Consider the following 144179-nt stretch of genomic DNA (forward strand, 5'->3'; position numbering starts at 1 on the left):
ATCACGACTCTATTGGTTGCTTCTTCAGAGGTGATATATATTTATATGTTATGGGTAAAGTCAGATATTGGGTAATCCTAGGATATTTATGATTATATATAGGTATAGATATATACAGATATATATGGGAATGTCTATTTAGAAATAGAACATATTCTGCTAGGTGCAGAACATTGGAATCTAAAATATTTACAGTAAATAAACACTTTAACATTATTATCATTAAATATGAATTTTGCATAAATATGTTTTTTCATGTTCTCATCTACTTGACTGCAAAGGGCTCCAATGCATTTATATATGTGTACATATGTATGTATGTGTTTATATGTGTATATATGTCTGTAAATAAGATGCTCAAAAAACAAAGTATTGCAGTATGCAGTGATACCTTTTATATTGGACTAACATAATATTTCAAATGCAAGCTTTCAAGAGTTTTCCTCTCTTCCTCAGGTCTAAAGCAATACTGATCAATATGAAATAGATAAACATCACATACAACAAATGGAAGGGAGGGAGGGGGTGAGAGGGGTGTCATAAAAAGCAGAGAATGTGTCTGAAGGAGAAAATAGCTGAGAATAGCCAGAAAGAATAAATAAACAGAGGAGAGTAAATAGGCAAGATGAGAGGAAAAACAGGGGGCGGAGTTTGGCCGCAGCTAAGATGGCTGCTTAAGCCCAGAGCTCCGGCATGTCAGGTACTCACAATTAAATAAACCCCAAGTTACAGGGACCTAAACGGTGCAATTTTCAGAAGAAATGCTTGCTTAATGCACCAGGAATAGAGAGGTACTGATATTTGAGTGCTACAAGTGAACCCGGCATTGAAATCCACGGAGGATAGTGTGGGGAAACTACCTAACAAGATCCACTCGACAAACTGCTCCACAAACACGGTAAAGATATCCCACAGCACTAATTACTCACTAATCACACAGAGCTATTATTCTGCTTGTGGACCCGGTCTCCGGTTAGTCACACGCGATAGTTCCCCTGAGGCAAGATTGAGAGCCGCAAAATGACGCTGCCCATACATACGCATCAGTGCTGACACCAGAGAGATAGTGAGACACGCTACATTGAAAATTATAGTATTGATCTGCTGACTGCCTGCGCTAATAGTGTTCAATCGGTGGAGTGCTGAGGGGGATATATAAAGTGCAAAGAACGTCCACCATTATAGCACAACAGCTCATACTGCCTAAGATATAGCAGGACTGCAATAAACGCATTACAGATCAAAACAACACTAAGACACACTGCTTTTAACAGTAAAAAACTGTATGATAAAATGGCTGCTAAGAAGGGAATTAAAGTGCACAAACAGTTAAAGACATTGGGAAAGGATCAATCGGTTAGCTCCTTTTTTCCTGCATCAGACTACAAGAGATCCTCCCCAATAAAACATACTAGAGAGCATTTACCCCCCAGCCCCATGATGGAAGATGATAACTCACAAGATCAAGAGGCATCTACACATGTACCAGTGTCTTTATTATCCTCTCTAGCATCTAAGCAGGATATAGCGGACATTGTCAGAACATGTATGAGAGAGGAAATGGCGGAAATGAAACAAGACCTTCATACCCTAGGCTTCAGAGTGGAAGCTATGGAAGATCAGACAGACCTAGTGAAAGAAGAGGTCACTAGTATACAAGATCAAATAACTGAACAGGCCACAATTATAGAAGATCTCAGTGACAAACTTGAAGATCTTGAAAATAGGGGACGCAGGAAGAACTTAAGAATTAGAGGAATCCCTGAATCAGTATTACCCAAGGACTTTTATACTTATTTTGGTGCCTTATTCACACACCTAAAGGGGTCGCGACAAGCAGTTGACATGCCTTGGGACAGGGCACATAGAGCCTTAAGGCCAAAACCACCTGACACAGCCCAACCCAGAGATGTCATCATGAAGTTTAAAAACTTCCTGAACAAAGAGCAAATCCTAATGCTGTCCAGAAAACATCAACCTGTACGTTTCAGGGGGGCGGTTTTACAATTTTTTGCTGATTTATCACAAAGGACTTTGCAGAGACGCAGGGAACTGGCCCCTCTAACTAAGCTACTTAGAGACAAGAAAATCCTATATCGATGGGGTTTTCCCTTCCAGCTATACGTGTTTCATGACACAAGAAAACTGACATGTAGGAAAATATCAGAGGTTCCAGAGTTTTGCAAAGCCTTACATTTGGACCCACCAGATCTCTCAGCTGAAGACATCCCGCAACACCCCCCCAGCAAGAAAAGAAAAACGACAGCAAATGGAACAATGGCAGTCAGTATCTTCAAGAGTGAACAGAAAATCAGCCTCACAAGGAGTTCCGCCAGAAAAGAAAAAGGCGACTAACCTGATTTTTGAAAAAGAAAGGACTTGATTATCTAACAGACAGACATTAAGGCTTCAAGGAACTTTCTCAAAGAAGCTGGGTAATTAACCATAGATATAGTTAGGAATACTCTTGATTAACAATGTTTTGTTTACATGAGTTTAAATTGACGGTTCACCTCTGTTGGTTATTTCTTCTCTTTTTTATTTTTCTTTCCTCAAACGTTTTATTAATGTAACTACTGATCTAGGTTTAAATTGCCTTAAAACTTGCGCCCCTAACAGATATTATCCTGAACCTCCTCCCCTATATGGTGTACTACAAATAATGAATATGCGGAGAGGAGGCATTTTACCATCATAATTAATTAGTACACCAAAGGTCAATGTAACCTGCATCCATTAATCCTGACCCCCTCCCGAGTAAGGCTACGTGATTACACATGGTCCCAATGTTCATCTCCAGATGCAGGATGAGCATTCTCTCATTGTTTTTGTATGATATATACTTGTTAAGTTTTTGTTTATTTTTTGTTATTAATTTCCTAATTAATCTGCATTGTTTGCAAAATGAATACCAAGGTAAAGAAGGGGCATTGCATAAGGTGGGAAAATGTACATGGTGTGTTCTTTTGAAACTTACGGTATTACAGACCAATGGAGACTCCAAATAGAGTACTTAAATTTATCACACAAAATTTGAAGGGTTTTAATTCTCCTGCTAAAAGATCTATGGCAATGTCTGATTTGCATAAAAGGAAAGGAGATATATTATTCCTGCAGGAGACGCATTTTAAGCGTTCTCATGAGCCGAAATTTATGAGCTCCAACTACAATCAGCATTTCCATAGTTCCCATATTTCAAATAGATGCAGAGTTAGTATCCTTATACATAAAACCATATCGTTCCAACATATTCAAACTCACACTGACACAGAAGGCCGCTTTTTGGCGGTCTTTGGATTAATATATGGTAGACCAGTTACACTGATCAATCTATATGCGCCCAATAGCCTACAACTTCCATTCTATAGGAAAACATTTAGACGCATACTAGATGTAGCGAAAGGGTTGATTTTCATAGGAGGAGACCTTAATATCCCCATACACCCAGAGCTTGATAGCTCTAACCCTAACTCCAGTACATCTAAACGCACACTTAAACATCTATGGAAAATACTGAGAGAATATAATTTCTATGATATTTGGAGGTTTATCAACCCCGAAAAAAGAGAATATACTTTCTTCTCCTCTCCAAACAAGACTTACAGTCGGCTGGACTATTTACTTACCAACCAGATAGGCCTTGAACATATTAAAAATGCAAAAATCGCCCATACAGTATGGTCAGACCACTCAGCAGTTCTTGTTGATATAGTTTGGCCAAATACCCCAGTTACACCATATATATGGAAGTTAGACGACTCTCTTTTGAAAGGGGAGATACAACTCACTAAAACCCAAAAATCACTACAAGAATATTTTACTTTTAATACTAAAGATAATACCGACCCGATTACAGTCTGGGAGGCTCATAAATGCTTTATGAGAGGGGAATTCATGAAAAGAAAAGCACAATTCAAAAGATTAGAAAGGCAAAAATACATGAACCTCACCACAAAACTATCGGAACTAGAACATAATCATAGGATGAACCCCGACGATCAAGCAATATACCAATCACTTCAAAATATAAGAAAAGCTCTTCATGAGCTGTTATTACGAGAATATACAGATACCCTATCTAAATTTCGACAGAAATTTTATTATGAAGGAAAAAGGGCAGGCAAATTGCTGGCAAGAGCCCTTAAAATTAAGAAATTAAAAACTTTTATCCATGCTATAAAAACCCCTAAAAATACAGAAGTTCACTCCACTAAAGATATCCTCACACAATTTGAGAAATACTATACACACCTATACAATATTAAACAAAACACTGATGACCCACATATAGATATAAATATACAAAATTACTTACAAGCACTCCCTCTCCCCACACTGGAAAAAGAACAAGCAGCTGACTTGGAAGCCCCTATCACCCCTGAAGAGATAAAAAAAGCAATACATGATCTTAACTCAGGCAAGAGCCCTGGCCCAGATGGCTTCACCCCATACTATTATAAAACCCTTGCCCCGTTATTAATTCCTCATCTATCCCTTCCCTCAGACTATGTTGGAAGCCCATATCACTGTACTTCCTAAACCAGGTAAATCCCCAGATACACCCCAAAATTTTAGACCCATTTAATTGTTAAATGTAGATGTGAAATTATTTGCCAAAATCTTAGCCTTGCGAATCAATAAATTCCTCCCGACATTAATAAATACGAACCAAGTCGGCTTCACACCTTACAGAGAGGCGAGGGATAATACCATGAAAATCCTGACCTTGCTCGAATACGCACAAACACACAACATTCCATCTATCTTCCTGGCCATGGACGCCGAAAAGGCCTTTGATAGATTAGACTGGGCTTTTTTGAGACATACACTTGAGAGATTTGGAATGGGAGAAAGTTTCATAAACAAAATATTTACACTATATAATTCACCCACAGCCAAAATCAAACTTAATGACTCCTTATCCAGTAAAGTTGGGATCAATAATGGTACCAGACAGGGCTGCCCCTTATCCCCCATTTTATTTATATTGACAATCGAAATCCTGGCCACAGCAATTAGACATAACCCCAACATAAAAGGCATCCAGATCCAAGATACTCAGTACAAACAGGCATTATATGCCGATGATATTATTCTAACACTTACCAGCCCACGACTATCTCTAGAGACATTAAAAAAGGAAATAGATAAATATAGCACATTCTCAGGATTTAAAATCAATCCCACAAAATCAGAACTGTTGGGGATCCATATACCCGAACAGGAGTTACAGGAAATTGCAAATAAACATCACTATAACATACAAACCTCCTCTATCAAATATTTGGGGATCCAAATAACATATAACCAAGACCTTCTATTTAAATTAAACTATCAGACCCTGATAGATGAGGTGCAACAAGAACTACGAAGCTGGGAACACAAAAATGTGTCCTGGATAGGAAGAATGGAAACATTTAAGATGACCTGCCTTCCAAAAATTTTATATAAATTCCAAACGATCCCTATCCCAGTTCCACCATCATATCTGACCACCCTCCAAAATATTGTTAATACATATATCTGGCAAAATAAAAGACTACGCATAGCAAAAAAAATAATATATAGAAACAGGAAAAATGGGGGTTTATGTGTCCCTAATTTAGTTTACTACAGGCAAGCAGCCATCCTCAATCAGGTTATAGACTGGTGTAAACATGGGGAATGTAAAGAATGGGTGAGGCTGGAGCAACAAATAGCTAACTGTCCTAATGTGGGTGGAATGTGTTGGGTGGATAAGCTACATAGGAACATGAATAAAACGCTTCCCAGTATCATACGCGAAACATTTAAAGTATGGGACTACATCTCTAACAAGACCACAGGTGTTTCCTCCAACCCCTCCCCATTAACACCGATCTTACATAACCCAGAGATCCCGATACAACAGCACCCTGCCAACAAAACGTGGTCCAATATAAACACCTTAATTCCAGTCCATACACTCATAAGCAATGGAAAATTAAAACCACAGGAGGAAGTGGGGTAGATGACTCCACTTTTTATAAATGAATGGTACACACATCAACAACTACAACATTTCATTACAAGTAACATACAGAAATCCAAACTAATTAGACCACTCACTCTATTTGAAAATGTATGCTACTCACAAACCCCCACCAAAGGAGGTCTGTCAATGTTATACAAAATGCTAATAGAGCACCACTCCAGATCTCTACCAGCTTATTGTAAGATCTGGGAAACCGATCTACAAAAAGAAATCTCACACAAAGATTGGGACATAATTTTTAATAATATGGGCAAGGCCTCATCCTCGATGAGTATTACGGAAACTAACCTGAAACTTTTATATAGACGGTACCTCACTCCGCTTAGACTTTCAAAAATCTATACTACCACAAATAGTGCATGTTGGAGAGGATGTGGTGAGGAGGGTTCACTAGTCCACATCTGGTGGAACTGCCCCTACATTAGACAATACTGGATGAAAATCAAGGAAGAAATAGAGAAATGCTTGTCCCATAAGATCCAATTAGATCCCCTGATATTACTCTTTAACTACCCTCCTAAATTAAAATGCAAACTTAGACTAAAACTGTTACACATAATGACGAATGGAGCTAAACAACTACTACCACGACTATGAAAAAATCTGAGAATCCCCACGATCAATGAGTGGCAGAACCACATTACACAGATCTTAACCCTGGAAAAATACCATTATACACAAACACAACAACTGGAGTTTTACAATAATTTAAAGTTTATATGGGAAGATTATCTGGCATCAATGTAAGTAATTGATTCACGGTACCACTTGCAGTTTTTCTATCTATTAAGATCAATGTCATATCCATGTACTCATTATATTAAGATATATTTTGTCTTTAATTGTAATGCTTTGCCACTTTCTGTTATGTACCTATGTTTTTTTTTTTACAACAATAAAGGAAATTTAAAAAAAAAAAAAAAAAAAAATAAATAAATAATAAAGGACAATAAGATGAGCGATTATAGAAAGTTATGGTATTGTGTGAGAAAGCCAGAGTCTACATTAAGTCCTTAATTTCTGGTATTGAAATGTGTGATCATTTTCATCTCAAACGTCTTTCGTTCATGAGAGTCTTTGAAATTCCCTTTAAGAATTTTAATCCTGAGGTTAAAGATGGAGAGACCAGTCTGGGTGAAGTGATGACCAACAGGGGTACAATATTCATTTTCCTTGTGGTTTTTGATCGATTGTGTGTGTAGATTAATTCTGAGATGCAGCTTTAGGGGAGTTTCTCCAATGTAGCAACCTCTGTCACACGCTGTACACTGTATTATGTACACCACATTAGCAGATGAGCATGAATAGGATCCTTTAATATTATATGATGTGTTGTTGTGTCTGGCTGTGTTATTGTCACATATATGTTGACACAGTTGGCAGAGTGATTTGTTGCATTGTGCAGTGCTATTCTGTGTAAGTTTCTGTTCTGTGGTTAATTTGCTGCGGACCAATCTCTGTCTCAGGTTAGGCGGTTGTTTGAATGCTAGTATGGGGAGTTCAGGAAATATTTTTTGAGTGTGGGGTCCTCGGAAATTAGTGGTTGTAGTTCTTTAATAATTTTGCTTACTCCTTCCAGAGTAGGGTTGTGACTACTAGAGTGGTTCTTGTTTTGTTTTCCTTTTCTTTGTATTGTAGGAGCCTTTCCCGTGGTGTTTTTAAGGCAGATTTGATTTTCTTAGATATTGTGCTTTCCTTGTAGCCCTTTTGCCTAAATGACTCTGACAGTGTACTCAGGTGCTGATCTCTGTCTTTTGTGTCAGAGCAAATGCGGGGATATCTGATAGCTTTGCTGTAGATGATACCTTGTTTGGTGTGATTGGGATGGAAGCTGGAATTGTGGAGGTATCTGTACCTGTCTGTGGTTTTTCTGTATATAGATGAATGAAGGATGCCATTGGTGACAGTTATTGTGCAGTCCAAGAAGTTCACACTATGATTTGAAAAGTCCATTTTAAGGTTTATTGACGGGTGAAATGAATTAAATGATTTGTGGAAATCTAAAAGGCTTTCTTCTCCTTCTGTCCATATTATGAAAATATCATTGATGTAATGATAATATGTATAAGGTTTGTGTGGCTGAGTACATAAGAATCTGTATTCTAGGTACGCCATGAAAAGATTAGCGTATTGGGGTGCCATTTTTGTGCCCCACGCTGTCCCAGTCATTTGTAGGTAGTAATTGTTGTTAAAACTGAAATAGTTGTGTGTGAGTATGAATTCTATAAGATGGGCAATAGTTGCACTATCATATTTGTGTGTTGGTTGGTGGGATGAGAGAAATTTGATGCAGGCCTCAATACCATCCTTATGCGGGATGTTGCTGTATAAGGATTCTACATCCATAGTAACTAGTATAGTGTTTCCAGGTAGTTCATTTATCTGGTTAAGTTTATTAAGAAAGGCTGTAGTGTCCTGTATAAAGCTATCAGTCTTAATAACAAGAGGCTTAAGAATGTTTTCTATTAGGCCAGATATTTGTTCAGTGAGTGTTCCCATACATATATACGCATATAAATACATATGTACACATATAAATACATATATACACATATAAATACATATGTACACATATAAATACATATATACACATATAGATACATATGTACACATATAAATACATATATACACATATAAATACATATGTACACACACACACACACATATATATATATATATATATATATATATATATATAGTACATAAATACAGTACATATCCATGTTTAAAGATGTATATGTATGTATTGCAATGTTAAAGCCCTTTGCCTGCCTTTATTTTCTAACAACTGAGACCTCATATATTTGATTGAGCCCTTTTATGTGCAATATTTTTTCATTATAATTTTTATTAGATAGTGTTATTCTGAGTGTAACTGTACTTTGTAATGTATTTTTTATGTGTTTTGTGACACTTTTTATTTTCGCTAAACAGTTAACCAGAACGCTGAGATTGCGGTAATAATTCTAAAGTAAATTGTGATGCGCTTAACTCAAACGATTGTGAGAACCCTCGCTCAAAGGTTTACGCTTCACTTCTAATCTAGCTCAGTGGGCTGATCTTGTAAGAAGAAAATACATGATCATCCTATCTGTCTAATTATTTACACAAACTCCTCCTAATTCTTATTACTGTTTACTCAAACACCAGTATTATGGGCCTGGTGATCAGACAAGGTTTTTCTCGCTTATTCTGGAATTATCGTAAAAAATGGGTAGTCCTTGTGAGTGGCGAGATGTCTCCTACTGAAAGTAATGAAGCTTGCTGGAAAGGGACACTTCGCTTCGAGGAGCGAAGTGAGCAGGGGGCACACTTTAAAAATGAAATCTTGAAGCAAACATAAATCACATTAAACTGATTTCTGCATATAGCATATTTCAAAAAACAGAATGATTCCAGCCTCCAAATTGATAAAATACCTTTATTTTTCCATTCAGGGTCCCAGAAAAGACATACAAAGTTTCAGGCCTATACTAGGCCCTTAGTCATGTATACTTAATTATACACAGGTTTGTGACTTTTATACCTCCTCCTGTTACCTATTCACATGGGAACATCTTTATGTACAATAGTGACATATTGTGGATGTAAATCATACTGCATCCATTTTATCATATCAAATGATCCCATGGGAATATTCAAACTATTTTTATTGCATTAAAAACACATTAAAAAGCCTATATATACAATTTAAAAGAGGAGATCACAGTACTATCAACAGATTACCTAAATTAAAATGTGGAAGTCATTTTTGTAAACACAAAATAGAAAAGCATATTTCCATTTTAAGACTATTGTTTAAAGGAACAGGCTCTAATCAAAATCATTGCTCAAACCTTTGGGGGCAAGATTACATAAAGTCAAAGTAATAGCCATTCTTTAGTTGACAAAAAATAGAGATACCTATTATTGGTTTAAGACAATTATTTAAAGGAATAGGCTCCAATCAAAATCTTTATTAAGACCTTTAGGGGTAAGAGCCTCAAGCTTATGGATCCAGAACATCTCTGCTCTCTATCTCCTCCCCTTCTAGTTCTATCTGTTCTATAATTTGAAACCTCAATTAACTTATATTGTGACCCATAGAGAGGAAGTAAGAGGATACTGGGGCATCTTTATTATTACATCTGATGTTTGATTTATGTTCCGTTATCCTCTCCCTTACCTCTTTACAGGTCTTGCCAATATAAATTAATCCACATGGGCATTTGATTAGATAAATAGCAAAGGTGGCTCTGCATGTTAGATATTTGCTTATTTTAAACTTCTTCCCATTTGTTGGGTGATAGAAGAATTCACCCTTATCATTGAACTGCAGTTAATGCAGTTAAGGCATAGATAACATCCACTTTTATTGTGCCTATTGTTTGCTGAACACTCTTCTTGCATGTGGGGGGGGGGTGACATTGGTAGCCTATTGTCATTTGTTCAAGATCTAAATGACTCTGTTAGGGGACTTAAATTCACCTTAAACATGAGTGAGATTGGCATAGAATATCTGGATACATATGTGCACATTGTGGGAGGGTTTTTGAAAACAGACTTATACACAAAAAGCACTGACAGAAACAATTTATTGCAATATAGCAGCTGTCATCCAGATAGTGTATTTAAGGCAATTCCAAAATGCCAGTTTACTAGGGTAAAACGCATTGTTTCTGATAGTAGCAAATGTAAACTCAGATTGGAAGAAATGGCAAATTAATTCATTACTAGGAATTATCCACCAACATAGATCTCAGAACAACTCATGCTAGACAAATTAGAAAGGATCAATGCCAAGAAAGAAATAGTATGATATTTGTGACACAATTTAACAGATTGAGCCAGAGAATTACAGATATATTGAAAAAATACTGGCACATTCTGAGGGAATGTAACCCTCAAGTCAATTAATTTAAAATGGGCCCTATGGTGGCTTATAGAAGGAATCAGAGCATTAAGGATATGCTTGTACATACAGCTATTGGCAGTGGCAAGAAGAGTGTTCAGCAAACAATAGGCACAAGTAAAAGTGGATGTTATCTATGCCTTAACTGTAGTAACTGCAGTTCAATGATAAAAGGTGAATTCTTCTATCACCCAACAAATGGGAAGTTTAAAATAAGCAAATATCTAAAATGCAGAGCCACCTTTGCTATTTATCTAATCAAATGCCCAAGTGGATTTATTTATATTGGCGAGACCTGTAGAGAGGTAAGGGAGAGGATAACGGAACATAAATCAAACATATGATGTAATAATAAAGATGCCCCAGTATCCTCTCACTTCATCTCTATCGGTCACAATATAAGTCAATTGAGGTTCCAAATTATGGAACAGATAGACAAACCTAGAAGGGGAGGAGATAGAGAGCATCTCTTAAAAACTAGAGCGATGTTCTGGATCTATAAGCTTGAGGCTCTTACCCCTAAAGGTCTTAATAAAGATTTTGCTTGGAGCCTATTCCCTTAAATAATTGTCTTAAACCAAAAATAGGTATCTCTATTTTGTGTCAACTAAAGAATGGCTATTACTTTGACTTTATGTAATCTTGCCCCCAAAGGTTTGAGCAATGATTTTGATTAGAGCCTGTTCCTTTAAACAATAGTCTTAAAATGGAAATATGCATTTCTATTTTGTGTTTACAAAAATGACTTCCCCATTTTACTTTAGGTAATCTGTTGTTAGTACAGTGATCTCCTCTTTTAAATGGTATATATAGTTTTTTTAATGTGTTTTTAATGCAATAAAATAGTTTGAATATCCCCATGGGATCATTTGATAAGATAAAATGGATGCAGTATGATCTACATCCACAAGATGCCACTATTGTACATAAAGATGTTCCCATGTGAATAGGTAACAGGTGGAGGTATAAAAGTCCCAAACCTGTGTATAATTAACCCCTTGCGTGCTAATGACGGCTCAGAGCCGTCATTAGCACTCAACTACTTTTTTTCCAATCTGGGGGCCCCCACCAGCTCCTACCCCGGCGATCGGGCCTGCATAGTGACAGGCATCGCTGGGGCTTCCCGTTACGTGCCGTGATGACGTCACCGCGCAACTTTATTTAAAATTGTCCATGCAAACTATAGGGAAAGGGGGCATACTGCTTAGAAACCTGTATCTCAGGGATCTAAGCAGCTACAGACCCCCAAGACCTACCATTGGAAAGGTAATTGCCTAACTTTCCAATGGTATAAGTCTTGGGGATCTGGGGGGGAAATAAAAAAGTAAAAAAAAAAGTTTTTTTAAAATAGTAAAAAACTGAAAAATATAAAATTCAGCTTAGCACTCAAAGGGTTAAGAATACATGACTAAGGGCCTAGCATAGGCCTGAAACGTTGTGTGTCTTTTCTGGGACCCTGCATGGAAAAATAAAGGTCTTTTTATCAATTTGGAGGCTGGAATCATTCTGTTTTTTGATGTACAAGTGGACCTGGCAAGTCTGATGTTAAGGATAGGTGTGCTGTTTAACACAATTTTTGGAAGCTATGTAGCATATTTCAATCACCTATATTACAATATGCATCTGTTTTTCTATTAGAATTATAAGTATTTTGAGTGTTTCGAGAAAAGCTCGCCACCTTTTAGTTTGCGAGAAAAAACTGTGTGAAAATCTTTACAGAATGACACTGGGATTAGAGAGACATTTTCATATATGTCCATGGAAAACCCACGTTGAGCCCATTTTACGAAAAATTTTGTATTTTATACTCATAAGTACTAATTTATGTGTGTTTTTTTATGCATCCAGTGTAATTAAATTACGATTTACACTGTGCATATTTAAAATGATTTTAAATTTTTGCTAAAATACGATTTTTGGTGAAGAATTTTGTTACGATTTTTGATGTACCTTAACAATACAATTTTTTCTGCCATATTTTTGCGTGAATGGTTCAATTATTCGTTTAAGATTTTGAAAATACTAATTTTATTGTGCGCTTTTGTAATGTATGCATCTCCTCTTCATACGAACACAGTAAACGTCCCTTAGCGAGACACTCTGTTTTCAGGGTAAAAAGTAGCTTTAGATCATTCCACCATAGAAACAGAAGCACTGGCGAGCATTGTTTAATAATCTAACAAGCCTAAAGACCTTTAGATAATCGGGCGAGAGAACAATGGAAAATACACATTTTAGTATCTCTCTGTCACAGAACCACACTGGAAGCATTATTTTATCTAAACCATCTTGTTTACATGTATTTTATGTAACCAGAACTTAAAGGGAAAGTAAACAACAAAAATGTTATTGTTTAAAAAGATAGATAATCCCTTTATTTACTCTTTATTTACCATTCCCTAGTTTTGCATAACCAACACTGTTATAGAAATATACTTTTTACCTCTGTAATTACCTCTGTAATTACCTTGTATCTAAGCTTCTGCTGACTGCCTCCTTATCGCAGATCTTTTGACAGACTTGCATTTCAGGCAATTAGTGCTGTGCATGAGCACAATGTTATCTATATGAAACACATGATCTAACGCCCTCTAGCTGTGAAAAACTGTCAAAAGCATTCAAATTAGAGACAGCCTTCAAGGTCTTAGAAATTATAATATGAGCCTACCTAGTATTAGCCTTCAGCTAAGAATAGCAAGAGAACAAAACAAATTTGATGATAAAAGTAAATTAGAAAGTTGTTTAAAATAGCATGCCCTATCTGATTTAGAAAATTTTAAGTTGGACTTTACTATCCCTTTAAGTTCAGAAATGTTCTCCCATACTGGTGAGGATACCATAGGCAAAATCAGCTATTTCAAATAAGAAAATGAAAGTGAAGCAGCTAATTGTAAACAATTTAATACACTTCAGTAGGTAAAATGGATCATTAGGAAAAAATAAAAAAAGGATAAAATCTTAGCGTACACTTCCCCCTTAACTTGTGTGACACACTTCATATCTGCGTTTGTCAACTTCAGTCCTCATATGTAACTAACTGGCTAGATTTTAAGGATTCTTCTACCCAAGGACAGGTAAGTTAGTCACAGCGAGGGAGCATCAGACTATGCAGGAGATATACAGTCTGGCTTATCAGGTCCTATTAGAAATAAGACGCACTGATTTATGTGATACCTTGAATGTTTACTTTAGCTGCATGAGGGTGTAGTGCAAGTCACTCAGTATATTTTGCCAATGTTTAAGGAACCTCAAGGGCAAATTTACCACAAGTTTAAAAACAAGGACCTAGAATAATATGAATTGTACAAAAAAAGAAAACCAATGCTAGGAGTTTACATAATAATAGGTTGTTTTCCTACATACATGAATATAATTTTGTAGAATAAACATAGATATACGTATGTTATTAATACAATTTTATTAGTACATATTACAAAATCATATGTGAGAAGCAGCATAACATATGTATGTGTATATATACTGTATATATACACTGTGCGTATATATATATATATATATATATATATATATATATATATATATATATATATATATATATATATATTTTTTTTATATTTTTTTAAACCAATCCAACTCCAAACATGTGGCGGGAAATTTAGTCATACATGTTAATACAATTATTGAGAGCTACTCATTTACTATAACATATTAATATATACAGCATGTGTATTATGTTTTAATATATATAATTGTTTCTTATATATAAATGTGAATGACTGGAGTTTAGTTTTAGAACAATATTTATTAACTAATAAATATCAGTAACTTAGACTCAGTATAGAATAAAATTGAACTCCAGGAGTCTAAAACTCTAGTCCTCAGGAGAATCTATATATGCAAACAATCACAAAACATTTATATATCAAAGGTTCCCTGAGAAATCCATATTTTAAATAACTTAAAAATCAAATTCCCAGAATCCATTTTTAATGAATAATTTAAATAAAAAAGTAAATGCATTTGAAATTACATACAGCTTTTGTTTAATCTATCTATCTATCTATCTATCTATCTATCTATCTATCTATCTATCTATCTATATCTATTATATATTTGCATACATATATTTATATTTAAAGAGCATATATTACAAATAAAATAATAAAAGGGTACAATAAACACATTCTTACATTGATTTCAGCAATATACTATAATAACAATAGTATCATGCTTCAACCAGTAGATTGTTGTCCATTGCTTTGTGTTTTTGGTTGGTCAATTTGCAATACTGCTAGTATCGCTAACAATGTAAAATGTGTTGCATGAGCTTATGATACAATCATATGACTTAAATGACTTGAGAATCCTGATTCCCAGATGTACATATATTTTTACAAAAGGTGATTAATATTTCCCAGTTCTAACTTATACCTCCTGGAGGTCCATCATTTGATATATATGCCAAAAAGTTTTTTCTTTTTTTCTTTCAATTTTTGAAGTGTTAAAATTAATTTTCAATTCTAATATGTCCCCTTCTTCTAGAAGAAATGGCGAAACAATGGTTAGTGGTGCGGCATATGTTATATTAATGCCGAAAGGTAAACCACTTGATATCATTCTCTTCTCTGGCTTGTTCCCAACAATCAAATGTATACTGAAGATTTCTGGCAATGTATTATCTTGATTTTCCAAACTGTAGTAAACTTGGATATGCATCATATAAAATCCTCTTCTATATATCTTCACTTGATTCTGGTTTCCAACAAGCTTTGCTGAGCAGTTCTCATTGTTCCATGACCACCAAGGAGATGAATAGTTTTCTGCAGTAGATAAACATATAAAAAATTAGATTTAACAATAATAAATGCAACAAAGATAATTATAGCAAAAATATGCAGCAGAAGATGGCAAATAATCACAATCCTTTGATTAACCCTTTGAGTGCCAACGACGGCTCTGAGCTGTCGCAAATTTTCCCAGTCAGGTGCTGACGACGGCTCAGAGTCATCACCAGGGTTGCCTCTAGAAATTTTGGGACCCCTGACTTAACCATTGATCAGCCCCCACCCCCTTTGACATGTGCAATTTCTGACAAAGTGACTAAAACGTATATGCACTTTATTCTTAAGCATAGTCAAACATGGAAATGTTGTAAAGGTAGTAAAACACAAACACAGAAACACACGGACACACATAAGGATTCACATATAGATGCTCTAGCAGATACGCAAATAAACATACAAGCACACTCAGACACAGACACCCAAACAGACACTCAACACTTGTTTACATTGACCTGACAAGTAATGAGGTAGACTACAGTTTTGTCGAAAAAGGAGATTTACAAAACAAAATATTGAGTTCTGATTATCTTTTTGCCAAGGAAGATGCAAACTAAATGATGACAACAGCATACAGTGGCTGAAAGGAAGGGCCCTGAACTGCCTAAACAATAATTTAAAGGTTAAATGGTGGATTGGTGACTTCCGGAAAGGTCAAAATGTCCTAAAAAGGAACAGAAAATGGACACACACACACAAATTCAAACACAAACTTGCACATACACCCAAGGAAACACTGACAGAGATAGCCTCAGAAAACACACAGACATACACACACACACACACACACAGAGACACCCACAGAAAACACACAAAGACATTCACACACACAGAGAGAAAACCAAATAAAACACACAAAGACATACATACACACAAACCCTCACTGAGACATCCACAGAAAACACACAAATACATACACACACTCTAACAGAGACACCCACAGAAAATGCACAGACATACACACACACCCTCACAGAGACATCCACAGAAAACACAGACATACATACATACACACACACACCCTCACAGAGACATCCACAGAAAACACACAAAGACATACACACCCACCCTCACAGAGGCATCCAGAGAAAATACACAAAGACATGCACACACACACCCTCACAGAGACACACATAGAAAAAGCACAAAGACATACGCACACCCTCACAGACATCCACAGAAAATGCACAGACATACACACCCACCCTCACAGAGAGACCCACAGAAGAAAATACATACACAATCATAGAGACACAAACAAAAGCACAAAGACATAAACACAGACACCCACAGAAACACTGCACAATTTCTGCACATTGCATCCCCTTAATGAACAGTGTGTGACATGCATGATAAAACAATTGCAGAAATTAAGAGATCACTTTTTAAAGAATCATATTTGTGAATATGCAAACAAAAATCATTCTGTGAATTCAAAATTGTACATTAATGATCTGGGTAGATGGCTAGATGAAGAGAAGTACTTTTGAAAGGTTGACATATGTTTGTTTTCTTCCCCCATTTTCCCCAACCAAGAGCACCACTTAAAATTTGGTGTACAAATGTTCCCATCTGTCACCAGTACTTATGGATTTTGAAAATGCTGTACTCTATATGGCCTTGGTGGAACCATAAGCTGTGGTACTCTAGGCTTGTTTGTATGTTTTTCAAAATTAAGTCAGCTCTAGTGTAAACTGAACAGTGTTAAGTTAACCTGTCTCATTTCAAACACTGAGCAATCTTAGTCTGAGAGTATAACATTTTATGCAGATGTTAAAATCTTAGATAAAATGCCTCCTTGCATCTGGAAAGTCCAAGCATAAAGGGGCAGTAAACTGGAATGTAATTAAAATAAATATATATATATATATATATATATATATATATATATATATATATTAATAAAAAAAACTTATATCTGCTAAAAGGGCATCTACCATTTGTGTATTGAGGAGGAAACATTTATGCATGGCTTTGAATATAGAATTTCTACAGCATTGTCAAATAATCATAAATACACTGTTGCATATTGCTAAAAAAATGTGTTTTTATGGACCCCTTTCCCCATCATACAAATACTACCACACTGAAGTTAAAATCGAAATTGCTCAAAGAAATAAAAAACATTTACTAAGTAAGTCCTACCTCCTCTGCAAATGAAAGTGATCTGCTGTCTGACTCAGGCACACACTGTACAAACTTAAGTGCCAAGTTTGTCTCACACTGTGCATAGTGGTTTAGTGCACACTCAGAAATCCTCTCAAATGGTAATGCTTTACTCCTTATAATAACATTTTCTACACTCAATGGCACTCTGCTGTAGTACCCTCTGGTGGCTGCCTAAATTAAAAAAAAAAAAAAAAAAGTTGTTCTTGCCCCTTGTGACATGGCTGTCGCTAGCACTGACCCACCTTGAGGGCAATCTGGGGACTCCCACCCCGGCGATCTGGCCTGAATAGTGAGAGGCATCACCAGGGCTTCACAATGCTCAGAGCCGTCACTAGCACTCTCCCACCTTGAGGGAGATCTGGGGGCTCCCACCCGCTCCTACCCCGGCAATCGTGCATGTAGAGTGACAGGCATTGCCGGGGTTTCCCGTTTTGCATGGTGACATCACGCGCAATAACATGATGACATCACCGCGCAACTTTATTTATACTTAACAATGTCAAGTATAGGAGCAGGGGGCATGCTGCTTAGATGCCTGTATCTCAGGCATCTAAGCAGCTACAGACCCCCAAGACCCACCGTTGGAAAGGTAATCTCCTATCCTATCCAACAGTATAAAGGAATACAAAAGTAAAAAATAGATAAATTTAATAAAAGTAAAAAAATTAAAAAAGCTCAAATCCAGCTTAGCACCCAGGTGGGAAATGGCTTATCAGCCAAAGGGTTAAAGGGACATGAGCCCCCCCCCCCTCAAAAAAGAAAAGTTCTATTTTATTTCTAATACCAAATTACATCCTTTTCTTGGTATACATTGTTGAAAAACTGTTTTAAGAGTGTGCACATAGAAAAAAATTGGGTTTAAAGTCTCTTTAAAGAATACGTGATTCATATATGTTCTACTTGAAGAAGAATTTTGGTTTCTGTTGTATAGAGTCTGATATTCATTTATTTTTTTACATCAACAAGGTTAAATTGGATGTTTACTATGGTGCAATATTTATAAAGTAACAATAGCTAGAGAAACTGTATGTGTTTTATAAATTAATTAGAATAATCATCATGTAATATGTGTTACACACCATATATATTAAGACACTCAAGTCAAAATTTAACGTTTATGATTCAGATAGAACAAGCAATTTTAAACTATTTTCCAATTTACTTCCATTAACAAAATGTGCACAGTCTTATTATATTTACACTTTTTGAGCCACCAGCTCCTACTGAGCATATGCAAGAATTCCCAGAATATTCATATATGCATTTGTGATTGACTGATGGCTTTCATATGATACAGTGGAAATAGACATAACTTTGAAATTTGTCAGAAAAATAATCTATTACTCATTTGAAGTTCATAAATACACATGTACTGTACACATATAAGACAATATATATATATATATGTGTGTGTGTGTATGTGTGTGTGTGTATGTGTGTGTGTGTGCATTGGAGCCCTTTCCAGTTAAAGGGACAGTATACACCCATTTTCATATATCTGCATGTGATAGACACTATTATAAAGAATAATATGCACAGATACTGATCTAAAAATCCAGTATAAAACCATTTAAAAACTTACTTAGAAGCTTACAGTTTAGCTCTATTTATAAGGTTACCAGAACACCCACTGCAAGTGGGAAATAGCAGACACTCCCCCTCCCCCTTCCTTTGCGTATGAAAAGACCCTTTATACAAACAGAAGCAAGCTGGAGTAGGTATACGTCAGTATTCTCCTTAAACATTGGGGCTTGGTTAGAAGTCTGAAAATCAGAGCAATGTTATTTAAAAGTAAGCAAAACTATCTGTTTAAAAAACAAAACAAAAACCTGTATGGGCTAAATAAATGGATCATCTAGAAGACATTTATGCAAAGAAAAATCTAGTGTATAATGTCCCTTTAAGTAGATGAAAACATGAAAAAACATATGTATGCAATATTAATTTTAAATAAAGTTTTTACCTATGCATTTACTGTATATATTTCACATTCTAATGTTCTGCATATAGCAGAATATGTTCTAAGTATTTCTAAATAGATATTCCTATATATATATATATATATATATATATATATATGTGTGTAATCATCAATATATATATATAGGTATAGATATATATTGTACCAAAATATCTTCAGCTATATGTAGAAATATAAACGTATGAATAAATAGAACATATTCTGCTATGTGAAGAACATTGGAATGTGAAACAATTATATTTTCATGTCGGGTTAACGCACATGAAAATACGCGATCGGGTTTGCGCCCAAAAAGGGTGTTCAACTTTTTTTGCTCCTTTGTCTTCTATGGGAGAATAGGTGAACGCGCAAACGATATTCTAAGTTCGGCTTTTTGTGCTCATTGGGTTAGCTTGTGAGCAAAAATAGTTTACTTTCAACTTATAATACAAGTACAAATAAATTCTTATACAATTTAGTGCATTGCTGCTATTACCCCATTTTTTGTACACATTTTCCTTTCTGCGATTTAAGCACATCAGTTTTTATATAATATTTTTTATTCATATTTGTATATAAAGCAATGGATGGAGAAGCAGGGCCTGTCAATCACCCCAAACTGATGTGTTTTGGGTGAGTTGTCTCTGCCACCTCTGAGGTTAAAGTTGAGGCTGAGGAATGGCCCTGGCCGCTGATTTTTCATTTGGGGTAAGCTGACTTACATGCCAAACCTGCACAGCAAGGGCTCTAACACAGCGTTCACTGCTTAATACACGGAATCCTTTGTAGGGACATTCTGATAAAGCCCTTTCTTTGAGAATATATTTAGGTAGAGCTCTGGGTGGTCTGTGAGGTGAATGTAGGCCACTCCCAAGTCTGTAAGGAATGACTTGTAATGGCTCCACAAGACTCTCCCCTAGTTTACAAACTTTCAAGTGCTCCTTAAAGACTCTACTGTTCAGGGATACATTTAATATACACTAAAATGTTCTTATCTTAGTTCCTCTCCTATTTTAGTTATCATCTTGAACCCCATTAGCATGTAAGCCTTCAAGCCTAGCTGCTTTGTAGATCACTTTCATGAGAGCTGATGGAACTTTGCATTATTAACCCCTTAATGACCGCAGCACTTTTCCATTTTCTGTCCGTTTGGGACCAAGGCTATTTTTACATTTCTGCGGTGTTTGTGTTTAGCTGTAATTTTCCTCTTACTCATTTACTGTACCCACACATATTATATACCGTTTTTCTCGCCATTAAATGGACTTTCTAAAGATACCATTATTTTCATCATATCTTATAATTTACTATAAAAATTTTTATAAAATATGAGGAAAAAATTGAAAAAAACACACTTTTTTAACTTTGACCCTCAAAATCTCCTACACTTCAACAACTACCAAAAAACTCCCATGCTAAATAGTTTCTAAATTTTGTCCTGAGTTTAGAAATACTCAATGTTTACATGTTCTTTGCTTTTTTTGCAAGTTATAGGGCAATAAGTACAAGTAGCACTTTGCTATTTCCAAAAATTTTTTAAAAAAATTAGCGATAGTTACATTGGAACACTGATATCTGTCAGGAATCCCTGATTAACCCTTCACATATATATATTTTTTAAAAGAACACAACCTAAGGTATTAAACATGGGGTATTTTGACTCTTTCCATGCAACTATTTTACCACCAATCTATGCCAAAGTTTGAAAAAAAAAAAAAAAAGTGGTGATTTTTTGACAAAATAGCAATTCAAGAATACATTTACTGAGAACGTTAAGGGTTACTGCCAAATAACACCCCAATATGTCTTCAGCAGCATCTCCTGAGTACAGTGATACCACCCATGTATAGGTCTGTTGGGTTCTCTGGGGGCTAAAAGGCCTTATTTTTAGGGGGCGCATTCCAGTTTTTTAATTTGGAATTTTCACATCTGTCGTCATGCACCCATGTCCTATTTGGGACATTTCTGAAGCCGGACAATGCAAATTACCCCCATCAAACCATATATTTTTAAAAAGTAGACACCCTAGGGTATTTCAAATGCTGGTATTTTAACACTTTGCATGCACTAATTCAACCACCAGTCTTTGTCAAACTTTTGGGTAGTCATTTTGGTGTGTTATTTTTCACACGCATTGTACTTTAGGCATGGATTCTCAGTTCCTGTTATATGTTACTGACCAAAAACACCTCAATATGTGTTCAACAACAACTTCTGAGTACAGTGATACCCCCCATGTATAGGTGTGTCGGGTTCTCTGGGGGCTAAAAGGCCTTAATTTTAAGGGGCGCATTCCAGTTTTTCAACTTGGAATTTTCATATCTGTCATCATGCACCCATGTCCTATTTGGGACATTTCTGAAGCCGGCCAATGTAAATTACCCCCATCAAACCATATATTTTTGAAAAGTAGACACCCTAGGGTATTTCAAATGCTGGTATTTTAACACTTTCCATGCACTAATTCAACCACTAGTCTTTGTCAAACTTTTAGGTAGTCATTTTTTTGCATTATTTTTCACACACATTGTACTTTAGGCATATATTCTCAGTCCCTGTTATGTGTTACTGCCAAAAAAAACCTCAATATGTATTCAACAACATCTCCTGAGTACAGTGATACCCCCCATGTATAGGTGTGTCGGGTTCTCTGGGGGCTAAAAGGCCTTAATTTTAGGGGGGGCATTCCAGTTTTTCAACTTGGAATTTTCACATCTGTCATCATGCACCCATGTCCTATTTGGGACATTTCTGAAGCCGGCCAATGTAAATTACCCCCATCAAACCTTATATTTTTGAAAAGTAGACACCCTAGGGTATTTCAAATGCTGGTATTTTAACACTTTCCATGCACTAATTCAACCACTAGTCTTTGTCAAACTTTTAGGTAGTCATTTTTTTGCATTATTTTTCACACACATTGTACTTTAGGCATATATTCTCAGTCCCTGTTATGTGTTACTGCCAAAAAAAACCTCAATATGTATTCAACAACATCTCCTGAGTACAGTGATACCCCCCATGTATAGGTGTGTCGGGTTCTCTGGGGGCTAAAAGGCCTTAATTTTAGGGGGCGCATTCCAGTTTTTCAACTTGGAATTTTCACATCTGTCATCATGCACCCATGTCCTATTTGGGACATTTCTGAAGCCGGCCAATGTAAATTACCCCCATCAAACCATATATTTTTGAAAAGTAGACACCCTAGGGTATTTCAAATGCTGGTATTTTAACACTTTCCATGCACTAATTCAACCACTAGTCTTTGTCAAACTTTTAGGTAGTCATTTTTTTGCATTATTTTTCACACACATTGTACTTTAGGCATATATTCTCAGTCCCTGTTATGTGTTACTGCCAAAAAAAACCTCAATATGTATTCAACAGCATCTCCTGAGTACAGTGATACCCCCCATGTATAGGTGTGTCGGGTTCTCTGGGGGCTAAAAGGCCTTAATTTTAGGGGGCGCATTCCAGTTTTTCAACTTGGAATTTTCACATCTGTCATCATGCACCCATGTCCTATTTGGGACATTTCTGAAGCCGGCCAATGTAAATTACCCCCATCAAACCATATATTTTTGAAAAGTAGACACCCTAGGGTATTTCAAATGCTGGTATTTTAACACTTTCCATGCACTAATTCAACCACTAGTCTTTGTCAAACTTTTAGGTAGTCATTTTTTTGCATTATTTTTCACACACATTGTACTTTAGGCATATATTCTCAGTCCCTGTTATGTGTTACTGCCAAAAAAAACCTCAATATGTATTAAACAACATCTCCTGAGTACAGTGATACCCCCCATGTATAGGTGTGTCGGGTTCTCTGGGGGCTAAAAGGTCTTAATTTTAGGGGGCGCATTCCAGTTTTTCAACTTGGAATTTTCACATCTGTCATCATGCACCCATGTCCTATTTGGGACATTTCTGAAGCCGGCCAATGTAAATTACCCCCATCAAACCATATATTTTTGAAAAGTAGACACCCTAGGGTATTTCAAATGCTGGTATTTTAACACTTTCCATGCACTAATTCAACCACTAGTCTTTGTCAAACTTTTAGGTAGTCATTTTTTTGCATTATTTTTCACACACATTGTACTTTAGGCATATATTCTCAGTCCCTGTTATGTGTTACTGCCAAAAAAAACCTCAATATGTATTCAACAACATCTCCTGAGTACAGTGATACCACCCATGTATAGGTGTGTCGGGTTCTCTGGGGGCTAAAAGGCCTTAATTTTAGGGGGCGCATTCCAGTTTTTCAACTTGAAATTTTCATATCTGTCATCATGCACCCATGTCCTATTTGGGACATTTCTGAAGCCGGGCAATGTAAATTACCCCCATCAAACCATATATTTTTGAAAAGTAGACACCCTAGGGTATTTCAAATGCTGGTATTTTAACACTTTCCATGCACTATTTCAACCACTAGTCTTTGTCAAACTTTTGGGTAGTCATTTTTTTTGTGTTATTTTTCACACACGTTGTACTTTAGGCATATATTCTCAGTCCCTGTTATGTGTTACTGCCAAAAAAACCTCAATATGTATTCAACAACATCTCCTGAGTACAGTGATACCCCCCATGTATAGGTGTGTCGGGTTCTCTGGGGGCTAAAAGGCCTTATTTTTAGGGGGCGCATTCCAGTTTTTCAACTTGGAATTTTCACATCCCATGCACCCATGTCCTATGTAGGACATTTCTGAAGCCGGCCAATGTAATTTACCCCCATCAAACCATATATTTTTGAAAAGTAGACACCCTAGGGTATTTCAAATGCTGGTATTTTAACACTTTCCATGCACTAATTCTTTGTCAAACTATTAGGCAGTCATTTTTTGTGTGTTATTTTTCACACACATTGTACTTTAGACATGAATTCTCAGCTCCTGTTATGTGTTACTGCCAAAGAAGACCCCAATATGTGTTCACCAACATCTCCTGAGTACAGTGATACCACCTATGCATAAGTTTCTTGGCTTGTTCGGGGGGTGTAATGCCAAATGTCCAACATGCGTTTGTGATTTTTTTTTCACATTTAACATATTTTCTTTGCCTATTGTCTTTTTGGGGGTATTTTAACATACCCCAATTTATTTGTTTCCATGAATGTGCATATTTTTGAAATGTTGACACCCCAAGGTATTGTATATGGTGTGCTTTGATGCATTTGAAGTAACTGTTTTAGCTAAAAAAAATTGGAGAAAGTGTATGGTGGCATTTTTTCAATTTTCATTTTTACACACACATTGCTTTTTGACTATGATTTAGGAGAGACTGTTGTAAGTTAGTGCAAAAAAATACTTCAGGTTGTTTTCTGCTAGGCACCCTGAGTACACCTATGCCCCCCATGCATAGGTTTGCCAGGATTTTGGGAAGGTTATGTTACAATTTTATGACTTGTGATTTTAGTTATTAAGTGAGAGTATTTCTTCTGATAGGCCTATCTTTAGTTTGGGGCCTATTGTAAACCCCACTTTTATTTATTGCCATGAATGTGCATATTTTTGAAATGTTGACACCCCAAGGTATTGTATATGGTGTGCTTTGATGCATTTGAAGTAACTGTTTTAGCTAAAAAAAATTGGAGAAAGTGTATGGTGGCATTTTTTCAATTTTCATTTTTACACACACATTGCTTTTTGACTATGATTTAGGAGAGACTGTTGTAAGTTAGTGCAAAAAAAATACTACAGGTTGTTTTCTGCTAGGCACCCTGAGTACACCTATGTCCCCATGCATAGGTTTGACAGGGGTTTTTGTAAAAAAAAAAAAAAGAACAGCCCCATTTTAGAAAAAAAAATATATTAGTGAAATGTAAAAATCTGGCACATTAAAAGTAAAAAAATAACAAAAAATTTAACAGTAAACATAACAAAAAAAAAAATAACAGCAAATTTATTTATTTTTTAAAAATTGACCATTGTATGGTACCGCTTGAAGCAGTCCCCAATGCAGAGTCCAGGCTGTCCAGGGCAATCAGGACAGTAATATATGGTGTCCCTTCTCTGCCCCCTCTTGGTACAGACTCTGCATTTTTTTTGTGGTCTCTGCTTTGCGGCAGTAGGGGGGATTTTAAAAATAAAATGAGTAGCCCCAACTCTGCTCTCTCCCATCACCGCCCGGGGAGCAGGTGCATCATGGTACAAAATCCCCGAAATGATCTGGAGCTGAAATTGTAAAAAAGTCAGTTTCATTCCGGGGTTTGCTTTTTTGAACAACAAAAAAGCGTTGTGGGTTGCAATCTGCATTAGGTAAATTGCAACCTTTTTGTACCAGGCCCTTGTCTTCCGCATAATTAGGTAGGGCTGCAGCAGCTGATCTGCCAGATCAACCCCACCCATATGTCTGTTATAAGACTTGATGCACACTGGCTTCCTTATGATCTCAGCTCTGCCACGTACAGAGACCGCCACCGTCCTCTCTGTGTGGATGGTGGTAAGAAGGTATACATCCTTCTTGTCTCTGTACTTCAGTGCCAACAGCTCCTCTTGGCGCAGAGCAGAGGTCTCCCCCCTTCGTAGCCGGGTGCGTACAAGTTGTCCTGGGAAACCTTTGCGGTTCTTTTTAATAGTACCGCAAGCTACTGTATCAAAGCAATACAGTAGCTTGAACAAAAGGACACTTGTATAATAATTGTCTAAGTACAAGTGATACCCTTTGTTCATTAGGGGTAATATCAGGTCCCAGACAATCTTGCCAGTGGTTCCCATATGTTCTGGGCAACCTGGAGGGTCAAGGTGGCTATCCTTTCCCTCATACACCCGGAAGGCCTGAGTATACCCAGTCTCGCTCTCACAGAGCTTATACACCTTTACCCCATACCTGGAGCGCTTGGAAGGAATATACTGCTTGAATCCCAGCCTTCCCTTATACTTCATCAGGGATTCATCAACGCATATATTCCTTCCAGGTGTATAAGCCTCTGCAAACCTGGCAGAAAAGTGGGTAATCAGGGGGCGGATTTTATACAGCCTGTCAAATTGGGGATGCTCCCTAGGGGGGCACAGGCTGTTGTCGCTGAAGTGCATGAAATGAAGAATCATTTCATATCTCTGCCTCGACATACTCTGGGAGAAAATGGGGGTAGAGCAGATGGGGCTACTGCTCCAGTAGGAGCGAACGGAGAGTTTCTTTATGATGCCCATCAGCATAGTCAATGCCCAGAATTTTTTAAATTCTGGCACATTGATGGGGGCCCATTGCTGCTTTGCCAAATATGTTTCAGGCTTTGCAGCACGGTACTGATGGGCATATAAATTAGTTTGGGCGACAATGTTCCCCAATACATCATCACCCAGAAACACCTCCAGAAACTGTTGGGGGCTAAAACCTGCCACATCTATATTTATGCCAGCATTTGCTGTGAAGGATGGGATATCTGGCCTCTGGAGATGAGGCGTTACCCACTCTTCAGCGGCAATGGCAGCAACACGCCTCCTTCTAGCAGGGGGGCTGGCAGGGGGGCTAGCAGGGGGGCTGGCAGGGGGGCTAGCAGCCACAGATACATCACTATCAGTTGAGACTGCATCTAATGATGTATCTGAGCATATGGCAGGGTCAAAATTGGGGTCTGAGTCAGACATAGAGGCATCTGACTCTGACGCAAGGATGGCATACGCCTCCTCAACACTATATCTTTTCTGTGACATTTTTGTATCTGTCACAGAAAACCAAAATTAATTAATTAACTAAATGGCCTTTGGGTTTTTTTAAAAAAAAGTACAGCTATGCTAATGCCAGTGATTTATAGCGATCACTGGCAAGCTAGGGGTTAAATACTCTTTAAATTAAATTAACTAAATGGCCTTTGGGTTTTTTTAAAAAAAAGTACAGCTATGCTAATGCCAGTGATTTATAGCGATCACTGGCAAGCTAGGGGTTAAATACTCTTTAAATTAAATTAACTAAATGGCCTTTGGGTTTTTTTAAAAAAAAGTACAGCTATGCTAATGCCAGTGATTTATAGCGATCACTGGCAAGCTAGGGGTTAAATACTCTTTAAATTAAATTAAATTAGCTAAATGGCTCTGAAAGGAGCCTTTGGGTTTTTAAAAAATGACAACAACAAAAATTAACCCCTAAAAAAATGCACAGACAGCAAAAATGTACAGCTATGCTAATGCCAGTGATTTATAGCGATCACTGGCAAGCTAGGGGTTAAATAGTTTTTAAATTAAATTAAATTAGCTAAATGGCTCTGAAAGGAGCCTTTGGGTTTTTAAAAAATTACAACAACAAAAATTAACCCCTAAAAAAATGCACAGACAGCAAAAAAGTACAGCTATGCTAATGCCAGTGATGTATAGCGATCACTGGCAAGCTAGGGGTTAAATACTATTTAAATTAAATTAAATTAGCTAAATGGCTCTGAAAGGAGCGTTTAGGTTTTTAAAAAATTACAACAACAAAAATTAACCCCTAAAAAATGCACAGACAGCAAAAAAGTACAGCTATGCTAATGCCAGTGATGTATAGCGATCACTGGCAAGCTAGGGGTTAAATAGTCTTTAAATTAAATTAAATTAGCTAAATGGCTCTGAAAGGAGCCTTTGAGTTTTTAAAAAAAAATACAACAACAAAAATTAACCCTTAAAAATGCACAGACAGCAAAAAAAAGTGCAGCTGTGCTACTGCCAGTGATTTATAGTGATCACTGGCAAGCTAGGGGTTAATGGCTCTGAAAAGAGCCTTTGGATTTTAAATTTTTTAACAAATAAAAGAAATAAATCTCTCTCTTTCTCCAACAAAATGGCAAGTGAGGAGAGGGAGGGAGATCCACACTGATCAGAGTCAATATTTACAAATATTGACATGATCAGACAAATGGGGTATTTTATTATTATTATTTTTTTTTTCTAAGAAGGCTCAGATTGGGTGACCCTAGCTTGCCCCTATGGTGAGACAGGCTAGGGACACCCCCAGATGCCCCATGATGCACCGGGCATCGCCATTTTGGAAGCCTCATGGGGGAGGGGGGGGGGGGGCGCTATATGTGGGCTTTTTTATTTTATATTTTATTTTTCCCATTTTTTATTTTATTTATATACTAACTAAGTGCACTTAGCACACTAGCAGAGCATCGGAAGCGTGTCCGATCGCTTCCGATGCTCTGCTGCACTGCCGGGCTCCACGTGGAGCAAAACCGGAAGTGATCACTCAAGGGGGAGTGATCGCTCCGGTCCCGGCACTCCGTAACAGCACTGCAGGGATGCCCAGACATCGAGGCATCCCTGCAGTACTGTAATAGTGCCTGGAAGCGATCTTGATCGCTTCCAGCACTCACTTTAGCCGAGGACGTGCAGGGTACGTCGTCAGGCGTTAACTGCCTTTTTTTTTCAGACGTACCCTGCACGTCCTCGGTCACTAAGGGGTTAAGTGGTTGAGCAGGTGTCTCAGTAATCATTTTTTGTGTGCTGTAAAAAAGACTTGATAGAGAGCTGGCAACTAATCTAATGTTCTAAGTACCTTCATTTATTAAAACAGAAAGATTTTATACATTTCTCCCAATGGGATATGAACTAGACATGATCTCAGCAAAACATTTGTGTCGTATATTAGATTTTGTTAGATACAGATGAGACATATTAGACAAAACTATTTGTAGCATCCACTAAATTTTGTAACATCCTTCAGACTGTGGGTTTTTTCTTGGTGCTCATTTTGTGGAAAAAATGAAAGTATAGTTTCCAAATACCTGAACAATGTATGTCTAGACATCAACATTTTTAAAAATGTTTTTAATTAGACAAGGAAGTTCATTCTTGTCAAGAAATATTTACTAAACATCTGTGTTTTATCAGAGTCATTAGTTCAGATTAGATGATAATATATCTGATTAACACATATTTACACAGAACACCTTAGGCATCAATATTTATTTCCGGCGGGGTAGAGGACTCCACATGACCCAGCTTCACAATGGGCTAGATTCATAAAGTCTGTTTATGTAAGAGGTGTGGCTCTTCAGTTCTGTGAGGGTCCTACTTAAAGGGACATTAAACATATAGGGGCTGATTTACCAAGCGATCAATCGGCCCCAATGCTTATAATTCCACCGAAACCTTCAGGCTCGCCAGAATCAGCAATTTAGAAGCAGCGGTCTTAAGACCGCTGTTCCTTAACTCATCAGCCTGCTCTGAGGCTGAGGACATCAATCTGCCCAATTGTGTACAATAGGGTTGATTGACACCCCCTACTGGCGGCTGATTGTCCGTGAATCTGCAGGGGGCTCTTTTAAGGGCTACTGCTGTAGTTTAGCGTCAATAACGTTTTTTTTTTTTTTTTCGGGTGTTTTTTTTTTTAAGTGATGTTTTAGTATATGCAAAACAGTTTTTTTTTTTGTGGTAATTTGTTGTTTTCGGTAATGTTAGGTTTTTTTATTTTTCAAGTAAGGTTAGGTTTTTTATTTTTTAAAGGAACTGTAGGTTTTGGTTTTTTTTACATGTAGGTTAGGGGAGTTTGCTGTTAGTGGGTTACTTTGCGATGGTGGTTCTGGAGGTTTAGGGATGAATTTTGCTTTGTGTGTTACTTTGAGATGGGGGTTGTGGCAGTTTAGGGGTTAATAGTGTAGTGGGTTACTTTGAGATGGGCATACAAAACTATTTAAGCAGCAACGGTAGACACTTATGTGGAATGAGGAGGGAGATAGCAAAGCAAGTTAAAAAGTCTGTTTATTACAACATGAAGTTAAGAACATACAGAGCACAGCTAACAGACCTACACAACTGACGCGTTTCCTGCCGCTCAGGCATGTCCCTTTAAAGGAAGTAGTTTGTGGGATCAGTGAGTTTTTAATTTCCTCACCTTCCCAAGGATAAGTATAAGTGCATTTGATGGAAGGGTTTTGTTTTCTCACAAGTTCGAGTGCAAATCTAAAAACCCCCTCGACAAAATCTTTTATTCTCGACATTTTATATTGAGGGAAGGTTCAGCCAAATGAGGTGAGGCCTGATTACTACATGAGAATAATATAATTTTTATATAAATATTATCATAGTTTTCAAAGCTGACAGGAACATTTCTGTATTCTAAGAATAATGTTACAAAAGTTTACACTTTAAGGTTAGAGGTAAGAGAGGGATTTATTGCTGCACAAGCATTTCTTGTGAAATGCTTGTGCAATGCCGCCCCCTGCAGATTCACGGCCAATCGACCAATAGCAGAGGGTGTCAGTCAACTTGATCGTATCTGATCGGGCTGATTGCTGTCCACCACCTCAGAGGTGGCGGACGAGTTAGGGAGCAGCAGTCTGAAGGCTGGCATGGAAACAGCAGCATATGGCTGCATTTGGGGTTGTTAAATTGGCTCCTTAGTCTGTAGCAAAATAATATCAATAAATGTATAAATAAATATATAAATAAATAAAAGATATTTATTGTAGGAGCACTACAAAAGTTAAAGGGACACTGAACCCAAATTTACTTTTGTGATTCAGATAGAGCATGCAATTGTAAGCAACTTTCTAATTTACTCCTATTATCAATTTTTCTTTGTTCTCTTGCTATCCTTATTTGAAAAAGAAGGCATCTAAGCTTTTTGTTTGGTTCAGGACTCCGGACAGCAGTTTTTTATTGCTGGATACATTTATCCACCAATCAGCAAGAACAACACAGGATGTTCACCAAAAATGGGCCGACATCTAAACTTACATTCTTGCATTTCAAATAAAGATACCAAGAGAATGAAGAAAATGCGATAATAGGAGTAAATTAGAAAGTTGTTTAAAATTGCATGCTCTATCTGAATCATGAAAGAAAGAAAATTGGGTTCAGTATCCCTTTAAGGCTTAAAGGGACATGAAACCCATTTTTTTCTTTTATAATTCAGATAGAGCATGCATTTTAAAACAACTTTCTTATTTACTTCTATTATTATATTTTCTTTGTGCTCTTTGTATCTTCCGTGAAAAAACAGGGATGAAAGCTCAGAAGTGTGCGTGAGACTGGAGAGCTTTATGGCAGCAGTTTAGCAAGGATGTTATCCATTTGCAAGAGTTTTAGATGGCAGAATTTCCTCCCATGTAGTGCTCCAGACAGCTACTAAGGTATCTATACCATGGGGATTAAGCATATTTGATAATATAAGTAAACTGGAAACTTGTTTAACCCTTTGAGTGCTAAGCACTTTCCCACCTGGGTGCTAAGATTTTTTAATTTTTTTAATTTTTTTTATTTTTGAACAATTTTTTTTAAAACTTTTTTTAAAAAATGTTCAGACCCCAAGACTTACACTGATGGAAAGGTTAGGCGATCATATTTCCAATGGTGGGTTTTGGGGGTCTGTAGCTGCTTTGATGCCTGAGATACAGGCTTCTAAGCAGCATGCTCCCTGTTCCTATACTTGACATTGTTAAGTATAAATAAAGTTGTGCGGTGATGTCATCACATTATTGCGCGTGATGTTACCACGCAAAACAGGAAGCCCCGGCGATGCCTGTCACTCTACATGCACGATCGCAGGGGTAGGAGCGGGTGGGAGCCCCCAGATCTCCCTCAAGGTGGGAGAGTGCTAGTGACGACTCTGAGCTGTCATTAGCACCAGAGTGGGAAACTCTGTGATGGCTCAGAGCCGTCATTAGCACTCAAAGGGTTAAAAATGTTATGCTCTGTCTAAATCACTGTCTGAAAATGTTATGCTCTGTCTAAATCACTGTCTGAAAATGTCATGCTCTGTCTAAATCACTGTCTGAAAATGTTATGCTCTGTCTAAATCACTGTCTGAAAATGTCATGCTCTGTCTAAATCACTGTCTGAAAATGTCATGCTCTGTCTAAATCATTGTCTGAAAATGTTATGCTCTGTCTAAATCACTGTCTGAAAATGTTATGCTCTGTCTAAATCACAGAAGAGTTTTTTTTAGATTTCATATCCCTTTAAATATATTATATATGTGTAACTATAACATTATGAAACATTATGATAGGTTGTGCTAATAGGGTAGACATTTCTAAAAGGTATTGCTGGCAGTTCACTATTTCTCTCTGCTTTTTTTAAATAAAAAGCAGGGATCTCAGTGGATTTGTAAAGGTCGAACTTTGTTATATTCTTTCAACCTCATTTACCATGTGTCGCTGCCTGGTTTAGCAGTGCACTGGCATGAAGATGTCTGCGTTAAAACAAACACTAGAAGCAAAAAAGTAAGATATTGTGAAACTCATTTGCATATCCCTTGCTTTAGTTAAAATACTGATATCTGAAATGTTCTGTGAAAATTGTGCAGATGTATTAAATAAAGATTTATTGTGAAATAATATTCTCACAGGAAATTATTTTTTCCCTTATCATTTGCACCTAATGGTAATTAAATGTTCAAGAATTAATAGTTTGATCTATCTATCTATCTATCTATCTATCTATCTATCTATTTATCTATCTATTTATCTATCAATCTATCTATCAGCTATCATCTATCTATCTATCATTTATCAATCTATCATCTATCTATCTATCTATCTATCTATCTATAAATCATCTATCATCTATCTATCATCTGTCTGTTGTCTATTTTTCTTTCTATCTATCTATCATCTATCTATCTATCTATCTTTCTATCTATCTTTCTATCTAGATGAAAGGGTAGCAAATTATAAATAGATATGTATATGAATATACTGTATACATATATATGTATGTGTTTATATGCTTATATACACATATTAATACATAAATATATATGTATATAAGCATATACATACGTATTTACAGGGAACACACAGTTCTCCATAGACTGCAAATTTAATCGCTCCACCTGTAATCTAGCCCATATTTGGTTATGGTGCGTGACGTGTCATTGCAAGCAGATACTAAGCATGGACAGGCAGTCGGATTACTGCCGTATTCTAAATCCACATACATACCATTATAAATTAGTTGGAAAACACTCTCATAATTTAGATGGTTAGCAGTTAAAAGATGCATTTAGATGGTTAGCAGTGGTGTGGATGGAAACTGATTTCAATAGTTAACTATAAAAGTTGTTACTAAGTAATCTCCTTTAAAAATGCAATTTTAATAATGCCAGTACTGTTAGTGACAATCACTACAATGTGAGTGAAAATTACAATCACATATTAAAAATTAAATATAAAAAACATGCCATTTGTAGATGTAATTTCCCTAGACACATACAAAACACAGAAATGGACTACACTCTCATCCTAGTTTGAGAGTGCAGTCCATTTCCATGTAAATAAATAATCCTGTCTTAAATAGGACTAGAATAAATGTGAAATGTACACCCTCCATACAGCTCTCAAACCAGGGTCTACTAAAAAACAAACAACTAAACAAACAAAAACCCCACTATATGTTAAATAAAGCTAAGGGTTTATCCCACAGTTAATCCATTTTCTGGTATATTTATAAAGAATTGTGTTCAAAAACAGTATTGTGTTCAAAAATAGGTGTTTTTTAATTTTCCAGGTCAATCTTTGCATGACTACATTTTTGACATTCTCTTCCCCTCATCAATAACTTATGACTGTGTGTCTGTGCTTAGAGAAACAATGTTACAGACATATCTCTTATTCATATTTTTTTAATGTTATACCTCAATGCTTTAAATAAATATTATTAAAATTTACTTGAGCTCAAATGACAAAAAGGAAAACCTCTAACATACAAATATAGCAAAGCTGTAATTTTGTTCCTTGGAAATATTTTTTATTATATAGTGAACATTTTAATAAAAACAGAATGTCAAAGCTATCTTGGAACATTAGTTTAGTTTATTGGCACAAGCAAAGCCAAATCTTCATTTTCATTCTTCATTGGGTGAAGCACCCAAAGACATCGTCTAAACTGATATGCTTTCAAGATTGCTTGGTATATTTTAAAATGTGTTTTATATGCAAGCATGATTTAATTTTTAAAATTCTGCATGCAATTGGATTAATTTCCATTGCATTTAAGAATTTCTATTATAAAAAATAAATAATAAAATAAATAATAATAAATAAGTTTCTGGACTTGATTAAAAAGGTGATTTTTTTTTTTAAAAAAAGCAAAGGGCTATATTACGCGTGGAGCGGTAATTATTGCTCCAGCTTGCAAGCTAGCTTTACTCAACTTCAGTTCTTTGTGCATGTTGGGTAGCACTCATATTACAAGTTAAAAGTAAGCTAACCCAACTCTCGCAAAGAGCAAAAGTTAGACTATTGCGACCGCGTTAACGCACTCTCCCTTTGACATCAATGGAGAGAGAAATGTGGAAAAAAACTAACACTCTAAGTAACATACTTGCGCGCTAACCCAAATCGCCATAAGCCCGCTACTCTAATAACCCCTTAACTACCACATAATCCACTGCAAAGTACCCCACTACACTAGTAACCCCTAAACAACCACATAGCCCACCACAAAGTACCTGCTACACTAGTAGCTCCTACACCACCACAAAGTATCTACTAACATCTAAACCCCCTAACCTAAAACCCATGGTACCCCAAAACAGACTAAGCTTACCTGTAAAAAAAAAACTAACAGTACCCTTAAAAGAGAAAAAAAACTTACCTGAAAAAACCTAACCTTACCATAAAACTAACAAATCTAACTTTACTGAAAAAACAACAACCTAAGATTATAAAAAACCCTAACCTTACAAAGAAACCCTAACATTACAAAAAAAAATAACATTACAAAAAATAAAAAAACCTAGCAATACAAAAAAAACACAAACAAATTACCAAAAATAAAAAAGAGTTATGCCTATTCTAAAATTCCACTTAAAAAAAACACCACAAAATAAAAAACCTATACAAACACTAAACTACAGAAATATCTATTAAAAGGACCTTTTGTAGGACATTGCCCTAAAGTGTCAGCTCTTTTTCTTAAAAGAAACTAAGTCTACCAAACTCTATAATTAATCCCCCCACCCCCCAAAAAAGGCTAAAGAAATCTAAAAATGACTGCTCTCAAAATTGTCCTGCAAAGAATGAAAGCTTTTTCTATTGGCTGATTTAAATTTGAAATTGAAAATCAGCCAATAGGAATGCAAGGGTACCCCTATATAAAGGGGGTACCTAGCATTAAAAATTCAGTGTGCTTGTTGACCGCAGGAAGAGGATGTTGGGGATGGAAGATAAAAAGTTGAATGAAGAGTGCCACCAGTATGAATATAAGAAGATTGCTGTCGGGATGAAGATGGACCACCACTGGGATGAAGATGGGGCGCTGCCGCACAGATTAACCTTTGATGATACTCATCTTTAGAGTTTAGTGTTAATTTTGTTTTTGGTGTTTTTTTTCCTTAGGATTTTATTTTCTGGGCAGCAAAAGAGCTAAATGCCCCTTTTAAGGACAATGTCAAGCCAACGCCCTTTTCAGGGCAATTTTTATTGTAGTTTATTCTTATAGCCTTTTTTGATGGGGGGTACTTGTAGAGTTTGGTAGACTTATTTTTTTAAGAAAAAGAGCTCATAGTTTAGGGTAATGCCCTACAAAAGGCATTTTTAAGAGTTATTTCTGTAGTTTAGTGTTAGTTTAGTTTTTTTTATTTTGGGGTGTTTTCTTTAAGTTGGGTTCTAGAATATGCATGAAACAAGGAGATATAAGCAACATCTCATAACGTAACCATGTTTGTAAAGGTGTGTTTGCTGAAAAGGGAGGAATCACACTCACAATTTGTGATGGCACCAGCGATGAATAGGTACTAGAAGGCAGGCTGACAATTTCAGCGTTCAGCTCGCTGGGACCCCGTAGTGATGGCACAAACCTGGACATCTAGTTTCTCCTTATGTGTCGATAGCCGGAATTCCTATGTTATATAAGTTGCAAAAGCAGCAAGCTGCTCTCAGTGTCTGCAGACAAGACCGATCTGCACAAACTTCAAATGAAAGCCAAAATGCTACGTCAAGGAAACAAGGGAGAGCACACACCCCAATGATGAGATGTGATGTCGGTGTAAAGTGAAAAATCTTTAATAACACGCGTTTCTCGGCCCAAAGAGGATGTTTCTTCAGGCATAGATAATAAAACGTAAGAGCTGAATTTCACATAGCAACCGGATGTGGTAATTACAAATTGACCAATCACAATTGGCTACAATGTTGCATTTACTAACACTTAACATTCTTGTCAAGGTAACATTAATTACAAAGATATTGTTTAACAATTGTAAAAACTACAGATAAAATAATGCTAGTTGACAGAAACTTAAAGGGACATAGAACTCAATTTTTTTCTTTCATTATTATTATTTAGAAAGGGAATTACATATTAAACAATTTTCTAATTTCCTTCTATTATCTAATTTGCTCCATTCTCTTGATATCCTTTGCTGAAAAGCATATCTAGATAGGCTCAGTAGCTGCTGATTGGTGGCTGAACATAGATGCCTCTTGTGATTGGCTCACCCATCTGCATTGCTATTTCTTCAACAAATGATATCTAAAGATTGAAGCAAATTAGAAAATAGAAGTAAATTGAAATATTGTTTAAAATTGTATTCTCTACCTGAACCATGAAAGAAAAATATGTGTTTTAGTGTCCCTTTAAATGTAACCAGCAGCAACATATTATTTATGTTTGAAATCTTAGTTGCAAGTGTAAAAAGTAATCTGACTGATAATACAAATTAAAACTACAAAATAAACAATAGTATAAAATAAGGTAATACTGAAAAGAGCGACCGCCTCAAAATAGAGCGATCGACCCAAAAAATAGGCAATCAGCGTGTATAGATGGCTAACTTGTTCATACAAAATGTATATGTGCATATGGCAATTAATAAAAATGATAAAAATTAAAATAATAAATGAAATAAATTTAAAGTGTTGCAGCTTAGATGATGTCGGTGAAAGAATGTGAAGATGAGTGATATGTGTGCGTGAGACATATCAAACAGCAATGTTGTGCTAAGTGGAAAAGACCAGTGTGTATAACCTTGATAGGATGAGTGTGTTTGTAACTGGGGAATGAATAAAAGTATGTGGTGAAAAAGGCAATGTTAGCAAAGAATGCTGGAGATATAATAGTGACACGTATTGACAAAAGAATGATGAAATGTGTAAGGTGTAAATGAGAAAGGGATACTTGTGTATGCAGGTGATGTGATGTCTAGAAAGTGAAATGCTAATCATAAGTGTTTTTGTAGTGATGTTACTTATGATTAGCATTTCGCCCAGGTCACTTTCCAGACATCACATCACCTGCACACAAATAGTATTCCTTTCTCATTTACACCTTACACATTTCATCACTTTTGTTTCAATACGTGTCACTATTATATTTCCAGCATTCTTTGCCCAGTTCACTTTCCAGACATCACATCCCATTTATTTTTATCATTTTTATTAATTGCCATATGCACATATACATTGTTTATGGCAACAAATTAGCCATCTATAAACGCTGATTGCTCTTTTTTGGGGTGGTTGCTCCATTTTGGGGCAGTCGCTCTTTTTAGTATTTAAAAATCAAGGCAGAGTAGCAGCAAATAAAGGATTCATTATTTAACACAACAACAAATGCAGCAACGTTTCGGTATTGCTTGACTAAGGTAGTAATACCGAAACGTTGCTGCATTTGTTGTTGTGTTAAATAATAAATCCTTTATTTGCTGCTACTCTGCCTTGATTTTTTTTATCTACTGTTCAGAGTTTGGAGTGGAACTCTGGAGTGGCGTGCATTGGGCCGTTGTGTTCTGGATTAAGGACTTGCTGTTTTCTGATACTCTTTTTAGTATTAACACCATATTTGATATTTTATGCTATTTTTTATTTTGGTAGTTTTAATATGTATTATTAGTTAGATTACTTTTACACTAAATAATATGTTGCTGCTGGTTACATTTAAGTTTCTGACTACTTGCGTTATTTTACTTGTAGCTTGTACAATTGTTAAACAATATCATTGTTATTAATGTTACCTTTTCAAGAATGTTACATGTTATTAAATGCAACATTGTAGCCACTTGTGATGGGTTATTTCATAATTACCACATCCGGGTTCGACGTCACTTTTATTTAAAATTATCGCTTATGTTTTTTATTGTTTATGCCTGAAGAAAAAAGTTTTGGACCAAGAAACACGTGTCATTAAAGATCTCTCACGTTACAGCGACATCACGGCTTCTCATTGGGGTGCGCACTCACCCTTGCTTCACTGACGTAGCCTTTTGGCTTCCATTTGAAGTTTGTGCAGAACGGCCCTGTCTTCAGACTCACACTGAGAGCGGCTTGCTGCTTTTGCAACTTTAAATCAAACATAGCCTATTATCGGCTATAACATAGGAGATCCGGCTATCCAAACATACAGAGAAACTAGACGTACAGGTTTAAGCGGTCACAACGGGGTCCAAGCGAGCTAACTGCTGAAAGTGTCAGCCTGTCTTTCTAGCACCTATTTCTTGTGGGTGCCATCGCAAATCATGAGTTTGATTATTCCTTTTTCAGCAAACACACCTTTACAAACATAGCTATGCTATGAGGCGCCTCTTTTGTCTTTTTGTTTCATCCATAGATTGACTCCAGCACCTGCGGTCTCAAGTGGGGCAGCCTCTTAGCTACAAACGAGATAATTAAACAATGACACAGACTCTGAGAAACATTCAATATTTTGTTCTATTTTTGTTATTACACACAATGCTTATTAGGTGATTTTATATATTTGAATATTCTTACCTTAGTCCACTAGTACCAATCAGGGATTATTCATACATTTTAATAACACCTTCCAGCATTGTTTTAATGATTTATACATCATATACAATTTATTCGGATAATTCTAGTAGAGTTTGTGCACCCCTAGAGAAAGTACTATGGGACTTTCCTTTAGTTTAAGAATAGGCATAACTTTTTTTATTTTTGGTAATTTTTTTGTTGTTTTTTTGTAATTTAAGTTTTTTATTTATTGTAATGTTAGGGGGGTTTGTAATGTTAGATTGTTTATTTTTAAAGGTAAGGTAATTTTGTTTTTTTACAGATAAGGACTCTGTTTATGGGTAACTTATGGAGTATTAGGTTAAGAGATTTAGATGCTAGTGAGTAACTTTGCAATGTGGGGGTGACACATATAAATACATAAATACATATGCACACATATATATAGACAAATCTATATACATACATACACATATATCTTTAGACATGTATATCTATGTCTCTCGAAGTTAGTCTCATATCTTTGAGCTATATAACTTGTGTGCAATATTTTTTTGAATAATTTTATTAAACAGTGTTATTATGAGTGTAACTGTACTATGTAATGTATTTTTGTTGTGTTTTGTGACACTTTTTAATTTTGTGAAACAGTTAACCACAACTCTGAAGTTACGGTAATTATTCTTTCTAGCGTAAATTAATGATTGTGCACATGATATCTGAATTTTAGTTGCTCAATTGACTTATAAAGATAATTTCCACATCTCTGTAGGTGGATAGATAAAACCTCCACAACTGTAAAATAAAAAAATACATTTTAGACATAATCAAAACTCTTTATCAAAATACAAAGCCCTGTAGTATATTTTAAAATACCATCTTTTAGATGCAACAAATTCACTAACTTTCATCCTCCTATTTATAACTGAAATTTGTAACTGAAATGTCCCATTTGACGTAAAATGAAGATATGTTTAAGACAAAATATTGCAGAAATGAACTATTTAATTAAGAAAAACATTTAAAGCGTGATAACCTTTTACTCAACTGTTTTCTTGTTTAATATATGATTAATAAACCCCTAAAATATGTGACTGTAAAGAGCATTGATTAGTTTGGTACAATCCCAGGGAAAGTAGAGATAGATTTAAAATATTTAACTATGTTATTAGTTGAAGATGAGATGTAATTCAATCTGTTGCTATAGCCTTTGATAATAGAAAAAAAAAAATCTGGCATGCAATATGTTATTTTTGCTAAAAAATAATAATTATACTCTCATATTTACTATAATCTAAATGAATAATGATTATGAATTTTTATGAGTTATGCTGGCAAGTTATCTGTCCAAGATTCCAGAGCCATGGAATCTGGAAGTATGCCTCATTATCTGGGTCATCCTCTCAATGTCCGTGACGATAAAGAGATGGATAAACAGACAGACAGACAGACAGACAGAAAGATTAACAGACAAACAGACAGACAGATAGATAGTAGACAGACAGATGATAGATAAAGTGACAAATGATAGATAGATTTACAGAAAGATAGACGGATAGATAGACAAACAGATAGTAGTCGATAGACAGACAGATAGATAGACAGATAATAGATAGATCAGATCGAGCCACAACAATTTTCTGTAGAGCTGGACAAAGCTCAGGGTGCAGCTGTGCACCAAAGATTGCTCGGAGATATAGATATCAGATAAACTGCAACAAGTTCATCCACAAAGACTTGTCATTCAGGATAGTGAGATCTTATAGGGTTCAGAACACACGGTTGTATTGTGTAGGCACATTAAGCACTGTGGGTTGTACTACTGTGTATTTTGAGTGTGGGGCAATTAGGTCAAAACAACGACCACAGCCCTACAATGCCTCTTCAAAAAGTGTCCTAGTAATATAGGTAGGGTTGCCACCTGTCCCTTAAAATAAAGAACACTTATAAGTTACACATGCTGCAGGGTGTGCAGGGAGGAATATAAATAGCGCTGTCCAGAAACACAATACATGTTCCTCCCTGCACACCCTGCAGAATGTGTAACTCATAATTATCCAGGAAAACATGGCTGAGGTGGCAACCCTAAATATAGGGTGGTAACCTTATTTATACATAACAAGAGTTGGATAAAGCTTATACAATAAAGCCTAACATTAAGCCCCATACAGGTACTCACGGTTCCTGAAGTCCAGCGGAGAAGGTCTTCTTCCAGGCAGGTCCATCATCTTCATCCACAGCAAAGGCGGCACAGAGCAGAGGTCCGGAGCGGTCTTCTCAGATGTGGCAATTCTCAGCGGCGGTCAGCAGCGGCGGTGTGGAGGTTCCTCTTCATGTGATCGTCTGCTGCACACTTAAGATTGAATGCAAGGTACCCCATATTTATTGGGGTACCTTGCATTCCTATTGGCTGAAATTTTCAAAATCAGCCAATAGAATGAGAGCTACTGAAATCTTATTGGCTGATTTGAACAGCCAATAGGATTTCAGTAGCTGTAATCCTATTGGCTGATTTCAAAATTTCAGCCAATAGGAATGCAATGTACCCCAAATTGATTGCGGTACCTTACATTCTGAGGATCCAGGCATTAGGAACACAGCTCTGCACCTCCGCTCTGTGCTGCCTTCACTCCAGATGAAGATAGAAGATGATGGATTAGTCTGGAAGCCTTTTCCGCTGGACTTCAGGAACAGTGAGTACCTATCTGGGGCTTAGGTTTAGGCTTTTTTATTTTAATTTTTGGGGTGTTTTTTTTTCAGATTAGGGTTTTTTCGGCTTGAAAAAGAGCTGATTGCCCTTTTATGGGCAGTAAAAGAGCTGAATGGGTAGTTTAGTTTTTTTTAGTGTTAGTTTTTTTTTTTATCTTGGGGGGTTCTGTGGTAAAAGAGCTGTTTAACTTAGGGCAATTCCCTACCAAAGGCACTTTTAAGGGCTATTGGTAGTTTAGTATTAGATTAGGGTGTGCTTTTATTGTATAGGGGTATTAGTTTAGGTTTAATTTTATTATTTTGGATAACTTTGTTTATTTTTTTCTGTATTTTTACTTTTTTTATTTTTTGTAACTGTAGCTTGGGGGTTGTATTTTTTTTTATCATAGACTGCCCTCTGGGCAGGCTTATCGCCTAATATATATATATATATATATATATATATATATATATAGATATATATAGATATATATAGATAGATATATATATATATATATATATATATATAGATAGATAGATAGATAGATAGATAGATAGATAGATATACACACAGGGCTCAACATTAAATGTCCTAAGCTACTAGCCAGGGCAAAATCGCTACTAATCTCGCCCACACCACACTCACTACCACACCCTCTCTTTGCATATGTTTAGCCATTGTGAAACACTGTTCATTACTTTTCTCTACTACATAAAGCAGGCCTAAGGCTCATTGAGCTATGGCTCTCTGATTCTAAGTAGCTCTCTGTTACAAGTAGCTCACAGAATTACTCACTGGATCAATATCCACATGCTTCTAATCCTACTTCATCTCATCTCTCTGCAGGTATGTCTTCCTGCTTCTGCCTCCCTGACTGTTTTTAAATGCCCCTTTAATTTCTGCTAGAATTCCCTGGTATGTCTTCCTGCTTCTGCCTCCCTGACTGCTTTTAACCCCCCTTTAATTTCTGCTAGAATTCCCTGGTATGTCTTCCTGCTTCTGCCTCCTTGACTGCTTTTAAACGCCCCTTTTATTTCTGCTAGAATTCCCTGGTAACCATTCCTATGTCTCCACTTTGTCTACCTATAATCATTGTATCAGATAATGTCTAACTTTAATACATCCTAGCCACCCCACCCCCCTTCTAATTTGCAAGTGTGCAACTCCTGGCTAGCTAGACTGCTTGTAACAGCTGTTCAGAATCAGTTCATTACTTTTCACTACTCCATACAGCAGGCCTAAGGCTCATTGAGCCATGGCTCTCTGTTACAAGTAGCTCACAGAGTTACTCACTGGAGTTAGAAACTGGAGGTGGAAACTGCAGTCTCACTAACAGGTAAATGTAATAACTATTCTTCTACACAGTACTCTCTATGTCTTTTCTGCTCACTCTGTCTGCCCTTCTCCTAAAAATCACTGCATGTCCCTATAACAACAACCCCCACACTATCCATTTCTCACCCTCCCTTCTCTCATCCCCTATGCTGTCCTCTCATGAACTACTCTGTTTCCTTAGAAACACTTCCCCTTCTAACTCTCCTGTATCTAGTCATACGCGCTCCTACAAGTCTCACTCTCACCTTCTGTCACTCTCACTGCTACTACTGCTTGCTTGTGGTGACATCTCTCCTAACCCTGGCCCTGCAGCAATCACCACACTTTTACACTCTCGCTCTGTCTCCCACTGCAAAAACTCTAGGTCACGCAATACCAACAATCTCATCTCCATTAACCCGCAGCGCTTATCACCTCTCTTTTCTTGTGCCCTCTGGAATGCTCGCTCTGTCTGTAACAAACTTATAACTGTTCACGACATGTTTGTTTCCAACGCTTTTAACCTTTTAGCAATCACTGAAACCTGGCTATCTTCCTCTGACACTGCTTGCATTGCTGCTCTCACACACAGTGGTTTCCACTTTAGCCACACACCTAGGCCAGGTGAGAGATATGGTGGCAGTGTTGGCATCTTACTCTCCCCCTCCTGCTCCTATCAGTATCTATCCCCATTTCCATCTTTCTCCTTTTCTTCCTTTGAAGTCCACTGCATTTGCCTGTTCTCCCCCCTCTCTCTCAGAGTGGCAGTTATCTATCGCCCCCCCTGGACCTACCTTGAAATTCCTTGACAACTTTGCTGCCTGGCTTCCTTACTTTCTCTCTACAAATACACCTGCTCTAATCCTAGGGGATTTCAATATTCCCATTGACAAACCATTTGCCCCTGCTGCCTCTAAACTTCTCTCACTCACTAACTCCTTTGGCCTCTCACAATCCACCCTATTCCCTACCCACCGCGATGGACACTCAATTGATCTGGTATTCTCCTATCTCTGCTCTCTCTCTAATGTTGCATGTCGCCCATTTCCCATCTCAGTCCACCATCTGCTCACCTTTAATCTTAATATACAGACTAAACCTACTTCCCCCCTCGCCCCCACACCTGTAGAAATCTGCACACTGTAGAACCTCCGCAACTCTCCAACCTTATTCAAATGCACCTCCCCCACAGTTCCACAATATCCTGCCCTGACCTTGCAATAACCCACTATAACAATACCCTCTCCTCTGCACTTGACACACTCGCTCCTCCCCAACTTTGCAAAGCCCCACGTTGTCAGCTCCAGCCCTGGCACTCCCATCAAACACGTCACCTACAAAAATGCTCCCACACTGCTAAACGTGCCTGAAGGAAATCCCACTCTGAACCTGATTTCATGCACTATAAGTTCATTCTTCACTCTTACACCTTTGCCCTTCACCTAGCTAAGCAAATCTACTTCTCTTTTCTTATATCCACTCACTCCTCAAACCCTAAAAGACTCTTCTCCATTTTCAAATCTCTCCTCTACCCACCTGCACCTCCCCCCTATCTGCATTTAGTGCTCAAGACCTGGCTGACTACTTTTTCAATAAAACACTTACCATCCAAAGAAACATCCCAACACAAGCCTGCAATCTCCCATCTTCACTCCCAGTCACCCCCTCTGCCACTCTCTGCACCCTCCTCCCAACTACTGAGAGTGAAGTGGCTTCCCTATTGTCTTCCTCACGCCTCACTACCTGCCCACTTGACCCTATTCCTTCACATCTAATACCTTCTCTGTCTCCCACCCTCACTCCAGCTCTTACTCATATATTCAACCTATCCCTTTCTACCACCTCAATCCCTGCCTCCTTCAAACATGCAAAGGTCACCCCATCCTCAAAAAACCTCCCTTGACCCTAACTCTCCTGCAAACTACTGCCCCATATCACCGCTCCCGCTAGCTTCAAAAATCCTTGAAAAACTAGCTTTTGATCGCCTAACCCACTTCCTGTCCTCCAACTCATTGCTCGACCCTCTGCAATCTGGCTTCCGTGCCCAACACTCAACTGAAACTGCCCTCATCATGGTTACTAACGACCTGCTTTCTGCTAAAAACAAAGGCTACAACTCTATACTCATCTTACTTGACCTCTCTGCTGCCTTTGACACTGTTGACCATCCCCTTCTCCTACGGACTCTCAGCTCTCTTGGGCTCTGTGACACGGCCCTCTCCTGGATTCACTCTTATCTCTCTAACAGATTCTTCTCTTTCTCTTTTGCTGGTGACTCCTCCTCTCCATTGCCTCTGTCTGTTGGAGTACCTCAAGGCTCTGTCCTGGCCATCTACACTTCTCTATTTACACTTCTTCACTGGGTAAACTTATCAACAGCTTTGGTTTCAACTACCACCTCTATGTTGATGATACCCAGATCTACCTTTCCATCCCTACACTCTCTCCTTCTGTCAATTCTCACATTAGCGACTGCTTATCTGGCATTTCCTCCTGGATGGCCTCTCACCACCTAAAAATTAACATGTCCAAAACTGAACTACTTCTAATCCCCCCCTCTAACTCTACTCCAGTTTCTAATTTTTCCATTACGGTTGGCGGCACCACTATCTCCCCATCACCCCAAGTCTGCTGCCTCAGAGTCACACTTGACTCAAATCTGTCCTTCATTCCCCACATCCAATTGCTCTCTTCATCCTGCTGCAACCACCTAGGCAATATCTCCAAAATTTGTCCGTTTCTGAGTGCTGAAACTACTAAACAGCTAATCCACTCCCTGGTAATTTCCCAACTTGACTACTGTAATAACTTACTATCTGGCCTCCATATCTCCCACCTCTCTCCCCTTCAACCCATGCTAAATGCATCTGCAAGGCTAATCCACCTTTCTTGATGCTCTGCTTTTGCTGCACCTCTCTGTGAGTCCCTTCACTGGCTCCCCATTCACAGCAGAATTAAATTCAAAATTCTCACCCTGACCTACAAAGCCCTCACCAATGCTGCCCCAACCTACCTGTCCTCACTCATCAACAAATATACCCCAACCCGCCCCCTAAGAGCCAACAATGACCTGCTTCTTGAATCCTCTACCATCACCTCCTCTCATGCTAAACTACAGGACTTCTCTCATGCGGCACCAACCCTCTGGAACGCACTTCCTCGAGCTGTCACTTTCCTCTAACCTCTCCTCCTTTAAACATTCCCCAAAGACCTTTTTGTTCAGGGCAGCTATCACCCAACTCATTAACAAACTAACTTAACTTACCCAACAAGTTACCCTCATCTATCTCCTCACTAATATCATTCTCACCTTTGCAGTCTCCATCTCCTCTTTCCCATCCTCCCACCCATCTAGATTGTAAGTTCCCACAGGAATAGGGCCCTCAATTACCCCTGTATTTGTCTGTAAAATGTTGTCTCCTATTGTATTGTTTCTCCGTTGTACTTTTATCCTTGTACCCATGGGCAGTGCTGCGGAATCTGTTGGCGCTTTATAAATAAAGAATAATGATAATAATAACACCTTATTAAATAGTTACTTTTAATATCTGTTATTTTAAACCAAAATAAATTAAGTAATTTTAATACAATTATTCAATATAAAAAAATGATGTTGGAATTCGCTGCTGGAAGAAGAAGACTGCCCCTCCATTCACAGTGTTTAAACAGGCAATGATATCACAAATTTCTTTCGAACTAGTAAATACAAACGCACTGCTTGATAGTCAGATTCGAGCTTTCTTTGATAAATGGCTAACTCTAATTTTAGAACAACCTAGTAATATACAATACTCCCTAACAAAATGCTTCCATAATTCAGATTTTTTTGGAACTTTAGTTCTAAACAACATCTTTCCTTTTGCATGGTATCAATAATATAATTCGAAGCAAATGGGTATAAGCAGGATCTCCTTCCCTCCCTCCCCTTGTTGGGCTTTTGCTCTGTTCGTTTTTCTGTTTTGCTGCCCCTTTTTTTTTTTTTTCTTTTTTTTCTTCTCTCTCTCTTTCTTTTTCTTTCTCTTCCTTTTCTTTTTCTCTCCCCATTTTTTTTTTTACTTTTAAGTTTAGTAGGAATTGCAGCACAAGAGTACATGAAGATTATAAGATAGGATTACACGACAAGTTTAATACACTGTATAAATAATGTTTATTTAATTTTAATTAATGGAAGGGTTTCTCTTTTTTTCTTCTCCTGTATCATGACTGACTGGAAACTCTCTGTTGTATCCATGAAATTTCTTTGATATGGCTTATGCCCTGTAATGTACTCTGTGCTTGAAATAATAAAAAAGATATACAAAAAAAAAAAAATAAAAAAAAAAATTGCTGTCAATTTTACAGTAAATAGACAGCCTTTATCTCCCTCTCACATGATGCAAAGTTGTGTAAACCAGGGCAGGTTCAATCTAATGACATGAAACAAATGTGTTTAATGCCCACATTGTTGTTTTTTTTAATTTTGCATTAGTAGAACCTGAACAACTAACCATGAGTAGCTTTTAGCTTGACAAAGGGTACAGTCATTTGACATAGCTGATTTTAACAACTTTCCAATGAACTTCTATTCTCTAATTTGCTTAATTCACTTGATATCCTTTGTTGAAAAGCATATCTAAATAGGGTCAGTAGCTGCTTATTGGTGGCTGCACATAGATGCCTGCCTTGTGTGATTAACTCACCCATATGCATTGCAATTTGTTCAACAAAGGATATCTATAGAATTAAGCAAATTAGATTACAGAAGTAAATTTGACTGTGGATAAAAATAGTTTTGTCTATTTGAATCATGAAAGAAAAATGTTGACTTTTATGTCCCTTTAAGAATAATTTTTTTTCTTCAAAATTCACTATTAAATTGATAAATAATTTGATAGGCTTTTCTTAAGGATTGGAATCAACCCCAAATTCAAAGACATTATAAAGAAATGGTAACATGCAATATACTTACCCATGTTGGCATGGATGTAGCAAACATGTTGTGCCTAGAATGAGAATTTATGGAAAGTATTGAATAAAATATACAGAATATAAGGCAGCCCTGTTTAGTCTTACTTCATTATTACAAAAACATATTTTTACCATTTGTTTAGGAATTAAAATGTATTTTCACATGAAGCAACATGTAATCTTTAAAGGGACAGTCAACACCTTAGTCATCTTAAAGTCTTACCTTAGATTAAACTGGAAATATCCTCCTGCACACTTTCTATATAATGCAGCAGGAACAGTAAAACAGTTATTTTAAAGTGAATATTGTTTCTGACCATTTTGAAATGGCTGCCAAGCTCCACCCACTGATGACATCACAATCTGGGCTGCATCTAAGCAATCTGCTGAATAACATTGACAATCTGTTGAATCCAACTAGTGAGTCTTTTGTGATTGGATGCCATATGCAGCCCAGATCATGGTGTCATCAGAGGCTGGGCTTGGCAGACATTTCAAAGTGGCCAGAAACAATATTTATTTTAAAATACATTTTACTGTTCCTGCTGCATTATATAGAAAAGGTGCAGGAGGCTATTTGCAACTTAATCTAAGGTAAGACTTTAAGATGACCAAGGTGTAGACTGTCCCTTTAAGCAATAAAATATTTTTCATTTAAAAAAAAAAAAAAGCAACAATATTTTATTTTTCATATAAGGTATTTAGGAAGAAAGCATTATTTAATTTGTATGATTGTTTGAAATACATAATCCCCAATTGTCTTAATCCAGATGTACTTTAGTCTAAACTTAAAGAGACATCATATCCTATTTTTTTCTTTCATGAATCAGATAGAGCAAGTGGTTTTTAAACAAATTTCCAATTTACTTCTATTATCTAATTTGTTTTGTTCTTTTGATATCCTTTAGTAAAAAGTCTACCTAGGTAGATATAGGAGCTAATGATTGGTGGCTGCACATATATTCCTCATGTTATTGACTCACCCAATGCATTCAGCTACCTCCCTGTAGTGCATTGTTGCTTCTTCAACAAAAGATACCAAGCGAATGAAGCAAATTACATAATAGAAGTAAATTGAAAAATGCTTAAAATTGAATTATGAAAGAAAAAAATCTGGGTTTCATGTCCCTTTAATATAAACCAAATTTTCTATATTGACTCCCACCTCTCCTAGAAAATAGTTCAGTATTGCTGTCACCTGTGCTTTGTCCTTGTAGAGTACAAGAAGATAAGCATGGTGAATTCTGATTTTGCCCTGCATAGAGCATCCACAAAATTTAGAGGATTATTTTAATTCTTGGCTTTTTACAGACCAGGGGGTCGATCCGATATAAATCGTCGCCCGCAAAAGCCGGCGACGCCAATATTTGCGCGGGTTTGGTATCACATATACGGCGTAACCTAGAAGTTACGCCCGTATATTTCTGCCGTCGGCCGCAGTTTTTTGGGCCATAGGCAGGTATACCAAACCCGCGCAGTTTGGTATCCAATATGCAGCGTAAGGACTTACGTGGCGAAAATGGAGAAAACTTACTCCATTTTCACCTCGCCACAAAAAGCAGCCGTAAGAAGCCTTACGCTGACTATTGGAGCCCCGTAACTTCCTAAACTGGCTGCTAAAATAAACCTAACACCTAACGCATGCGCAATGTCTATCTCCCTGTCAACCGCGATCTGCTAAAATAAACCTAACACCTAACGCATGCGCAATGTCTATCTACCTGTCAACCGCGATCCCCCCCCCCGAAATCCCTAATAAAGTTATTAACCCCTAAACCGCCGCTCCCGGACCCCGCCGCCATCTACATAAACTAACCCCCTACTGTGAGCCCCTAAAACCGCCGCCATCTACCTTATCTATCCCCTAATCTGACCCCTTACACCGCCGCCACCTATATAAAAATTATTAACCCCTAATCTAATCCCCCTATACCGCCGCCAGCTATATTAATATTATTAACCCCTAATGTAAGCCCCTTACACCGCCGCCATCTCTATTAAAATGATTAACCCCTAATTGAATCTACCTACCCCGCCGCCAGCTATATTATCTATATTAACCCTAAGTATATTATAGTTAATATAGGTATTACATTATATATATTAACTATATTAACCCTAATTATATTAGGGTTAATATAGTTAATATAGTTACTATAGTATTTATATTAACTATATTAACTCTATCTAACCCTAACACCCCTAACTAAATTTATATTAAATTAATCTAATTCATTTATAAACTAAAATATTCCTATTTAAATCTAAATACTTACCTATAAAATAAACCCTAAGATAGCTACAATATAATTAATAATTACATTTTAGCTATGTTAGGGTTAATATTTATTTTACAGGTAAATTGTTAATTATTTTAACTAGGTATAATAGATATTAAATAGTTATTAACTATTTAATATCTACCTAGTTAAAATAATTACCCAATTACCTGTAAAATAAATCCTAACCTAAGTTACAAATACACCTACACTATCAATAAATTTAATAAACTACAAATATCTATCTAAAAATACAATTAAATTAACTAAACTAAATTACAAAAAAAAAAAAAACACTAAATTACAAAAAATAAAAAAAAAGATTACAAGATTTTTAAGCTAATTACACCTATTCTAAGCCCCCTAATAAAATAATAAACTCCCAAAATAAAAAAAATTCCCTGCCCTATTCTAAATTAAACAAATTTCAAAGCTCTTTACCTTACCAGCCCTTAAAAGGGCCTTTTGTGGGGCATGCCCCAAAGAATTCAGCTCTTTTGCATACAACAAATACAATCCCCCCCCCCCCCCATTACAACCCACCACCCACATACCCCTATTCTAAAACCACCCAAACCCCCCTTAAAAAAGCCTAACACTACCCCCCTGAAGATCTCCCTACCTTGTCTTCACCACACCGGGCCGAACTCCTGATCCGATCCGGGCGATGTCTTCCTCCAAGCGGCAAAGAAGAATTCTTCCTCCGGCGACGTCTTCCTCCAAGCGGCAGCAAAGTCTTCATTCTTCCGGCGGCATCTTCAATCTTCTTTCTTCGCTCCGCCGCCGCGGAGCATCCATCCCGGCCGACTGCTGTACTACGAATGATGTACCTTTAAATGACGTCATCCAAGATGGCGTCCGCCGAATTCCGATTGGCTGATAGGATTCTATCAGCCAATCGGAATTAAGTTAGAAAAATCTGATTGGCTGATTGAATCAGCCAATCAGATTCAAGTTCAATCCGATTGGCTGATCCAATCAGCCAATCAGATTGAGCTTGCATTCTATTGGCTGTTCCGATCAGCCAATAGAATGCGAGCTTAATCTGATTGGCTGTTCGGATCAGCCAATCGGATTGAACTTGAATCTGATTGGCTGATTCAATCAGCCAATCAGATTTTTCTAACTTAATTCCGATTGGCTGATAGAATCCTATCAGCCAATCGGAATTCGGCGGACGCCATCTTGGATGACGTCATTTAAAGGTACATCATTCGTAGTACAGCAGTCGGCCGGGATGGATGCTCCGCGGCGGCGGAGCGAAGAAAGAAGATTGAAGATGCCGCCGGAAGAATGAAGACTTTGCTGCCGCTTGGAGGAAGACGTCGCCGGAGGAAGAATTCTTCTTTGCCGCTTGGAGGAAGACATCGCCCGGATCGGATCAGGAGTTCGGCCCGGTGTGGTGAAGACAAGGTAGGGAGATCTTCAGGGGGGTAGTGTTAGGCTTTTTTAAGGGGGGTTTGGGTGGTTTAAGAATAGGGGTATGTGGGTGGTGGGTTGTAATGGGGGGGGGGATTGTATTTGTTGTATGCAAAAGAGCTGAATTCTTTGGGGCATGCCCCACAAAAGGCCCTTTTAAGGGCTGGTAAGGTAAAGAGCTTTGAAATTTGTTTAATTTAGAATAGGGCAGGGAATTTTTTTTATTTTGGGGGTTTATTATTTTATTAGGGGGCTTAGAATAGGTGTAATTAGCTTAAAAATCTTGTAATCTTTTTTTTTATTTTTTGTAATTTAGTGTTTGTTTGTTTTTGTAATTTAGTTTAGTTAATTTAATTGTATTTTTAGATAGATGTTTGTAGTTTATTAAATTTATTGATAGTGTAGGTGTATTTGTAACTTAGGTTAGGATTTATTTTACAGGTAATTGGGTAATTATTTTAACTAGGTAGATATTAAATAGTTAATAACTATTTAATATCTATTATACCTAGTTAAAATAATTAACAATTTACCTGTAAAATAAATATTAACCCTAACATAGCTAAAATGTAATTATTAATTATATTGTAGCTATCTTAGGGTTTATTTTATAGGTAAGTATTTAGATTTAAATAGGAATATTTTAGTTTATAAATGAATTAGATTAATTTAATATAAATTTAGTTAGGGGTGTTAGGGTTAGATAGAGTTAATATAGTTAATATAAATATTATAGTAACTATATTAACTATATTAACCCTAATATAATTAGGGTTAATATAGTTAATATACATAATGTAATAACTATATTAACTATAATATACTTAGGGTTAATATAGATAATATAGCTGGCGGCGGGGTAGGTAGATTAAATTAGGGGTTAATCATTTTAATAGAGATGGCGGCGGTGTAAGGGGCTTACATTAGGGGTTAATAATTTTAATATAGATGGCGGCGGTGTTAGGGGCTCACTTTAGGGGGTTATAGATATAATCTAGCTGGCGGCGGGGTACGGGAGCGGCGGTTTAGGGGTTAATAACTTTATTAGGTTGCGGCGGGGTACGGGAGCGGCGGTTTAGGGGTTAATAGCTTTTTTATTGTTAGGCAAGTGAGGGGGGATAGCGGATAGAGGGTTAGACAGTGCGGGCTATGTTAGGGAGGCGTGTTAGACAGTGCGGGCTATGTTAGGGAGGCGTGTTAGACTGTGCGGGCTATGTTAGGGAGGCGTGTTAGACAGTGCGGGTGTTTTAGACTTTAGTCAGGTTTTATAGGCGCCGGCAGTTTCTAACGTGCCGCAAGTCACTGGCGACGCCAGAAATTTGTACTTACGCAGATTTCTGGACATCGCTGGTTTGTCAGACTTACGGCACGTTAGCATCTGACGGCGACCTATATGGGATAGCTCGAGTTGCGAGCTGAAACTGCGGGCGACGCCGGTTCCCTCGCTTGCGCCGCAAACTGCGATCTATATCGGATCGCGCCCCAGGAAAAAACCTAAACCTAAAATGGGCCGGCTCCTAAGCTTACATTCCTGCTTTTTAGATAAAGATTGCAAGAGAATGAAGAAAATTTGATAATAGGAGTAAATTAGAAAGTTGTATGCTCTATCTGAATCATGAAAGAAAAAAAAAATGGGTTTAGTGTCCCTTTAGGTTTCTCCATGATAGGACCTTTATTTTGATATTTATTCTTTATTTTCTACATTGACCTGAACCTTAAAAATACATGCTATGTTTGTAAAATACCAGCTAGAGGGCAACCTTATACACAGCCTAAAGACAATCTATGGGCTGCTGTGAGATGTAAACATTACGAACAACTGGGGAGGAGACTGAATCCTATGCTGATATAAAGAGGTGTTGTGCAAATACAACAAAACTGCAACACCAGCAGAGATACTGAAGGACTTGCAGCAGCAGTGAGTAACTTGCAGCTACGCGAGCAGGATAGCAGATGTTCCTTTTTATAATATATGAAAAGACTGTTGGTCTTTGTGATAGAAAGATGAGAGCTGGTAAAGGCACAGTATACACTAATTTCCATAGAACTGCATGTTATAGACACTGCTATAAAGAATATGCACAGATACTGATCTAAAAAACCAGTATAAAACCTATTAAAAACTTAGAAGCTCCCAGTTTAGCACTGTTGATAAGGTTAGGCTGGGACACCCACTGAAAGGGACTGGGAAAGCAGGAAGAGCAGACACTCCCCCCACCCCTGAATATGAAAAGACAGATTATACAAACAGGAGTCTGTATACATCAGTATGCATCTAAAACTTTAGGGCTTGGTTAGGAGTTGGAAAATCAGCACAATATTATTTTAAAATAAGCAAAACTATACATTTTTTGCAAAAACACTACCAGATAGCTATATAAACAGATCATCTACAAAACATTTATGCAAAGAAAAATCTAGTGTACAATGTCTCTTTAAGGATTTTATCTTGACTACTGTAAACGGCACTGTCTCAAACAAGCACTCTTACAGCTTCCATATGCAATAAATGTGCAACTGCTATATATTTATAGCAAAGCACATGTAGAGGGGTTATATATACTGATTTGTTTTCTTACTAAAATATAATTGAACTATTGGGTTTACGCTGTGCATTCTTTTCTTTGCTTGCTACACCCAAATACACAGCAACAATTAATCAGCACTTCTGTTACAATTGCTCCACCCAAAAGCTTAACATATTTTCACTGGTCTTCAGAGATCACAGCACACAGTGTATTATTGACAACTTTTGATCATTTTTTCATTACTTTTGAGCTGTGTATTTCCTCAGCTACTCCCCTTTCCTTCGTGTGACTGCCAAGAGCTCCTCCCCTTTGTCACACATTCCTCTTTGACAATGTTTTGACCTCTCCCTACGAGAAAGAATGTTCTGTAAACTTTTCTTTATTTTGCTTTTCTTCCCAGTCTTGCTATTGGATCTTATAAAATCCAAGTGTTCTGCAATATGAACCCAAGGCTCAGTGTAAACAAATATGTCTGTATGCTACTCTGCTTCTCTAAACTGCTGTATACTCAGCACTGTGTATCAGCCAGCCAGTGCAGGAGACAGTCAGCGCAGCTGCCTATAGAAGTGCTTGGCAATATCTATGAATTTATTGCTATTGTGAAGCACAACTCAGTTCTCACATAGGGTTCAATCTTCTAGATAGTAAGTTCCCACAGGAATAGGGCCCTCAATTCCTCCTGTATGTGTTTGTAAATTTTGTCCTGTCTCTTACAAGTTTTATATCATTGTTTTATTTAAATGAATTGCATCCATGGACAGCGCTGGGGAATATGTTGGCGCTTCATAAATAAAGTATAATAATAATAATAATTCTCTAAAGCTCTCTGCTCAGGAAAAATTCCATAAACAAAAATCCACCAATGGTAGAAAGTTATTCTTCACAGGATTATCTGAAGGTAATTACATTTCTGTATGCAAATCAAGATTCACACAATGCAGTAAAGTGCTTAAAGGACCACGAAATACAGTAGTATTGCATAATTAAAGGGCCACTAAACCCAAAATCTTTCTTTCATGATTCAGATAGAGAATAGACATTTAAACAACATTACAATTTACTTCCATAATTTATTTTGCTTCATTTTTTAAATATCCTTATTTGAAGAAAAATCAATGCACATGGTGAGCCAATCACATGATGCTTCTATGTGCAGCAACCAATCAGCAGCTAGTGAGCATATCTAGATATGCTTTTAATCAAAGAATATCAAGAGAAGAAAACAAATTAGATAATATAAGTAAATTAGAAAGATGTTTAAAATTGCATTCTCTTGATTCTCGAGGTTCCGGTGGAAGAGGAGGAGCAAGCACGTGCTGCTGAGCTACCTGCTGAGCTACCTGCTGAGCTACCTGTTTCAGCCCTACAGCTGCTGGCGGTTGTTTTCGCGCCATACCCCAGTCTAGGGGATAGCTAACGGGTTAGCCAAGACAACGCACCTGAACCTGAACAGCGATAAACTCCATCCCGCTGTTATTGCAAGAAGGGAGGTGATATCCCCCCAAACAGACGAATCGAGGCCAACTGGCTTACCCGGCACTCTTAACCAACTGCTCTGAATCATAGACATAATTTGCCGGGTAAACTTAAACCCCCACTACCTCTTCAAAAGGCATAGATAATAACCCAGGAGAAACCCCTTTTACCTTGGAAGATCCCTTTGCTCCTCTGCTCAGCTAAGGACAGAAATAAAGGAAAGTTCAACATTAGACGGCAACAACTGAAGCCGCATCTGTTGCAGCACGTACCTCATCTCCTGTTGCCGGGGTCTGCTTGCAGCGGGCTCTCCGGACTGCGTCTGCCCGGCGCACACTGCTCTCCCCCTTTCCCCCACGAACTGAGCAGAGGCGAGGCTGGGTCCTAATCCAACAGAGGACCAACTGCATCAAAGTCAGTACAGACGGGCCCACCCACCGCTGTGGTTGAATCCTTTCTCACCCCTCCCGCCAGCGTGCCCGGCATCACGGAACTCACACTGCGGAGTGATACTGAATCCTACATGTCTCCCTGAGGTGGCCCTCCCCTTGAGACTCCTCGCTGGATCTTTGGCTGTAGCGCAGATCACCCCATCCCTCTCCCACCGGTGCTGCGTGAGAGGGACTGGAGTAAGCGCTATCTGGAGGGCTAGGAACGAAGGAAAAAGCCCCTGCACGTAGGAAGCCTGCCTCTTGTTTCTCTTCCCTCTCTCCCACCGCTGCTGCGTGAGGGAGGGAGAGATAAATAGCTGCCTGAGGTCAAGATAAGGCAGAGGCACCTAAAGCTGCGGGAGCTGCATCTGCAGGTCTCAGGTAGGAGAGACACTCACCGTATATTCAAGAACCCCATCTTCCAGGGCAAGATAGAACACGGGGTACAGCTGGCGAGGAGGGGTGAGTTAACTATGCATCTTTAAGGACTTATCATTGTGCACCTTAAACTGAATGGGCTGCCTGGGTGAAGTTGGGGGAGCAGACAGGGATATCATATTCTTCTCCCAATATTAATATCAAGCATCTCCTTACCAAAGTCATAAAAGGGGGAAGGTAAAAGGGGAAAGAAGAAGAAGGGAAAGGAAAGGAGGGGAAGGGCTGAGTAGCCCTATATTACTCATACTGCACTGAACTGGACGGACCACAGTGGACCGCGGTCCACTTAAATAAGAGCTTTATCTCTCAGACTATCTGTAAACTTTACTAACACCGGCTTGAACTCTGGTAAAGGCTAAAAGAATAGGGGGAGAGGAGGAGAAAAAGAGAAGGGAAGAGGAAAGAGCTAGTTGCTTTATATCTAATGAACATATTACTAACGTTGATTGTTTATTTTCTGGCTGACAGATTAACAGCTGCTTTCACCACGAAAAATCTGCTATTAAACTAATATGGACATTCATGTTTATCTTGCTTGCAGAATAACAACCTAACTGCTGGACATTTCATCTCCTAACATATTGATTAAATGCATACCTAAAATTTATAAGCTTTAAGGAAAATCTAATACACTGCATATTCTGTTCTAAATGTTTAGGATCTAAGTTACTCTTTTATCCTTCTTTTTTTTCTTCTTTTCTGTAACTAACAATTTCTTCTAACTGTGTTTTTCTTGTGGCACAAGAGCAATTTGATTTTGTTGTCTAGGCAGATACGCTGTCCCAAGATTAATTGGTCTAATTTCACACTTTGAGATTCGAAAAACCAGGACACAGGTTTCCCTTCACTTAAAATATATCTAAAAGCCTGGAAATATTAGATTTTAGTTATAAAGGTAAGAAAGGCCTAATATAACAAAAATAATAAGAGAACTAAAATCTATACCTACTTACTTTGATTAGGGGAACCTAATGATATTAAAGTAAACCTGAGTTCCTTTTTTTTAGAGAAGGATTTGGTTCTCTTGTCTCTAAGCTACACGTCATAGGCTCTCTGACTGGTATGGGGACTCTCAATTATAGGAAGCCACACACATCACTTCACTAAAACCAAGGGTGCCAACATATAAATCCCCCCTTTTTTTTTTTTTTTTTTTCCTCTTTTCTTCTCCCCCGTCCCTCACTCTCCTCACTCCCTCCCCTAAACCTCCTCACTCACTTGTCACTCACATCCCTATCCCTTCCAATAAAATCACGAATGTTTTGCAGCACAGCACAAGTTAATAATTGATCATCACTCACACCATTATCACGTCTTATGGACAAATTCCTCCACAGCCACTCTCGGACTCCCCCACCAGCCATGACAGCTAAAGTAAGAGATAGAAAAAATAAAAATAGCATAGAGCTACCCACAGAGGAACAATCAACCCCAACCAATCCCTTACACTTAAGTGAAACATTTAACATGCAGGCTCTGGTGACAAACATTGCAGAAGCTTTAAATCCTAAGTTTGATGCCCTTAGGGCAGAGATCAAACAAGAAATTGTATCACTATCGCAAGAACTGAGACACTTCACTAACAGGATTAGTGAAGTGGAACAAAGGGTCTCTGATCTTGAGGATCTCACACTTACTCATAGTGCAAGCATAGATGCCACCGCAACTAGTCTGTCCAAAATGCAAATCAAAATTGAAGATTTGGAAAATAGGGCCAGAAGGAACAACATCCGCATTATTGGCATACCTGAGGGGAAACAGCCTGAGAATCTAAATTTATTTATCACAGACACTTTAGTACAGTTACTTAAAATCCCTCCTAGCAATGCTCAAATAGTGGTAGAAAGGGCCCATAGAATAGGGAGGATGCAGGTTGATAATAGGGGCAATAATAGACCTAGGCCAGTAATAGCCAAATTGCTCAATTTCACTGATAAGGTAACCCTTCTACAACATTTTCGTAAAAATCAGCCCATCATGTTTAAAGAGAACAAGATTCTCCTATTTCAAGACTATTCAGCAGAGACGTCAGCGAGGAGAAGAAATATTGCTCCAATCTGCTCTAAATTTATTCAGCAGGGTTATCAGGCCTTAATTATGTACCCATCTAAACTTAAAGTTTTTGCCAGAGGAGGAACTCACCTTTTTGAAGGTGCACAAGAGGCAGAAAAATTCTTAAATCAATTAAGCTCTAGTGAGTAAACCGAACAGATATCAAGGACTCACTGTCATTGTTTTTTATCTTTCTTTTAAGGTAATGCTGACAGCGAAACTAGCCCAAAATAGCGTAGGTGTCTTGCGGGGGGTTTCCCTTTTTTTTTTTTTTTTTTTTTTTTCTCTCTCCAATTTCATATATCTATCTACTAAACTAAATGCTTAATTTTAAAATAGTATCTTGGAACGTAGGAGGTATCACCACTCCTATAAAGAGGAAGTCAATCATTTCTCAATTAAGGAAAATGAATACAGAAATAGCTTTCCTCCAGGAAACGCATCTTACCCTAGAAGAAGTTTTGAAGTTAAAAACATCATGGGTTAAGGAAGTGTTCGCCACTTCAGGACAGGGGAGAAAGAGAGGGGTAGCTATTTTGGTGGGGAAAAAGATCAATTCAGAAATTCTGCATGTTGGGACAGACCCAGAGGGGAGATCAGTGATCTTAAAAATAAAAATTGATAATCGTGTGTTCACAATGTGTAATGTTTATGCACCTAACACTCTTGATCCAGAGTTCTGGAATCAATTACAGACAGAGATACTCTCTGTACTGGAGGGTAACCTTATTCTCGCAGGAGATTTCAACATGGCTCCACAGTGTCCACTTGACAGGCTGAGACAAAACACAAAACAGAAAAAACATAAAAAAGACAACTTGGAATCTAAAATTTTCACTAGGCTTATGCAAAACTTAGGTGTTAGGGACATATGGAGGATGCAAAATCCCGATGCTAGAGAATATTCTTGCCTATCTAAAGCCCATAAAACATTATCAAGGATTGATCTTTTTTTGATAGACGAAAGACTCTGCACATTCGAGGTTAAGGCAAAAATCTTTCCTATATGTATATCTGACCATGGGCCAATATCTTTAGATCTCCAAGATAAACAGCCTAAGTTTAAGTTAAATCGCTTCTTTTTCCCCTCTCACTTAGCATCAGACATGAAATTCAAGAACTGGCTAAGAGTTAAATTTAATGACTACGACCTCTGCAACTCAGATTATAGAGATCGTCCTGCCATATTTTGGGAGGCAGCAAAGGCAGTAATAAGAGGGGAAATCATAGCTTATATGGCCATATTAAATAAAAAAAGGCAACAAAGAGATAAGGAATTAACACATGCAGTTATAAACGCATATAACAGATTCCTTCTTGACTCAACTCCTGCAAATTGGACCAAGTATATCAGAGCAAAAAGCAACAAAGATGATTTTTTGCTATACAGAGAAACCCAGAATGAACTAAAACTACAGTCCAAATTATATAAATATGGCAATAAATCTGGGAAACTCCTAGCTAGATTGGTCAAAAGCGAGAAAAAGTCTTCGCTAATCGAAAAACTGGTGCTAGAAGGGAAGGAAGTATCTAAGCATGAAGAAATAGCGCAAGAAATGGAAAAATATTATCAGGAACTCTATTCATCTAGATATTCAGATTCACTTCGAGCAGAGGACTTTTGGAGTAAAATATCAGTCCCCAAGCTACCTACTGACATAGCCGAAGCTATCAATATGCAAATCACAGAGGAAGAAATTAAAAAAACAATTTCTGACCTCGCTCTGAATAAAACTCCTGGGCCAGACGGGTTACCCAATGAGCTATACAAAATACTATCTCCCGAAATATCAACCCATCTTTGTAAATATTATAATTCTATCTATATAAAGGGAGAAGAGATGACAAAACTTTTTACATCCTCCTACACAACCCTAATACTTAAAAGTGGAAAGGATCCAACTTCAAGGGGGTCTTATAGACCAATTGCTCTATTAAATTCTGATTACAAGATCTTTACATCAATCATTGCTCAAAGGTTACAAAAAATACTAGGTGACATCATTCATAAAGACCAAGCTGGTTTCTTAAATGCTCAAAATTCTGCAGCTAAAATTAGAGAGATTTTGGTAACATCAGAATATCTTTTTAATAATGAGGAGGAGGGGAGAAGAGGGGGAAGGACCTCACCAGATCTAGCGGTCATCTCGGTTGATGCCGAGAAGGCCTTCGATTCCGTTCACTACGACCATCTTTTCACTTCATTAGTGAAGTTTGGCTTCACAGGTAATTTCCTTCACTTTATCAAAAATCTTTATAAACAGCCTTATACAAGGCTAATCGTAAATAACTTGTTGTCATCCCAGATAGTACTGGGCAGGGGGACCCGTCAGGGCTGCCCCCTCTCTCCTCTCCTCTTTAACATCTGCATTGAACCTTTGGCAACTGCGATCAGGCAACAACTAGAAGGTATTAAAATACAGGATTATGAAATAAAGTTAGCCCTATATGCAGATGACATTCTAATTTATTTATCAAACAGTAAAAAAAATCTTCCTAAATTACTACAAATCATTGATCAATTTGGGTCCTTTTCTGGATATAAAGTAAATACTACAAAGTCAGAACTATGCTGGCTTAAAAAAAACAGTTCCTCTCCCAGTAATATTCCCTTCCGATTAGTAAAAGATTCATTTAAATATTTGGGTATCCACATCCCGAGTGATCCCAAAGATCTTTATAAGCTTAACATCCTACCAATCATATCAATATTCAGGGAAAAGCTCAGAAACTGGGAGAGTTTGCCACTCTCCATTTCTGGACGGATAGCACTTTTCAAGATGGTCCTCTTTCCAAAACTGTTATATGTTCTACAGAACACGGCGATAATGCTTTTGGACAGGGACATACGAGTAATTAATAGCTTACTTCGGAGGTTCATTTGGCAAAAAGCAAGACCCAGAATCTCCCTGACCAAATTGTCATCTTCTAAAGCTTATGGAGGCTTTGCATTGCCGGACATAAAGTTTTATAATCTGGCATTCTTAGCGCGAATAACGGCGGATTGGATCTGTTCCAGAGACTATGTCCTGAACAACAAATTAGAAGAGAAAATTTGCTATCCATACACACCTATAGCTCTCCTACACTGTGAACTTAAAGAGTGGCCAGTTAATATTAGAGCACTTAAAATGTTCTCAAATCCCCTGAGGGCCTGGAAGAAAATAGGAAAGATCTTTGATTTTAACTGCCAGATATCTCAATATTTACCGTTAATAGGTAATCCTAAATTTCAGGCAGGCATAGACTCAGCGGTGTTTAAACATTGGCACGCATCAGGATTAAACAGACTTATACAATTCGTGGATCAAGAGAGAAAATGTATTATAGCATTTGATGAACTTAAAACTAACTTTAATCTTTCAAACAAGGATTTCTTTGCCTATCTACAGGTAAGGCACTACATCACAGATACTATGAGACCAATTAACTGGCGGTGTGACCTGGGTAGGCTGGAGCTCTGGCTGACGCTGGTAAGGAACGGGTTAATGTCAATTACCCCATGCTACCATCTACTGGGGGAAGGCAAAGGGGAACATCTCCTTGGAAAGTTAACCCAAGCTTGGAGCTTGGTCCTGCCACAAGAGCACATTGACAGCCAATTCATAAAAACCTCTATTTGTAGAGTATCTCAGGCCACAATCTCAGCCACCTGGAGAGAGGCTCATCTAAAACTTTTACATAAATATTATTATACCCCTGAGAAAGCATTTAAGTTCAAGAATCTAAATTTTGATAAATGCCCTAAGTGTTACATGGAGGCCGCAGACCTGAGACACATGATCTGGGATTGTCCATTGATTAGACAATGCTGGTATAAAGTTGAATTCTGGGCAAGAACGTCACTTAAAATCTCCCCTCTGGGTCTTTCACTGGTTCAGGTTATATTCTGTTTAAATAATCCAGAAGAACATAGCCCCAATGGAAAGTTAATTACCATAATTATTTTGGCAGTTAGGTATTTAATCTTCAAGAAGTGGAAGTCAAGAAACTTACCAACAGTACCAGAGATTAAAAATTTTCTTAAAAAGCAATGCATTATAGAGCAGCGAGACACCAATATTGATAAGGAATCGGATATTCAGTCCTTCTTTAATAAGTGGGCACCATTTATTAAATCCCTTACACCGCCAGAAATTGATCAAGTAATATTTCCTTTTCAAAACTCAGAACTGGTACTTTTGGGATTATGGTAAAAGCAAGACACATTATCTTTTCTCTTTCTCCTGGTACGATACAGGAGAATCCTTTTGTTTTTTTTATTTTTATATATTTATAAATATATATATATATTTTTTTTTTTTTTTTTTTTTCCCCCCTCGCAAGACTAACCTTGAACACGTTGATATTACTATCACCTGAGATAGCTTAGGATCTTATCTACAAGACATGACCTTCAATGTAAATCTCCAGGGATGACGATATATGCTCAGAGGAGGGGGGGGTGGGGGGAGAGGGAAAGATTGCTCCTGGCTTTGTTCCTGGCCATAGTTGTGATATTGATATTGACGGTTCTGTTGGGGGGAGGGGAGGGAGGGGAAAAAAAAAATGGGGATAAAATATACTCCAACAGAGAAATTATAATCATTTAGGAATGACAGAATGGAATTTAATTCATAGTATTTTTATTTTATTTCTTTTTTTATTTTTTCTTTATTTCTTTTGCTTGCTGATGTATCTTTGACTGTTTATTCTTTGTTTTGGAAATTATCGAAAAGGTATAAATCTGTTGGAGTTTAATAAAGATGATTTAAAAAAAAAAATTGCATTCTCTTTCTAAATCATAAAAGAAAAAAATGTGGATGGCATGTCCCTTTAACACATGCATAATAAAAAGACAATGCAATAACACTCTGAAATTCAAATAAGCAGTAGATTTTTTTTTATGATAATTCCCCCCTATTTGCCATCCCTCTTTATCATGTGACAGCCATCAGCCAATCACAGAATAGTATCAGTATGCCCTGTGAACTTGTGCAGATGCTCAGTAATAGCTGGTGTCTCAGAAAGTGTGTGTATATATAAAACAATGTGTAAAATACTGTACATTTCTAAATTGGAAAGTTAGTAAAGAGGAAAGTCTCTTAAAACTGCATGCTCGATCTGATTCATGAAAGTTTAATTTTGACTTTAGTGTCTCTTTGATAATAATAATAATAATAATAATAATAATAATAATACTTAAAACAATAAACACTTAAAAAGCATATTGGAAGTTTGATGTAAAAATCATAATCAAAGTAGACAATAAAAATTGTTATTTTTCATAGAAATTTGTATTAAAAAATGTGCAGCAAAGTCCAATTTCTTAATAAAGTGCAGTGAAAAAATGGTTTATATGTACAATGTAAATTTAAAATACAAAGTTAAAATTGTACTAAAAAGTACCACATTATGAGGGTTCTTTATTATTTACTATCATTAAAGGGACAGTATGCTATAAAATTGTTTTTCCCTTAATGTGTTTCCAATTACTTTTTTTTTACCAGCTGCAGAGTATAAAATGTATGAGATTTGCTTTTTAAGGTTTATTTGTGTATATGAATTAGCTGATTTTCTGTTTTGAAGCCACAACCTAATAAAATGGGTTGAGCTTGTAGGTATAATCAGATCTCATTACTTTATCACATTGTGTACATATACATGCTTCTTTATCTTATATCTGTCCATAAACCAATCACCAATACTTGGAGAGAACAATGGAAAATTAACGTTATTACCTTATTTCTTCTATAACCCACTGGGAGTGTAATTTATTCTACTGGCTGTGTTAACACAGCTTGGCCTTGAGGCCAAAAACTTTCAGGATGGGTGGGGATACCACAGGCTAAATAAACTAATTCAAATGCCAATATAAGGTTAATGGAAATACTTGTAAACAATTTAATACACTCCAGCAGGTAAAGTGGATCATTGGGAACAAATTAAAGGGATACGTTTTTTGAGTGAACTGTCCCTTTGAATGAGTCTCACAGCCGCTGAAAATTGGTGTTCCTTATGGGCATGTCTGCAGTTCAAACAGGTCTTATAGTATTTGCTAAGCATGTTACACCTGTATGCCTTGGTGCGTTTTTGCTTATTGTAAGCTTGCAAGTTTATCTTAAAATATGCAGTATACTGATTTTACAGATAAAAGGGAATGTATGTAAATTTAGAAGCAAATGCAAGGTAAACTATACTAAAAACCGCCTAATTTGATTTGTAAAATGTTGCTATCAGTCTCAGGTGCCCTCAGTAACTGCAATTCTGTACTCCAGACCATTTTATTACTTTTGATGGGGGTTCACTCGCCACCCGCTGTAACTTCCAAGTGCAGACCCCTTTATTCAGAGGATTTGAGTGACGTCTGCCAAAGCAAGGGCCATATGATATTTCTCTCCATGCAGGCAAAGTTTAGGGGCCCATAGAAACCAAATAGCACTGCACTTATAGCTACTGGAGAAGTAGGTAATGGAGTGGGCAACAATTTCCTGGTTATTGCACTCTCTTTGCACAGCATGCGCTAATTAATGCTAAACAGGGCAGCTATGTGTGTGCTTTGAAAGAGAATAAGGTAAATACTAATGTACCTTATTCCTAGCTTTTTGCACTCAGCAGAATTATGTGACTCAGTCTAGGAATAAAACTAACCTGTGCATAAGCTATGTTAAATAATAGTAAGGTTTCTGAAATATGTCAAGTTATTTAGATCCAAACATCAATTGTTTTTTATAACAGTTACAAAACAAGTTTTCCCAAAATAACATTGTCACAAAATAGTTACTAATAAGATAAGGGACATGAACCCCCACATTTTTCTTACATGATTCAAATAGAGAATATAATTTCAACAAAATGTACTTCTATTATTCATTTTGCTTTAGTCTCTTTGATATCCTTTGTTGAAAGAGCAGCAATGCACTATCAGACCACATCTGCTGAGCCAATAACAAGAATATAGGTGCAACAACCAATAAGCTCCCAGTAGTACATCAAGCTCCCAGTAGTACATTGATGCTCCTGTTTACTTTTCAAAAAGGAATATAAAGAGAACAAAACAAATTAGGTAATGGAATAGGGATGGGTGAATGTTTCTAACATTTAGACATTTAAAACTAATTGTGATACATTCATTTGTTCTAACCAAATTTTGAATGATTATATAACATTCTAACATTCTATTTTCAAATTTTAGTTTTTGAATTTTTTAATAACATTCGAAATTATTAATTTGAATAATAAAATGTTTAGCTATGTATTTTATACCAAATTCAATTTTAAAATGTAATATTCAAATTCAAAATAGTATTTCTAGTCTACAACTCTGTTTTATAAATGTAATATTCGAATTTGAAGTAAAATTCGATAATAGAATTTTTAAGAATATTCGTTCTTATCAACATTCGATTATGTAAATCGAATTTCTACAATAACATTCGAATTCGAATCTAAACACATTCGCCCATCCCTATAATGGAAGCAAATTGGAAATGTGTTTAAAATTGCATGCTGTATATGAACTATGAAAGATAGAAAAAACGATGGAGGGTTTCCAAATATGCCACAAATATTTTATATTTATATTTTATATAAATTTTAATGAACAATTTCAATACATAACAGGGTTATGTCATGTGTTTTTTCTGACCCTGTTATGTATTGAATTTTTTCATTAAAATATTTGTGGCACATTTGGAAACCCTCCATCGTTTTTTCTATTTGACATATTGGGAGTTTGGTAGTAACTCCAGGTGGATTTTACCAGTTGGATTGTTGTGCTGGATTCATCTTTGTTTTTCACATGTGAACTATTAAAGAACAATGTGGGGTTTCATGCCCCTTTAAATTAATATTGCAGATACTGGTTATCAAAATTACACAGTGACCAAAGCTGTAATGACAAAAAAAAGTAATTGTTGAAATCTCTTTATCACAATCTATGTTTTAAAACAAATAATAAATAAAAAAATATATGGGCCTAGATTTAATAGCGTTTGTTTGCCACTCAAAAATTGTGAAGTTCATAAAGATTTGTTCCTACTCTTGTTAGAACAGTGAGTTTCGAGATCAGCAACATTAAAAGGACGCTCAAGTCAAAATAAACTTTTATGATTCAGAAAGAACATGCAGGTTTAAGACACTTTCCAATTTAATTCCATTGTGAAATTTTCCACAGTCTTTTTATATTCACACTTTCTGTGGAACAAGATTCTACTGAGCATGTGCACAAGCTCACAGGGTATACGTATACGAGTCTGTGATTGGCTGATGTCTGTCTTATGATACAGGGGGCCGGAAAATGAGAGAAACAATACATTTGTCAGAAAAAAATCCATTGCTTATTTGAAATTCTGAGTAGATGTTAAATCATTGTCTTTTTATTATGCATTTGTTAATGATATAATTTTACTGCATTGAGTGGTCCTTTAATCAATAGAGCCGATTTGATCTCTCTTTGTTCACTTCCTGCCATATGAACAGTCTTCCACTACAAAAAATGTTTTAAAAATATTACCAAAGCACTCTCTATAAAATAGTCAAACCTAATCTATGCACAAAAGAAAACTTGAAAAATAATATAAAATACTCAAGACCGGGGGGGCGGAGCCTGGCCAAGCAGGGAAATGGCCGCACACTAACTAGGCTCCGTAGCCAAGTTTCTCCTAAAGGGGATTAAACACCAAGTTCCCGGTAACTTAAATTGCTCTCATACCATCTAGAACATCCCTGAGTATCAGAGATAGATCTGATTCGGAATTTAGACAACAGCGTGCGAGATGCGAGCAAGGAGGCATTTGTAACGGCCCAGATCATCTACTCTACACGCAGCTGCCTTAGATCGCATAACCCTCATGTGATCCTGCCATCGCTTGTGATAAGGACTATTACCCGACTGAGCTGTCAGCCGACACACTAATTGAACTGGACTGTATAAAAGCTTACCGCAATAAGACCCGGAACCGGCAGACGCCATTACGATGCAGGCCCAGATCTAAGCAGTAAGACATACTACGCAGTTACTGCGTAGCTCCGGTTGTGGACTATCACCCGACCGGACAAACATCAAAGCATTGATTTGACCTGCAGCATACGAATTCAAAGCGGCAGCCTCTCGACACACTGGGCCCTTGATTCAGAAAGTGAGTACTACTCCGGTGGGGGCCAGCAATCTATCAAATTAAAGGCAAGACAAGAATACAAGGAGGCCGGAGGTAAAGTACATACAGCTCCCACCTTCTATTAACACTCACAGCCCTACAAAAATAGAATAAGGCGCAAAGATAGGCTTTATGAACATTAAACCAAACTTTGTCTCACATCAGACACAGCCTATATTTGGTGCGGCACGTACACTTTAAGCTGAAGCACCCTAAACCTGCTTTGTCTCTTAAAACAGGGGATCTCCGGTCAAAACAGGGGTGATTTGGAATGCCCTGTAAACGGGCACCTAGAATGGAAAAACCACTGAAAAATACCACCCTTAATCAATATTTAAAAACAGTGGAACCTCAAACTGAAAAAGGTCCTGATTCCTCTGAGGCACAAGCTCAGGCCTCAATGCAGGACACATCACACAATAATAGCCCCTTTATAACAAAAGAAGATCTTAAAAACCTATCATCCAAGGATGATATTAAAGAAGTGCTGAAGGAGGTCAGGGGCTTGTTTGGTGAACTGCGAAAAGACATCTCTCAAATAAAACAAAAAGTCGCCAAATTGGAAAATATACAGACTTTGTTATGTGATGATGTACGACAATCTACAAAACAAATACACAACCATGAAGAAAATATTAACTTTTTATTAGACAAAATCGAAGACCTCGACAACAGAAACAGACGAAACAATTTGAGAGTCAGGGGGATCCCTGAATCCATCATCCCATCTGCCATATCTGGCTGTCTGCAAGATTTATTTCGCACCATTAAGGGCACTCCATCTGCACCAGATATGATCCTAGAAAGGGCGCATAGGGCCCTTAGGCCTAAACCAGCGGGGAAAGCTCCACCAAGAGACATCATAGTCCGCTTCCTGAATTTCCTTGACAAAGAAGAAGTACTGAAGAGCGCAAGAGTTAAATCCCCTGTTACATATGCAGGCATCAAGATTCAAATATTCTCTGACATAAGCCCTGCCACCCTTCAGAAACGCCGAGACCTGAGATTTATTACAGATACTCTCCGAGCAGAAGGTATTCAATACCGCTGGGGGTTCCCAGTAAGTTTAATTACCACAAAAAATGGGGAAACGACAATTTATCGTGGCCCAGATGACCTTCATAGGCTTAATGAAAAATTTGGCCTAAAGATCTCTTTCCCAGATACAGAAGCAGACGACTCTAGAAACACTCTCTCCTCTCAATCAGATGATAACCAACCTTCTGCTCCCCCGCCTAGATGAGGTATCGTATACTGTTTAAATAACCACTCTAACATCCACTACCTCCTTTGGAAAAGACTTAACAGCTCATGCCTTAGGTGGCTGTATAAAAGATAGAGACTAGAATGTGAAACTTTGTGTTTTCTTTAAAGGACATCGGGGCTTACTCGTATCACCCCAAACTGGACTTTTTCCTTTCAATCATTGTCACAAAATAGTAAATGTCAGTTTACATGCACTGTGTAGGCCTTAGATTACTTAAACTCATTCCAGATTAAAAGTAGTCTACCAAAATAACTATGTTTATGTTACTAACTTAATCTGTTTTAGATAGCAATGTTTACTCACTCATGATATATAGGTATTCTTCACAGTCACATAACGATGTCAACTCTTATTAGATTCATGAGTTGTTGGTTTTCTAAATTGTAATATTTTATTTGTAACCGTTGATGATTTGATTTGTTCACCAGTTTGAATTGATATTTCATCCCATCTTAAAAGGCAGCTGGGATTATGTTGGTAATGGAATAATAAGATATGCACATATTGCATAACTAGCTAATGGAACAGCATATACGCACTGTGCATACAGAATGTACCAACCTTATATCTAATCTCAAGCATACCAGAGTTGTTTAACAATTCACCTTTCCATCTTCTGTCGATGATAGCATATGATTCTATATAATATATTATCATACTTATTGTTTGTTTACTTATGACAAGTTAATCGGTTTAATTAGGTTTGCCATCTTTTTCTCTCTGTAATATATCCTCATCTTCATCCTGCTAACCTCTAGAACAATACTAGACATCGATTTAAACATTTCTGATAACACACAACCAACAATTTATGCTTCCACACAACGCCAGAAATATCATGACACTTAGAAAACTACACCCCTAGACTAACATGCTAAACAACCGGCTGGCTCTCTATGCTACAAACCAAAAAGAACCATTTCGAATCAGATTGACCTTTTCTATATGGACCCCATAGACCGGGAACTATACTGTTTATAACACAAGATATATACCCCTCAACGACCCCTAGGAGACAAGGCTCTTTCCTCTCCCTTTTCACTAGTAACCGCACTCACCTCTCAGTAGGAAGGTTACGAGAAACACTCTTTACTACTAAACCTATAGAAACTTTTCCCCTCTTACTCTCTCTCTCAGATACCCCTTCTACCACCTATTCATTTTTCCACCACACTAACTTACATTAAACCTCTCCTACCCCCCACACCCACCTTTCCTCAACCACTTCTTCCTCCCTCTCCCCCTTTTTTTCTCTTTTTTTTTTTTTTTTTTTTTTTTTCTCTTCCCCAATAATGGCATGTAAAACCATTAAATTCATAACCATTAATGCTAAGGGTTTAAATAGCCCCACGAAACGTAACATTGTATTGAAAGACCTCAATAGAGTAGGTGGGGATATTGTCCTTTTGCAAGAATCCCATTTTAGGAAAGGCCACGAACCAAAGTGGCACAACAAAGACTACCCCACTGCCTTCTTTGCCTCTGGCCCTAATAAAAAGAACGGTGTAGGTATTTTAATTAAAAGATCTATACCATTTCAATCGATACACACAGACAAAGACCAGGAGGGCAGATTTATTATTATCCATGGGCTACTATACGGACGCCCTATCACAATTGTAAACACCTATTTTCCTAACAAAGACCAAAAGACATTCATGAGACACCTAACTAATCACATAATGGACCAGAAGAAAGGCCCACTCATTATGGGTGGGGACTTTAACACTCCTATGGACCCTAAACTAGATACATCAGGGGGCAGTTCTACTATACCTAAAAGAGACCTCAAGTGCATTAACCATCTCCTCAGAGACTTGGCTGTCCATGACGTATGGAGGCTATCTAACCCGACTAGAAAAGACTACACCTTTTTTTCTCACCCCCATGGGGTGTACTCCCGATTAGATTATTTCTTTGCGGACCCACTAATATTATCCACAATAAAAATGTCTAAAATTCTACCTATCACCTGGTCAGACCACGCACCAGTCTTGTGCGTGGTAGAATGGCCAGAAACACCTCTTGCCCCGTTCCAATGGCGACTAGATGATCATTTATTGGACGACCCTCTGGTCAGAATAGACCTAGAAAAAGCCATCCCAGAATATTTCCAAATTAACAAAATTAACGTGACCTCAGAAGTGAACAGGTGGGAAGCACACAAATGTGTGATCAGGGGGATTCTGATTAAACACAAAGCCAGAATACGCAAATTACACAGAGAAAAATATAATGATTTGCTACACAGTCTATCAGAGGCAGAAAGAGCTCATAAACAGAAACCGGAGGATACAACCCTTCTAGACCTATTATCACAAGCCCGCACAAAGGTTAGGGACTTTCTACATCTAGACCAGCAAAAGCAATCTCTAGCACTTAAACAGCACTTTTATACATATGGGAACAAAGCAGGCCGCTTACTCGCTAGATCCCTCAAGCGTAAACACTTAAAATCATATGTCCTCACTTTAACAGACAAAAAAGGACACACTAAGACTGACAGCTTTAGTATAGCAGAAACCTTTAGAAAATATTATGAAACTCTATACAACATTGCCAGACCTTCAGATGTTAGGAATCAAGACCATAGGTATCAGGGATCTCCCGACGTACATAAATATGTCTCTGACTTGGAGCTTCCCCACTTAGACTCAACAGATTCTGCATCGCTTGACCACCCTATAACATGCGAGGAAGTCTTACTAGCAATAAAACACACCCCAGTAGGAAAGAGTCCCGGACCTGATGGTTTCGGCAGTAAATATTACAGAATGTACTCTGCTGACCTAACACCCCATCTCACACAATTATTTAATGTCATTGATGAAGTGGGCGGCTTCTCCAAGCATATGCTTGAAGCATACATCGCGGTCTTGCCCAAACCGGGTAAACCGCCCACAAAACCTGAAAATTTTAGACCAATCTCCCTACTTAACGCGGACGTAAAAATTTATGCTAAAATACTTGCGGACAGACTTAATAGGATACTCCCCAAGCTAGTGAACCCTGATCAAGTAGGCTTTGTACCAGGTCGCGAAGCAAAAGACAACACGTTAAGGATACTCCAACTAATCTCATATGCACGAAACAAACAGATCCCTACGATTTTGGTCTCCACAGATGCCGAGAAGGCCTTTGACAGGGTCAATTGGGGCTTTCTCGGCTCTGTTCTAAAACATATGAACATTAGCAGCAAATTTATTTCCAAGATATTCGCACTGTACTCTAATCCCACAGCCAAGGTGAGAGTTAACGACATCCTGTCAGATCCCTTCCAGATCACCAACGGAACAAGGCAGGGGTGCCCTTTGTCCCCAATCCTATTCGCCCTTTCCGTGGAAGCATTAGCTCATAAAGTTAGGCAAAACCCCCAGATTAGTGGCATCAAAATTAATGACTCAGAACATAAAATGGCATTATACGCCGACGATATTTTGTTTATGCTAACTAACCCAGAGACCTCTTTGACAACACTACTTGACGAATTTAGCGTATATGGTAGATTCTCTAATTTCCATCTAAATGCTTCCAAATCGGAAATTTTAAACATTAATGCACCCTTGGAAACTATACTCAAAATAAAATCTAACAGTCCCCTGGTCGTCCAACCTCACAAAATGAAATACCTCGGCATACATCTGACGGCAGACCCAAAAGACCTATTCACACACAACTACAAACCACTACAAGAACAAATCACAGCTGATTTATCCAGCTGGAGCAACAAACAGATCTCATGGTTGGGTAGAGTTCAAGTAGTAAAAATGACCATCTTACCTCGCATTCTGTATGTATTACAAACACTACCTTCTCCATTACCCAGACACTACATACCAAACCTTCAAGAGATCATAGGACAATACATTTGGCAAAAAATTAGGCCTCGCATCCCAAAAGCTACTATGTTCCTCCCTAGACACAGAGGGGGACTAGGGGTACCAAACATAGAAACCTACAGACACGCAACAATTCTGCAACGCCTGGTGGAGTGGTGTTATAACTCAACAGATAAACGGTGGATCCAACTTGATAGAACAATTCTAAACTCAGAAAATATGGGAATATGGGCTTGGATCACTCCAAAACTAAGACCCTTAGAAATCTCAAAATACCCGCTGTGGAGCGAGCTGTTCCTATTGTGGGACAAACTCCTTAAAACGTCCAACCACCTCTCCACCACGCTCTCCCCAATGACGCCATACAGGAACAACCCTGACTTACCGACCATAGGCTTTCCCCCCCCGATCAACCCCTCCCCACACATACAAGAACTCACCCTAAAAAGTATACTAGAAGGAGGCAAACTGATACAAAGGGAAAACTTGGCGAGCTCTGGAGGGGGTCCTCCCCCACCATGGTTCGCTTATACACAATTAGCACACTTTGTTCAAACACATAAGAAAAGAGAAGAATTCAACCGCCCCCTAACCAGATTCGAAAATTTATGTTCCCAACAAATCCAACCCAGACATACTATATCTAAATTGTACAACATGCTCCTGACCAACAGCGGCAAAGCATATCCTTCCTTCACCCACAAATGGGCTAAAGACCTAGAAAGAGATATCAGCCAAGAGGCATGGGATCATGCCCTACAATGCAATAAAGAAGCCACAATTTCCTCTAACATAATGGAAATGAATTTTAAATTACTGGCGAGGTGGTACCTTACACCAGCCAGAATACGTCATATATACAAAAAGAGTAGCGGCAGATGTTGGAGGGGCTGTGGGGAAGAGGCAGACTTAGTACATATTTGGTGGTCATGTAGGGAAATGGAGAGTTTCTGGTCTGGGATATTCTCCGAAATAGACACCAAACTCAACATCCAATTACAAAAAGACCCAGGCATCCTTATCTATCTAGACATCCCTAAAATTCGTAGTAAACCTAAAAAACTCCTACTATATATTATGCTAAATAGCGCTAAACTCCTTATACCACAAAGATGGAAATCAAATGTAGTTCCTTCACTTGAGCACTGGAAAGAGCAGGTCTCCTCCATGCTTCTGATAGAAAGATATCAACATATGAAAAACGATACAATGGAACTACATGAGGCAATGATGGAACTATGGAATCCATCTATAGCCACCTGCCATGGTTAAACAACCTATACCCCCTTAGACGGAATAATTTTCTACCCCAATTCCCCGTTTTTTTTTTTTTTTTTTTTTTCTCCTCCCCCCCTTCCCCTCCCTTCTCTCCTCCTCCTCCTCCTCGACCCTTCTACTCCATTCCTTTCCTCCTCTTTCCCCCCCCAATCCCACCTTCTTCCTCTCTATCTCCCTCCTCCCACATATATACCTTTACTGATACTTTTTTCTTGATATTAACATTTTGTACCTATAGAAGACTTATCAAAATAGTTATCTAAGAATTGTTATATGAACAACTAATGAATAGTTAACCTGTTAAGTTATAACTTATTATTATGTTAATGTTCACAATAAAAATTGAAAAATGAGCTTTGGAAAAACCAGAAAGGACAAAAAGATACAGACCACTAACTCAATATAACAACGCTGATTGTAATGTATAATAAGTGTAAACATGAAACAGTCTGGGCCTCTGTATTATCCTTTATTGTATGTTGTAATTTTCCTTTATGCTCAATAAAAACTATTAAACTAAAAAAAAAAAAAATACTCAAGACCTTGAGACAAGGTACATCTCATGGGAAATGAGTGAAAAATGCTGGCCAAGTCTTGAGAATACATCAGATCACACAGTAAGTTTTTCCATCTGCGAGAATTCTGAGGCAAACTCTCTTCTATTACTTTAAACTGGCTGTGTGGGTTTATGCACTATTTATAATTAAATACTTTATAATATATCAAAGACTGTGACAGTGATTATAAAAATAGTCTGAGAAATTCATACATACATCATTCACGCAATTACTTTATTCATATTGTGTAACAAATCATGTCATATTGAAGGTGCAGCAAACTCATTTTTTCACAACTTTCTTTTTGTGCTTTTCAGTAAAGCAAACTCTGTTCTTTCCATTGACATTACTTTTGCATTACAAAACAGACATGCACATATTTAAAAACTATGCTTCTAAAACCCCCTAGAGTGGCCCATAAAATACTACAAAACTCGATAAGATCTGGTGTCCTAGCTTCTCCCTCTGTAGTCAGATACTATGAGGGAGCCATGCTCACACATATTTCCCAATAGTGGGCACTTGATTCCTTAAGCAAATGGAAAACTATTGAACAAGCTTCCTTACCTAACCACATACACCTAAAAGACCTAATTTGGACCCCCCACATTGCTGTATATCTCTTGATATAACTAATAGGATAATCTGAGAAAGCCTCTCTGAGTTGGATCGGATTAGACATCATACTCATATTGCTCCACAACCCTTCACCAATCACCTCATTGGCAGGCCTCCTTACAGGGCTCCTTGAAATGCATACACATAAATTGGGTGTCCAAACTGTCTCTGACCTTTGGATTCACCCACGCAAGCCCGCTTTTGCACGTTAGACGAAATAAGGGAAGATAAGATTATTCCACGTTCTATGCCCTTTGAATTTACTAGGCTAAAAAGCTTCTTAGTCGGTTAAGGATTCAAACCTGAATCATCTCACCCCCACACAATATGGGAAACCACCTGTAAACTAAACAAAAGAACAAGTAAACCTCTGTCCACACACTACACCCTTATAGGCGACTCAAATCAGGCAGACAACACCACCCACTTAACTAGATGGAAGTACTATTTAAACAAGACCATTCCTTCTAAAACTTGGCAGCTTACCTTAGTGCTAACAAAAACATCTATACACTGTATTACACTGCTAGAAACATATCATAACGTTCTGACACATTGGTATTATATCCCCACGTGGCTAGCAAAAATGTACACCACTGCCTCTCCTATGTGCTGGCGCAACTGTGGTCATATAGGTGACACTTTACATATATGGTGGGAATGCCCCAAAATAAGACCATTATGGAATACTTGTTTCCTCACTTTATCTAAACTAGGAATCCCCCTGCCCAGAACACCAGCCCTCGTTCTTCTTCATATTGGGACTCACGCCCTCCCCAAGCACTACTCTTATCTCTGTATCTACCTATTTGTTACAGTCAAAGAAGCCATAACCAAATTTTGGAAAGAAAACTTGCCCCCAAGTTGGCCCAAAATCCTTAATTGCATGGCATACATATATACTATGGAAAAGAGTATTTTTTATTCATTTAACAAATTGGATCTATTTGAGCTTATTTGGGCAGATTGGGGAGAGAGATTCCATACCCTGTAGAAACCCAATGCCACAGCCACTGATTAATAAACCTTACTCTTTATCCCTAACTGACTAATTCCTATCTTTTCTATTACCTCATTTCCACCCCTATACCTACCCCCTGCCATCACTGCCCACTGCCTCCACTTCCCCCCGTGTTACACTGTAGCAACCTTAATATGTTTCTTTTGCAAACACATGAATACTCTTCAAAATTCAAAATTATTTATTTCTTTGTGAATATATTTCAATAGGACCTGCAAGTCCTTATTCTCAATTTACCTGTTCTACCTCATTTATTGTGTATGAGAAAAAGTTGTACAGGACCTGCGAGTCCTTAACTATGATATATGTATCAGTCTTTTATTATCCTATCACATTTTGCTTGAGAATATTTTCCTCAATACAAAAAATTAAAACAAACAAACAAAAAAAAAACTATGCACCTACAGTATACAGAACCCCTTTTTGTGATTTTGTTGTAATTGTTTTCCCACAATGCTAGTGCTTCTCCTTTGCTGTGCGAGATATCACACATCCATATAAAACTCTGGAAAGAAATAAGAGATCAATGCAAAATGATCGGTTTCTCTGGATTTACTATTTATGGACATGTGTTTTGGTAAAAAGAACACATTTGTTTAATTCTATAAACTACTTACAACATTTCTCCCAAAATCCAAATAAACATGTTGTCCTTTAGAGCATTTATTTGCAGAAAATGACAACTGGTAAAAATAAAAAAATGCAGTGTTTTCAGACCTCGAATAATGCAGACAACAAATTTATATTGAAGTTTAAACAACACAATACCAGTATATTAATTTAGCAAGAGTTCAGAAATTAATATTTGGTGGAATTACCTTAATTTCTAATCACATATTTCATGCATCTCGGCATGTTCCCCACCAGTCTTTCACATTGCTGTGGGTGACTTTATGCCACTCCTGGTGCACAATTTCAATCAGCTCGGCTTTGTTTGATGGCTTGTGACCATCCATCTTCCTCTTGATCACATTAAAGAGGTTTTCAATGAGGTTCAGGTTTGAAGAATTGGCTGGCCATGACAGGGCCTTGATCTAGTGGTCCTCCATCCACACTTTGATTGACCTCGCTGTGTGGAGTATGGTCCTGCTGGAAGAATCCATCCTCAATGTTGGAGAACATTGTCAGAGCAGAAGGAAGCAAGTTTTCTTCCAGGTTAACCTTGTACGTTTCCTGCTTCCTGCTTCCATCACAAAGATAAATCTGCTTTATTCCTGCTTTGCTGAGACACTGTGGCTTGTACACTTCTTTAGGTCTCTGTCTAACCCTTAGGTTACCAGGTGTTGGGCAAAGCTGAAAATTGGACTCATCAGATAAGATGATCTTACTCCAGTCCTCTATGGTCCACTCCTTATGGTATTTTATAAACCTCAGCCTGGCTCTTCTTTGCTTCTCATTGATGAAGGGCTGGGCAATGTAGAGTCGTTTTCACCTTCTGATGTTCTGTAGCTTTATTGTCCCCAATTTCTACTGCTTGACCTTGTTTTTATGAACTGCCATTTTTTAAATTTTAAGGATGAAAGTAAACTGAAGCTCACTGTATCCCTCTGCCCGTAAAGCTAGAATTTACCCTTCTTCTCACTCAAATGTTTTTTTAAGCTCTTTTGGCATGGTCAATCGTTATTTTTTATTACAATTACTTTTGAGGTTCTGCTAGCACTGTTTTTGCCATCCAGCTGTTCCTATTGCAAGATGATAGTGATGAACACAGCAGTGGCATATATAATAAAATAAATGCTCTAAATTATTTTCATTTGGAATTTGGGAGAAATATTGTCAGTAGTTTATAGAATAAAACAAAAATGTTCATTCTACGCAAACGCATTCCTTTAAATAGCAAAACTAGAGAAATTGATAATTTTGCAATGGTCTCTTAATTTTTTTCCAGATCTGTAGATTAATTGCAGGAATGATCACTGGCGATCAGCCAGAAAAGATGTCTGAGGTGAGCCTCATTGGATAACGATCAATGGCTCACTTTAAAGGGACAGTAAAGTGAAAATGAAACATAATTGAATTAGTTGCAACATTGTATTTTAAACAAATCTCCAATTTACTTCTATTACCAATTATGCTTATTTCTCTTGGTAGCTTTTGTGAAAGAGTAATCTCGGGAGCGTGCACATTTTTTAACCATCTGGCAGTAGTGTTTGCAACAATGTTTATAGCAATGTTATACATAGTTGCAGACACTGCTGCCATAGAATGCAAAAGCTCCTGTCAGCCTACCTAGGTTTACTCTTTAACAAAGGATACCAAGATAACAGTGCAAATTTGATAACAGAAATACATTGGACAATTGTTTTAACTTACATGTTCTATCAGAATCATGGATGTTTAATTTTGACTTTACTGTTTCTTTACCGACAAGATCACAAAAGCAGCATAACCATGAATCTAAGCCATTGGGGAAGATTTATTATATGCCGGGTGGACATGATTCGCTATAGCGAATCTTGTCAGACCGTCATCGCTAAATGCCAACAACATACTCTACTGGCATTTAACATTGCACAAGCATTTCTAGTGGAATGCTTGTACAATGCTGCCCCCTGCTCACTTGCAACCAATCGGCCGCTAGCAGAGGGTCTCAATCATCCCGATCATATTGGATCGGGATGAATGCAGTCCGCCACCTAAAAGGTAGCGACCGCTGCTTCTTAAAGGTAAATTAAACACCTGACTACTAAAAATCATTAAAACTAACTTCTACTTTGTAATAATACAAAACCGAGTACAGTTCTTTATGCTGGAAGTTCAGCTTACCCAAAAAAATTTAAGAAAATTGTATTCTATTAGAATTCTTATCCAGTGCTTGATACGGCTATGTGTGTCACCATATTGTAACAGCACAGGAGTCACATGACACACACACAGCATATTTCCCTATAATGTATGTATAGAGGAATAATAGCTGCAACACTCGCTCACTATTTTGAAGAGCTAGTGCTACTATTTATGCAGAAAATCTGTTACTGGAATTCAATATTTTAATTACATCCTTTTGTATGTAAAAAAAACTTTAGTGTTTAAACTTTACCACTCCATAACGTTCCTTAGCTGTGTGATTGCACGGATCTAGGCAGGGTTATAAATGTAAATAAGCTCCGGTCCAGAGAGGGGGAGAGGGAGGGGGGAGAGAGGGAGAGGGGAGAGGGAGGGGGGAGAGAGAGGGAGGGGGGAGAGAGAGGGAGGGGGGAGAGAGAGGGAGGGGGAGAGAGAGGGAGGGGGAGAGAGAGGGGGGGAGAGAGAGGGAGGGGGAGAGAGAGGGGGTAGAGGGAGGGGGAAAGGGAGGAGGGGGAGAGGGAGGGGGGGAGGGAGAGGGAGAGGGAGGGGGGCTCCAGTCCGTGGAAGAAAACACTGAGTTAATCATGCTGCACATACGCTTACCTGATTTATTCAACACAATATTTGGTTTTATTTTAATACATCTACATTACATATATACAAACTATTGCACAGTCTGAAATATGTGTCACAGTTGTTAGACCTGTATTGCTATGAGTGACATTCTAACAAGCTCTAAATTACTTACACATTTTGAATGTGAAATGTATCACTTTTCATTTTAGAATTCTGCATTCCAGTTAAAATGTAATATCTCCAACTATTCAGTCATGGGATTTCCCCTGAAACCAGCATTCCTTGCACTGGTAGAACTACATGTTTGCCTACTCTCATACAGAAAGATTAATAGAAAGTCATTCAGTTCAGAAAGGAAATATTCCGATCTCTTACACTCCTGAGCCATTTCACTACTGAGTTGGAGCTGTTTTAGCTGTTTGGCTGTCTGCATTTACCATAAATTTCAAGATTTATTGTTCTGTGAGGTATTTAAACAAATCATACCTCCTTTTTTCAGTAGAGCCAGCATTTTTAGTACATTACTTTAGTATGCAAAAAAAGTTTGCTGTGTAGTCACAATTAGCTTATTCTAAAGCATATTTTTCAGTTACTTAAAGGGATACTGAACCCAAATTTTTTTGTTTCATGATTTAGATAGAGCATGTAATTTTATATGTATTTACTCCTAATGTCATTTGTTTTTCTCTTGGTATCTTTATTTGAAAAAGCAGGAAAGTAAGTTTACAAGCCAGCCCATCTTTGGTTCAGCACCTGGGTAGCACTTGCTGATTGGTGGCTAAATGTAGCCACCAATCAGCAAGCTCTATTCAAGGTGCTGAACCATAAATGGATTGGCTCCTATGGTTTACATTCCTGCTTTTTTAACTAAAGATACCAAGAAAATGAAGAAAAATTGACAATAGAAAGTTGTCAATTTGACAAATTAGAAAGTTGCTTAAAATTGCATGCTCTATCTGAATCATGAAATAAAAAAATTGGATTCAGTAATGCTTTCTTATTTTAGAGAACTAGCTTACTCTAAAGATTGTGAAGCACAGCATTATCCACAACAATGCTCTTAGATCACAAATGATCATAATATACCACCCCTTTGATGAATGTAAAAGGCTAAAAAAAACACTTTAACATATGGATGTGAAATGACTTATAGGGGTCTATTTAACATGGGCCGAATGGCCCTTGTTTCCCTTGTTTCCGCGCAAGCCTTTCCGCTGCTCCTAAACTCATATGCCGCCGCTGAGGCGGTGTATAGCAATCCGCCCGATGATGTACGATCGGACTGATTGACACCCCCTGCTGGCTAATTGGCCTCGAATCTGCAGGGGGCGGTATTGCACCAGCAGTTCACAAGAACTGCTGGCGCAATGATAAATGCATTTATCGATGTGCGACGGACATGGTTCGCTATAGCTGATCATGTCTGTCCACACATATATACAGTAAATAGACCCCATAGGGGGAACATAAATCATTTCTGTCTTTTAGCGACAGACATTAAAAAGACATTTTCTGTTATGCTGATCATACCTAATGAAACCATCGGTCACATCTACACATGTACCACAAATGACATTGCTTGCGCATTAGTTCTTACTTCCTTTTAGTGACATAGTAAAAGCTTGTAATATTTTCAGTTTCCCATACCTCTTGGCTTTGTCCCCAGTACTATTTGTGTTTACTTTTCGTTATAAGCATGTAGAGTTGTATTTATACTCAGTAGAAGGAAGTTATGTAATATTACTTTCTTTATCCAATTCTTAGAGACACAAGGAAACACGCAGATATAATAAACCTGTTCATCAGACAATGATCCATTCCAAAGAACTTAAAGTGAATGTAAACTTTCATGAATGAGTGCCCATTTTTTATAAAAACTATTAAAAACAGGAGCACTTTCATTAATGAAACTTTACATTGCAGCGTATTTTTACAAATACCTTTTTTTTCAGTAAAGCCGGATGGGCGATCCCCCGCCTGCTTCTCATGCTGTACTTAGCACAGCAATGACGAAACCGGATAGACGTTCTGGGGTGCACGCCATAATTGGAGGAAGACGGTTTCGTCATTGGTAAAGTAAGTACAGAGGAGCTGAGGGCAGGGGATCGCCGATCCGGCTTTGCTAAGGAAAAAGGTATTTAAAAAAACAAACGCTGCAATGTAAACTTTCATGAATAAAAGTGCCCCTGATTTTAATAGTATTTTTAAAAACCGGGCACTCATTCGTGAAAGTTTACATTCACTTTAAGAACATAGTGAATGTCCCTATTGGTTGCAATTGATATTTTTGAAGCAGCGGTTATAGCTTTCAAATCCCTCTCCACCCACTCTAAGGGGTCAATCAAAATCCTTTAGAAAAAACGAGTTTTGCACAGAAAATCACCATTAAAGTTTTGGGAGGGGTGTAGGTAAATCATTTGGATAATAATTGTCCCATAAGTAAGATAACCCCTCCTGAATGATGCAGATGGTGGCATTGCACAAAAGGACACTTGTGTGATAAATATGGAGAGTGAAAGTAGCCCGCAGTTTTCAATCTCAGGCAGACAATAATCAATCTGCCCATGTATGTTAACTAATTGTACTCCCATATAGAGAGATTAATAGAAAGAGAAACACACACTCAATTATGTAAGGGGGGTCTTCTTTAAAGATTGCTGATCTATGACAAAAACTAAACACGTTGATGTATTTAGGATTAGTAGTGCCTTAGGCACTAGTACCCCTTTACCTCTCCACCTGCCAAGATTATTTCATATTTGTCTCCTTTATATTTCACACAACTCAACAGTTAGCTATTAAAACCTTTTTACCGGCAATACACACTCACAACATAGCAATTAATCATTGTTCTGACCTTAAAGGGACTTGAAACCCAAACATTTTCTTTCATGATTTAGGTAGAACATAGAATTTTAAACACCTTTCTAGTTTACTTCTATTATCAAACTTGCTTCATTCCTTTGGTATCATTTGTTGAAGGAGCAGCAATGCACTACTGGTTTCTAACTGAACACATGAATGAGCCAATGACAATCAGTGTGTATATATATGCAGCCACCAATCAGCAGCTAGAGCCTAGGTTTTTGCTGCTCCTGAGCTTAACTAGATAAACCTTTCAGCAAAGGATAACAAGAGATGGAAGCAAATTAAATAATAATTAAGTAAATTGGAAAGTTGTTTAAAATTGTACGGTCTGTCTAAATCATGAATGTCTAATTATGACTTTACTGTCCCTTTAATTCACATATACCTAGATTATTAGTTTTGTGTTCGTGTTTTAACACTGAAAAAATGTCCATTTCAGTGTTAAAACAGCAACGCAGCCATTACGAGTCTTGTCTGAATAACTGTACAGCAAGCCTTTTAGCCTGTAACGCAACGTCAGTCCCGCACTCAAAAAAATGACGTTTTTGCATGGGATTTACATAGCGTTGCCATTACAAGTTTTGCGGTGAGGCTAAAAATCTGGCGTTACAGCCTATAACGACACGATCCGTTTCGCAATCTGAGACCAGTAGTTATGACTTTTATGCAACAAAACTGTTACACAAAACTAATAACTAAAGTGTTACAAAGTACACTAACACCCATAAACTACCTATTAACCCCTAAACCGAGGCCCTCCCGCATCACAAACACTATATTAAAGTTATTAACCCCTAATCTGCCGCTCCCAACATCGACACCACTAAAAACATTTATTAACCCATATTCCGCTGCTCCCCGACATACTAAAGTTTTAAACCCCTATTCCCCCACACCCCAAAATCACCCACATTATAAAAAAAGATATTAACCCCCTATTCCGCCGCTCCCCAACATCACCCACACTATAATAAACATATTAACCCCTATTCCGCCGCTCCCCGACATCGCCCACACTAAATAAAGTTATTAACCCCTAAACCTCTGGCCTCCCACATCACTGAAACTAAATAAACCTATCAACCCCTAAACTGACAGTCCCCCAACATCGCAAAAAAATAAATTAAACTATTAACCCCTAAACCTAACAACCCCCTAACTTTAAATTAAAATTACAAGACCCCTATCTTAAAATAAATAAAAACTTACCTGTGAAATTAAAAAAACCTAAACTATAAATTAAACTAACATTACTAGTATACTAAATTTAAAATGACTATCAATTAAATAGATTAAATTACTCATTACTGAAATTCTATTGACTGATTTGAATAGCCAATAGCATTTCATTATCTCTCATCCTATTGGCTGATTTATTATACTAAAATTAAAATAACTATCAATTAAAAAAATTAAATTACTCATTAAAAAAACCTAACACTACTAAAAATAAATAAATCTACAGTTACAAAAAATTAAAAATACTAAATTACAAAAAATAAAAAAAATACTAAATTATTAAAAATAACAAACAAAATTATCCAAAATAAAAACAAATACACCTAAACTTATTAGATTAGGTGTATTTGTTTTTATTTTGGATAATTTTGTCCCTATCAAAATAAAAAAAACCTAGCCTACAATAAACTACCAATAGCCCTTAAAAGGGCCTTTTATAGGGCATTGCCCTAAATAAATTAGCTCTTTTCCCTTCAAAAAAATACAAAGATCCCCCAACAGTAAAACCCACCACCTAACCAACCCCCAAAATAAAAACCTAACTCTAACAAAAACCTAAGCTAGTCATTGCCCTGAAAAGGGCATTTGTATGGGCATTGCCCTTAAAAGAGCATTTAGCTCTTTTTCTTGCCCTTTAAAAGGGCATTTAGCCCTTTTAAGACAAGCTCAAACCCTAATCTAAAAAAAAACCCACCCAAAAAAAGTTTAAAAAACATAACACTTATCCCTGATGATCCACTTACAGTTTCTGAGGTCCAGACATCCAGGCGGTGAGAAGTCTTCATCCACGCAGCGAGGTCTTCATCCATCCAGGCGGCGTCTTCTATTTTCATCCAGGCGGCATCTTCTATCTTCATCCCGGCAGTGCGGAGCGGGTACATCCTGAAGACATCCGGCGTGGAGCATCCTCTTCATATGGTCGCTGCCGTATACTGAATCTTCAATGCAAGGGAGCCATTTCAAAATGGCGTCCCTTGCATTCCTACTGGCTGATTTGATTTTGTAAATTCAAATCAGCCAAAAGGATGAGAGCTACTGAAATCCTATTGGCTGTTCAAATCAGCCAATAGGATGAGAGCTAATGAAATTCTGTTGGCTAGTCAAATCAGCCAATATAATTTCAGTAATGAGTAATTTAATTGATAATGCAATTTTAAGCAACTTTCTAATTTACTCATATTATCAATTTATCTTCATTCTCTTGTTATCTTTATTTGAAAAAGCATGAATGTAATTTTAGGAGCCCGACCATTTTATTTTCAGCACCCTGGATAGCGCTTGCTTATTGGTGGCTACATTTAGCCACTAATCAGCAAACGCTACCCAGGTGCTGAATCAAAGATGGGCTGGCTCGTAAGCTTACATTCCTGCTTTTTCAAATAAAGATACCAAGAGAACAATGAAAAATTGATAATAGGAGTAAATTAGAAAATTTCTTAAAATTACATGCTCTATCTGAATCATGAAAGAAAAAAAATTGGGTTCGGTATCCCTTTAAAATAGGTCTATCTGAATCATGAAAATGTTATTTTGACTTTGCTGTCCTGTTAATGATAGATCCTAAAAAGCAATTTTGTGATGCCGAGTAGGGATGGGCGAATATGTTTATATTTGAATGTTAGAACGAATGTTATTGTAGAAATTCGATTTACATAATAGAATGTTGATAAGAATGAATATTCTTAAAAATTCGATTTTCGAATGTTATTCACAGTTTTCAAATGTCACATTCGAATTCGTGTTGTCACTTTGAATTCAAATATTGCATTTATTAAACACAATTGTAGACTAGAAACACTATTTCGAATTCGAATGTCACATTCAAATCGAATATCACATTCGAATCGAATATCACATTCAAATTTTAATATTACATTTATAAAACACAGTATTAGACTAGAAATACTAATTTGAATGTCACATTCAAATCGAGTATCACATTCGAATTGAATATCACATTTGAATCGAATATAACATTTATTAAACAGAGTTGTAAACTAGAAATACTATTTTGAATTTGAATGTCACATTCGAATATTACATTTAAAAAACACAGTATTAAAAAGTGTTTAAAAAACACAGACTAGAAATACTATTTCCAATTCGAATGTGACATTCAAATGTAGCATTCAAATTTGAATATTACAGTTATTAAACACAGTTGTAGACTAGAAATACTATTTCGAATTTGAATGTCACATTCGAATTTGAATATTACATTTCAAAATTGAATGAATACATAGCTAAAGATTCTAACGAATATTTTCGAATTTTATTTAAAAATTCGAAAACGAAAATTCGAAAATAGAATGTTATATAAACATCCTAAATTTGATTCGAACAAATGAATGTATAAAAATTAATTTTAAATTTCGAAATGTTTAGAAACATTTGCCCATCCCTAATGCCGAGCTTCCTATAATTGTACCTTATGAAACCCTAGGCTACATCTGCGCAAGCATCACAATACAATTACATGGTTTGCATATTTGTTCTTCTAGCTAGTGACATAATAAATGGTTAATTTACATTTTCTGTTTCCATACATCTTAGGTTTCAGCCCTGGTTTTGTTTGTGTTCAAATTTTTGTTTATACTCAGTAGATGGATAATATGCATTACTGTGTTATGCAATCAGTTCTTTGAGAGAACTGGCAGTAAAAGTAAAACTAATTAGATAGTGATCTAGTCTGACAAACATAAAACATAGTTGTCATGTTTTCATGACATAATCATTATTACATTTACTGCCTTGGGACAGATGGGGAACACATTTTTATTGCAGATTTTCTTTGCTGTTAGCTGTAGTAGCTATTTTGCTTTTCATTAGCTGCAATAATAATTTAGACAGAGCATACACTTTACTATAATCATTACTCGGGGAAAAGGTAGTTTAATAGAATGGCTGACAAAATACATAATTCTTTTTAATAAATTAGCGTTAAAGGGACACTAAAGTCAAAATGAAACTTTCATGAATCTGACAGAGCACATACTTGTAAGAATATTTCAAATTTACTTTGATTTTCAAATTGTACAGTCTTTTCATAAGCACACTTTCTGAGGCACTCCTACTGAGCAAGCATTCACAGTGTATACATATGAGTTTGTGATTGGGTGATAGCAGTCATGTGATACAGAAGGCCAGAAATTTGAAGTCAATTTTTAAATTTGTTAGACATTGTATGCTGTCAGAGAAAGTGCAATTGAATTGTCTTATTATCATGCACCTGTTGATTAAAGGGACAGTAAAGTCATAATTAGACATTCATGATTCAGACAGAGCATACAATTTTAAACAATTTTCCAATTTACTTATAGTATTTAATTTGCTTCCTTCTCTTGTTATCCTTTGCTGATAGGTTTATCTAGGTAAGTTCAGGAGCAGCAAAGAACCTAGGTTCTAGCTTCTGATTGGTGGCTGTATATATATATATACCTATTGTCATTGGATCACCCATGTGTTCAGTTAGAAACCAGTAGTGCATTGCTGCTCCTTCAGCAAATGATACCAAGAGAATGAAGCAAAATTGATAAAAGAAGTAAACTGGAAAGTTGTTTAAAATTGTATGTTCTACCTAAATCAAGGAATATTTTTTTGGGTTTTCATTTCCCTTTAAGCAATTCTAATGTATTTAATTGTCCTTTAACCCCTGCCTCCATCTCTCTCACAACCTCTATAGACTTGTGTTCTCTTCATAGGGTATGGAAGTCAAAATTAAACTTCATGATTCCGATAGAGGGTTTAATTAACATAAAATAACATTTATGTCTGTTGTCAAATGTACCTATTCATCTTGCTATCTTTTGTTGAACCTTAGCTACTTTCTATGAAGGCATACTGGTAACAAACACTTCAAGGGACAGTAAAGTATGAGTCAGCTACCATATGCATTAAAAAATAAACTTTCCAATTGACTTCTATTATCTAATTTGCTTAGATCTCTTGGTATCATTTGTTAAAAAGCATACCTAGGTAGGGTGAGGAGCAGCAATGTACTACTGGGTGATAGCTGCTGATTGGTGGCTACACATTTATTCTTCTTGTCATTGGCTTAACTGATGTGTTTAGCTAGAAGCGCATTGCTGCTCCTCCAACAAAGGATGACAAGAGAATGAAGCACATTTGATAATATATATACATGTTAAAGTTGTTTTAAATTATATGTTCAATCTGAATCATAAAAGAAAAATGTGGGGTTTTAAGCCTACTACAGTGCAATACAGATGTAAGAAACATTATTTATGTATTTCTAAATATATTTCACGGTATAGATAACATAGATATCCAGTGCAATCCATAGTAAGGTTTAATTCAGCCACCATAAACCATGTTAGTTATAAAGTACCTAATACTGAGGCTAAGATCCTTTTACAGTAGACCATTTTAAACAACTTTCTAATTGACTTCTATTATTTAATTTGCTTAGTTTTCTTTGTATAATTTGTTGAAAAACCATACCTAGGTATGGTTAGAAGCAGCAATGCACTATTAATAACTAGTTGCTAATTGGTGGCTACAAATTTATGGCTCTTGTCATTGTCTCGCTTAATGTTTTCAGCTTACGTCCCTTTAGGAAACGTACCCATTGCTGAGGCTACCTCAGTGCAATTAAAAAAAATTGAGGAAAATGTAATTATTATTATTATTGTTATCTATCTATCTATCTATCTATCTATCTATCTATCTATCTATCTTGTTATAACCAGGACACACATATGTCCAGTATAACCCATAGTAAGGTTTAATCCAATTACCATATACTTTATAAAGTACCTTAGAGCAGTAGTGATATTGAGGCAAATAAATACATACATATATACATACATAGTACTGCTACTACCACTAATGATAATAATAATAATGATGATAATAATCATCATAAAGATTTTTTTTTAAATTGTTCTACTTACCTTACATTGGGGCCCAAAATAGCAAAAGAAAAAAATCATTGCCAGAGTTATTAAAACAAAAATGGAAATCAATACATTTATTTTTTTCCAGATGCTGGGAATGCACTTGCTGGTGACTGTTTGAGAATTATCCATATTCCCAATAAAAACTTGGTTTTCATTTTTTTCCCCTTTTTCAATCATTTTGTTTGAGGATATTCAGGGATGTTGAGGCAAAAAGAGGCTGAGATCAGAGTGAAAAGGCCAAATATCATTGCATATTTATATATATATGAGAATGAGGGAGGCGGGGACAGGAAAAGACAAAATCTTTATGTCTGCAATTCTCTCTCACTTTCTAACCTTTTTTATTATCATAATACTGTGGAAGATAAGACGGTAGTTCCCTGTGAAACTTAGTACGGAAGCCAACTTTCACGTGGCTGCCTGCCAACTCCAGTGTGCTTAGCTAGAGTAGGAAAAGTAGTGATGCAACTATCTAGACTGAGTACTTTCGCAATGTAAAACTGTTTGTATATTTTTTTCTTTGTTTATTCAGAGGCACTGAGAAAACACTAAATATTTTTTATGTTAATTTGTTGAAGACTTCTCAGCATTATACTGTTCCTAGACAATAAGTCAAAGGGGCTCCATGAGTAGACCGTAGAAATTCAGGCTAAACCAATTACATTTTGGACAATTATATTACCGTATATGGGTTTTAGATTGATTTATCACAAAATTTGACAGATGTTAAAGGAACATAATACCTGGATGATAAATCACTTGAAAGTGATGTAGCATAACAGTAAAAAGCTGACTAGAAAATATCACCTGAACATCTCTATGTAAAAAAGGAAGATAATTTACAGCACATTTTCTTTTGCTCAGATTTGTAAGTGCTTTGTGAAGAACTCTTCAGCTACTATCAGCTGCATTTGGAAAAAAAAACAGCCAATCAGCAGCATCAGTTCTGATGTCACACTTTGCTTTACTGTTATCTCTTTCACTAAAATTAATAAATATTTTATAGTAAACTTCCTTAAATTGAGGAGGGAAATAACATGACTGTGCCTGCACATGCCAGATGCACGCTTCCCTTGCAAGTCCTGGGAATAGCATCCTGATTGGAGCTTAAAGTCCTTTTTACAATGAGATGTGGCGACTTTAAGGTAAAATATCTAACTTTTTTTTTTAAAGGGACATTTCAGCCAATATTGGAATCCACATGGAGGCATTTCCGTTTTGAATAGAAGCATTGTTGTAATATACAATGTATTAGCAAAAATGCTTCTAATAAAAGCTATAGCTGTTTCAAAAGTCTATTTAAGTATGCGCCGTGCACCAGCATTTTAAACACTGCACTTGCTAAGTGAGCCTAAGGTGCTTGTACCATCTGGTAATGACTCAGTTGGTTAATTGCTGTCATGATATATACTCTGAGGCACTGCAGTATTTAAAATGCTGGTGCACTGAGAATATCTAGCTATGCTTCACATGCACGTGCAGAGAAAATTGTTAACACTTAAACAGTAATAACTTACTAGAATCATGTTTGCCAATATGTTTCTATTCAAATATGTAATTCATCTAAATTAAATTTTGACCGGAATGTCTCTTTAAATAGAGATGTTCAGGTGATATTTTCTAGACAGCTTTTTTATTGCAACGCTGCTTCACTTTTAAGAGCTTTAACATTTGGGTATTATGACCCTTTAAATGGACATTAAACACAAATTAGAATCTGTATGATAATATACCTTTATATCTGAGAAGAATTTCTAATAAATAGCGCAGTTCTATGTTGTCAAATGAGTATACTGTTTTGTGTTTTTTTTTCCACTGATGTCCCTGTCCCCCAGAACAAAATGACTCTTGTTACCCAATCACAGTCTCATACACATATATAGGGTTTGAGCATGAATTTGTGTTTGCACATGGACTGTTAAAGGGATACTAAACCCAATTTTTTTTCTTTAATGATTATGGTAGAGCATGCAATTTTAAGCAACTTTCCAATTTCCTCCTTTTATCAATTTTCTTCATTCTCTTTGTATCTTTATTTGAAAAGCAGAAATGTAAGCTTTGGAGCCGGCTCATTTTTGGTTCAGCACCCTAGGTAGAGCTTGCTGATTGGTGGCTACATTTAGCCACCAATCAGCAAGAGCTACCCAGGTGATGAACCAAAAAATTTAAGAACCCTAACATTACTGAAAATAAACAGTACACTTAAAAAAAAAAAAAAAAGCTTAGATAACAAAAAATAGCAAATTTACGGCCAGATTACGAGTTTTGCGTTATGAGGGTTGCATTGCTAACTTTCAAGTTATTGTCACCGCTCACTTAACTACAGCGCTGGTATTACAGGTTTTTACAAACCCAGCGTTAAAAGGCAAGAAGTGAGCGTAGAGCAAAATTGTGCTCCATACCGCACTCCAATACCAGCGCTGCTTAAGTCAGTGGTGAGCTGGTTGTACGTGCTTGTGCACAATTTCCCCATAGACATCAGTGGGGATAGAGAAAAAACAACAGTACTAATGGCACTACTAGGAGAGTGATTTTAGGATTCCCTATCTGTAATAGATTATAGTCTGAGCTCAGTCAGAATCTCATTATGGTCGGCAGGGCATAGGTGCTGTGTACTGGATTTTTTCTAAAAAGAAAAAATCAATCCAAGGATTGATAGTGGTATACACTTATATAGCACTCATAATCCTAAGAAAAGGGTGGCTTCGAATTAGAACCATTGGATTAGGGGTTAAATTGGACAAGTGATAGGCACTGATTACTTAAAATATAACCTTTATTAGGAAATTCGATAAAAATATCCACAAACAAACATACATAAGTTAAAAAAACACAGGGTGATTGTGGGGATGTGATATTCAGTGTACTAAATGTGTTATAATATGAATAATTGTATATGGGGTTAAATCTTCAACCTAGGATGAAAAAATCCATAGCTGAGATATGTATCACCTTCTAATAGGTTTTGGGAGCAATAGCATTGTAAATTTTGTGGCAGGTAATAGGTACACAAAAGAATAAAGGTTCAACTTAATATGGAGTAATTAGCATGTTGATCACTGTAGGTGAGAGTCCAAAATAACGTTGGTGGCTTGACAAAAATTATTGCATCAACTATTGTATAGTTCTTATCGTGGGTTACATGCTAAATTAGGTATAAGTTTATTTTGTTGCAATTTGCTAACATTAAATAATTCTTTAGTATCAATTTTATAGTAATTTCAATCTGCAATATATTGCTATTCTCTGTAAATATTAATGGTATCACTTAAAATAAATCTTTTTTTCATATAACCTGAATCCAAGGCCATCCTACAAATATATTGATTGGTTTGTATTACCGGTAGCATATGTTTACTTATATATATAGAAATACTTATAATGCAAAATATGCAGAACTTCAGATATATTTGTCTGCATGTGCTGTGAATAACTAATATTCCTTCCACTCGGTTAAACACTTAATATATCTTATATGTCACGATAACAAGTTTTCTTTCTACTCGATTAACCATTTAATATATCTTATGCATCAAGGTAACAAGAGATTACTGCAGATGGAATAATCTTCTTAATGTAGCCAAAAGCAGGTATATACTATTGTATAACAACATTAAATTATCGAGTGACCCATTCTGATTTTAAATTAAAAACCACGCTACTTAACAATACTACTGTAATAATGCTTGGATGTGACAATTAACCAAAGGTAATGTTAGTGCTGCTGTTCGGGTAGCGTAGAGGTTAAATATAATCAGATTACTGCCCACTGCATATAGAATGTCTCATATATTCTGGGCTATTTGTTGCCCACTATCGAGGGTCAATGCTTATATTATTAACCCCCACAACACCCAGCTAGTTAAAAAGTTGTGCTTATAGCATTACAACTTGCTCTGCCCTAACATGTTTCGCCACAGCGTGGCTTTCTCAAAGGGTCAATGGAGAGAGCCGGCTGAGAAAAAGTCTAACACCTGCAATAAAGCAGCGTAAAGCTCCGTAACGCAGCCCCATTGATTCCTATGGGGAAACACATTTTATGTTTACAAATAACACCCTAACATGAACCCGAGTCTAAACACCCCTAATCTTACACTTATTAACCTCTAATCTGCCGCCCCCAACATCTCCGACACCTACATTATACTTAATAACCCCTAATCTGCTGCCCCCAACATTGCTGACACCTACATTATATTTATTAACCCCTAATCTCCCGCCCCCAATGTTGCCGCAACCTACCTACACTTATTAACCCCTAATCTGCCACCCCCAATGTCGCTGCCACTATAATAAACATATTACCCCCTAAACCGCCACACTCCCGCATCACAAACACTAGTTAAATATTATTAACCCCTAATCTGCTGTCCCTAACGTTGCTGCCACTATATTAAATTTATTAACCCCTAAACCTAAGTCTAACCCTAACCCTAACGCCCCCTAACTTAAATATAATTAAAATAAATCTAAATAAAACCTACTATTAATAACTAAATAATTCCTATTTAAAACTAAATACTTACCTGTAAAATAAACCCTAAGCTAGCTACAATATAACTAATAGTTACATTGTATTTATCTTAGGGTCTATTTTTACTTAATCTCTTTAAGTGACGTCATCCAAGATGGCGTCCCTTAAATTCCGATTGGCTAATAAAATTCTATCAGCCAATCGGAATTAAGGTTGAAAAAATCCTATTGGCTGATGCAATCAGCCAATAGGATTGAGCTCACATTCTATTGGCTGATTGGAACAGAATTATATCAGCCAATCGGAATCTAAGGGACGCCATCTTGGATGACGTCACTTACAGAGATATTCATTCTGGAAGAAGACGTCGAATCAAGAGGATGCTCTGCGCCGGATGTCTTGAAGATGGAGCCGCTTCGCGTCGGAAGGATGAAAATAGAAAATGCCGTCTGGGTGAAGACTTCTGCCCGTCTGGAGGACCACTTCTGCCGGTTTCGTTGAGGACATCTTGCCGCTTGGATGAAGACTTCTCCCGGCTTCGTTGAGGATGGATGTCGGCTTTTCAAAACTGTAAGTGGATCTTCGGGGGTTAGTGTTAGGATTTTTTAAGGGTGTATTAGGTGGGTTTTATTTTTAGATTAGGGGTTTGGGCCGCAATAGAGCTAAATGCCCTTTTAAGGGCAATGCCCACCCAAATGCCTTTTTCAAGGCAATGGGGAGCTTAGGTTTCTTTAGTTAGGGTTTAATTGGCAGATTGGTGGTGTGGGTGGTGGGTTTTACTGTTGGGGGGGTTGTTTGTATTTTTTTTTTTACAGGTAAAAGAGGTGATTTCTTTGGGGCAATGCCCAGCAAAAGGCCCTTTTAAGGGCTATTGGTAGTTTAGTTTAGGCCAGGAGTTTTTTTATTTTGGGGGGGGGGGGGGTTATTTTGATAGGGCTATTAGATTAGGTGTAATTAGTTTAAATATCTTGTAATTTGTTTTTTATTTTCTGTAATTTAGTGGGTTTTTTTTGTTATTTAGCTAATTGTATTGAATTTAGTTAATTGTTTTTAATTTAGGGAATGTATTTAATTGTAGGGTTAGGTTAGGTGTTAGTGTAACTTAGGTTAGGTTTTATTTTACAGGTCAATTTGTATTTATTTTAGCTAGGTAGTTATTAAATAGTTAATAACTATTTAGTAACTATTCTAGCTAGTTAAAATAAATACAAACTTGCCTGTAAAATAAAAATAAACCCTAAGATAGATACAATGTAACTATTAGTTATAGTGTAGCTAGCTTAGGGTTTATTTTATAGGTAAGTGTTTAGTTTTAAATAGGAATTATTTAGGTAATGATAGTAAATTTTATTTAGATTTATTTTAATTATATTTAAGTTAGGGGGTGTTAGGGTTAGACTTAGATTTAGGGGTTAATAAATTTAGTATAGTGGCGGCGACGTTTGGGGCGGCAGATTAGGTGTTAATAAATGTAGATAGGTGGCGGCGATGTTAGGGACAGCAGATTAGGGGTTAATAATATTTAACTAATGTTTGCGAGGCAGGAGTACGGCGGTTTAGGGGTTAATATGTTTATTCTAGTGGCGGTGATGTCGGGAGCGGCAGATTAGGGGTTAATAATTTTATTTTAGTGTTTGTGATGTGGGAGGGCCTCGGTTTAGGGGTTAATAGGTAGTTTATTGGTGTTAGTGTACTTTTTAGCACTTTAGTTATGAGTTTTATGCTACAGCTTTTTAGTGTAAAACTCATAACTACTGACTTTAAAATGCGGTACGAATCTTGACGGATAGGGTGTACCGCTCACTTTTGGGCCTCCCAAGACAAGCTCGTAATACCGGCGCTATGGAAGTCCCATAGAAAAAAGACTATACGCAATTTGCGTAACTTGATTTGTGGTAAGACCAAAAAAGTGTGCGGTGCCCCTAAATCTGCAAGACTCGTAATACCAGTGGTAGTAAAAAAGCAGCGTTATGAGGCTTAAAGCTGCTTTTTTACTCATAACGCAAGACTCGTAATCTAGCCATAAATTATCCAAAGTAAAAAATGTATTCCTATTCTAATCCCCCCTTAAAAACAAAAAAGCCACCCAAAATAAAAACACCCCCTAATCTAACAATTAGGGGGTGCCCTAAATAAATCAGCTCTTTTACACACAAAAAAACCCTAACAGTACAAACACCCACCCACCCAACCTAAAGGGGCATTTGTATGGTCATTGCCCTTGAAAGGGCAATCAGCTCTTTTAGTGCCCATGAAAATAAAAAAAGCAATAATCTCAAAATGAATGTTCAAATCAGCCAATAGGATGTAAGTAGCTCTTATTCTATTGGCTGATTTAAAATTTTCAGCCAATAGGAATGCAAGGTACCCTAATATAAAACGGGTATTCAAACTTCAGTGTGCGGCAGACGATAGCATGAAGAGGATCCTCTACGTCAAATGACCGTGCCGCCACTGATCCACCTCCACTCCGCGCCACCGGGATGAAGATTGAAGATGGTCCCGCGCTGGATGAAGATGGAGCTGAATGGAAGACCTTCAGGAATGGTGAGTACCTATTTTGGGGTTAGTGTTAGTTTTTTTGGTGTGGGTTTTTTTTTTAGATAAGGGCTTTTTTATAATTTTCATGGGCACTAAAAGAGCTGATTTTATTTTGGTTTATTTTCAGTAATGTTAAAGTATTTTTTTTTTGTAAATGTTTATTATTTTTGTATAATGTAGTTATTATTTTTTAATTTTATTTTAGTGTATTAAATTGGGGTTAATTTAGGGGGTGTTAGGTTAGGGGGCTTAGTTATTAGTTTAATACTTTGCGTTGTGGGGGTTGGAGGTTTAGGAGTTAATAGGTTATTTATGTACTTTGCGTTGTGGGGGGTTGGCAGTTTAGGGGTTAATAGGTTAATCAGCTACTTTGCATTGTAGGGGGTTGGTGGATTAGGGGTTAATAGGTTAATTAGGTAGCTTGCATTGAGGGGGTTTGGCTGTTCAGAGGTTTATAGTGTAATTAGGTACTTTGCATTGTGGGGGGTTGGTGGTTTAGGGGTTAATAGGTTAATTAGGTAGTTTGCATTGAGGGGTTTGGTGGTTTAGGGGTTAATAGATTAATTAGGTACTTTGCGTTGTGGGGGTTGGCGGATTGTGGGTTAATAACTTTACTAGGTACTTTACGATGTGGGGGTTGGAGGATTAGGGGTTAATTCATTTTATTTCTTTCTGCAGTGGGGGATGGCGGATTGGGGGGGGTATTGTGCATGCATTAGGTGTTTGTTAAGGATTCTAGGCAGTTACGGTACTTTCATAGTCAGCACAAGGTTTTGTTGCACCTGCCTAGGTGTGGCGAGGTGAATATGGAGTAAAATTTCTCCATTCTCTGTGCGTAAGTCCTTGTGCTGAATATGTGATACCGACTTGCGATGTCGGTTCTATGTTAGTTTATGGGAGTAAAAGCTACGGCCGACGGGTAAAATATATGCGCTACCGACTTGCGATGTCGGTCCTATGTTAGTTTATGGGAGTAAAAGCTACGGCCGACATGTAAAATATATGCGCGTAACTTAAATGCTGCACCGTATATGTGATCACTAGATTCAGCCAAAAATTGGCAACGCCGGCTTTTGCGCCCGACCCCGCATTTGTGATCAGGCCCAAGTTTACAGAAAAGTAGAAGATAACTTTATTAACCCAAGCTTCCCTGGGAGAAAGGAGAACATGCACAATTTCAGATGTATTTTACCGCAAAAATTAGAAGAAAAAAAAAAATAATGAATGTATAATTTAATAGTATAATACTTTAAATAATAAAACCATTTATACATTCTTAAAAGTTTGAATGGTCCTTTAAATGTTTTGTAGTAGTTTCATTAAATTAATAACAGATGTACACAGTAATGAGTCAACAGGGGGTGCTGTACCCCCCCTAAATGAAGGTGCTTATTGGGCTGAAGCAGAGGGCAAAAAGTGCTCCATTACTGTAGCTTTCCACCTAGTTAACCCTTTGAGTGCTAAGCACTTTCCCACCTGGGTGCTAAGATTATTTAATGTTTTTTTATTATTTTTTGAACAATTATTTTTTTTACTTTTTTATTTTTTTCAAACCCCCAAGATTTACACTGTTGGAAAGTTTGGACGATTACCTTTCCAACAGTGGGTCTTGGGGGTCTGTAGCTGCGTAGATGCCTGAGATACAGGCTTCTAAGCAGCATGCCCCCTGCTCCTATACTTAACATTGTTAAGTTTAAATAAAGTTGCGCGGTGACGTCATCACGTTATTGCGCGTGACGTCACCACAAAAAACAGGAAGCCCTGGCGATGCCTGTCACTCTACAGGCACGATCGCCGGGGTAGGAGCGGGTGGGAGCCCCCAGATCTCCCTCAAGGTGGGAGAGTGCTAGCGACGGCTCTGAGTCATCATTAGCACTCAAAGGATTAAAGGGATACGAAACCTCAAAAAAATATTTTGCAATTAAGACAGACCATACACTTTTAAAAAAGTTTCCAATTTACTTCTATTATCAAATTTGTTTTGTTCCCATTTTATTCTTTGTTAAAGAGATACTTAGGTAGGTGTCTAGCGCAATTCATGTCAGGAAATTGTGCTGCCATCTAGTGGCCCTGCAAATGGATAACTGTGCAAAACTGCTGCTGTATAGTGCTCCAATCATGCTTTTCAGCTAAAGATGCCAAGAAAAGAGAATTTGATGAAAGAATTCAAATAGAGAATGCAATTTTATATATCTTTCTATCTAAATCATGATAGAAAAAAAATAGTTTTCCTGTTCCTTTAAAGGAGCAAAAATGACAAAATGTTATATTGATGCATCAGAAAGTTTCCACTGCATTGCAAAAGATTTACATGCAAAATACGTTTACTAAGAATTTAAAATTGTGATTTAATGGAAAAAAAAGCTTTTGTAAAAGCAAATATGTTGCAAAGTAAACATAAAATAAATAGATTGTGTTAAAAAACAGAAAACCCCTTACTTGTTTTCCTGCAAAATTAGCACTAAGAAATACTCAGTGTAGCCTCTGCCCCCAGTGTGATAACTATTGGAGTGGAGAATTATTAAAACCTAAGTTTTTTTTTTCTATCAGTACTTAGCAGGAGCAAATCTGACTCCCTGTTATTGAGTCTATTTACTTTATAGTTAACCAACCTAGAAGTTTTATGACATCAGGCTAAACTAAACCTTCCTGTAAAGTCCCCCTTCTCCATGTAGGACTGTGACAGGAAGTAATGGACACTGTACAAATGTAGTGAAAAAAAGAAATAAAAGGTCAAATCCATTTAAATAGATGAATGATACATATTGCACTGATTTCTATCAAATATATGCCACTGCTTAGTGCTTATTTATTACAACAATGAAACAGACGGTTCAACATCCCTTTAAATTTTGTTTATCTAGCTTTCTTGGCTGTGACCAATCAGATACAACAATAATTATGGTCCTGCACATATTGACCAATCACTGAACAGCATGTAGAAGTGTCATAGTTCTGCATTCAACAGAATATACACTCCAGCCACTCTGGGTACATTGAAAACACTACAATTTTTAGAGGTTAATTACAGGGGGGGAAAAGCAACATAAATCATGAAAGTACATTACAAAGTTTTTAAATTAAGTATAATTAAACATGTCACAGTGAATTACATTCTGAGTTTAAAGGGACAGTAAATGTTGTCTTTGATGTTACAGAATGATGTAACATAAGGATATCCTTTTGCATGAAAACATTTTACAAAATAACTAATTTGTAGTCTAAAACTATACTTAGCTTGTAAGCAAAGCCATACTCTTGCGCAGCAGTTTTTTTAAATAGCGCATAACGTGGTTGCTGTCTAATCACAGTGACCCTGATTGCGCCATTCAACTACATGTAGTACACTCCAGTGCTAAATAAAGTTAATGGCTGCCTTACCTAGCGTGAGAGCGCTCTACATGTAGTTGAATGTTGCGATCAGGCTCACTCTGATTAGTTCAGAATTATGTAACATCAAAAACAACATTTAACGTCCCTTTAATACAGGTATTTCTTAAAGGACCACTCAATGCAGTAGAATTACATAATTAACAAGTACATAATAAAAAGACAATGCAATAACACTTACTGAATTTCGAATAAGCAGTAGATTTTTTTTCTAACAAATTAATTTTTTCTCCCATTTTCCGGCCCCCTGTATCATGTGACAGACATCAGCCATTCACAGACTAGTATACGCATACACTGTGAGCTTGTGCACATGCTCAGTAGGATCTTGTGCCCCAGAAAGTGTAAATATAAAAAGACTGTGCAAAAATGGATAATCAAAGTAAATTGGAAAGTGTCTTAAACTGCATGAGTGTCTCTTTAAAGTAATAGATTATCTAGCCATGCCTCTAGAGTCTAGACCCTTGTTTATCAACCTGAGTTATATTATTATTATTATTATTATTATCATCGGTTATTTGTAGAGCGCCAACAGAACCCTAAGGGGGCACCTGGAGTATGAGTATTGGCAAGAGTTTCTGCCTTTTTGTTAATTTTTCCTTCATGTTGCTGTGTAAAAATTCAATGTAGGACCCTGAATCACCCCTAACAGGCCAGATTGTATTTACTTGTGTGGGCTTCTTAGCTGCACTCTATGATTGATTCACCTGTGCTCAGGTAGGAAAATCTTTGAATCTGGATGGACATTATATGCACTCAAAAAAGCCATTATATTAGAGAGAACCTCATTTAGGGCTAGATTCCGAGGGGGACTTTAATAATGCCTGGGACAAGCATAAGGCTATCCTACAAACTAGATAAGTTTATACTTTTTGGGGCAGACTTGCTGGGCCTATGGCTCTTATCTGCTGTCAATATCTATGTTTTTATTCCGAGTGGATCGCTAACAGTTACGCGCAAGTCTAGTTTTTCGCTTGTATTACAAGTTGAAATTAAACACAATTGCTTGAGCACAATTGAAGTTAACGCATGTTTGATTAGCATGACCTCGGAGCTCTGGTTGACTGTTTCAGGAAACAAAAAAGTATCACAAAACACATAAAAAATACATTACAAAGTACAGTTACACTCATAATAACACTATCTAATAAAAACTCTAAAAAAATGTAAAAAAGTTATAAAGATATACAAAGATATGAGGTCTCGGGTGTTATAAAAAAAAAGATATTGATACATACATACACATCTAAATATGCATGTGTGTGTGTATATATATATATATATATATATATATATATATATATATATATATATAAAACTCAAATGGAATAGGCACTCCAAAAATTATTTTCACCAAGTCCTTGTATTCAAATAGCTAATTCATGTAGACTCAGTAGATGGCGATATAATTCCAGGTGAGATTGAAGTATTTTTTGGGAGACACAGCAGGTATAGGCACCTGACAATCATTATACAATTAGTGGTGTATATGAAGGGGGCAGATGGAAGTGAGTTAGTTACCTTGAGAAAAGCCGTGGTGTGGGCTGAAACGTCAGATATGCTCACTGCAATAAAATATTGAGTTGAAATACAAAAGCTGAGTCTTCATGAATTAACTATATATATAAATATAAATATATATATATGTGTGTGTGTATGTGTCCATGTGTTTTTTTATGTATTTATATGTGTATATATGTATTTACATATATATATATATATATATATGTGTACACAAATATATATATATATATATATATATATATATATATATATATATATAGTTGAGTTTCAGAGTTCAGCGCACATAGAATGGAGAAAAACAAAAACAAATTATGGTGCAGTATGTCAGTACTTGGCAATCAAAAACTAAAAGTGAGATTTAAATGTGCTCACCTAGTTTAACCTCAAACATGTGCGGTATGTTGGAAGCATGGAGGGGATGTAATCCCTATCTGTGGTAAAGATGTTTCCAGCTGGTATGCAGAAACTTTTAGCAGGTGGAAATCTTGATATCCCTGGAGTAGAAATATGTTGGTATTTCAGACAAACTTCTCCTCTCTGGTAAACCACCCAAGTGACTCTGGGTCTGCTCAGCTGCTTCTGATACATCCACCAGCCAGCACTTCCCAATGGGTATCTGAGAGCTTTGGCAGTTAACTCTTGGCAGTTAACTCTTACCTTAAAGGGACAGTCTAGGCCAAAATAAACTTTCATGGCTCAGATAGGGCATGTAATTTTAAACAATTTTCCAATTTACTTTTATCACCAATTTTGCTTTGTTCTCTTGGTATTCTTACTTGAAAGCTTAACCTAGGAGGTTCATATGCTAATTTCTTAGACCTTGAAGGCTACCTCTTTTCAGAATGCATTTTGACAGTTTTTCACCACTAGAGGGTGTTATTTCATGTGTTTCATATACAGGTGAAACTCGAAAAATTAGAATATTGTGCAAAAGTTCATTTATTTCACTAATGAAACTTAAAAGGTGAAACTAATATATGAAGATAGACTCATTACATGCAAAGGAAGATAGTTCAAGCCATGATTTGTCATAATTGTGATGATTATGGTTTACAGCTCATGAAAACCCCAAATCCACAATCTCAGAAAATTAGAATATTGTGAAAAGGTGCAATATTATAGGCTCAAAGTGTCCCACTCTAATCAGCTAATTAAGCCATAACACCTGCAAAGGGTTCCTGAGCCTTTAAATGGTCTCTCAGTCTAGTTCAGTAGGAATCACAATCATGGGAAAGACTGCTGACCTGACAGTTGTGCAGAAAACCATCATTGAAGCTGGATGTTCCCAAAGTGCTGTATCAAAGCACGTTAATAAAAAGTTATGTGGAAGGGAAAAATATGGAAGAAAAGGGTGCAAAAGCAGCAGGGATGACCACAGCCGGGAGAGGTTTGTCAGAAAAAGGCCATTCAAAAGTTTTGGGGACTTTCACAAGAGCCACCACACACAGACGGATCCTGGACATGGGCTTCAAATGTTGTATTCCTCTTGTCAAGCCACTCCTGAACAACAAACGTCAGAAGCGTCTTACCTGGGCTAAAGAAAAACAGACCTGGTCTGTTGCTCAGTGGTCCAAAGTCCTCTTTTCTGATGAGAGCAAATTTTGCATCTCATTTGGAAACCAAGGACCCAGAGTATGGAGGAAGAATGGAGAGGCACACACTGCAAGATGCTTGAAGTCCAGTGTGAAGTTTCCACAGTCTGTGTTGATTTGGGAACCATGTCATCTGCTGGTGTTGGTCCACTGTGCTTCATTAAGTCAAGGGTCAACGCAGCTGTCTACCAGGAGATTTTTTGAGCACTTCATGCTTCCTTCCACAGACGAGCTCTATGGGGATGATCACTTCATTTTCCAGCATGACTTGGCACCTACCCACACTGCCAAAAGCACCAAAACCTGGTTCAATGACCGTGGAATTACTGTGTTTGATTGGCCAGCAAACTCGCCTGACCTGAACCCCATAGAGAATGTATGGGGCATTGCCAAGAGAAAGATGAGAGACATGAGACCGAACAATGCAGAAGAGCTGAAGGCCGATATTGAAGCATCCTGGTCTTCCATAACACCTCAGCAGTGCCACAGGCTGATAGCTTCCATGCCACGCCACATTGCGGCAGTAATTTCTGCAAAAGGGGCCCAAACCAAGTACTGAGTGCATACAGTATGCATGCTTATACTTTTCAGAGGTCTGATATTGTTCTACAGGTATGTACAATCCTTGTTTTATTGATTGCATGTAATATTCTAATTTTCTGAGATTGTGGATTTGGGGTTTTCATGAGCTGTAAGCCATAATCTTCACAATTATGACAAATCACTGCTTGAACTATCTTGATTTGCATGTAATGAGTCAATCTCATATATTAGTTTCACCTTTTAAGTTGCATTAGTGAAATAAATGAACTTTTGCACGATATTCTAATTTTTCGAGTTTCACCTGTAGATAACACTGTGCTTGTGCACGTGAAGTTTTCTAGGAGAAGGCACTGATTGGCTAAACTGCAAGTCTGTAAAAAGAACTGAAATAAAGGGGCAGTTTGCAGAAAGCTTAGATACAAGATAATCACAGAGGTAAACCGTGTATTTATATAACTGTGTTGGTTATGCAAAACTGGGGAATGGGTAATAAAGGGATTATCTATCTTTTAAAACAATAACAATTCTGGTGTAGACTGTCCCTTTAACCTTTGCCCTTTCCTACTGTTGAACTCAACTCATAACTTATGAAACATTGTGTAATTACTATACTGTTGGCCCTAATTTGAAAGCAACTAGATTGGGCAGATAATAATATGTCTTTACCAGGAAACTGTTACTCAATAAAGGATGAGTGATACATTGTAGCTGGCAATATTTTGGCATCAATTATTTATTTTCAGCGAAATGTGTAGTGTCTCACTCATGGGCAATTATATTAAAAAAATGTATAAGTGTAGAGTAAGATTACTAAACCAAACACAATAAATTAAATACAGTATAGCTAAAGATTTCCAGCAGATCTGTTAGGGACAGTTTACCCCAAATCTTGCCACTCTCCCCGACAGTTTGGTTATTATACCCAATCAAATATAAATGTTATATACATTTTTTTAGCAATAGCCTTTATTAAAGGGATAGAAAGGTCAAAATGTAAATGTACATGGGTGGATTTAAATTTTAAGAAGAAGCATTTTTGCAATATACTTCCATTAGCAAAAATGGTTCCAGTAAAATGTATTAGTTTTTCAACTGCATATGCTCATATGGAAGAACGCACATTTGTACCGAAAATCAGATTTTTGTTTTCGAAAATGAAAACGAATATCTGAATGAATGCACCAGCAAAATTTAAAGAACAAAAAAAAAAATACTGATCAAATTCTTTTTTAAGCTATTACAATATAAAACAAAGTAGTATTAAGGGGACACTATACCCAAACATCTTCTTTCATGATTAAGATAGAGAATACAATTTTAAACAACATTCCAATTTACTTCTATTACCTAATTTGCTTCATTCTTTAGATATACTTTAATGAAGAAATAGCAATGCACACGGTAAACCAATCACAGGAAGCATCTATGTGCCGCTACCAATCAGCAGCTATTAAGCATATCTAGATATGCTTTTCATCAAAGAATATCAAGAGAATGAAGCAAATTAGATAATAGAAGTAAATTAGAAAGTTGTTTATAATTGTATGCTCTTTCTATATCATGAAAGAAAAAAATGTGGGTTTCATGTCCCTTTAAATGACATTTTACAATTTAAAGTATGCAAATTATTATAAACAGTGAAGAAAAAAACAAATACAATTTTATGTGACAATTTACCATACACACCTAATTAGGCAATCACTGAAATTATTTGTTACAAAACTGTTGACCCCATAATTAGGCTTTATGTCCCCAACAATAATACACAAATACAGCATTATTGTTGTTATAAAGGCTGCAGCATATTTGTTATAAAACTTGTAAACAAATAAAATAGCATTATAAATAACAAGTCATTGTAAACAACCCCCACAGTGCTTGCGCCGTGATAACTCAATAGATGTTATTACCAAACAAAGTAAACATAGTTGTTAAACCTCTCCTGAACCACAAGGAGGTACCCACTTCAGACTCCACCGTTCTCTGAAGGCAAGCACTCCGCCATTCACCGGACCCTAACCCCCGGAAGTAATTCACAGAGAGGGTGGGCAGGAGCTTCTTCTACCTGCTGATCCAGAAAATGAAGAGGTCCTAACTTCTGGTTACCTACTTTAAATATCCCATAACTCAACACTTCCCACTCACCTCTTACTCACCCCAAACTATCCCACTTGGCCTGCCCTAGTGTAAAAAGCCCCCTTTTTATAAATATTCATACAGGGCTGCCTATAAAGGGTAGTGTGGTATACTAAATGCCAAGTTAAGGGGACAGTCAAGTCCAAAATAAACTTTCATGATTCAGATAGGGTATGTAATTTTAAACAACTTTCCAATTTACTTTTATCACCAATTTTGCTTTGTTCTCTTGGTATTCTTAGTTGAAAGCTAAACCTAGGTTGGCACATACAGTATGCTAATTTCTTAGACCTTGAAGGCCGCCTCTTATGTAAATGCATTTTGACAGTTTTTCACCACTAGAGGGCATTAGTTCATGTGTGTCATATAGATAACATTGTGCTCAGGCATGTGAAGTTTACCTAGGAGTAAGCACTGATTAGCTAAAATGCAAGTGTGTCAAAAGAACTGAAATAAGGGAGCAGTTTGCAGAAGCTTAGATACAAGGTAATCACAGAGGTAAAAAGTGTATTATTATAACTGTGTTGGTTATGCAAAACTGGGGAATGGGTAATAAAGAGATTATCTATCTTTTTAAACAACCAAAATTGTGGTGTTGACTGTCCCTTTAAACAAATGACAATTACTCACATTCTAAAACTAGACTTTCAGCTCAAAGGGAGATCCTTTGGAAAAGTTACAGGGCTCAGTTACATATAATCATGCACATTGTGTTTTTCATTTCTCCTTAAATAAAAAAAATAACTTTTACTTAAAGTCACAGTAAAGTCAAAAATAAAATTAAAGGGACATGAAACACAATTTTTTTTTCACGATTAAGATAGAGAATACAATTTTAAACAACATTTCAATTTACTTCTCTTATCTAATTTGCTTCATTCTTTAGATATCTTTTGTTAAAGAAATAGCAATGCACATGGGTGAGCCAATCACATGAGGCATCAATGTGCAGGCACCAATCAGCAGCTACTGAGCCTATTTAGATATGCTTTTCAACAACTTTTCAACTGTGCTCCAGCTGTTTGTGTTCTCTGTCCAGAAGGAACTTAGTTCCTCCTGAAAAAATAGTGCAGGAACTTTGTTCCCATTCTCTGTTCCCATGCGTTCCCGCTCGACTTGACCCCATGGAGCGTTCACATGTCTTTAGCCATCTGGCAGGAATATTTGCCACATTGTTTATAGCAATGTTATACATAGGTATAAACACTGCTTCCATAGGGGCTGATTTATCATCGGTCTGCAGATTCGAGGCCAATCAGCCGCTAGCAGGGGGTGTCAATCAACCCAATCGTATAGGATCGGGCAGATTGCAGACTGCAGCCTCAGAGGCTGCGGCCAGTTATGGAACAGCAGTCTTAAGGGGCATCAGGGGCTGTTCGGCCCTTGATAATTAGGCCCCATAGACTGCTATAAACATCTGCACGCTCCTAAGCTCATATCAGTCTACCAAACTTTACCCTTCAACAAAGGATAACAAGATAAGAAAGCAAATTTGAAAATACAATTAAAGGGACAGTCTAGGCCAAAATAAACTTTCATGATTCAATTTTCCAATTTACTTTTATCACCAATTTTGCTTTGTTCTCTTGGTGTTCTTAGTTGAAAGCTTAAACTAGGAGGTTCATATGCTAATTTCTTAGACCTTGAAGGCCACCTCTTTTCAGAATGCATTTTAACAGTTTTTCACCAACAGAGGGTGTTAGTTCATGTATTTCATATAGATAACACTGTGCTCGTGCACATGAAGTTATCTGGGAGCAGGCGCTGAATGGCTAAACTGCAAGTCTGTCAAAAGAACTGAAATAAAGGGGCAGTTTGCAGAGGCTTATATACAAGATAATCACAGAGGTTAAAAGTATATTAATATAACTGTGTTGGTTATGCAAAACTGGGGAATGGGTAATAAAGGGATTATCTATCTTTTAAAACAATAAAAATTCTGGTGTAGACTGTCCCTTTAAATTTGAAAGTTGTTTAAAATTGCATTCTCTGTCTGAATCATTACAGTTTAATTTTGACTTTACTGTTCCCTTGACCCTTTTTAATGAAAACAAAATAATTATCACTGCTGCTCTTCCATATATATGATATAAACAGAATGAGTTATGTCACTTTAAATATAGATTGTAGTATTTTAATTTACATTACTGCAACAAATGTGAATTGTTTTTACATTCTATACATGAAGCTTTTTTAGTTTTCACTTTATTGTGCAGTATTGAAAATTGAAGACCTGTCTCTGGCTAAAGCCATTAAAATCTGTTGATGTAGAATGCAGTAAATATTCTGGAATCTGTTCAAAATAGGGCTACTAAAATGGTATATGGTCTAAAATAATAAAACCTACAAAGAAAGTCTTGATTACCTAAATATACAGTACATAATAGAATAGAATAGAAGGGAGAGATTTAATATGACGGACTTAAGAAAGCTGAGGCTGAAAGTAATTATGGACTGATGCCCTACCTGATAGTTACAACCCCTTTTAACTCAAATACAATAATAACTGCAAAATAAAACACGGATACAGAGAGATGGGTATAAGACCATATCATGGTCACATTTATTTAACCATTTAAATAAACCAGACTTCAAGAAGTCATAATACATTTTTTAAACATTAAACCTGTGGCGGCATTCAAGGCCCAGCAAAATTTTAACCCCATATGGCTAGAGGTCAAAGCAAGGTGTTCCGCCCCATTCCGTCTAGGAGCCGCAGATGTCATGAGGGATCTTCAGCTAGCAGTCCCGTGGGGCGGGGTACCGCCAGGGCACAACCTGGGGACATCACCCCGCCCATTAACCCGACTGTCACCCCTACAGACTATGCCCTCAGACTTTTATGGCCAGGACCTCCCGCCAACAAGAGACAGCCTTTACTATGTAAAGGCAGCCTCTTGCAGCCACCCAACTAAATATGGGTAACTAAGGCCCTTTTGAGGACTGCCAGGAACATTAACAGCCCTTCTTCCAATAGATGTACTCCTTTGTGACGATAGAGATGTTTCCTATCGGCTGAAATCTGTTCGTGGCGGACCACAAAACCCCCTGTAGCCATGATAGCTCTCTTAAGCTCTCTGTTCACCTTATTTCTAAACCTATATGCTGTTTTGGGTGTTGGGAAATACCTCCACTGTAACCAAGGAATAATCTTGGACCAGACCAACCTTACTCCTGGAAAAGTGACACAAATTTATCTCACATCAGACCACATTATGTTACTTAGGTATAACACTGATGCAGTCCCTAGGTCGTTACCCCCATATGGAAAATAATAACCTTTGTCACCAGAAGCCCCAGTTGCTGCCCATCAGGAAGTGAGATTGCCCTCAATGCTGCCCAGTGCACATAAGAGTGCCCCACAATCCATACTCGTGTGGCGCCCCTGATAGTACCTAAAAACAGATTACAAAGAAATGTGCATGCTAGTTACTGGGCAACCCAGAAATACAAATGTTTTCCCTGTTTCCCTTGATACTAATCTTCTGTTCGGGGATAAACATATAATTTGTATCTTTGGGACTTCCACCTCCCTAAACCCTTGATAGAATCTGCCTGCCATCCTAATGCTGCTGCACTGTTGGCATCCCCGATGCAGAAAGAATGGGGAGTGATCCTACAATTACTCGGACCAGCTGCTACTACTGCTTTCCTCAGCACTGCCACAAACTGAAATCATGACAGATGTACCCCATCTGCGTGCACCAAAAACTGTGGGCAGGAGAGCGAGCGCAGCTCCATGAATGCCCGAGCCGATAGCAACTGGACACGCTCCTGACCCTGACGAACTGAGGGTCAACCATGAGCATTTTCCCTCCTGATCAGTCTTAGAGCGGGGGATGAAAAGCAACATGCTATTTCCCACCCATCTGACGTGGGTGGTTTGGATTCCTGTTCCCACTACGAGTTTGGAGGACGCAACTAGCTCCCCCAGCCGAAGCCCCCCAAAAAATGCGAGCGTAAACGTGCATCAAAACAGAGCCCTTTTGTAGCCCTCTGGGCACCAATTAAAGTGTCCCCACAAATTTATCTAATCAATGTTAAGTGACAGGTTCACAGGTGTTGGGGCACCTTTGTACTAGTCTACCCCATCCCTTAAGGATTTGCCTAACCATAAACCCTTTAGTGACATTCAAATATTCTAGCAAATTGCTAAAAAAAGGATACTTCTGCCAGCTTGCTTGACACTGCTCCATTCCTAACCTTCTACACATTTAGACTAGCCAACCATTCCAGAAACAATACCTGCAGTCTTTCCGTGTTTAGACTTGCCATGTAGCTGGAGCCAGCAACGCTCGGACTAGGTGCTGGATGGAGTTCCATGCCCCGCCATCTGCCAAATAGAAGGGGGACAGGGTAACCCATTTGGTCTTGTGTATGGTGCTAGCCTACAAAACTGCTCCCACTGAAACCTTGATAGCGCGTCCGCCAGGGTGTTATTCACCCCGGGAACATGCTGGGCAGTGAATTGAATGTTATACTGAAAGCATCTTAACACCAGGTGTCTGTTGTAATGAACCATGACTGGAGAGGAAGCACACAGTCTGTTGATAGAAAAAAAACGTTAACTTTGTCAGTCCAGAAAACTATGAAAAGGTTCTGCAGCGCTGGACCCCATAGTTCTATCGCTATGACAATGGGGAAGAGCTCCAGCAATGTCAGGTTCTTGGTCAACCCTCCTTTAACTCATTCCAGGGGCCAGGGTTCCATGCTCCATTCTCCCTCCAGGTATGCCCCATAGCCAAAGGCCACAGTGACATCCGTAAAGAGGTGCATGGTCTGGCTAGACGCTCGCGGTCGAGTGCCATAGCAATGTCCCGTTGAAGTCTCTAAGAAAGCATTCCCATACCCGCAAGTCTTCGCGCATGACCTCCAACACACTGTCTACCCGTGTATTAGCTCGGCCAGTAAACTTGGCTTCCAGCCTACGGTTAAACACATAGCCCATCGTGATTACTTTGCAGGCAAAGTTGAGGAGGCCAAGGACCGACTTCAACTCCCTAATGCTTATCGACTGTGCTAAAGCTACTCCTGAGACTGCCTTGAACATTTTTTATTATTTTATCCTCTGGGAGATGAAAGAACCTTGAAGCAGTGTCTATATCTATGCCCAGGAATGTTAACCTGGTGCATGGACCCTGTGTTTTGTCCTCTGCTAATGGAGCCCCGAAGTCACGCATCAAGCAACACATCACTGTCATCAGCCTGGCGCATTCCTGCGAAACAGAGCTGCCCACCAGCAGGAAGTCATCGAGGTAGTGTGCAACCGCGTCGCCCACCACTGTTGTGACCATGGCCCAGTGCAAAAATGAGCTGAATGCTTCAAAGTACGCACAGGATATCAAGCATCCCATCGGGAGGCATTTATTGATTACTAGTTCCCTTCAAATTTGCAACCCATCAGTCCGAACGATGACAGATGTATGGCAGTAAACTGAATGCAGACTGTATATCGAGCTTGGCTAGCAGTGCCCTTGGCCTTGCTTTTCTGACAAGCTCTAAAGCTTGGTTGACCGATTGGTACCTTAACGAACTAATGTCTGGGTCAATGGCATCGCTCACACAGACCTGCCCTTCAGATAGGATAAGTGTTGTATTAACCTGAATTTTCTGGGTTACTTCTTAGGGACCGCCCCCAGGGGGGGAGATCACCAAAGAGGGAAGTGGAGGCTTTGAGAATTGGCCTACAAAGTGGCCTAGGGAAAGTTTCTTTGCTAACTTAGATCTGACCTCCCCTGGGAATTTGTAGGCTGATTGTAAATTTCTGTGCGTTGAGGATCCCAACACCAACCCCTGTGTGGGAATCCTTAATCCAACCCTAATTAACAGTAAGCTAGCAGCATCCCTGTCCGGATATGCTGCCAACCATTGCGTAATTGTGGCCAGCCTCAGCGGTGTTGGGGCTTTTTTGGCTAGCCTTTCCTTTTTGGGATACCCGGCCGTCACCTCCTTTTCTTTTTGGGCAGTCTGTGCCGGTGTGTTGTCTTCCGCAGTACGTACAAGCATGACAAAAGGAGCAGGACACCTCTTTGTCACGCTGTCTCTCGTTGTACCACCAACATTATCTCCCCCTGCGCTTAATAGAGCCCTGTTGCTTAGCAAACCCCGGGCATGTGGCCAAGCCCACAGATGCTCTTTTCTTGGGGCCGAGTTGCGATAATAGGTCCAAACCTTTAACCCAGAAATTCAGGATTGGGTTGCCCACCATCTTGCACCTGAACTCGTTATCGTAAGATCTCCACATCCCTCCCTGAACCTATTTTAGATATATTCTATAATATTGATGTATTTTATGATATCTAAGGCTGCCTCAGGTCTTTGTTGCAAATAGCAGGAGGAGAATACTCTAAAGAAGCGCTGCCACTCCTCAAAGGTGTCTGGTCTCTGTACTTTTTTAGGGCCTGTTCAATCCTCGCTGCACTCTTTTTCCCTATACGCCTCAACAGACAGCTCAAACATATTCACATATCTGTGGTCCTTGATCTTATTCACTGTTTTCATGAATGGAGGGGATGCATCTTACAGGGGTAGGAGTCACCTTGTACTGCTACCCTTCTGGCGCTGACTGTATTATTGGTGCTTGGAGGACCTGCTGCAGCCGGAGCTACTAGTCCTGTCGCCACCATCGAGGTTGTGGTAAATGTACAGGGGAGCGAGCACCCTGGTGACATTAAGCCCCAACAGCCTCCCTACCCTGGCATCAGTCATCTACTAGCAGCTTCAGCATGCGGAACATGCACCTCTGCCCTTTACTATTCAGGCCTAGTCTATTGCCCCCATCGGAATCTGAGTCTGAACTAGAGTCCCCACTATATGTGTGTGTGAGGTGCAAGGAGGATGGCTCACCAGCTGCAGTAGTTGTTGGTCCTCCACCTACTGTAGATGAATTTGGCGCTCTGTCTATGTGCATGTCTGCAGGGGCAGTCCCAGTGCTCTCTCCTGTGCTGCTGTGGAGTGGTCAATGTACAAACTGGAAGCTCACCAAAATGCCAAAGTTAATTCTTTATTCCTTAGAAAAGCAGGGTCAAACAGTCACAACGTTTCGGGGTAATACACCCCTTAATCATGTGTGCAATTACAATGCAGATACACCTGTTAAAATAGTCTTACCTGGGTGTTAACCCTTACATTCTTACTTACAGCACAGCATATTATGCAATAGCGCCATCTAGCGAACTCCCAAAGATGTATCTGGTGAAATTAAAAACAAACAGCTATGGGGCGCGATCCGATATACGGCGTAGTTTGCGGCGCAAGCGAGGGAACCTGCGTCGCCCGCAGTTTCAGCTCGCAACTCGAGCTATCCAATATACGGTGCCGTCAGATGCTAAACTGGCGTAAGTCGGATAAACCAGCGATGTCCAGAAATCTGCGTAAGTACACATTTCTGGCGTCGCCAGTGACTTGCGCCACGTTAGAAACTGCCGGCGCCTACAAAACCTGACTAAAGTATGAAATCACCCGCACTGTCTAACACGCCTCACAAACATAGCCCGACACGTCTAACCCTCTATCCGCTATCCCCCATCACTATCCTAACAATAAAAAATGTATTAACCCCTAAACCGCCGCTCCCAAACCCCGCCGCAACCTAATAAAGTAATTAACCCCTAAACCGCCGCTCCCGGACCCCGCCGCCAGCTATATTAAATCTATAACCCCCTAAAGTGAGCCCCTAACACCGCCGCCATCTACCTTACCTACCCCCTAAAGTGAGCCCCTACCCCGCCGCCATCTATTTTAAAATTATTAACCCCTAATCTAATCCCCCTACCCCGCCGCCATCTATATTAAATTATTTAACCCCTAAAATACTAAACTATCCCTACCACTAAACCTAAGTCTAACCCTACAAATAGCCCTAAAAAGGGCTTTTTGCGTGGCATTACCCCAAAGTAAACTGCTCTTTTGCCAGCCCTTAAAAGGGCTTTTTGCGGGGCATGCCCCAAAGAAAACTGCTCTTTTACCAGCCCTTAAAAGGGCTTTTGGCGGGGCTTTGTCACAAAGTAATCAGCTCTTTTGCCTACAATCTAAATCCCCCTACACCGCTGCCACCTATAATAAATGTATTAACCCCTAATCTAATCCCCCTACACCGCCGCCAGCTATATTAAACACATTAACCCCTAATCTAATCCCCCTACACCGCCGCCAGCTATATTAACTATATTAACCCTAATTATATTAGGGTTAATATAGATAATATAATTATTATATTATATATATTAACTATATTAACCCTAATTATATTAGGGTTAATATAGTTAATATCGTTATTATATTATATATATATTAAGTATAATAACCCTATCTAACTCTAACATCCCTAACTAAACTCTTATTAAAATAAATCTAATATTAATATTATTAATGAAAATATTCCTATTTAAATCTAAATACTTACCTATAAAATAAACCCTAAGATAGCTACAATGTAATTAATAATTACATTGTAGCTATTTTAGGGTTTATATTTATTTTACAGGTAACTTGGTATTTATTTTAACTAGGTACAATAGCTATTAAATAGTTAATAACTATTTAATAGCTACCTAGTTAAAATAATTACCCAATTACCTGTAAAATAAATCCTAACCTAAGTTACAAATACACCTACACTATCAATAAATTAAATAAACTACAAATATCTATCTAAAAATACAATTAAATAAACTAAACTAAATTACAAAAAACAAACAAACACTAAATTACAAAAAAAAAGATTACAGCAATTTTAAGCTAATTACACCTATTCTAAGCCCCCTAATAAAATAATAAAGCCCCCCAAAATAAAAAATTCCCTACCCTATTCTAAATTATAAAATACCCAGCTCTGTACCAGCCCTTAAAAGGGCTTTTTGCAGGGTATTTATCCCAAGTTAACAGCTCTTTTGCCTGTAAAAAAAAAGAACACAACACTCCCCCCCAACATTACAACCCACCACCCACATACCCCTATTCTAAACCCACCCAAACCCCCCTTAAAAAAACCTAACACTACCCCCCTGAAAATCTCCCTACCTTGTCTTCACCCAACCGGGCTGAACTCCTCATCCGATCCGGGCGATGTCTTTATCCAAGCGGCAAAGAAGAAGTCTTCATCCCGGCGATGTCTTTATCCAAGCGGCAGCAAAGTCTTCTTCCATCCGGCAGCATCTTCCATCAAGCGGCATCTTCAATCTTCTTTCTTCGCTCCTCCGAAGCGTTGCATCCATCCCGGCCGACGACTGAACGAGGAATGAGGTACCTTTAAATGACGTCATCCAAGATGGCGTCCGTCGAATTCCGATCGGAATTCGATGGAGGCCATCTTGGATGACGTCATTTAAAGGTACCTCATTCCTCGTTCAGTCGTCGGCCGGGATGGATGCTCCGCGTCGGAGGAGCGAAGAAAGAAGATTGAAGATGCCGCTTGATGGAAGATGCTGCCGGATGGAAGAAGACTTTGCTGCCGCTTGGATAAAGACATCGCCGGGATGAAGACTTCTTCTTTGCCGCTTGGATAAAGACATCGCCGGGATGAAGACTTCTTCTTTGCCGCTTGGATAAAGACATCGCCCGGATCGGATGAGGAGTTCGGCCCGGTTGGGTGAAGACAAGGTAGGGAGATTTTCAGGGGGGTAGTGTTAGGTTTTTTTAAGGGGGGTTTGGGTGGGTTTAGAATAGGGGTATGTGGGTGGTGGGTTGTAATGTTGGGGGGGGGGTGTTGTGTTCTTTTTTTTTACAGGCAAAAGAGCTGTTAACTTGGGGTAAATACCCCGCAAAAAGCCCTTTTAAGGGCTGGTACAGAGCTGGGTATTTTATAATTTAGAATAGGGTAGGGAATTTTTTATTTTGGGGGGCTTTATTATTTTATTAGGGGGCTTAGAATAGGTGTAATTAGCTTAAAATTGCTGTAATCTTTTTTTTTTTTTGTAATTTAGTGTTTGTTTTTTTTTGTAATTTAGTTTAGTTTATTTAATTGTATTTTTAGATAGATATTTGTAGTTTATTTAATTTATTGATAGTGTAGGTGTATTTGTAACTTAGGTTAGGATTTATTTTACAGGTAATTGGTTAATTATTTTAACTAGGTAGCTATTAAATAGTTATTAACTATTTAATAGCTATTATAGCTAGTTAAAATAATTAACAATTTGCCTGTAAAATAAATATAAACCCTAACATAGCTACAATGTAATTATTAATTATATTGTAGCTATCTTAGGGTTTATTTTATAGGTAAGTATTTAGATTTAAATAGGAATATTTTAGTTTATAATATGAATTAGATTTATTTAATAAGAATTTAGTTAGGGATGTTAGGGTTAGATAGAGTTAATATAAATACTATAGTAACTATATTAACTATATTAACCCTAATATATTTAGGGTTAATATAGTTAATATATATAATGTAATAACTATATTAACTATAATATACTTAGGGTTAATATAGATAATATAGCTGGCAGCGGGGTAGGTAGATTCAATTAGGGGTTAATCATTTTAATAGAGATGGCTGCGGTGTAAGGGGCTTACATTAGGGGTTAATACTATTAATATAGGTGGCGGCGGTGTAGGGAGGGCAGGTTATAGGGCAAAAGAGCTGTTTACTTTGGGGCAAAGCCCTGCAAAAGGCCCTTTAAGGGCTGGTAATAGAGTTTATTACTTTAGGGATATTAGATTAGGGGTTAATAATATTAATATAGCTGGCGGCGGTATAGGGGGATTAGATTAGGGGTTAATAATTTTTATATAGGTGGCGGCTGTGTAAGGGGTCAGATTAGGGGATAGATAAGGTAGATGGCGGCGGTGTAAGGGGTTCACATTAGGGTATAGATAAGGTAGATGGCGGCGGTTTTAGGGGTTCACATTAGGGGATAGATCAGTTAGATGGTGGCGGTTTTAGGGGCTCACAGTAGGGGGTTAGTTTATGTAGATGGTGGCGGGGTCCGGGAGCGGCGGTTTAGGGGTTAATAACTTTATTAGGGATTGCGGCGGGGGATCGCAGTTGACAGGTAGATAGACATTGCGCATGCGTTAGGTGTTAGGTTTTATTTAGCAGATCGCGGTTGACAGGTAGATAGACATTGCACATGCGTTAGGTGTTAGGTTTTATTTAGCAGATTGCGGTTGACAGGTAGATAGACATTGCACATGCGTTAGGTGTTAGGTTTTATTTAGCAGATCGCGGTTGACAGGTAGATAGACATTGCGCATGCATTAGGTGTTAGGTTTTATTTAACAGATCGCGGTTGACAGGTAGATAGACATTGCGCATGTGTTAGGTGTTAGGTTTTATTTAGCAGGTAGTTTAGGTAGTTACGGGGCTCCAATAGTCAGCGTAAGGCTTCTTACGGCTGCTTTTTGTGGCGAGGTGAAAATGGAGTAAGATTTCTCCATTTTCGCCACGTAAGTCCTTACGCTGTATATTGGATACCAAACTGCGCTGGTTTGGTATACCTGTCTATGGCCCAAAAAACTACGGGCGACGCCAGAAATATACGCTCGTAACTTCTAAGTTACGCCGTATATAGGATACCAAACCAGCGCAAATATTGGCGTCGCCAGCTTTTGCGGGCGACGATTTTTATCGGATCTGGCCCATGAAGCCTAAACTGAAAATACAATACATTCTAACCTATCAATTATTTACAGCAGACATTTATTACTTAAGTAGTCCACAGAAAATGGCCAAAACAGAACAAAAGATTAATTTAAAAAGATATATGTATAAATTTACTTTGTCAATAAAAAACTGACCAATTTATTTCCCTATTTAGCGCCTTTGGTTCCAGGGTATCAAAGTGAAAAATCCAATAAGATTCTCTCTGTTTAAGCAAAACTTCTTGATTACCTCCCCTTCTGGGAATTTTTATCTGTTCGATCACCTGGAACCGAAGTTGGCCAGCTGCTAAAAAATGGTAAGCAACAGGAGCTGACAGTTTGCCACACCTGATGTTGCTTTTATGTTCTGTTATACGATCACGTACCCTCCTAGGAGGGTACGTGATCGTATAACAGAACATAAAAGGGAAATAGATTGGTCAGTTTTTTATTGACAAATTAAATTTATACATATATCTTTTTAAATTAATCTTTTGTTCTGTTTTGGCCATTTTCTGTGGACTACTTAAGTAATAAATTTCTGCTGTAAATAATTGATAGGTTAGAATGTATTGTTTTTTCAGTTTAGGCTTCATAGCTGTTTGTTTTTAATTTCACCAGATACATCTTTGGGAGTTCGCTAGATGGCGCTATTGCATAATATGCTGTGCTGTAAGTAAGAATGTAAGGGTTAACACCCAGGTAAGACTATTTAAACAGGTGTATCTGCATTGTAATTGCACACATGATTAAGGGGTGTATTACCCCGAAACGTCATGACTGTTTGACCCTGCTTTTCTAAGGAATAAAGAATTAACTTTGGCATTTTGGTGAGCTTCCAGTTTGTACATTGACTATTCACCTATTGGAGTTTGGTAGTAACTCCTTGGGGCTTGAACCTTTGGTGTTTTGTGCTGGATATTGCTGGACTTTACTACTGCTGTGGAGTGGTGTCAAAGAAGGCCATGGCGTGGATGTCCCAGTGACATCTGAGGCTTGCATTGTCCCCTCTGAAGGAGAAATAAAAGAGAGGGGAGTATTCAGGCCAGCTAATAGTGAACCCTGCCCGTGTCTACCTCCATCTCAATCATATCTGATGCAGCCGCATCACCATTATTCTCACTCACTCCTACATCCATGCATTGCTGGCTCCAGTTTACACAGAACTGGAGACTTAATAGCTATGGCCTGCCTGGGGGTCCCATAGCGACCTCAGGGCTTATTTTCACAAGCCCTTAATTTTTTTTCAGGAGACCTTGCTACCTTACACTATTTCACAAAAACAACATCAGAAAAAGGGGTCATGATCTCATATTGAAGGGTGGAAGGTTGAGGAGCAATTTGTGGAAAAACTTCACAGGAAAGGGTGGTTGAATGAAGGGATAGTGAAGTCTAGTCCACATGAAATTTTCATGATTCAGATAAGGCATGCAATTTTAACCTACTTTCCAATTTACTTTTATCATCAAATGTGCTTTGTTCTCTTAGCATTCTTTCAAAACTAAATCTGGGTAGGCTCATATGCTAATTTCTTAGCCCATTATCTTGTTGCATTCTTACAGTTTTTACAGCTAGAATTTTAGTAATTCCCCTAAAAGAAGGGGATTTACGTTTGGGGACAGGTCAAAGTTTCCCAAAATATCCCAACAGGGTAGGCCTATGTATCCCTGGGGGGCAGTGCCTGATACCTGGGTAAATATCAAAGAAATATAAGGAAAGAAAAAGAGGTATCTTGTGGCACACTTAAATGGAAAACTTTATTTTCGATCTGATATTATAGAAAAGGCATTAAGGAGAAAATTAAAATATAACTTTTATTTATTTCTTTAAAACATTTAATGACATGAAAACAAAACATATAAAATAGGGAGATTTGATGTTTTCAAAAAGTGTATCCCAAATGGTACTAAATTGTCATTTGTAAGTCATATATGAACAGCTAGATAATTGCTGTTAATAAATAAACTCTATCAATCTGTATTTTGTTTTCCTATTACCATGGGAATTTACTTATACTCATTAGTGTCAAATTTCCCTAGAGATGATCTAAGTCATCAAAAATTACTTGCTTATGGTAAAAATTGGTGTGAAAAACATTAAAATTGCTGTGTCAGGGATCACACAGGGAGATAGTGTATAACCTATCGGTGTAGCTTGCGATCTCAACTTTAATGGGGAATTATGTCAAATATTTGGTGTAACAATATATTCCAAACTTGTTGTTTATTACCGATTGTTGAGTGAGGTGCTTAAACAAAGTTGCAGCATTGCCCCATCCCAAAACTAACTTGTTTGGTTTGGACCACAGGATAGCATGAGTAATGCCTAATAAATTCTTAAATATAAGGATTGTCCCCAAAAAAGTACACAGTATTAAGTAGAAATACCCCCCTCAGGAGTTAAAGTATTATTGGAGACGTCTTCCAATAATATGATAGTGTTCTGTGACACAGCTAGTTTTGTTAAAATAATATGTATATGCGCTTCTCGTTATACATAAGGGGAATAACCCCTAGATTACAGTATTCTAAATCGATATATTTTAGCTTGAGACCCGTTAATGGGTGATGGACAGAGTGTCACTGGTTAGAGGGAGTAAATAAGGCTATCGTAAGTAAAGCTATCAAAAAGTAGGAGCAATGTGGATACTCCACAATCCAATAATGACCATACACTATAATTTTACGATAGTTCAATAGCTAATTTTTTACCCGCTAACTACCCACCAAGTTTAAGCTAAATTGCCGACATACGGCCAAATTTCTATTTTAGACAAATTTCTAAAATAGAAATTTGGCCGTATGTCGGCAATTTAGCTTAAACTTGGTGGGTAGTTAGCGGGTAAAAAATTAGCTATTGAACTATCGTAAAATTATAGTGTATGGTCATTATTGGATTGTGGAGTATCCACATTGCTCCTACTTTTTGATAGCTTTACTTACGATAGCCTTATTTACTCCCTCTAACCAGTGACACTCTGTCCATCACCCATTAACGGGTCTTAAGCTAAAATATATCGATTTAGAATACTGTAATCTAGGGGTTATTCCCCTTATGTATAACGAGAAGCGCATATACATATTATTTTAACAAAACTAGCTGTGTCACAGAACACTATCATATTATTGGAAGACGTCTCCAATAATACTTTAACTCCTGAGGGGGGTATTTCTACTTAATACTGTGTACTTTTTTGGGGACAATCCTTATATTTAAGAATTTATTAGGCATTACTCATGCTATCCTGTGGTCCAAACCAAACAAGTTAGTTTTGGGATGGGGCAATGCTGCAACTTTGTTTAAGCACCTCACTCAACAATCGGTAATAAACAACAAGTTTGGAATATATTGTTACACCAAATATTTGACATAATTCCCCATTAAAGTTGAGATCGCAAGCTACACCGATAGGTTATACACTATCTCCCTGTGTGATCCCTGACACAGCAATTTTAATGTTTTTCACACCAATTTTTACCATAAGCAAGTAATTTTTGATGACTTAGATCATCTCTAGAAAAATTTGACACTAATGAGTATAAGTAAATTCCCATGGTAATAGGAAAACAAAATACAGATTGATAGAGTTTATTTATTAACAGCAATTATCTAGCTGTTCATATATGACTTACAAATGACAATTTAGTACCATTTGGGATACACTTTTTGAAAACATCAAATCTCCCTATTTTATATGTTTTGTTTTCATGTCATTAAATGTTTTAAAGAAATAAATAAAAGTTATATTTTAATTTTCTCCTTAATGCCTTTTCTATAATATCAGATCGAAAATAAAGTTTTCCATTTAAGTGTGCCACAAGATACCTCTTTTTCTTTCCTTATATTTCTTTGAGTTTTTACAGCTAAACAGCTCTGATTCATGTGTGTCATATATATATATATATATATATATATATATATATATACCATTGTTGTCACTCCTGTGGAGTTACCTAGGAGTCAGCACTGATTGGCTAACATGCAAAAGAACTGAAATAAGGGGGCAGTCTGCAGAGCCTTAGAAATCAGGTAATCACACAGGTAAAAAGTATATTAATATAACCGTGCTGGTTATGCAAAACTGGAGAATGGGTAATAAAGAGATTATTTATCTTTTTAAACAATAACAATTCTGAATTAGACTGTCCCTTTAACAGAAAAACAGTGGGGGGCTTCTAGAAAGCATGGGATACGCTTAAAGTGATGGTAAACTGTAGTGTTTTTAAAATGGTAGTCTGCCCGTAAGGAGTAAAATAAAGGTACGTTCATGATTTTTAATTGTATATGTACTAAAAGTTAAACATATCTTTATTTTATGTCTCTTTCTACTAACATAAGCTCCTCTGGCAGCCCTCCCTCTTCTCCAATAGCTGTGCTAGCCATATGGCACTAAACCATTGAGAATCACACAGCCTTGCTCTGACAATGGAAGCCTTCTCTCCCAGCATGATGACAGAGTCCAGAACTGAAGTTTGTAAAATACAATACCCTGAATGTTCTCCTCTGAGAAAGAAACTGATCACTTCTTGAAAAACAACTCTCAGAAAGAGCAACATCTAAACCAGTAAAAAAAAAATCTATTCTGCCTGTTTGTGAGTGCAAAGAAAGCACCAATAAGTAGAATATTGTGCAAAATTAATCATGAACTCAAAATGAAGATAATTATGGTAAATGCCAGGTATTATCTGTGGGTGTCTGCAAATGGGGCATAAACATAACCACCCCTTATATGACAAGTCCCGGCCATACTCTGTAAGTGGCTACTGCTGTATTACTTTGTCCTTCATTAATCCAATCCTAACAGGACATATTGCTAGCCTCCTGTTAGGAGGCAGTTAAAGGGATATGAAACCCATTTTATTTTCTTTCATGATTCAGATAGAGCATGCAATTTTAAGCAACTAATTTACTACTATTATCAATTTGTCTTCGTTCTCTTGCTATCTTTATTTGAAAAGCAGAAATGTAAGCCGGCCCATTTTTGGTTTAGTCCCAGGGTAGCACTTGCTGATTGGTGGCTAAATGTGGTCACCAATCAGCAAGCACTACCCAGGGTTATGAACCAAAAATTAGCAAGCACCTAAGCTTACATTTGTGCTTTTTCAAATAAAGATACCAAGAGAACAAAACAATTTGATATAATAGGAGTACATTAGAAAGTTGCTTAAAATTGCATGCTCTATCTAAATCATGAAAGAAAAAATTGGGTTTCATATCCCTTTGAAGAGTAAAACTCTAAAAAAGGTAACTGCAGAACCAACTTATCTGGAAATAGTGTTCAACATCTAAACAGAACAGGTTCCTACTGGAAATGCCTGTGCAGTCACAGTGGCTGATTTATCAAACTCTGTATGGAGCTTGATGCCCCTGTTTCCGTACGAGCCTTCTAAAGACCACTGCTCCATAACTTGTCCGCCTACTCTGAGGCCGCGGACAGAAATCACCCCAATCGAATACGATCGAGTTGATTGACACCCCCTGCTAGCAGTGATTGGCGTATGCTGTCTGCATTTATTGATGTGCAGCGGACATGATACGCTACATTGTATCATGTCCTCTCGCACTATGATAAATCTACCCCACAGCATCAGTGAGCTGCATCCAGCAGACTGTTTACATTCTCGTCCTTAGTATAGGGACTGGATCTCTGACAAGATAAGCAAATTCTGCACTCACAATTTTATAATCTCTTTCCAAAAATAAACAAACAGAATTTCTTAAGTTTTAGTAACTTATAATAAGTAAAAATATTCAGAAACAAAATCAGCTTCTTAATGCAGGTTTGTAGTAACCACAAATTCAACTAAGTTTAAGAAGCAGTGATATAGCTTCAATAAAAAAGGCATTGTCTTCTGAAGATCTGCAAGAAAAGTGATAAACCCCTAAAGGACCAGGCATTTCAGACTAAAATTTCCCCAAAGGACCAGAGCATTTTTGCCATCACTACATTTAAACAGAAATAGAGCCTTGTTTTAATTTACCTATCAAAATTATATATTTTTTTAAGTAGACAATACAAAGTATTGATCTAAGCCCATTTTGGTATATTTCATGCCACCATTTCACAAATGCGATCAAACTTTAGGTTTCTTACTGATATTATTAACAAACAGCTTGTGCAATCAAGGCACAAATGGTTGTAAATGCTTCTCTGGGATCCTCTTTGTTCAGAAATATCTGACATTTATGGCTTTGCCATTGCTTATTGGTAATAAGAAGACTGCTAATTGCAGCTGCGCACCACACTTTTATTATTCCCAGCAGTGAAGGGGTTAATCAGGTAGCTTGTAAGGTTAATTTTAGCTTTAGTGTAGAGATTACCCTCCCTTCTGACACTTCTCATCCCCTGATTCCTGCCGGATCCCTCTCAAACAGCTCTCTTCCCTCCCCCACCCCCCAGTGGTCACTCCCATCTTAATTACTGGCAGACAGACTGCCAGTATGCAGTTTGTTTTACCTTTTTTATTATTATTATTATTATTATTATTATTATTATTGTCCATAGTGTAGGATTACCCCCTTACCTCCCCACCTCCCTGATCCCTCCCAGAAAGCTCTCTAACCCTCCCCCTTCTAACCAATTCCCTCCATCTTAGGTACTGGCAGCTGTCTGCTAGTACCTATTTTTCTATTATTTTAAATGTATTTTAATTAAAAAAACAAACAAGCAAATATTTTTTTCTGTAGTGTAGCTGCCCAACTCCATCCCTCATTTACTCCCTCCCCATCCATGATCCTTTTCTTACCCTCTAATCGTTCCCTCCACATAGGATTACCTTTTCCTCCTTCCCTAGCTCTCAGATAACTTTTTTCTGTAGTGTAGCGGTCCCACCTGCTCCCGCCCCCTTCCAGGGATGGGCCGTCCACCCGCCTCCCTCCTAACCCTCAAATGCCACCAACTATCTGCACCATAACTATCCGATGCAGAGAGGGACACAGAGTGTCCCTCTCTGCTTGGGTTACTCTGCACATCTATTTCTGCACTGCCCCACTCATGGGGCATGTAGAAATAGCGCAATCTTGCTACTTTTATCGAGATAGCGGCAGAGAGGGGCCCAGGACAGCAGCTTTATACAGGGTACAATGCTGGTACTTAAGGGCTTAACGACTATCACCGTACATATGGCGCTGGTACTTAAGGGGTTAAAGGACCGCTCAATGCAGTAAAATTACATAATTACCAAGTGCATAATAAAAAGACAATGATTTAATTCAAATAAGCAGTGAAAAAATGTTTTGACAAATGTATTTTTTCTCTCATTTTCCAGCCACCTGTATCATGTGACAAACATCAGCCAATCATAGACTAGTATACGTATTCCCTGTGAGCCTGTGCACGTGCTCAGTAGGATCTTGTTTCCCAGAAAGTGTACAAATAAAAAGATTGTGCTTAATGTGATAAAGGAAGTAAATAGGAAAGTGTTTTAAAACTGCACGCTCTATTGGAATCATGAAAGTTTATGTTGACTTGAGTGTCCCTTTAAAGGGATATAAAACCCAAAATCTTTATTTCATTATTCCGATAACGCATACTATTTTTTTTCCAATTTACTTCTATTATCAAATTAGTTTCATTCTCTTGGTATCAATTGTTGAAGGATCAGTAATGTTTTACTGGGAGCTAGCTGAACACATGTGAGCCAACAACAAGAGTCATATCTATGCAGCCACCAATAAGCAGCTAACTCCCATAAGTGCATTGCTGCTCCTTAGCCTACTTATGTATGCTTTTCAACAAAGGATAAAAAACCACAAATACTATTAGATAATAGAAGTAAATTGAGAAGTTGTTTAAAATTGCATGTACTATTCAAATCATGAAAGGTTAATTTTCACTTTACAGTTCCTTTATTTTCAGGAAAATTAGGCAGTGAATATAACATGCTAGTAAGCCAGCTAAATGACTAAAAACAATAAAGGGCTAGATTACAAGTGGAGCGCTAAATTATCATGCTACTGCAAACGGTCAAATTTGCCCATTTGCTGGAGCGCAATAGTTAACCAGCCAAAACAAGCTGCTGGTTTATTGCTACTGCAACCTTGAGGTAGCAATTAGCTCTCCAAAAAACCCCAGAGATTAGATCTCTGGTTAATTTTCTAAAAGTACCCTAAATGCCCTCAAAAATGGAGGCCATTGTAGTTTTTTATTTTAAAAAAAACTGCACCAGGAAGTTTTGGGGCTTTAAAGTTGGTGGGAGTGGGATGTTTGTAAAAAACGACACTGAAAAGTGTCTTTACATTGAGGTCTATAGGGACTGCGAGTTCCCAGTAAATATATTTGTATATACTTATACACATATATATTTACTAGCTGCTGCCCATCGCTGCACTACTTACCTCTTTGCTGACAGCATCAGAGCGAGGCTTCCATAGAAGCCTATGGAAGCGCACTGTCATAAGCACAATGCTTCCCAGCAATGTAAACGCAAGGTCGTTTTCGCATTGCTGTAAACTTGTAATACCATACGCTGGTATTACACAGTAGAGCGCAAATATTGCTTTAGCTAAAGCGATATTTTGCTCTCCACTTGTAATCTGGCTCAAAATGTTTCATAATAAACTGCTTGTTTTGAAATACAAAGCATTTCTGAGACCTTGGGATATCCTAGACAGGCATCTAACCTAGCCAAGCCAAACTCATTTCCTTTTCTTTTTCCTGTACAGAAGAACTGCTGCATAACTAAAATGTAAATATGTGAAAATTGCAGGTCCTTTAAATGTGCTTGTTTAAATACTCCTGTTTTTTTATTATACTAGACAAATACAGGTATATCCCGCTCATACAGCGGGTTAGGGACCGGAGCCCCGCTATAAAGTGAAAACCGCCTTAAAGTGAAACAAGGCGGTTTTAGCTTTCTTTTCACTTGCCGTTGCCAGTGTTTAAAAACTTGAAAACATATTTGAACTAACATATATTAGGGGTATAATAGTGCTACATTTAGTTTAACACTAGCACAGTACAGTATTCAATTATTATTCAATAAATACTGTAACTGTAAAATAGTGACAATAACTGTAGTACAATTTGCCAGACTATAACACTGAGACATTGATTGCACTGTAATGCTGTAAACAGAGTGAACTGCGCATAACAAAATGGTGCCAGTCACTTTTCTCGCAATCTCACGAAGATTACAGCACTGTTTCAAAATCCTTGGATGTTGAACTTCAGCTCCACAAAGCGCTGTATTAGCGAAGCGCTGTAAAGTGAGGTATACCCGTATTACCAGAAATTCACTTAAACTTTATTTAAAATGACACAATTTTGAAGGTAATTTATGAGAAAAAAAATTGCTATTTTCTGAATATTCGGCTGTCGTTGCTATTCGGTATTAGTTTCATTTAAAACTAAATGAATACTGAATATTCGTGGAACATTTACATTCATTTTTGTTAAACGAATATACGTCTTTCTTTGCTACAGGTTAAAAAGTTCACCTGTAGCGTTACATATTTAGCTCTAGTGTGCTGGCTGAGCAGTTTTGTTCCCAAACCTTCTTCACAGAGCCCTGGGGTGCGCTAATAGAAGGCTTAGAATGTTCAAAATACATTCACAAATCAGCGTAATCCTGGGGCATATCTAATACATATAACCTGGTAATTTGTTGGATATCCGTTGGTTCTTTACTCTATCGGAATGCTCAAGAACTTGTCTTTCCAATACATATAAAATGACAATGCCATGAGTGTGAGACCATAATAGACATGCACGTACAACAACTTGCTATGAACACGAACCTGTAAAATAAAAAAGAAATAGAAAAAAAATAGTTAGATATTCTTGCTCTTTTATTACCTCTAATGAATCTATTAAAGGGACATTCCGGCCAAAATTGGAATTCACATGGATGCATTTCAGTTTTGAATAAAAGCATTTTTGTAATATACATGTATTAGCAAAAATGGTTCTAATAAAAGCTATAGCGGTTTCAAAAGTGTATTTAAGTATGCAACGTGCACCAGCATTTTAAACACAGCACTTGTTTAGAGAGCCTAATGTGCTTGTACCAGCTGGTAATGACTTAATTTGTTAATTGCTGACATGATACAAGCCCCACTGGTGCTCTGAGCAGCTGCAGCATTAAAATGCTGGTGCACCGAGAATATCTAGCTAGGCTTCACATGCACGTGCAGAGAAAAATGTTAACTCTAAAACAGTAATAACTTTTACTAGAAGCATTTTTGCCAATACATGAATATTACAAATATGTTTCTATTGAAAGATGTAATTCACATATGTGCATTTAAATTTTGACTGGAATGTCCCTTTAAGATCAGTTTGTAGTATTATCAAGTCCTGTACAGGTACTCTGAAACGGAGGGCTCTAAAGTAGTCTGGGAAGGATGTTCATCATAACTGCTGATATGCACCCATACAATGCAAAGTTGTGTTTCCTCCACAAAATAATATCCTTTCTGATAGCTTTGTACATGGGTATATAGTTTGCCTTATATAAGTCACAATCAGGTGGATTACAAGTTATGCGCGCTATAGGGAATTTAACAAATGCAATACAAGTTGTGCTATTTTACCCCCTATAGCACAGCCATTACAAGTTTTGAAGGCTTGTACGTGCGATACGGGGGTTTTAAGCTCCATACTGCACAAAATACAAGTGCTGTTTTGACGTGCTTGTGCACGCTTTCCCCATAGACATCAATGGGCAGAAGGTGTCAGAAAAAAACCTGCCTGGATGAAGGTGTAGCCGCCGGGATAAATATCCTTCAAGCCAGACGTCAGCAACTGTAAGTGGATCTTCGGGGTTAGTGTTAGGATTTTTTTAAAACTTTTTTGGGTGTTTTTTTTTAAGTTTAGGGTTTGGGCTTTTCGTAAAAGAGCTAAATGCCCTTTTCAGGGCAATGCAAAAGAGCTAAATGCAGTTTAAGGGCAATACCCATACAAATGCCCTTTTCAGTGCAATGGGTAGCTTAGGTTTTTTAGATTGTTTTTTATGTTTTGTGGGTTTGGGGGGGTTTGTAATGTAAGTGTGTCTTTGTATTTTTTTTTTCAGGTAAAAGAGCTGTTAAACTTAGGGCAATGCCCTACAAAAGGCCCTTTTAGGCGCTATTGGTAGTTTATTCTAGATTAGGTTTTTATTTTGGGGTGTTTTTTTTTTTTTAAATGGGTATTAGAATAGGAATAATTTTTATTATTTTTGATAATTTGTTTGTTATTTTGTGTATTGTATTTTTTTGTTTTGGGTGGGTTTTATTTTTATATTAGAGCTTGGGCATTTCATAAAAGAGCTGAATGCCCTTTTAAGGGCAGGGGAAAGAGCTAAGTGCCATTTTAAGGGCAGGGGAAAGAGCTAAGTGCCATTTTAAGGGCAATGCCCATATAAATGCCTTTTTCAGGGCAATTTTGTGGGTTTGGGGGGTGGGGGGTTGTATACTGTTAGGGGGTGTTTGTTTTGTTTTGCAGCAAAAGAGCTGTTAACTTTAGGGCAATGCCCTACAAATGGCCCTTTTAAGGGCACTTGGTAGTTTATTCTAGATTAGGCTTTTTTATTGTGGGGTGTTTTTTTTTTTTTAAAGGGTATTAGAATAGGAATCATTTTTATTGTTTTAGATAATTTTGTTTTTTATTTTATGTAATTTTAGTGTTTTTTATTTTTTGTAATGGTAGGTTTTTATTTTTGTAATGTTAGGTTTTAGTGTAAGGCAGCTTAGGTTTTATTTCACAAGTAAATTTGTATTTATTTTGACTAGGTAGTTAGTAAATAGTTAATAACTATTTACTAACTAGTCTACCTAGTTAAAAATCAATACAAACGTACATGTGAAATAAAAATAAAACCTAAGCTAGCTACAATATAACTGTTAGTTATATTGTAGCTAGCTTAGGTTTTATTTCACAGGTAAGTATGTATTTAGTTTTAAATAGGTATTATTTAGTTAATAACTGTAACTTTAATTTAGCTCTATTTTAATTATGTTAAAGTTAGGGGATGTTAGGGTTACGTTAAGGTTAGGGTTAGGTTTAGGGTTAGGTTTAGGGTTTACTAGTTTAAATTAGTTTATTGCAATGTGGGGGCCTTTCGGTTTAGGGGTTAATAGGTTTATTTAGTATATTTTGTTGTGGGGGATTTCAGTTTAGGGGTTAATAGGTTTATTATACTGGCAGCGGAATTAGGGGTTAATAACTTTAGTATAGGTGGGGTGATGTGGGTGGACGATGTTGGGGAGTGACGGAATTGGGATTAATCATTTTTATTGTGGCGGCGATGTTGGGAACAGCAGATTAGGGGTTAATAACTTTAATATAGTGTTTGCGATGCGGGAGGGCCTCGGGTTAGGGGAACATAGGTAGTTTATGGGTGTTAGTATACTTTGTGACATTTTAGTTATGAGTTTTATGTAACAGTTTTGTAAAACTCATAACTACTGCTTTTAAATTGCAAAATGGATCTTATCGTTATAGGATGTAACGCAAGCTTTTTAGCCTTACCACAAAACTCATAATGGCAGCGCTATGAAAGTCCCATGAAAAAACGTCATTTTTACGAGTGCGGGACTGACGTTGCGTTACAGGCTAAAAGGCTTGCGGTACAGCTATACCGACAAGACTTGTAATGGCTGCAGTGCTGTTTTAATGCTGAAATTACCATTTTTTCAGCATTAAAACACGAACGCAAAACTCGTAATCTAGGTGAATGTTGGCTAGTTATTTTTATCCCAAATTATGTTAAGAATTCTTTAGCCAAGTTTGCCTCTATCAACTTTTTAGTATGGACGAGAAGAGCCAATGGCAAAGCCTCACTTTTAGCCATATTTATTTTATATCCTGACATGCAAGAGAAATTTTGGAGTATGTTATATAGATTTGGAAGGTATATTAATGGTTTTGTTAGTCAATAGGATGTCATCCACCAATGATGTTATTTATATTTTATATTTTAAGTTTTGTATTTTCAGGACCAATATATCTGGAGAATTTCTAATACAAGATGCCAAGGACTCAAAGAGTGAATAGCTGGGGAATAATGGCACCAATTAATATTTTTATGCTTTTTGATTGGTGGCCTACAGCTCTAACTCTCACTGTTGGGGTTGAATATAGTCCTTTAATGTCATCAACAAAGGGTCCCCTAAAGCCCATTTTATCAACAAAGGCATACACATATGTCCAGTTAACTCTGTTAAATGCGTTCTCTGCATCCAATGATAGGAGCATCATCTCACTCACCAGGGACCCCACCACCGCCAAGAGAAACGTCCACGAAGGGCTGACAGCAGTCGCCACCTGGATGAGCTACAACTGCCTAAAGCTGAACGCAGAAAAGACTGAAGTCCTCCTCTTCAGTCCCACCACATCCGCCTGGAATAACTCCTGGTGGCCCACAGCTCTCGGACACCCTCCAACCCCCACCAACCATGCACAAAATCTAGGCGTCATCCTGGACTCATCGCTCTCCATGGACCGACAAATCAACGCCATCTCCTCTGCATGCTTCCACACACTTCACCTGCTGCAAAAGATCTTCAAATGGATCCCAACCGAGACCAGGAAGACTGTCACTCATGCCCTCGTCAGCAGCGGACTGGACTACGGCAACACACTCTACACCGGTTCCACCATCAAGCTCCAAAAGAGACTACAGCGCATCCAGAACGCCTCGGCCAGACTAATCCTCAACATCCCTCGTCAATGCCACATCACCAAACACCTGCGGGACCTGCACTGGCTCCCCATCAAAAAAAGAATAACCTTCAAGCTTTTCACCCACGCATTTAAGGCCCTCCACAACATCGGTCCCAAATTATTGAACCACCGCGTTACCTTCTACAGCCCTGCCAGAAAACTTTGATCGGCCGACCAAGCCCTCGCAGTCATCCCCCGCATTAGGTAATCCACAGCGGGATGCAGATCCTTCTCTCACCTGGCAGACAAGATTTGAAACATCCTCCCGCTGCACCTCAGACAAGCTACCACCCTAACTAAGTTTAGAAAGGACCTCAAGACCTGGCTGTTCGACTGAATTGCAACCCTCAGCGCCTTGAGACCCTTATGGGTGAATAGCCGTGCTTTACAAGAACCCAATAGATAGAAGGTGCCTTTGCCTTGTTAAGAACATTTACATTTGAGAACTTACATCACACATTATACAGAGCATCCCTATCTTTTAAAAATCCCACCTAATCTGGGAGGATTAATGAAGGGAGAAGATTCTTGAGAGGGTTAGCCAAAACTTTGCTAAATATTTTAATATCTTTATTAATTAGGGAGATTGGTCTGTAGCTCTTACAATATTTAGGTGTTTTTCTCTGGTTTTGGAATTAATACAGCTTGAAGGATATCTTGGGATATTTCCAACCCTGCATGATATAATTGTAAAATGTCATCAGGTAAAGTACAAGAATGGTTCTAAACAATTTGCCAATATTCCTCTGGGGGGGGGGGGGGGGATAATTCATTTGTAGGAGGCCCCCCCCCCCCCCCACAGAAAACCTCTAGGTGCATTGTTTCCAATGCAGCAAGGAATTCTGGGTATGATATGCAAATGAGGTTCAGAATGCTTCAGCGTTTTACTTTAATCTGCTTTTAGACAGACTCCCTTTAGCCATAGCATAGCTGTATACACAGCTTTTAATCTTAGCCAGGGTTAATACAGCAATTCAGAAACATCCCAGGACAGCTGTTTCATAATTATTTTATTAGAAAAATAATTATATATACATATATACAGAATAAAAACATAAGAACAAATGCAAACAAACTATTTCTTGTTACAAAAACACTGAAATATTGACCCAAACCTTTGTCATCAAAAAGTATTCAAAATAGAAACATAGAAACATAATAATCACACCGAATAAATAAATCAAATTAAATGCAAATAAACAAGGTTGAACATACCAAATTCTATCCCTACATCTAAACTCTCCCTTCCAAAATCCATCAAAACTACCCCAATACATAACCTTTACAATATCCTTTACCCTCCATGCTGACACTCTTAACAGTCCCTCCAGCAAAAGCTTCTTGATACCTTAAACAAAAAAAGAAAATATTTTAAATCCCCACCACAAAATAAGAACAGTATACATTTAAAAAAACACCCACACCACAAATACATTACAAAAACCCAAAAGCTTTATTAAAAAAACAACAAAAAACAAAAGGATAACTAAAAATTCTAATCCTTCCACTTCTTTGACTCCCAGATGTCTTCAGAATCTAATTCCCCATATTGCATTCTATCAAAATAAAAATACAAAAACAACTCCCCACGGATTATGCACACACAATCACGTACACTCACTACCTCTTTCTTACGCACATCCCACACCTTCTTCCCACAACATACTAACAACCATATTATCCTTGCTTTCTCCTTATCCATACCACTTCCACACAAACCATACATCATCATATTAAAAGTAAAAAACTGCACTCCAGTCAGACCCTTAATCATCCTACTCAAACTTCTTCACACATCCCTAGCATACTCACAATTCCAAAACAAACTCTCACTTTGAGCACAACCATCCCTAGGACACACTTCTGAATTCACTAAATAGTGCACTCTCTCAAAATCCCTTTTCAGCAAACACTTATGCACCCTCATCCAACTAACATCTTTCTGCCTATACATCAAATGCTAATTACCCACATTTTTCCAAGCTGACACACATTCCTTCTCATCCAAACCCCCAATCAACTCAAGACCTTCCTTCTTTTGCAACATTTTCAACACCATCCTATTTTTACAACACATCTCCCTACTAACAACCATATTTTTCAATCCAACATTCCACTCTTACATAAAAACACAGGATAGCAAAACATACCAGTTTCTCAAACAAATCATATAGAGGGGTAGTTATCAAGCCGTCTACTTTACCTGCCTTCGCCGGTCCAATATGCCCGCCTAAGCTCGCCTTACATCGCCGCCGCGGACCTGAATACGTTCGCCTAAGTTATCAAAAAAGCTGTCAAAAAGCCGTGTACCAAGTACGGGGCGATGAGCAGCGGATTGTGATAGTTATCACTCATCCGATCTCGCTGCTCTTCGGCTTTTTCCAAGCTTTATTGATACCCCTGTCACTAAGCACTCACACTATACTGTTCTACCCCCTATACCGGCGCCCCCGGAGCCCCCCGCAACTAAATAAAGTTATTAACCCCTAAACCGCCGCTCCTAGACCCTGCCGCAACTCTTATAAATGTATTAACCCCTAAACCGCCGCTCCCGGACACAGCCACAACCTATATTAAACTTATTAACCCCTATCCTGCCCCCCCTACACCGTCGCCACCTATAATAAAATTATTAACCCCTATCCTGCCGATCCCAGACCCCGCCGCAGCTAAATAAATACTTTAACCCCTAAACCGCCGCTCCCGGACACCGCCGACACCTACATTATACCTAGTAACCCCTATCCTGCCCCCCCTATACCACCGCCACTGTAATAAAATTATTAACCCCTAAACCTAAGTCTAACACTAACCCTAACACCCTAACTTAAATATTAATTAAATACATCTAAATAAATGTAACTCTTATTAACTAAATTAATCCTATTTAAAACTAAATACTTACCTTTAAAATAAACCCTAATATAGCTACAATATAACTAATAATTACATTGTAGCTATCTAAGGCCTAGATTTGGAGTTTGGCGTTAGCCGTGAAAACCAGCGTTAGAGGCTCCTAACGCTGGTTTTAGGCTAACTCCGGTATTTGGAGTCACTCAAAAAAGGGTCTAACGCTCACTTTTCAGCCGCGACTTTTCCATACCGCAGATCCCCTTACATCAATTGCGTATCCTATCTTTTCAATGGGATCTTCCTAACTCCGGTATTTAGAGTCGTGTCTGAAGTGAGCATGAGAAATCTAACAACAAAACTCCAGCCGCAGAAAAAAGTCAGTAGTTAAGAGCTTTTTGGGCTAACGCCGGTTCATAAAGCTCTTAACTACTGTACTCTAAAGTACACTAACACCCATAAACTACCTATGTACCCCTAAACCGAGGTCCCCCCACATCGCCGCCACTCGATTAAATTTTTTTAACCCCTAATCTGCCGACCGCCACCTACGTCATACTTATGTACCCCTAATCTGCTGCCCCTAACACCGCCGACCCCTATATTATATTTATTAACCCCTAATCTGCCCCCCACAACGTCGCCGCAAACTACTTAAAATAATTAACCCCTAATCTGCCGACCGCAAAGCGCCGCTACTTAAGTTATCCTTATGTACCCCTAATCTGCTGCCCCTAACACCGCCGACCCCTATATTATATTTATTAACCCCTAATCTGCCCCCCACAACGTCGCTGCTACCTACCTACACTTATTAACCCCTAATCTGCCGAGCGGACCGCACCGCTATTATAATAAAGTTATTAACCCCTAATCCACCTCACTAACCCTATAATAAATAGTATTAACCCCTAATCTGCCCTCCCTAACATCGCAGACACCTAACTTCAAACATTAACCCCTAATCTGGCGACCGGAGCTCACCGCTATTCTAATAAATTTTTAAACCCCTAAAGCTAATTCTAACCCTAACACCCCCCTAAGTTAAATATAATTTAAATCTAACAAAATAAATTAACTCTTATTAAATAACTTATTCCTATTTAAAACTAAATACTTACCTGTAAAATAAATCCTAATATAGCTACAATATAAATTAAAATTACATTGTAGCTATTTTAGGATTAATATTTATTTTACAGGCAACTTTGTAATTATTTTAACCAGGTACAATAGCTATTAAATAGTTAAGAACTATTTAATAGTTACCTAGTTAAAATAATTACAAAATTACCTGTAAAATAAATCCTAACCTAAGTTACAATTAAACCTAACACTAGACTATCATTAAATTAATTAAATAAAATATCTACAATTACCTACAATTAAACCTAACACTACACTATAAATACATTAATTAAATAAAATACCTACAAATAACTACAATAAAATAAACTAACTAAAGTACAAAAAATAAAAAAGAACTAAGTTACAAAAAATAAAAAAATATTTACAAACATAAGAAAAATCTTACAACAATTTTAAACTAATTACACCTACTCTAAGCCCCCTAATAAAATAACAAAGCCCCCCAAAATAAAAAAATGCCCTACCCTATTCTAAATTACTAAAGTTCAAAGCTCTTTTACCTTACCAGCCCTGAACAGGGCCCTTTGCGGGGCATGCCCCAAGAAGTTCAGCTCTTTTGCCTGTAAAAAAAAACATACAATACCCCCCCCCAACATTACAACCCACCACCCACATACCCCTAATCTAACCCAAACCCCCCTTTGAGCTCGCATTCTATTGGCTGTTCCGATCAGCCAATAGAATGCAAGCTCAATCTGATTGGCTGATTGGATCAGCCAATCGGATTGAACTTGATTCTGATTGGCTGATTCCATCAGCCATTCAGAATATTCCTACCTTAATTCCGATTGGCTGATAGAATCCTATCAGCCAATCGGAATTCGAGGGACGCCATCTTGGATGACGTCTTTAAAGGAACCGTCATTCGTCGTTCAGTCGTCGGGCAGGATGGATGTTCCGCGTCGGAGGTCTTCAGGATGCTGCCGCTTCGCTCCGGATGGATGACGATAGAAGATGCCGCCTGGATGAAGACTTCAATCAGATGGAAGACCTCTTCTGCCCCGCTTGGATGAAGACTTCGACCGGATCATGGACATCTTCAGCCCCCCGCTTGGGCTTGGATCAGGACATCGGAGGAGCTCTTCTGGACCGATCGGTGAACCTGGCAGGGTGAAGACAAGGTAGGAAGATCTTCAGGTGCTTAGTGTTAGGTTTATTTAAGGGGGGTTTGGGTTAGATTAGGGGTATGTGGGTGGTGGGTTGTAATGTTGGGGGGGGTATTGTATGTTTTGTTTACAGGCAAAAGAGCTGAACTTCTTGGGGCATGCCCCGCAAAGGGCCCTGTTCAGGGCTGGTAAGGTAAAAGAGCTTTGAACTTTAGTGGGGGGCTTTGTTATTTTATTAGGGGGCTTAGAGTAGGTGTAATTAGTTTAAAATTGTTGTAATATTTTTCTTATGTTTGTAAATATTTTTTTATTTTTTGTAACTTAGTTCTTTTTTATTTTTTGTACTTTAGTTAGTTTATTTCATTGTAGTTATTTGTAGGTATTTTATTTAATTAATGTATTGATAGTGTAGTGTTAGGTTTAATTGTAGGTAATTGTAGATATTTTATTTAATTAATTTAATGATAGTCTAGTGTTAGGTTTAATTGTAACTTAGGTTAGGATTTATTTTACAGGTAATTTTGTAATTATTTTAACTAGGTAACTATTAAATAGTTCTTAACTATTTAATAGCTATTGTACCTGGTTAAAATAATTACAAAGTTGCCTGTAAAATAAATATTAATCCTAAAATAGCTACAATGTAATTTTAATTTATATTGTAGCTATATTAGGATTTATTTTACAGGTAAGTATTTAGTTTTAAATAGGAATAAGTTATTTAATAAGAGTTAATTTATTTCGTTAGATTTAAATTATATTTAATTTAGGGGGGTGTTAGGGTTAGGGTTAGAATTAGCTTTAGGGGTTAATACATTTATTAGAATAGCGGTGAGCTCCGGTCGGCAGATTAGGGGTTAATAATTGAAGTTAGGTGTCTGTGATGTTAGGGAGGGCAGATTAGGGGTTAATACTATTTATTATAGGGTTAGTGAGGCGGATTAGGGGTTAATAACTTTATTATAATAGCGGTGCGGTCCGCTCTGCAGATTAGGGGTTAATAAGTGTAGGCAGGTGGAGGCGACGTTGTGGGCGGCAGATTAGGGGTTAATAAATATAATATATGGGTCGGCGGTGTTAGGGGCAGCAGATTAGGGGTACATAAGGATAATGTAAGTAGCGGTGGTTTACGGAGCGGCAGATTAGGGGTTAATAATAATATGCAGGGGTCAGCGATAGCGGGGGCGGCAGAATAGGGGTTAATAAGTGTAAGGTTAGGGGTGTTTAGACTCGGGGTACATGTTAGAGTGTTAGGTGCAGACGTAGGAAGTGTTTCCCCATAGCAAACAATGGGGCTGCATTAGGAGCTGAACGCGGCTTTTTTGCAGGTGTTAGGTTTTTTTTCAGCTCAAACAGCCCCATTGTTTTCTATGGGGGAATCGTGCACAAGCACGTTTTTGAAGCTGGCCGCGTCCGTAAGCACCGCTGGTATCGAGAGTTGAAGTTGCGTTAAATATGCTCTACGCTCCTTTTTTGGAGCCTAACGCAGCCATTCTGTGAACTCTCAATACCAGCGGTATTTAAAAGGTGCGGCCAGAAAAAAGCACGCGTAGCTAACGCACCCCTTTGGCCGCAGAACTCTAAATCTAGGCGTAAATTTACCTGAATCAGCCAATCAGATTCAAGTTCAATTCGATTGGCTGAACCAATCAGCCAACTGGATTGAACTTGAATCTGATTGGCTGATTCAATCAGCCAATCAGATTTTTCTACCTTAATTCCGATTGGCTGATAGAATCCTATCAGCCAATTGGAATTCGAGTGACGCCATCTTGGATGACGTCACTTAAAGGTCCCGTCATTCGTCGTTAGTCGTCGGGAAGAAGAGGATGGATCCGCGTAGGCTCCTCTGAAGATGCCTCCGCTCCGCTCCGGATGGATGAAGATTGAAGACGCCGCCTGGATGATGACTTCATCGGATGGAAGATTTCTTCAGCGCCGCCTGGATGATGACTTCATCGGATGGAAGATTTCTTCTGCGCCCCTTGGATGATGACTTCTGCCGCTCCGGATCTCCTCTTCGGTTCCATCGGTGGTCGGCTGGCTGAACATGGCTCAAGGTAGGATGATCTTCAGGGGGTAGTGTTAGGTTTATTTAAGGGGGGTTGGGGTTAGATTAGGGGTATGTGGGTGGTGGGTTTTAATGTTGGGGGGGGTGTTGTATTTTTCTTTTACAGGCAAAAGAGCTGTTTTATTTGGGGCATGCCCCGCAAAAGGCCCTTTTAAGGGCTGGTAAGGCAAAAGAGCTTTTTACTTTTTAATGTAGAATAGGTAGGGAATTTTTTTTATTTTGGGGGGCTTTGTTATTTTATTAGGGGGCTTAGATTAGGTGTAAGTAGCTTAAAATTGTTGTAATATTTGTTAAATGTTTATAACTTATTTTTTTTATTTTCTGTAACTTAGCTTTTTTTATTTTTTGTACTTTAGTTAGTTTATTTAATTGTATTTAATTGTAGTTATTTGTATTTAATGAATTTAATTAATTTAATGATAGTGTAGTGTTAGGTTTAATTGTAACTTAGGTTAGGATTTATTTTACAGGTAATTTTGTATTTCTTTTAGCTAGGTAGTTATTAAATAGTTAATAACTATTTAATAACTATTCTAACTAGCTAAAATAAATACAAAGTTACCTGTAAAATAAATATAAATCCTAAAATAGCTACAATGTAATTATTAATTACATTGTAGCTATCTTAGGGTTTATTTTACAGGTAAGTATTTAGTTTTAAATAGGAATAATTTAGTTAATGATAGTGTAGTGTTAGGTGTAATTGTAACTTAGGTTAGGATTTATTTTACAGGTAAATTTCTCTTTATTTTAACTAGGTATCTATTAAATAGTTAATAACTATTTAATAGCTATTGTACCTAGTTAAAATAAATTGAAAGTTGCCTGTAAAATAAAAATAAATCCTATAATAGCTACAATATAATTATTATTTATATTGTAGCTATATTAGGGTTTATGTATTTAGATTTATTTAATTCATATTTTAGTTAGGGGGGTGTTAGGGTTAGTGTTAGACTTAGGTTTAGGGGTTAATCATTTTATTAGAGTTGCGGCGGTGTAGGGGGGGCAGGATAGGGGTTAATAAATTTATTAAAGGTGGCGACGGTGTAGGGGGGGCAGATTAGGGGTTAATAAATTTGAGATAGGTTGCGGCGGGGTCCGGGAGCGGCGGTTTAGGTGTTAAACTATTTATTTAGGTGCGGCGAGGTACGGGATCGGCAGGATAGGGGTTAATAACTTAATTCTAGGTGGCGGCGGTATAGGGGGGGCAGGATAGGGGTTACTAGGTATAATGTAGGTGGCGGCGGGGTCCGGGAGTGGCGGTTAAGGGGTTAATACATTTATAAGAGTTGCGGCGGGGTCTAGGAGCGGCGGTTTAGGGGTTAGTAACTTTATTTAGTTCCGGGGGGGCTCCGGGGGCGCCGGTATAGGGGGTTAACATGTTTAATATAGTTGCGGTGGGCTCCGGGAGCGGCGGTTTAGGGGGTAATAACTTTATTTAGTTGCGACGGTGTAGGGGTTAATAAGTTTATTATAGTCATGGTGGGCTCCGGGAGCGGCGGTGTAGGGGTTAATAAGTTTATTATAGTTGCGGTGGGCTCTGGGAGCGGCGGTTTAGGGGTTAATAAGTTTATTAGAGTGGTGGTTGGCTCCGGGGCGGCGGTTTAGGGGGTAAACACTTTATTTAGTTGCGGCGGTGTAGGGGGGGGCAGATTAGGGGTGTTTAGACTCAGGGTACATGTTAGGGTGTTAGGTGCAGACGTTTCCCCTAGGAATCAATGGGATGTCTGGCAGCAGCGAACATGAACTTTCGCTATGGTCAGATTCCCATTGATTCCTATGGGATCCGCTGCCTCCAGGGCGGCGGTTTGAAAACCAGGTATCCTGGGCCGGAAAAGTGCCGAGCGTACCTGCTAGTTTTTTGTTAACTAGCAAAAGTAGTCAGATTGTGCCGCACTTGTGTGCGGAACATCTGGAGTGACGTAAGAATCGATATGTGTCGGACTGAGTCCGGCAGATCGAAGCTTACGTCAAAAAATTCTTCTTTTGCCGGTATCTAGGGCTTTATAACTAAGGCGAATCAGCCTCGCCTCAAATACGCTGCGGAATTCCAGCGTATTTGAGGTAGACACGTTGATAACTATCCCCCATAGTCTTAACATTTTTCCACAAGCATACTTTACCATACAACCAGCCATGCTATCCATAATACTCAGAACCACACACCTACTAACATATTTCACAGTGAAGAAACTCCACATCAAGAAAACCCTTACCACCAACATTCTTACCTCACAAGTGGAGCACAAACGTTTACACAAAAGCGTTTGTGTGAGTCGGGCCTACCACTGGTATTAAGAGTTGAAAATAAATGCTAGATTTAAAAAAAATATTGTACACAAACGTTAGAATCAATCAAAGATATGAGGCCTCAGGTGTTAGAAAAAAAAAGGCAGACAAAGGACTTTAATATTGAGATACATACATATACATCTATATACATACATAGACATGTCTAAGTGTGTATATGTATGCATACATATATAAGTCTATGGGGTTCATTTATGAAGAAGCGGATGCTGCTTCTGACCCACTCCGCTTCAGTTCCATCTGAAGCGGAAGTTAAGAAGCAGCAGTCCTAAGACCGCTGCTCCTTAACTCGTCTGCCACCTCTGAGGTGGCGGACAGCAATCAGCCTGATCGAATACGATTGGGTTGATTGACACCCCCTGCTAGCGGCCGCGAATCTGCAGGGGGCGGTATTGCACCAGCAGTTCACAAGAACTGCTGGTGCAATGATAAATGCAGACTGCGTATGCTGTCGGCATTTATCGATGTGCGGTGGACATGATACGCTACATTGTATCATGTCCATCCACACAATAATAAATTGACCCCTATATATGTATACATATGTATTTATATGTGTATATATGTTTTTACAGACATCTATACACATATAAACACATAATACATATGTATAGATATATAGACATATTTATAAATGCATTGGAGCCCTTTGCAGCTAAGTAGAGGATAACATGTAAAAGCATAGTTATGCAATATTCATATTAATCATGTATATATAGGAATAGATATATATATTGTACCAAAATACCATCATATATAGTTAGAAATATGTATTTATGAATAAATAGAACCTATTCTGTTATGGGAAGAACATTGGAATGTAAAATATTCATATTTTCATGTCGGGGTTAGCGCACTTGAGAATATGCGATCGGGTATGTGCTAGGTAGGGTGTTAGTTTTTTTTTCCAACTTTTTTTTCTCTATTCTGCCTCAATCAATATGTTTTTCACTGAAAGAACAGAAAACCACACGGAGCTCCATGTTTACACGTCTATCTCAGTGATTCTCCAGGCTCCGCCCCCAATTAACTTTTTTTTTAATAAGATCTTTTTTAATTTCTAGTTACCTATGCAAGTTAGTCTTTGTCTAGATAGTGAGACCAAACTTTTACCAAGGTATATTTTACTTTGTTATTTGGAATTATTTATTTATATTTTCTAGTATTTATTTGTTCTTTTACTTTGTAAGTGCTGATTAAAGTATTAGTGCAATGAGACCAAACTTAGTAGCTGCACTCTCTCTCTTACCCCAATCCCTCCTTGGTTGCTGTTCAGAACAAATATTATGAAAAATTTGATTTAACAAAACAATTACTGAATATTCGGTAACATTTACGTTAGTTTTTGTTAAAAATAATGTAAATGTTCCTTTACTGCAAGTGAAAAGGTATCTACATACAGAGAGAGAAGCACTCTCTCAGGAACAAACAACAGCTCAATAGCTTGTTCTATAGCAATTTACCACCTGCTAGCAGCCTCTTTTAGTCCAATAGTGCTTTTCACAGAGAAGAACTTTCCTGAAGTTTATCTGAACAAGGAACAATAAATGGGTTTAAAATGCATAGGGTCTATGGCAATGTCTAAAATACAAAAGATAGAGGGCGCCACATGGTGCAAATCAGGCAGGTAACCAAATGATATAGGTACAGGTGAAATCCTACTCGTCACGTGGTGGAAAGCACAGTTGTGCAATATGGGCAAGCCGGAACCAATGAGTCGTCCGGTAGACACCTAGGCACACTTGGAATTGAAGGTATCAACGGTCAGTGATGAAGATCAACTCTCATTGAGGCACAATGGCAGGAGGTTGCAGCCAAAAAAATAAGCAGCAGCAAGATAATGGGTAATAAAATGTATTTAAAAGGTTAAAACAATGGCAGCGTGTTTCTTTGTGTCACAGCATGGTTTCATCAGGCTAAATAGTTTGTTGCATTGACATATCAGTCATTATATTTCTATAACAGTTTAGAGTCCATTATAGATTTGTGACACACTTGCCGTACACCTGTTAAAGGTAGTTTACATCACTATCTTTATATATGTACATTTATATATAAATATACACACATATATATCTGATCACCAAATACATCTAGTGTTTACTATTGGCGCCTCTTATAGATACTAGCCTGGCTTAAATTTAGTATTTTTGCCTGTTGTGTATCTTTTTTACCTCTATGGCAATGTGTTTGACTGGAAGGGCCTCCAATATGTGTGTGTGTGTGTGTGTGTGTGTATATATATATATATATATATATATATATATACATACACACATGTGTATTTATGTTTTTATATGTGTAAATATGTATGTGCACACATACATATAAACACATAAATACACATGTATATACATACTGTGTATATATATATATATATATATATATATACACACACACACACATATATATATATCTACACTGTATATACATACATACACTCTTCAGGAAAGTGTTGTGTACCTCTGAAATGCCTTAAGCAAAATAAAGGTTGTACCATTTAGGAGCAAATTAAAACTTATTTTTTTTTCTACAAAGGAGCTTTCCTTAGGGGGAATTAAAACAGAAATACACTTTCATAGTGTAAAACTGTATCCAAACTGAATCCTAATGGCAGCGGAATGGGAATACTCAGATTCATCTGAGCTACAGTATATAAAACCCACAGCAAACTGGAAGTATTCTTCTCATAACATTTATTAATAGAAACAAAGGCGATACTGACACTCAGGCTTCGAAAGCAAGTACAAGAAAAAAGACAATCTGTATGCATCTCTTACAAGTTCAGTCTTTGCCTAATCCTACAGTGTTGTTTTTAGGTTGCCAGCGGAAGCTCCTCCTGGTGACATCACTCTCCTCTGACTCTAACTTACCCAACGTACGTTTCTCTAATCTAAAAAAGAAGAGAGCCTCATAGTGCAGTTTATTCAAAATAAATTTTCAGAGAATATAAAGTTGCTAACAAATGACTACTCACAAAGGTGTGAGCACTAATAAAGTGCAATATGCGCAGGCTGGGCTTTGTAGTCTCCAGCTGACTAATTAGGGCAAGGTCTAGAAGTATTTTCTGTTCTATGGGCATATACAGATCCTGATTTAAAATATCATAACTGCTAATATACCCAATTCATGTGTTTTATTGGAATATAAACTACTAACGTCACATGTAAACCAAATACATTTGTGATCTTTGCTATGAATTGTAGACAATTGTTGTAATAGATGTGTGGTGTCTGCAATATATGCCACTAGTTAAACAGTTGACTCTGGCAATTATAGGCCTACCAGGCGGGCAAGCTAGATCCTTGTGGATCTTTGGGAGGTGGTAATAGTGAGCTATATCTGGATTATCTGTATACATAAAATTATTTTCTGATTTGGACAGAATGTTTTTGTTGTAGCCTTCCTGTAGTAGGTTTTTAAGCAGTGTTAGATAGTGTATAGTCAGATCTTTATCTAAAATAGTGTAATATTCTTTATCATTAAAAATTATTTGTGCTTCTAATATATAGTCATCAAAATTTTGTAGTACAATACCACCTCCCTTGTCCGCATTGCGTATTATATTTTGGTTTTGTTTCAAATTTTCAAGTGCACGTGTTTCATTTGGGTATAAATAGAAAATTGAAGTGGGTTTATTATCCATCTTGGAAAATTCTTCCAAAACTAATTTTTTAAAGCTGTCTATAAAGTTGTTATTTTCCCTGGGGGGTGAAAATTGGATGTTTTTTTTTTAAAACAGTAGAAATGGGATCATTAAATAAATGGTGAGGTAGATCTTCAGGATTTAAAAATAAGGTAGTCTCATTAGGGATTCTGACATCAGGGTTATTATCTATACAAATAGGAATAAAACTAGATGGTTGATATTTCAACTTTTTGATATTCTTTTGTGCGTAACATTAACATATTACAATATATATATTGCAATATTAACATATGGTCCTGTGGACACTAGCCACTATATATGTATCTGATGTGAATGTAGACCAAAAGGTCAGTGGATCAATTCCCTAAAAAAATTACCAAAAAATATTATATCTATTCACTTAACCTATATTTAGTTCCCTGTGTAGTACAGAGGTTAGATACTTTGACTGGGTGCCCAAAGCCCAGGGTTGGATCCTGAAGTA

At 37.6% G+C, this 144179-nt stretch overlaps 1 protein-coding gene across 1 annotated transcript; it reads right to left on the bottom strand.

Annotated features, from left to right (window-relative positions):
- Positions 1 to 14468: 14468 nt before the first annotated feature.
- Positions 14469 to 89376, bottom strand: LOC128640813 (uncharacterized). The gene is made up of 3 exons (XM_053693238.1): positions 89121 to 89376; positions 48399 to 48432; positions 14469 to 15685 (listed from the first exon to the last, which is right to left on the bottom strand). The coding sequence occupies exons 1-3, from the start codon at positions 89301 to 89303 to the stop codon at positions 15291 to 15293; spliced, it is 612 nt and encodes a 203-aa protein (XP_053549213.1). The 5' UTR covers positions 89304 to 89376; the 3' UTR covers positions 14469 to 15290.
- Between the last annotated feature and the right edge of the window lie 54803 nt (positions 89377 to 144179).

This window comes from Bombina bombina, chromosome 10 (genome assembly GCF_027579735.1).
Source record: "Bombina bombina isolate aBomBom1 chromosome 10, aBomBom1.pri, whole genome shotgun sequence".
NCBI classification, from domain to species: Eukaryota; Metazoa; Chordata; class Amphibia; order Anura; family Bombinatoridae; genus Bombina; species Bombina bombina.

Excerpts from the sequence above, each read along its gene's own strand:
- LOC128640813 (XM_053693238.1), bottom strand. The coding sequence starts at position 89,303 with ATGATTGAAAAAGGGGAAAAAAATGAAAACCAAGTTTTTATTGGGAAT. Across the intron at positions 48,433-89,120 it reads ATTTTGGGCCCCAATGTAAG|GCACAACATGTTTGCTACAT; the intron begins GTAAGTAGAACA and ends TTCTCATTCTAG. Across the intron at positions 15,686-48,398 it reads CTACATCCATGCCAACATGG|AAAACTATTCATCTCCTTGG; the intron begins GTAAGTATATTG and ends TATCTACTGCAG.